The sequence below is a fragment of the Uloborus diversus genome, chromosome 10 (genome assembly GCF_026930045.1).
Source record: "Uloborus diversus isolate 005 chromosome 10, Udiv.v.3.1, whole genome shotgun sequence".
NCBI lineage: Eukaryota > Metazoa > Arthropoda > Arachnida > Araneae > Uloboridae > Uloborus > Uloborus diversus.
Window position 1 is genome coordinate 120,613,187 of NC_072740.1, and position 134,800 is coordinate 120,747,986.

General features: G+C 34.3%; 1 protein-coding gene across 2 annotated transcripts; it reads right to left on the reverse strand.

Annotated features, from left to right (window-relative positions):
* Positions 1-11,514: 11,514 nt before the first annotated feature.
* Positions 11,515-94,641, reverse strand: LOC129231336 (tyrosine-protein kinase Btk29A-like). Of its 2 annotated transcripts, none has more exons than XM_054865627.1 (13): positions 94,623-94,641; positions 41,368-41,448; positions 39,413-39,477; positions 35,367-35,432; positions 33,192-33,320; positions 31,593-31,792; positions 29,765-29,829; positions 29,573-29,679; positions 24,562-24,650; positions 22,346-22,544; positions 19,618-19,736; positions 16,750-16,907; positions 11,515-12,889 (listed from the first exon to the last, which is right to left on the reverse strand). In XM_054865627.1, the coding sequence occupies exons 2-13, from the start codon at positions 41,446-41,448 to the stop codon at positions 12,812-12,814; spliced, it is 1,356 nt and encodes a 451-aa protein (XP_054721602.1). In that variant the 5' UTR covers positions 94,623-94,641; the 3' UTR covers positions 11,515-12,811. The 2 variants fall into 2 exon arrangements, with proteins under 2 accessions (XP_054721602.1, XP_054721601.1); XM_054865626.1 differs by lacking the exon at positions 94,623-94,641 and adding an exon at positions 69,143-69,259.
* Positions 94,642-134,800: the final 40,159 nt, after the last annotated feature.

Consider the following 134,800-nt stretch of genomic DNA (forward strand, 5'->3'; position numbering starts at 1 on the left):
GATGTGACCCCTTATCATATCACATTTAGAAGGAGTTTATACATTTGAAATAGCATTATGTGCTGTTGAACAACAAGCAACAGCTTCCTTCTTTGATTTAATAATAACAAGATAAATAACGAAATTTTGCAGCAAGTCGTCAAGTTCCAACCATTAGCAGGAAAAAATGACTGATTAAGCATTTCACACATTTAAAATAAGCATTTCATTTTCTTATAGGTATACATTTTTTTTTTAAATTAAAATTAGTCACTTTATAAATGCTTTTCAAAATTATTATTTAATTGTTCAGTGCAATTTCACGTTGCTTAATTGTTTGATTCTGTTTTGAATAGGGCATTTTCATCCACTGCATAATTTTATTTTCCATAATGTGCATCTCTTTCCAGCACATTTAATATCCAAGTAAAAAGAGCAAGAATTAAAGAGCTTCTAATCCAAACTATTATGGTTAAAGGTTGAGTTTAGAGATACTAAATGTAGAATTTACAGATTTTTTTTTCTGCGAATAGGAAACGCTGAGTCAACACTTCTCTGTTTTCATAGATCTGTGCATCACTGTACAATAGTTGATGGTGAACCCTTCGAAACAAAGTTTATCTTAACTTATTCACTCAGTTTTGAAATTATTTCAACAAAGAAAAAAAAATCAAGGAAAGTTTTTCTTCTCTTGCGTAAACATGCTTAAAACGAACAAATTTTATGAAATAATCTATTCTTTATAATATACATACCTTTCTTTCCCTCACATTTAACATCCAAGCAAAGGAGAATAGGAATAAAAGAACTCCAAATCCAAAGTTTCAACATTTTTTCAAACACACTGTAGGGACATAAGGGCATCCAGCTTTCTTTCAAAAGCAAAAGAAAAGCTCAAGTTTTCAAAAGGAATTTTTCACCTGTAAAGGTAATTTGAGATAAGGCGAATGATGTCTTTATGACAAGTCAAAGATAAAATTTCTTGAGCGGCGCATTACGTATCCGTCTTGCTCTTTTCTTGCTCAAAACAAAAATAATAATAATAAAATCTTATTCTTATTAAAACATAGCTCTCTCTCTTAAAAAGAAAAACGTTCGCTGATAAAGGTATGAAAAAGTGGTTTAGCTGCATCGTTCTTTTTAATAAGTGTTGTATGTTTAACCCTTTGGTATGTAGGATTTTTTTTTTAACAAAATTTTTTAAACTTTTTGAATTATTTCTCCCTGTTACTTGTAGATTTCTAGTTTTGTTGTTAGTGAATTGAGTTCGTTCATTAAAAACATTCTGAGACAAGTTAAAACAATAAATTTATTAACATTCTTTGTATTAGTCAAAATTTGGCGTGCACCTTCAAACAACAAACTATCAAACTCTTTAAATGATTTTTTATACTTTGCCATTGCTAATACAAGCATTATTCAATATTTTCTAGCAAAGCATCCTCTGCTCGAGTAATTTATTTGGCTAAAACGCCCCCCTTCAGCTGATTTCATATGAAATTTCAGAAAAACAAATTTTTTCCATAACTTTTCCAATGCAATATATTTTTTCCGTTATTATTGTAATGATCGTACTGTAAAACTTTTACACAAAAATTTGAGCTAATATTTTTTACTTATAAAGCATTAGTTTATAACATACTAGCTGCGTTGCCCGGCTTTGCCCGGTGTACCAAGAAAATAAAAATTGTGTCAAGTGACTTATGCTCAACAATCAGGCTTAAATAAAAGAAAAAAAAACATCATGTAAAATTTCCCTTACAAACAATGATGACAGTATAAAAATACTTTAAGAAATTAAAATGGAAAAGATGGATTTAAAAAAGCGTGACCATGCACACATAAAATCAAATAAGTTTAAGAAATTAAAGTGTGAAAGATACAATGGATTCGAAAAGCGTAACCATGGGAACGCGAAAATTAAAGTTAACAATTTGAATGGAAATGGGTTTTTTGAACTTGATTTAAAAAGACTTGTAACTTTTTTTTCCTCTGGAGTTAGAAGCTAATTTTTTCGAACAAAGGTCGAGTTAGAACTAAAGTAAAAAATGTCGCTTTTTCCAATGGGTGAAACTGTGGGACAATTCCTTCACTCTTTATTGATTTTTCAATGAAGAAAATAGTGCCTAATTTTCAGCTAAGCCTAATAAAATTCGAGTAAAAAACGCAAATAACTCCCGCCGTAATAAAGTTAAAGCATTGGAACAAATTGCGTAGAACGCAAAAAATTCTACCCTTTCTAACGATATGTAATATTAATATGTGCAAGTAATTTTTCACCCCCATATTCAAAAATTTATGTGAAAATTGGGACTAAATTGGAATAAAAAAAACTACTTGTCGAACTTTTTTCGAACTGGTCTGCAAACCTTTCCGGGGCTAAAATAAAGATACTGTGAAAATTTCAGCGAAATCGGCCGGGTAGCTCTCGATCTTTGCGCGTTCAAACAGACGCTTTTTGGCGACTTCATTTTATACTATGTAGAGATAAAGCGTTTGGCACCATGAAAGCCTATCTATCGATTGATAAAATTTTAGCTTGATTTCTTTCAGCCACAAAATGGTCATCATCTAAACCATTTTCACGTACGTCCATAGTACAGGGTGTCCGAAAAGTCCTAGACACATTTTAAAAATTTATAGAAAAGCAACATATTGTTGTATGAATATGAGGTTTGCGCCATAATACTTCACAGTTTCAAGACTTTTTTTATGACATCGTAAAAAAAAGGGAAAAAAAGAAAAAAATTAATTATAAGTAATTAACATTGACGACTGTATCGTCACAGTAGGAAAAAGAAACGTCATGTGAGTTTTTAATCATGTTATTAGGGGAAAGTGGGGCAAGATGAGATAGTGGGGCAAGAGGTGATGCTGAAGCTCCTCGCTAGTTAGATGCTAATATCTAACAGAAAAGTAGTCAAACAATTGCATTGGGAGAAGGAGAGACCACGTTGGTCGAATCAACCAAGTTGGGCGCGGCATTTTCAGTGTATTAAGTTTTTTTCTCAATTTTCGTGCGTTTCGTCGTGCTCTTATTTTGTTGGATCACCTTTCCAAGCGTAGTTTGGCGAGTGCGATTTTACTAATCATTTTACTCTCATATAATCGTAATCCGCAACTCTAAAGGATAAATTTACAGTGATTAAATGTAATTTTAGTTTATAACCAAAACGAGTAGACAGGAAACATGCCAAATGGCGTCAGTGGGGCGAGACGAGGTATTATACGAGGGGCATGATGGGATACTATCTCATCTTACACCACATGTATTGCAATTTGTTTTTCATTCCTCTCAGATTTCTTAAAATAGTGAAAAGGAAGACGAATAGGGGCATTTGGTCCCGAGAAGCGATGTAACATAAAATTGATAATTGAATCAATAATGAGTGGAGAAATGGGAATTCGAAAAGCATCCCGAGCTTATAATGTAACACGGGCTACAGTAATAGAAAAGTGAAAGAAGCTAAAAACAGTCATGGGACAGAGTTATTCTTATGGTTTCGACAGCAGGAAAAATTTATTCAAATAAAGGAACCACAAGTTTAGATCAAGTTACGTTTTTGGGCCCAATGAAAGCTATTTTTTCTTTGGAAGAAGGAGACCTTCTTGTGGGCTGGAAAAGGAAACGGAAGAAAATAGAAAAATCTAAGCAGAGAGAGAGGAGAAGAAAATGGGAAAATCTAAGCAGAGAGAGGAGAAGAAAATGGAAAAATCTAAGCAAAAAGAGAAGAAAATGGAAAATTTTAAGCAGAGAGAGGAAAACACAACAGAAAATCTAAGCAGAGAGAGGAGAAGAAAATGGAAAAATCTAAGCAGAGAGAGGAGAAGAAAATGGGAAAATCTAAGTAGAGAGAGGAGACAAAAGGGGGAAAATCTAAGCAAAAAGAGGAGAAGAAAATGGAAAATTTTAAGCAAAGAGAGGAGAAGACAATAGGAAATCTAAGCAGAGAGAGGAGAAGAAAATGAAAAAATCTAACCAGAGAGAGAAGAAAATGGGAAAATCTAAGCAGAGAGGAGAAGAAAATGGAAAATTTTAAGCAGAAAGAATAGAAGAAAATAGGAAAATCTAAGCAGAGAGAGGAGAAAAAAATGGGAAAATCTAAGTAGGAAGAGGAGAAGATCGATGAGAAAAAGAAGAAACGAAACCTGAAAAGGCTTTGGATGAAATTTTTTCAAAGACCCAATCAACTAGCACAGCAACGAAAGTTGTCCAGTCAAAAGATAAAAACAAAAGAATACAGACTGAAAAATTACAAAACCAAAAACTGTACTCAAAAGGAAAGCATCCGGATTCTTCATCGTCGTCTGAGATTTCTGATGTCGAATGGACATTTAGTATTTTCCAAATCGACAGAAGGACGGATTAGGTGCTGCGAATACAAAAAATAGGCCCATTCAACGTATGCAGGAGACGAGGATAAAGACGATGAAGCTGTTCATCTTTGTGATTTACGCAAACACTAAATCTCATCTTACCCCACCTGGTGGGGTAAGATGGGATTTTGGCTCATCAAGTTAAAACATGCGTCTAAATTTTTCTGTTGGAAATAGGATATTGAGTCAAATTTTATACTTTGAAAATAGTTGAGAGATAATAATGACAGTGTTTTCGGGGGAATTTATTTATGAGTTTAGTTTGCCACCACAACTGTTTTTTGGTTAAGTATCTCATCTTGCCCCACCCTCCCCTAAACATGATGCAATTCCCTTTATTTCCAGAGTTCAATGTGTGCCTCGTATCTTGATCGAACCAAATCAAAACGATTCTCAAGTTCATCTTATGTCACAAACGGTGCACATAATGAGTTCTGTGAAAGGTATTGCTTTACGAATAGAATGATTAATTATTTCGCATTACATTTCTTTTTCTTGCTGTGGCGATACAGCCGTCAATATAAATTTAATTCTTGAACCTCTGGAGCATTTTTGCGCAAACCGCCTATTCATACTACAATTTGTAACATTTTTATGAATTTTTAAAATGTTTCAAGGACTTTTCGGACACCCTGTATATTCAGTATGAATGCTAGCCTGAAATATAGGGCGACTCTGATAAGTTTATCTTATAACCTTGAAAATGCTTTCCTCTGTTTGGGGGTAATAGGAAAGGGTAACACTGCGCGCCAAAAAAAAAAAAAAAAAAAAACTTCAAAATGCTTCTGACATAATTTTTGCTGATTTTTTATGTAATATGACCCCGTGTTCCCCCATCATGTCCCGTTTTTTTTTGGAAATGGTGACTTTATTTTTTTTCAGTTTTCGACAGTTTCATTGCCGTTATTTTTATTTGGAGGGGAAGGAACATCTTATTAACACTCTTCTGTGGAGCTTGACAGTGCAAAGTTCAAATGAATGAGCAAGTTAGCAGACTCATGGGGGTATCCCCCCCCCCTAAATTGTCTTTAAAATCATCAAAACCGATTTTTTTTTCAATGGATGTGTTTTACAATTTTTTCACTTATTTTTTGCCGAAAAAACGAGTATAGGACTCACTCTTATGAACCCCATAGTCAGAGTCACATTGCAGACATTCACTGAAAAATCTTTCCTTACTATTCAACTTAAATTTCCAGACACAATGCTAATAAAATATGAACTTATTAATGATTATCAAGTTTTATTATGGTATATATTTATATTTCTGGAGACACGCCGCACAGTGCGGCGCTCTTACAGTCGAAGGGGACGAAAGTCGTTCTTGACGGGATTTTGTAATATAATACTTGTAAATGTAAGCTGTGCTAGTTAATGCAGTTTGTATTCCAAAATATATTACAAAGTTTCTTCTTGTATTTTTGTGCAGATTATATCTTTTAAAGAAAACTTAAAAAAGGATCACTAAAAAAACCATGTACTAAGGAACTTAGAATAAAAATCAAGTTTTTTAGAGTTAACCGAATAATAATTAATGTATCAAAATTTTTACAATACATGTATTGATTAAAGAAAATTATATTTAGTCGTTGTTCGTTGACATACTCTCTTCGGATGACATAGATGGGGATAAGTTCTCCAGTTCAAATTGGAGTGAATTCAAAGAAGAATCGTCGTCCAAAAGATATTTTTTGATGTCCTGTAAATTAAGCTTCGAAGTTGAGTGGCTTGCTTTCCTGCTTGCCGAAATTTAAGGATCCGAAGATATTAAATGATGATTTAAAAGATTAATATTGGAATTCGCCCTGGTGTTCTTCCACGTGTGATTCAGTCATATTTTTCTGATGTTTTTATGGGTAGCCTCTAAAGCCTCCTCAGAGAGCATTTAGAGTAAATTTTTCTTATTTTTTTTCAGCATTTTTATTCTTAGAAAAATTGTGATTGGAAAATTTTAGGTTTTTGGAGAATCACTCAGAAGTATTCAAAGCAGTTTAAAGCAGGAAATATTTATATGTTTATGATGTGTGATTGTTTTTAAATCAAAATATTTCGGAAACTCAGAATGTTTTGAATCAAAATACAAAAAAAATGGATCTTACTCATATTCTTTGATGCCTTCTCTACTAAATGGAACATAAATATAATAAAATTTATAAAAACTGCCGATGTGTCCTCAACACGAAAGAAGAGCCTTCTAAATTAAACTTGTTTCACTGATTGAGAAATGCGATCTGCCTTTGATGGGCTAATGGGGGAAAGGATGCGATTTCTATCCTTTGTTTTTATCTTATCGGATTAAAAGCTGAAATTCCATTTTACTTAGGTCACTATGAAAGAACTAATAAAATAAATGGTTGGGAAAAAGAGTCGCATTTTCCACTTTTGTCTAAAGGCTGCCGCACTGTGCGCCGGCTCCATTGTTAATCACTTGATATTATTGTGAAAAACAATGATTATTTTTATCTCCTACTTATAATTCATTTTAATATTAATTATACCTGTGAATGTAAGTTGAATAATACGGAAAAGTTCTTTACTGAAAATCTGCGATACAACTCTGAATGTGCAAAATGCGATGCTTTCTTTCTTTTCTTTTTTTTCTTCTTACAATGTGAAATTTTTGTCGGACATGGGGATCATAGAAGTGAGTACTATTCTTTGGTTTGATGCAAAAAAAAAAAAAAAAGAAAAAAAAGAAGAAGAAGAAATTGCAAAAGAAACTCATAGAAGGAAAAAAATGCTTTTTATGATTTTAAAATTATTTCAGGAGGGATACCCCAATGAGCCTCCCTACTTGCTCCAAATGTTCATGCTTATGAACTTTGCACTTCTTTAGCCCCTCAGAAGAATGTTAATGGCTAATATAAGACTCCCTTCCAGTTCAAATAAAAGTTATGGCAATGAAACCGCTGAAAACTAAAAAGATTGGAGAGGGGCATTTCTAAAAAATGAGACGTGATTTTGGAAAATGGTGGTCATATTTAGATTCAGGGGGTCATTTTTCATAAGAATTAGTAAGAATTAAGTCGGAAACATTTTGAAGGTATCTTTTGGCCGTGCAGTATAATTGGCGCAGAGTTGAAATGAGTTACTTTAGTAGTAGTTTTGCAAAAAAGTTCCATCATAAATGTGTGCTAATAACTCGTTTCTCTTTCACTCAACTCATCAAAAAGAGGTAAATGTTGTCAAGTCATTGCTCAACCTATCTGAGACACACTATTACATTTCTTCGATTATTTTTGTCAGTGACACAAGAAATCACTTATAGCGGAAAGAAATTTAAAAAAAAAATCTCACTGATGAATATTACAATTTAAACCTCTGACAAATAAATCGAATGTAGCCTGTCAACCAGGGCTGCCAAAGCTTGAGTTTTTCAGCAAAATCTTGGGTTTTTAATATAGAATTTGGGTTTTTAGGATTTCGTTTAAATCTGGAGTATTGAGTTTTATTTATTAAAAAGATGGATTAATTAAATATTTTTAAAATAAAAAATAATATTTACCATAAGATACTGGTTTTGGCTTAACAATCAAGAATGGGGGTCTCTTGCATGCACATATTGTGGCTATCTAAAAGGAGGGCAGAAAAAAAATTCCTCTCTATATAGTCACTTTAAACATCCCGATGAGAGGTTAAGGAAGGTCACTGGGACCTCCCTGAGAATATTTATTCGGCAAATTTTATCGGGCGATTTGACAAATTTCGAGACATGTTAGCAATATTGCAATTGAGGCAGTAAAAAGCAAAGGGATGTAAATGCCAAAATTAAAATTTTGGAGATAACCAATACAAATAGGGAAATGATAGGGAATATCTCGTCTGCGTTGGGGAATAAGATGGAACGAGTAACTCTCTGGTGGGTGATGCTATATAGCAGAGGTTCCCAAACTTCAGACCTCAGTGGATCGCCTCCGAAAAAATACGAATTTCGTGGTCTCCCCCCCCCCCCCCGGCGTGAGCAAAATAAGAAAATGATTTGACACACTCAAATCTATTTTTACTTCCTTTTACAAAAAAGGAAGTATTGTATTCGCGAAAAAGTTTTCACTCAAAAATCGGTCTTAATTTCCATTTTTCTCACCAATGAATGTTGATTTTTTTTTCGACCCGACCACACGTGGATATATGCCTAGGAACCTACAGACACCCGAAACATCCATTTTGACGACCCCCGAGTTAATTACAACGAATTTTCTCGTGACGTCTGTATGTACGTATGTATGTGCGTATGTATCTCGCATAACTCAAAAACGGTATGTCCTAGAAAGTTGAAATTTGGTACGAAGACTCCTAGTGGGGTCTAGTTGTGCACCTTTCCCTTTTGGTTGCATTCGGATGTTCCTAAGGGGGTCTTTTGCCCCTTTTTTGGGGGAAATCATTGTTAATTTCGATTTAAAAAGTAGTGATATAATTTGTCGGACACTTGGCGATATATCGCCAGTCTTTTGGTCGCCAAGTTTTGTCGCCAACTTGGCGACAAATTTGGCGATTTTTTTAAATTTTAAATTTGGTTTCAATTTGGCCACTATTGGTGATATTTAGAGAGTAAACAATTGAATCACATTAAAATTGCCAATAATGGGGAAATGACATTAAATTAGAGTAGAAGGAAGTCATGTGATGCACACATCAGCTCGTTTCTAATATATTTTCACGCTTTTTTCCTTTAAATTTATTTATTCATTGTTCTGTATATTTTTCAAAACTCTTACCTGGTTTTCATCCCTTACATAATTATTTTGAGTTATCATAGAAGTAAATTCTATTTGAAATTCAATTAGGAATAAAAATGTTTTATTTGAAGTATAATGATCCAGCTGTAAAAATGTGCCTCAATGTTTCCATTTTACTTAATATAGTTTTGTAACAATATGAACTTCGTCGTGTACACAAAATTAATTAATGTGTAGTGTGTTTACTCCCAAGAATTCCAAGGGGGAGGGGGTGGGGCTGCTGCGTCCTGCCTGTACTTAAGCAAGAACTTTTATATTCCCCATAAATATGCTTTCTTTTTGAATTAAAATATCTTTACTCGTCATTCAATCTCAATTATATTTAATGTTTTAGTTGGATAGCACCGCGGACCCCCTGGCATGGATTCACGAACCCCCGGAGGAAACTTTGCAACATAGCATGAGTTAGAAAAAATGAAATGAAAGTCGAACTAGGATCAAAAATTTGATCGCGTTTTATAACTAAGTTTAAAAGATCCACTTACGTCCGTTTGCATCTCACTGCCCCAATTGTTAAATACCAGAAATTTAAGTTCAAGGCGCTCCGCTTGCCATGGACGTAATTTCTCTTTTTATGCTACGCATTTTTCCCGCTTATTTATCTTTCTTGTACTATCTGCAGAATTTTATCAAGACAAGACATGAATAAAACCTTTTTTTTTCTTCTCGACATTCGATTTTCACACCATTTTTATGAAATGTTTCTAAAGTAACAATTATCGCACTTTTTTACTTTACCTTTTTTGAAATCAAATAAAATCAACCAACTGCAATAGTATCAATTACAAACAAGTTAATCTACTGTATTAGTTCTAATATACTGTCTACTGTATATTAGAACTACTTTTTATATGCTCCGGAGTTTTCTCGTGTTGATATAAGGAATTTCATGAGCTCATTCTTGAGGGCTTGCACAAGATTCCATTGGCAGCCCTGCTGTAAACAAGTTTTATGCTAAATTTGCTGGCTACTAACTCGTGTGCAGTGCATGAAAAATTATGGTACATCTGAAACTGATTCCAAAATTGTGTCCTGCACGTAAAAAGGAAAGTTCATTTATAAAACAACTAGTAAAAGTATTGTTAAAAAAAATAGGCTTAACGAATTCACCAAGTATAGTTCCAAGGTCTTTCAATTTTCAACTCCAAGACCTAAATAATTCATGTGACGGCCCCACTCTCAAAAGCACGTCCCTTAGCCGAAACTACCTTCGATGCAGTCGTCTAAGCATCTCTTTTTCCACGTCTTTCGCAGTTTGAAACTTCCAAAAACCCTAGATTTCCTATGCGCCAAAGAGATGTCTTGTCTGCCGTTTCATTCCCTTTTATCTCACGCTATAAGCAAACGATCAACTTGCAAAATAAAACATTTTCATTACAGGTTCTGCCACAAACTCGGAAAAATAGCCTTAAATGCATGATCAAAACTTCAAGGTATTCGGCTAGGGAAAGGTAAAGTGCAGTATCAGCAGAAATAAGAGTTTGAGATATTTGAAGAAACGTATTTTGGATTCTAAACCAACAGTAGATAAATATTGGAACTAAACGTTCATTTCGTGATTTATTTTCAGTGGACACCAAGGATGCAAGCTTGTATAGACATTACAAAAAAGAAAATAAAAAATTTTCAGTTACTGCGCTTTACCATCCCACGGCAGAAATGCATTTTCTGTATCAAGTAGTGTACCCCAAATAAAATACGATGTGTGTGCCTCTGTTTGTATGGATTGAAATCAGTTTCACACCACCACCAAATTGCTATTTAAATAGCCGCCTCAGACGACTCTTTCGCGTCAAAAGGTAAATGGCATAACAAGCGAAATTCGCAAAGAGGCGCATTATCTATCCACCAAAGTGGCATAATATATATATATATATATATATATATGCACTGCAAATATAAAGTTCTGTTTCTAAAGAATCTGTAAGAAAGAGTTGTGCGAATTTGTGTAATTCTGTGCTTCAAAATCAGAACGGTCATTTTAGCTATGTGGATCACTCGCCAAATCGATTAACTCCATAAAACAATACGTCGAGAAAAGTGATGAAGATAGTGTTATCCATAGGAATTAATAAGACCTCGTGTTACATTTTCCGCCATCACATGGTCAGAAATGTACTGAACCAAAACTTTAATATAAATTCACATGCTAAGCATTGATAAAGCACTATTAAAGCAGAAATGAGGATATTTTTGTTTAAAGTGGAGTTGATCGATTTGGCAATTGAGGCATCCATATAACGATGGAGAAAAAATTTCTGTTCTAAATATGTGAACTCACAAACTTTCTTTTTAGCCCCGAGAAGTAGTGGAGATTCGAGAATGCAGTTCTTTATTTCATTGAAAAGTAGAATCCTTTCATATATCGTTTTCCTTAAGTAATGAATCATTACACATATAAATATAACATAAAATCAAAACAGCAAGTCAAAAACATTTTAATAAATAATATATTTTATAGGAAATGTACATTATTACTGACTTCATGTATGTCAGAGACCTTTCAATTTTATATACACTTCTTCTAAAATCAAATTCTTTTTCACATTTTTGATTTTGTTCATATGAGTTTAAGATACTATGATACACATTTGTATAATATTATCATCCCTTATTTTCTTCTTTGTTTGCGTATTATGGTTATCTTGTTTCTTTATGGAATTTCTGTTCTTTGTTTCTCTATTAAGTATTGGGCTGAAAAATGTCCATGGATTGAATTTCTTTTGGCCATATGTAAGAAAACAACAACATACTTATAAGATCTCCAGCTGCGTTAATCTCGAAAAGAAGGTCACGTGGATGGATATTTTAGTAGCATAATTATCCCGGTCATTCCTCCAAAATGGTGACAAACTTTAAACTTAAGAAAAAAAATTACTGGAGTGACCGGGTGAGCCGCCTGACCTCAATTCAATTCAACACATTTGGGAGACCATTGAAAGAAAACAGAGCACTTTCAAGATCTTCAACTGGAATAAGCAAAAATCTCTAATTCCACCTTATAAAAGTGCTTTTATTCATTCCATGTACGGATGATTTGCTACACCTCTCAAAAGCTACATTAAGATGATTAATTTTATTAAAAGTAAAGAAAAACTGAATAGTCTCAAAACTTTTGTTCTCAACTTTTCAAATTTAAATTTGTGTTTGTTTAATTAACAATTTTCACACACATCATTAGTTGCGCACATGTAGAATGGCTGTAGCCACAAATTACTAATCTACATAAATAAGAAATTTACCTTGCAGAAAAACTTAGAACAGGAAAATATATCGTCTCAAAAAATTTCAGAGCTACTATATATACCACATTTGACAGTGAACTGACCTTCAACAAGTTATGACTTCTAGCTCATTCATGGAAAGAGTCCAGATGATGATATTGAAAGTACGCATTAAATTTTTCTGAGGGAATTACTTATAAAGATTTTGGTTAATGCGTAAATTTCTTGAACGAAGACACATTTTGGACTCGTAATCACAGCCGGTTGATTTAATTTTGCATCATTTCATTGCAGTTGATTCCATTTAAAGCTGCCATATCATAGTTACACCACGGTAGCCAGCTTCATTTCTTGCAGTAGACATCTCAACGAGTGCTCTAATTTGCTCACGAATGATTACTAACTTTATCATTCGTATCCTCAGCTTATTCAGTGACACTACAACTGTCTTTAAGAGGACGTACTTTGATCCCACCAGTAGAAAACCAGTCCTTTTCAGCTGATGTCCCATTCTTCCAGAATTTTTTCCAACTCATACTTTAAAGCTCGAAACGATGGCCTGTTTTCTGGTAGCTAAAAAATAAAAAGAAACATTATTCCATTATTTTCACACTGACTGTTTCAAAATTAGCTCCTCTACTTTAAAATGAACCCCCCCCCCCCCCCGAAAGGGAAAACTTCAGTCATTCGTCTCTTCTGACCACAGAACCGCAGCAATAGGATAACAATGAAAAAAGTTGAAGGAGCATATTAAAACTTTTTTTGACACAAAAATTATTTGCCCCCGTTATCGAGATATAAAGTCTTAAAGTCTGCCGAACTTTTCAAAAAAGCGCCAAATAAAACGCTTGGCTAGATATTGAAGTTACCCCGCAATTTCATCGTCTGTATGAGACAGGACATCCACTTGCAAAAAATGTGAAATATGTCTTACATTACACATCGAAGCCAGCGAAATTTGGCGACTTTTCTTAAAATTTCTGCAGATTTTAAGATCTCACATTTCGATAACGGGGGTCGCAAGCGCAAATAATTTGAATTCAAAAACATGTTTTACAATGCTCTTTCTATTGCTACTGATTTCATTTTGTTTCATTATTATACTGTAGTGTGGTTTCCTGGTGAGATGGAAAATTTAGTTTCCAACATTGCAAAGAGTAACTTCTAACTTTATCCTTCGATTGCATCATGTCGCTGCCGTGAAAGATGGTCGTATCGAACCCAGTGCAATCGAGCTTTCATGCATTCTTTAAAAGACATTTTCGCTACAGCGCTCTCCAAGTTCCATTTTTAAACTATTTTGAGAATCGGTTCATAAAAAATTTCTGGCCTGTCTGTCCAACATACATTTCTTTTTTCACCTTTTTCTCTTTCACTATTTTGCTGTTGTGTCATTTCAAAGTAGGATACACTGTTAAAACCACAGGTTGCGTTTGGCACCTTTCAGGGGTGAAACGCTTGTTCACCAGCGACACCCAATACGGAGCCGGAATAGCATCTCTTACTAGGGCGAAAAATTGGCACCTTTTAAAAGACAGGCAGCGCGGGGGAAAAGAAGGAGCCTTCGGAGAGAAAAATAGCACCCTCACTGATTTCTACAGTAGATCCTCTTCCCCCTCCCCCCTATTTTGTGCGTTTTTGAATATTATTGTGTTCTATTTATTGTTTGGGTTTATGATAGACAAAGTCTTGGTACTTTTTTCACATTGAATTCATTTTGGATTAAAACTTATCATTTAAGGCATTTGATCACATTTCAGACTTTCCAACATAATATAGAAGTGTTCATGACTTCAATTTCTCTATCTGAGTTCTAACTCTCATAAAAACCCTTGGATTGCTCAGTAGTTTTAAATGATATTGACATTTACTATAGCATGATACTAAAAAATAAGAGTGTAGGCATTTAATGGATAATTTACAAGCACAGCCAAAAATATTCAGTTATATTACAATCACGGAAATATCAAATCATTTCATAAAATGCAGGCGTTCAAAATATTTTAATCAAGAGTAACATATTGATACGTATTATATAGTTCGACATTTGAATATCCTATTTGAACATAAGTAATCTAAAAAAGCACTTTTTTTTCTTTGTTAAATAGAAACTTTTTTGACATTAAAAATCAAAACAAATTTTTAGCATCCTACATAATGAAAAGCATTGGAAACAGAAATTAAAGAGAGAGAAAAAAAAAATAAACGCGTCTAGACACTGCATTCAGTTTTTGAAATAACACCAACGAAATATTTTCACGTAATGAGTCATGGCATGAAACACACAGAGAGATTTCTTTTCAAAGCTTTTTTTTTCTTTGCTTCGTCTACGCAGATATTTTATTGAGAAGCGGAAGATAAAGACATTTAGTGTATCTGCTGTAGACGTTAATTACATCATTGAATTTTCATCCCGGTTACTTATTAATTATTTCGTATTGCTAACAATAAGCATTTTTGGGGAAAATCCATGAGACCGCAGACGTGACAAGCAATGAACACCATATATTAGTACACGTGATAAAAAAAGTCATACATCACTATGTTAAAACGGTTAACTATAAACAATAAGCAGTACTCAGTTTACTTTGTTGAAACACAACTCTGAAAACACTAAAAGCCTGTTGGAAAGCCTTAAATGTTATACCATGATTAAATGCCTGTACTTACGCAAGGTTTTGAAGGTTTGTCCCAGAAATGTGGAATTTTAATCCAGCATAATTGTCTATTCAATGTGAAAATTTAATGTACCAACAACTACGTTGCAGCATCGTCGTCCGCCAATAAAGTGGCTGAATTGAACTTATGCCGGAGTGCACAGCGCATGTGCGAGCGAGGCACCTTTGCGGAGGAAAAGAGTCGCTACTGGCTACTGCGTGAGCTGATGGCCCTTCATTACTTTCTTTCATCCACTGAGGTGCTAAAAGATATCGGAACAATATTTCCTAGCCTCTGTGGCACCCTGTGGCTCCGTCTTTGCACCCTACGGCAGAAAATCGCACCCAGCTGGCACCTCTGGTTATAACAGTGTAGTCGATTCTGAAACACCCCTGTACATAAACGTATGCAGCTAATTGAAATGTGCTGCTAACATTGCTTCAACTGATTCATTGTTAGTTAAGATATTATTATAGGATAAAAATACAGCTTGTTCAAGGCCCACATTCCAAGTAGAGAAAGATTCCTTTTGTCAGTTTGCCATCAGCAGTGGAATGTGGGGCAAAGGGAATTATTAAGATAATTTTCTTTTATCAAAATGAACAAATTAGCAATTTGGTTTGAAAATTGCAGTACATAAAGAAACAGCAATGTATTTTAATAAAACTTGTAATGAAACATTATTTTTAATTTTTTCAGCATATTTTTACCTTTAAAAGAAGTAGAAAATTGTTTTTCTTGGAAAATATTATTCAGTGTAAATACTTTCTTACCATAAAAGCTTATTTAAAATAATTTTGATCAAATGAATAAGTAAGTAAAAGAACAAGTGAAGTAATGAATAGATAATGAAACAATAAAAAACTAATTCATAAATGAAAAAATGACTAATTAGTATATGGGGAAAAAATAATCTAGTGAATAAAATAGTGAATGAATAAGAAAAAATGGGAATGAATGAATAAATAAGTGAATTATTAAATGAAGGAATGTTAATGAATTAATTAATAAATGAATATGTAAGTGGTTTAATAAATGATTGAATAAGTAAAAGAAATGAACTATTTCACTTGTCCTGCATGCACTTTGACTAATTGTGCACAACTTTCAAAGTAAAAATACGCTTAATATTAAATAAATACTGCACCCAATATTAAAAGGTCTTAATTATTATTTAAAATGTTAAAAACGAGAACTTAAGCATTTTATAGTAACAAACATAGTTTTTTGACTTGCAACAAATCATTACAATAGGAGTATAATAGTCTAAAAATTGCTTGTATTATCATATGCTTTGATCTTCAGAGATAACTTTTTCTTGGCTGGAATAGAGTGTATGTGTTACTGCATAGATAAAATGTGACCAGACTGGTGGCGTAAACGTAAATATTTCACCATTTCACTTTGTCCCACATTCCGCTATTTTTAGTCACTAGTAAAAAAACTTTTTCAAAATTTACTAAAAGATATTATAATTTCGAATCATTTTGTCAAATATGTAATTAAATACGTGTATGAAAGCGAAAACACTTCATTCGTAATTATTAAAATAGCTATCCAAACGTTTTTGTATTTCAACTATATTTAAGAACATTTTTTAGAATTTTACATAGCCTTGTATCCAATTGCATACAATCTTCCCAGCCAGCCAGTGTGAATTGGTGTAATGGTGCAAAAAGGTATAATTTTGGAAAACCCCATTTTAGGTTTTTATGCTTACTTAAAAGTACATTTTGAAATCATTGACTATATTTTATACATCAAGATTGAATTACCTCTTCCCAGCAGGACTTCATGATGGTATAAACTTCCCAAGGACACGCTCGTGGTACGTCTAATCTTTGACCTCTTTGCACTTGCTCCACTACTTCTGCATTAGTGGCTCTGCCGTAAGGAACTTTACCACAAGTGAACACTTCCCACATCAAGACACCTAGAAGCAAATAGACAAGGTAAGCAGCTTTCAAAAAATAAAGATTTTTAACTTTCAATAAGATAATTTAAATTATGATCACTGTTGTTCGACTGCTAGGCATAGAAAAACTGCTATTATTCTAAACATTTAAACAGTTATCACCAACTTATAATAGAATATCTCATCATTCTTTATTTTAACATGTTATCAGTTATAAGAAATGAAAAAAAAAAGAAAAATTAATTTGAATTTTGACATCTTGAATTCAAATTATGTTTTTCGCAATCACGAGTGTGTGTATGTAGGCGTGTGTGTTCGTGTGTGGGGGTATGTGTGTTTGTGTGTAGTATGTGTATGTGTGTGTAGGTATGTGTGTTTGTGTCCGTGTGCTGGCATAAGTGTGTGGGTAGTTGTGTGTATGAATGTGTGTGTGAGGGCGGTATATGTGTGTGTAGGCATATGTGTTTGTGTCTGTGTGCAGGCATGAATGTGTATGTAGTTGTGTGTATGTGTGTGTGTATGTTTTTGTGTGTGTGTGTATGCGTAGGTGTCTGTATGTATGCGTGTATGTGTTTGTGTATGTGTTTGTGTGTGTATGTGTGCGTGTGTGTGTGTGTAGTTGTGTATGTATGCGCGTGTGTGTGGGACATGGATACAACCTGGAGACGCTTTCGCTATAGGAGCAGCATCGTGAGGAGCCGGTCGATGGTGATGGTGCGGAGGGTGGCGGTGGGAAAATAAAATGATAGCACGCCAAAAACAGTCAAATAAAAGCAATAAGCAATCGTGATTGCTCAACAAAAAAAAAAAAAAGTGTCAAATTAATGATATACTACGCTCATATTTATAGGGATAGTCATCAGAATCAGAAACGAAATCAGGTTTTAATTGTTTATAATAGGGTGAATGTTTAATTACGAGCATGCTTCAGGAATTTTTACATAATTACGTGGAAGTGGCTCAAAATTAGCCTAAAAGCTGAAAAATGTTATAATGTTTTTGTCATTTTGCTAAATATTACTAAGTAAACTGTTTTAGATACTGAGAAATTCGCCATGCCATAAGTAATATTGCGAAGGATGGTTTAACTTTATTGATAGTATTTTCAGAAAAATCCTGAAACACGTCAACTTTAGTTTGTTTAGTTTTTCAAATTTTCAACCATTATTTGAAATTTTGTAACTCCAGTTTAAAATAAAAGAATATATTGTACCCTCTAATTCCCATTTATCAAATATTTAGGGGTAAATTTCACCCTGTGTAAGGTATTTGTTGCAGATTTAAAAAAAAAAAAAAAACACGGGTTAAATATTTTTAAGTGTTTTATCGATGTGCAAAGTTTTATTTCAATCGGTGATTCACACTTGGGTAGGATTACTTCTTACTATTAAAAATTTTACCCCATGACATGCAATGACGTCTGGGAAACTTCATTCATTTTTAGTGGCATTCAACACAGATGTCTCCATAATCTCATTGCCTTCATGTTCCCTCAGGAAATAACATAACTGCTGAAACTTTTATTAGTGTCGATTATTACTGCTTGAAAAGTGACTGGAAACATTTCTGTTGTAACCTTACTAGAGAAAAAGGTAGATCAGTTGAATTCAACGACTTTACATGGTAATAAAATTACTTAGTTATGATAACTTTAACCCCTTGGCATACAATGTCTTCTGAGGGATTTCAATCATTTTAGTGCCATTTTAGACAGGCGTTATTAAAACGACATGGATTTTATGTGTCCTTATAGACTTTTTGACGTTTCTGAGACGTTATTGTATGAGGGTCTTTCAATAATTAAAGAGACAAATTTGAGCGGGGAAAAAACTGTTGGTAATGCAAGTTTGTAACACTTGGGATCTTATGTTGACCTCACTGGGAGGAGTTCTAATCAGCTGATTGATCAACATTGCTCGGATTATAACCTAAAAATTAAGTTAAACGATGTTGGGTCTTTAGAAAATTCCACATTGGTTGAACAACGCTATACGATTCTTTTTTGATTGTTGAAGGTGAAAAACCAGCTAATGTATTCTCTAGAATGACTAAAGTGCATGCTGAATGTTGTATGTACCGTGGAAATTTTTGAAGTGGGTAGAAGAGTTCAAAAGTGGTCGAGAATCAATGTCTGACGAACACCGTTGGCCTATTGAAGTTTCAACTTCCTCACTTCAAACTCGAGTTGATTACATTATTCCTGCTGACCGCCGTGTTACGTTGAAAATGATTGCAGTAAAAGTTCAAGTTAGGGTTGGTACAGTTGAATACGCAGAGGAAAGGTATGATTCTCAAGCAAAGGCAACACACGTCCTCACGTTGCTCAATTAAACCTTGAAACCATTGATAAAATGGGGTGGAGGCACTCCCTCATCCTCCATATAGCCCCAGTTCAGCACTCTCTGATTGTTATTCGCTTTGTCCACTGAAGGAGGCATGTGTGAAGAAGCTTCAGGATTACGAGGATGACAAGAGATTTGTCTGAAATTGACTCCGACACCAAGACAAAAAAATTATTTGCAGTCGGTATATAAAATAGCTCGTATCCCTTTGTGACAGGTGCATAAATGTTGATGGGGATGATTATGTTGAAAAGTAGGAAAAGCCTTATACTTCGTAGAAAAAAACTTTTTTCTCCAGGTCAGTTTGTCTCTTTAACTATCGAGTGACCTTCGTATGTCAAGGAATTAACAGAATTTCAAACACTTTTAATGGAGAGTTGTCTTACCGTAGGCCCAAACGTCTGATTTGCTGCTGAATCTCGTGTAACCTAGAACTTCTGGAGGCGCCCATTTTATGGGGAATTTTGCTCCCCCGGAGCTCGTATATTCATCGTCTATCACATATCTAGAAAAGAAAACCTGATTCAAACTTTCTGATTCACTTAACAAAAAGCATGAAATATAAAACATACATTGAAATACTAGTTGAAAGTTTTTACATAATTAGTTTTTATCGTAGTATGAAAGTAGTGCACTTTTTCGTTTTCCGTTTAAGAAGAAATTGAAGGTGTGATTCCGTTGTGTGTTCATGACCAGGAGATGTGACATTCGACGACAAAGGAAGATTTCATAAAATTTATTATCGTGACATTTGATGTGTTTTGAGCAAATGAAAAAAAAAAACCGTTGTTCCTCTTTTACTCAATGCGTTTTTTTAGATCATTGCAGTTGAGAACTAAATTCTTGGCTGTCTATAAATGATGTCACTTTTTTTTTCAGAAGTTTTTTACCTTCCTCCCCCTTTTTGTCACATGTCACGCTATTTTTCACTTTCATGGTCAAATGAAAAAAATCCGTGACATCATTTCTTGTTACCCCCTTCCTCCCCCCTTGTCGCAAACTTTCGGAATTTTATGAACTCCCCTCCCCTCAAAGCGCGAAATCATTTTTTCACAATCTTTTTACTAGAAAGTAACCCAGACAACGTCGACAAATATCGGCAAATATAAATTTTTAATCATTTAAAAAAAAAACCATCATTGAAATTTAGAATGAAAAATATGCATCTCAGTTAGAATTTATCTTTAAAAAATATCATTTGCAGCACATTCGTTTGCACAGAAAGAAAAGTGCGTTGGCTTGACCGAATCAGTTAATCCATCCATTACTTTTGTTAATGTTAACTCTACGGTAATTCTTTATGTGTATTTCAAATTTTACATCTTCCTATATTCCTTAATACGAAAATCTAAATCAAAAGTCAGAATGTATGTAACTCCTTGATTTTTCGGTGCTAAAAAAGTACGTTTTAGCACTCATAGTTCATCAGATAAAAAAGTTTTCATTTCTGCAGCACTATTGGAACCCTTATATTTGAAAAAAGTGTCTTATTTGTCTGAATGTGCACTAAAATGCGTTCCGTGTTCCCAATATGCTCCAAGAATGCATCGAATGCTTCCCGCTTAGGGTGATAATTTAATTTAAGGAACACATTTGAGTACAGATTATGGACTCATTTGCTACTTTGGTTGGGACTACATTTGGGCACACTCGTTATATCATCGCTTCCCTTTCGTACAAGCATAATCGAAACAGCTTTCTTTATCTACCAGTCAATTGAATCCCTAAACATGATACTACCAGAAATTGAGTTAAAATGAATCACTATCAATTGGAGTTTCGAATGCCTTTATGAAAGATGACCTTCCCTGGTGAAAGACCATGCGTTGCCCGACAGTTGACTGCTTCCAAACGCAATTCCAGTAAAATCAACATATAAAAAAAAAAAAAGTTCCCATAAGTGTGCAAAATGCTGGATAAATCAAACACGTATTCTGAAAGTGTCCTCAGAATTGATCTGAAAACTATTTCAGAAAGTGCTTTTAAGTTCTCTAAAAAGGGACAAATGCCTGTGTTTAAAAAGTTTTCAAAAAGTATTTAAAGATTTGCAGTGTACCAAACTAAAAATCCGTTTAATAGAAAAGTAGGCTAAAATTGTTTTATATGACTAATAGACAGGCTGGCATAGTTTTGAAGTACTGAAATGATTTGATATTGTAACGGATTCGGTGCGGTTTCCAACTTTCTTGAAAGGATGACACAGTTCTTGATTTAAAAAAAATACAGGAAATTTATTTACACTATGTACAGGAAAGAGCGTCAACAACTGCTAAATTATTTATCAGCAATTAAGCAATTATCACACAACACCGTAAACTCAACGTTTACACACGTATTTACTTCCAAATACGAAAACAACACAGCGAAATGCCTCGCTATAAACAGAGCTAATACACACTCTCAGTACAAATTCTCAATCGAAACTAACTCTTTATCCAGCGTAACCGTTTATATACACACCGAAAAGAGAAATCTCAAAGATTCCAGAAAATGCTACAACGTTCTACAACTACACTTTCATTGATAAAATCAGTGAATGGAATAAGAAAAAAAAGAATAGGGGGTTGTATACTTTAGCCATATGTTAAGGGGTTGTATATTCATTACGGGAAACTATTTACAGGTTACGTTACTATAATAATTACTATTTACAGGATTAATAACAATATCATGGGAGGCCAACGCGTCTATACGACGTCCATAGAAACGACAGCAACTTTGTTATGTCTGAGAATTAAACAATATACTTCAGATTCTGACACCATAATGGATTCGTTCAGCTAGCACTGCACAAATAAATCAATAACACTACACTATAGTATGGTTCTGATAAGAAGAGTTTTGAGCTTGGACGTGTTTCTTTTTGTTTGGGGAGAAAGAGTTCTTTAATGGGGCAAAAGGCTATTAACTAATGGCAGTCCGTCATTGGCAAAATAAACCGGCCTTCCTTACCCTTCTATTGACAAACTGAATAGTTGAATCCTGCGTCCATCGGAGTTCAAGCTATAATTTTTTTTCTATGAAAAAATATTTATTCGTAGAAAAATCGTTAGTAAACACGAAGAGTTCTTTCCGTCTGGTAGTTTGTGAAGGGATGTGAAGGGATGTAAATACCTGGCAAGTCCAAAATCCGCCACTTTGAGGACGGATCTTTCCCCCACCAAACAATTTCGCGCTGCTAGGTCGCGGTGGATGTAGTTCTGTTGTTCTAGATAGGCCATGCCACTGCATACTTGAAGACACATGTCCAAGAGCAAAGCTGCTTTTCCAGACAAACGAGTTTCGTTCTTCCTCAGGTACTTCAAAAGGGAGCCTATTAATACAATAATAGTTTAGAATCAATGTAGAGAACACTCCAAGCAAATACAGTAAACTCCGTCTATCTTCGGCACCTTGCTAAACTAGCAACTGTGAAAATTGGCCCTTTTTAGGAGATCCAAAACCCCACATAACGCGTTTAGTTATTTTCAATGTTTCAATCTTTATTGATAAGTTTAAGTGTAAAACTATAGTTTGAAGTAATTATAACCAGTAGGAAGCCATTTATGAATACTACGGTAAACCATCGAATTTGAAAAACGCTATTCGCGATTTTTCACATTCGTTAGTTTAGCATGGTTCCAACGATATACGGCATTTTACACTTTGAAAAAGAAAATTTCTCGGTGATAATTAACAGAATGTAGGTTAATGTACACATTTTAAAAAATGGGAAAAATATTTTTAGACAGTCCGATTTCGTTTTTCCATCTCCCTTCTAATGACATCAAGCCTCCTAGAGTCACCAAAACCTAACTAGTTGAAACCTGATTTTTACATCTACACTACACTGTTAAAAATTCAGGAAACTTTTATCGTAAATATTGCTGTAAAATATTTAAAATAGCAGATAGCATTGTACTTTCCGTTACTCGATGTGACCCAACTCGTATGGTGGGCAGCAAAGCCGCCTGCCAATCCAAAGGTCCTGAGATCGAACCTGCTCCTCGCATTTTACGTTTTTTAACTCTTGTTTTTTCTACCGTAAAATTCTACAGTAAATTAGGATTTCACAGTAAAAGTTACTGGCAAGATTGATGCCAGTAACTTTTATCACAAAATTTCCGGATTTTTTTTAACCGTGTACTCATTGCTTTATATCTACTTACATACTGTTTTTTAGATCTATACTACTGAAGTGCGCAAACGAGTGACAGTACCTGCCTTGTTCTAAAAAAAATCCTTACCCTCACCAATACGGTTTTGGTGTAACGTAGCTTGATCTGTTTCAGTTGATCTGTTTGCACGATTTGCTCCCGTACTGTTTGTGTAATCTGTTTACAATACCGAGCGATCCTCTTTCATCCTTTACATACATTTTTCACATAATCTGTTGTCATTTATGCTATACTTTAAATGTCTGCATTTGTTATTGATCTATAAGCTAAGATTGGTTTATAACAAACCAAAGTGAAAAATCTTATAGGAAAGAGGCCTTTGGGAACAGCCAAAAAGTAGAGGTATTGTAACCTATAGATAGGGATTGGATAATTGTTCTAGTTGTTGAGGGAGAGTAGATGAAAATTTATTGGGTGATGCTTATTTTTTTCTAGTTGCCACATATCTTCTAATCCAAAATAAAAAAAAAAAAACTATATAGCTTTCTTTTGAAATTGCGTCTGAAACATCAAAATTGTCAGTTAAAATTAAGACTAACAAAATTTAATATTTTTTAAGATGAAATTTTTCTGGATACTTAAATTCTTAATGATACTTTTATTCTAAGTTTCACTCATCCGTAACTAGTTAACTAAGAACAAAAAATCCTTAAAATTACTGAATTTCAAAAAAAAAAAGAACCATTGAATGATAGAAGGAAACAGGTTTCGCGTAACAGGTAATAGAATCACGTGACTTGGGATCTTGGTCGCATCTTTTACAACCCGATGAAATGAACTCGATCCTTCGAGGTACTGATCCCTGTTCTAAGACGGAGGATAATTTTCTCAATTACGAATCGTTTGACGTTTAAATGAATATTTAAAAAAAATAACCATGTTTGTTCTAAAAATTCAGAATTGAATTCTAAAAGATAATAAAATAATAACAACGGCCGAAACATTTAATCAAATATCGATAATGGAATCATAAGATTTTAGTAAAAGATGTGTCGAGAGTACTTCTTGCTCTCGTCCCTTCAAGATTTAAACTATTTAAAAAATCTGCAATTGGAAAGGCTGGAATAAATGCACAGATGAAAAATCAAAATTGCTGAAGGGAACTGGGAAATTTTTCGTTTTCATCCATCTTGAATTTAACAACCTTACCGATTACAACCGGATAAAACTTACCGTGCTTCATGTATTCCGTGACAATACATATTAGTCTATGCTTGGTACAAACTCCATATAGCTGTACTAGATGAGGATGTTGAAGTTTGCTAGAAAAAAAAAAACATTTTTACTTGATTTCCGTTTGAAATAAACTGTTTCCACTATTATTTATTTTTTCTCCATTTTTACGTTAACCTTATTTTGTTGCAAAGAGTACTTTTCTTAACGATTACAACGATATTATGCCTAAATGGAAAACTTTTGCAAATAAAAGAAATAGCCTCAGATGGATGGCGGATGAACTGAAGAGAAAACAGACCACTTCATTTCGTAATAGGTAGGATCAGCAAGAACGCTCAAGCAGTCAAGTTTTCACTGCTGGCACGTTCTCGTTGATCCTACTTATTACGAAATGAAGTGGTCTGTTTCTCGTAAACCGTACCCAGAAAACAATTTCTGTGAAAGTCCCGTACTGTATAGAATTATGAAGAAGTATGCTGGAACTGAATGTACTAGTAGAAGTATGCTGGTGCAAGCAGGTAAGAGTTACGATATAACTCCCTGGAGTATTGTTTTGCATAATTCTGGTATCCTCCCCCCCCCCTTTAGCTACTACCTTTCGTTCGGAACTTAGAGCAGGAATATAAATGGAGGGAGCAAGTCCAATCATTGGCTTAGCAAAAGCTGAGGCTACGACTCCAAGTCGCGTGACTCAATAAAGACGATTGGTTGACATGTTTTGCGTGAAACTAGCGAAAGAAACCTGATTTCGTCCAATGTTTTGCTTAAAAATCTATCACGTGACTTGGGCTCTTCGGTTCACGTAAGAAAGTCTTCACTCCCTCCATTTTATCTCTTCTCAATGGTTTGGAAGAATCAGTGCGCTTTGAACTTCTATGCAACAATTTTGTTTCGGTATCAGTAGCTCTTTCCAATTCACCATTATTAAATGAATCAAGTTTCCTCACAGCATTAAAAATCACTACTTTTTAACAGCTAGTAGAAACGAACTGACGTGTGCATCACATGACTTCCTTTTGCTCTAATTTAATGTCATTTCCCAATTATTGGCAATTTAAATGTGATTCAATTGTTTAATCTCTAAACATCACCAACAGTGGACAAATTGAAACCAAATTTAAAAAAAAGAAAAAGAAGAAAAGATCGCCAAATTTGTCGCCAATTTGGCGACAAAGCGACCAAGAGACTGGCGGTATATTGCCAAGTGTCCGACAAATAATAACACCACTTGAGTTTACATCGGAATTAACAATGATTTCCACCCAAAAAGGGGCAAAAGATCCCCTTAGGAACATCCGAATGCTATCAAAAGGGAAGGTGCACAACTAGACTAAACTAGGAGTATACATACCAAATTTCAACTTTCTAGGACATACCGTTTTTGAGTTATGCGAGTTTGAGTTATGTGAGATATATACACACATACATACCTACATACGGACGTCACGAGAAAATTCGTTGTTATTAACTCGGGAAGTGTCAAAATGGATATTTCGGGTGACTGTACGTTCCTAGGCGTGTGATCGGGTCGAAAAAAAAACTCAACATCCATTCGGGGGTGAGAAAAAATGGAAATTAAGGCCGATTTTTGAGTGAAAACTTTTTCGCGAATACAATACTTCCTTTTTTGTAAAAGGAAATAAAAAGGAGCATTAAGACTAAAACAATAGAATTTTCATCCCTACAAAAGTCCTTACTTTTAAAATATTCCTTAGCACAAACTTCTTTAAAGTACATCAAATGTAAATAAACGTGTAAAAATTAATCTCGGAAAGAATTTAAATTTCAATTTACGATGTGACGAGGGGAGTGAACAGGGGGAGGGGGGAGAAGGGACACTTGTTGACCCAGGCCAGAGCCTGAACAAGGCCCGAGATTTTCAAAATGATTGGTGAAATATGTATAGGGATGTAGGGCAAACAATATGGTGGGAACCGTAAAAGTTACTTGTGACGGGCTCCAAAATTTCCGTGCAAGCCCCTGGATGTGTTTAGTGATGAAACTTTTCTAATTTTGCAGTTTTATCCGTAAATTCTTAGTTTCCTTCTTCTTCTTCTTCTTCTTTTTTTTTTTTTTTTTGCACACCACCTACTTCCCTTAAATTCAAAAACAATAATATGCAATTAATTTATTCATTCATTTTGTCCATTTAGGAACATACCTGGTTTAATATTTGATGAAATAAATTAAAAACAAGTTCTCGATAAAACACTTCAGCACTTGACTGATGAAAAACAATCACAATCAATAAACTGAAAAGAATTCCATCAAAACTCGCACAATGAAAAACACTCACACTCCGACTACTCTGACTAGTAAATCATCCCCTACCCCTCTTCCCGGTGATAGTCCAAGAGTAAGGGAAGCTGCTGTACCCACAAACAAAATTTAATTTTCAATTTTTGCTGGTCCCTGGGAATGGATAATCGATCGGTAAATTTTTCTGGCAGAATCTACAACTTATCATCTAATTTGGCAATTTTTGTAAGGTAAAAATCTCAAAACTTTCAAATTCAAAAAAAAAAAATTCTTAAAAACCATCTTTTTTGTCCGTGGGTACAACACCCCGTTCACCCCGCGGACAGGTGCCTTTGTACCGATGAAAATATAAAAAAATAATATATAAATAGGTCTGAGGAACTCAATTATACTCAATACATTTTCATAAGCCATTTTATATTGAAATACTTCCAACATCCATTGAAAATAACATTAAACAAAATATCCAACATAAATTAAACTTTGAAAATTAATCGTAGGTTTTTTTTCCCATTTTTTAAATTTTCCATAATTTTTATCATCAGTGAATTCTTTAAAAAAAAAAAAATATTACTCTTAAGAGAGTTAAGGATGTTATGAATAATTAAAATGTTTTTAAACAAAAAAATCCCTAGATCCAAGGTAGTATAGCTCTCTATGTACCTATATAATAACTTCAGTTTATATGGAAATTGAAACCTTTAACAAAATTAATACATTACAAAAAAAACTCAGTTAAACCAACAATTATCTAGAAAAGTCGACTTCAAATGAGAACAGGTGGGATTGACGGTCTGTAGATCCTACAACAGGTGGGGGGTTACTTCAACACTATATCTTCAAGCCCTACTTCAAATTCATCGTCATTGATGAAAGCAAATTTCGGACGCTGATGACCAGGCACCATTTTTAGGTAATTCACATTGTAAGAACACACAGGTGTGACCCAAGGCGACTAAAAATTGCCTTCCGTGGGTACACATGGTTATGTGTCCTTGGGTACAAAGGTACGCTATTTTGGTTTTGCAAGTCAGGCACATCGACAGAACCACAGTTTTACAATATTAAAAATCAGAAACAAAACCTTCAAACTAAAGGGAATCATGATACCTACAAATTAAATGAATAATACATTCCACGACGGAACGAAAACGTGCTGATGTGTGCATCATATGACTTCCTTTTACTCCAATTTAATGTCATTTTCCCATTATTGGTAATTTTAATGTGATTCAATAGTTTACTCCCTAAATATCAATACAGTGGCCAAATTGAAACCAGATTTTTAAAAAATTATATTAATTTGAATTTTTGGCATCTTGAATTCAAATTATGGTTTTCGCAATCACGAGCGTGTGTGTATGTATGCGCGTGTTTGTTTGTGTAGGCGCATGTGTGTGTGTTTGTGTAGGCGCATGTGTGTGGGTGCGTGTGTGTGTGAGTGTATGTATGCATGTGTGTGCGTGTTGTGTATGCAGTACTGTGCGTGTAGGCGTTCGTGTGTGTGTGTGTGTGTATGTAGGCATGTGTGTTTGTGTCTGTGTGCAGGCATGAGTGTGTGTATGTGTGTGTAGGAGTGTGTGCATGTGTAAGTGTGTGAGTTTGTAGGTGTGTGTATGTTTGCGTGTGTGTCTAGGATATGGACGCAACCTGGAGACGGTTTTCGCAAGAGGAGCAGCATCGTGAGGGTGAGGCCGGTCGACGGTGGTGCTGCAGAGGGTGCTGGCGGGAAAATAAAATCAGCGTAACGCCAAAAACAGTCATATGAGAACAATGAGCAATCGTAATTGCTCAAAAAAAAAAATGCCAAATTTGTCGCCAAGTTGGCGACAAAACTTGACGACCAAAAGACTGGCGATATATCGCCAAGTGTCCGCCAAATTGTAACACCACTTGAGTTTACGTCGAAATTAACAATGATCTCCCCAAAAAAAGGGGCAAAAGACCCCCCTTAAAAACACCCGAATGCAACCAAAAAGGGAGATGCACAACTAGACCCCACTAGGAGTCAACGTACCAAATTTCAACTTTCTAGGACATACCGTTCTTTAATTATGCGACATACATCCGCCCATACATACATACGTTCATACAGACGTCACGAAAAAAACTCGTTGCAACTAACTCGGGAGTCGTCAAAATGGATATTTCGCGTGTCTATACGTTCTTAGGCACTTATCCACGTGTGGTCGAGTTGGAAAAAAAAACAACTCAACGTTCATTCGGGGTGAGCAAAATGGAAATTAAGGTCATTTTTGAGTGAAAATGTTTTCGCGAATACAATACTTCCTTTTTTGTAAAAGGAAGTAAGAAAAGAAATTGCTCATGTTTTTTTTTAATTAGATCCTACTAAAACCGAAAAAATGTGATAGAATCTTAAATGTTTGTTTGATGGCGTTGAAATTTCTTGGAGTACCGGAGAGGGCTGTGACACATACGTTGAACCCCAACTAGGATTTCGCTCGATGATACAGGGAATTTCCCGGCCAACGTCCGTAGGTACAACCGTCCGTGGGTACAGCAGCTTCCCCTAATCATTACGAAACATCTTGGGCAGCAAGAAAAGGTTTCAAGAAGAAGCTATGCAGAGCAGCACCCTCCCTTACGTAAATTGCCAATGCCAATACTTTTTCTTCTTGGTGTGAGTATTTTGCTCATGGCAGGGGGGGGGGAGGCGGAGCTCTGAGTGGTTAAAAAAAAACATAGGCTCAAAAATTGTAAAAGTACGGAGCATTTGACATAATCTTACGTCATGACTTTAGCTTCATCGATGAAATCGTCCTCAGACATAGTTCCTTCTTTCATCATTTTAACGGCAACATCGATGTGCCCCCTCCATTTGCCTTTCCTCACCACCTAAAAAAAATGGGACATAGTTTAGGTAAGAGTTGAAAAAATCAATGTAAGTGTAATTGAATAATATTAGTGAAAATGTTGTTACCCCAAACTGTCCACTTCCCAGTTCTTCTAGCAGAGATAATTCGGATGCATCAATTTCCCATTTGTCTGTAAAGTAAATGTCAGAACTAGTTTTAACATCAGACTTTTAATGAGCATTAACAACTTAGCAATGATCAAATTTAATAAATGTATCGGTACTTTTAATAGTTTTTGCAGCTATCCGTTTTCTACATTTGAGTTTTCATAATTCAGCAAGCAAAAAACAGAAAATTCATTTTATATGAAGAAGTTATCCTCTTCTATCGTTTTAGGGGCATATTTAGGGGCTACTTCAACTCCATTGTGTTCGATTCAATTGATCTCGCTCTACCTGTAGTGTAACGAGAAATTTCCTTAGTCCCATCCAGAAGGAAACACCTCGCTGTGCTACTTGTAGATATAATTGCATCGAATCGAACACAATTGAGTTAAATACGCTCTTAATTCTTTCCGCGTGCAGTAACTCTTTACTAAAGTAGTTCAGTATTTATTTTTACAAAATATCCTGTTCCACTCATTTATACCTCTGTTATTAATAATCTAATGTTCATAAGTAACACTAACAATGGATGAAAATAATTCTCACGTGTGGAACACGAGTACGGTTGTACGCATGTTTCGTAGTACTCACAAAATGATCACCTGCGGCACGGAGCAAAAAATATAGGTCCACATGTCTAGTTTTCTCTCACACTTTAAACAGTTCGAAACAATTAAGTTATTCAAAATTCACGAAAGTCTCAGTCTATGGAAAGTAGAACACAGTAGGAGCAGAGCCTTCTTTTCAACTGTATCTTTGTCGCATGGACCTTCTTCCAAATCGACTCCAACTGTTGCAAGGACAACCTTTATACGGACAAAGCCGAAAATGTGGCCAGGGCTGACCTCCATACTTTTGGCCCCATCTGACTTTCTTTTTTTTTTTTTTCTTTCCATGCTTCTTGTACTTGTCACGCGACAACAACAGCAGTAGAAACTTTAGTGTCTCTCGCAAAAATGGTGGTGCAATAAATTATTAGTTTTGTTCGACTTGCAGCAGAGCACAACATTAAAGGATTTTCTTGAAAATGAATCTTCTCTGAAACAAAATGGTTGCATGCTTTTAGGGCCAGTCATATCTAAGACGGCTATGTCTATGGAAAAATTTTGAAATTTCCTAACTTAAACTTAAGTAAATTACCATTTGATTACCGAAATATGTAATACATTCATCACATGTCCCATTATTAGTTTTGTTGTATAAAAATATTTATCTGTTTATTGCGTAATGCAGTTTCTTCAATGTATAAATATTTTTAATTGAAGCAGTTATACAGTGAGGATAAATAGAAACACTTAGTCTCCTTTGCTTTCCGGGCGATGATGTATTTACTTACACAATGCGAGTAGGCAGGGGGCCTTCGTGGACAATTTGTGTAAAGCGATAGCTCTGAGAGCAACTGTCCCTGAGCACAACTGTTAGTAAAGTAGAGTAAGAGTTTGATTCCCACCGGCACCCTGAGCATTTTATACTTTCTCTGTAATGTAAATTATACCATGAATTGTGCTATATGTGCTATGTGGGAGCATAGTAAAATGTCTGCAATAAAATTTACGTATGTAAAAAAAAGGAATTAAGTATTCCAGCTCATTTTCAGCTAAGTGAAACTGATTTTACGAAATATCAAAAATTAGAACGATCGTGCTGACGTTTCACTCTTTCCTTTGAATTGGAGAGAAAATCAGTTACGAAACAAAAAGAAAAACAGGGTGGTTTCGGTATTAACACCTTAAAGATGTATGAATGAAGAAGTAGTCAAGAAACAAAAGAGATGAGATGAGAGATTTACCGTGGCTGAGTGCAGTGGTGTTGGGAACGCAGTCTACAGGACTACTAGGATTTTGCTTTAACCTGGTGGCTAATCCAGCACTGTTGTGCTTGTGGTAATAAATAAGGTCTTCAATGGCAGCAAAGGCGTGCTTCTCAGATAAGTAGAACTCGCCTTTGTCGTTTGTTTTGATGTGGTAGTGCTTCACGTGAGGCTGTGAGCTGCAAGAAACAGAAACACTTCTTTCGAAGAAATCAAAACCTTATTAGAAAGATGTTTTTTTTTCATTACACAACGTCATTTTCAAAAAACATTTAAAATCCAAAGTATAAGATATAAAGTTTGATCGTGGATATTCAACACGTCATGCACATTTATGACAAATACCCAATCAGGCCACACGAGTATTGAAGGATAACCGTTTTTGTTTACAAACTTTCAACAAAACCCCTTAAAACGAAATTGCCCTTCAATTGCCCTTGAATAAAACGAAACAAAATCTGTCTTTTTTTTTTAGGTGTAGAAGTAATAGAAATCTTTAAATAAAACGTTTGGTTTTGTAAAAAATTATGTTTTGTAACTATAACTAATAAAATTTGAAAGCTATTTGTTGCTTAAAATTACATTTTGCAAATATATTTAAATGAAAAACGGTTATGTGGTACTTTTTAAGGTAATTATCCAGTCTACTTGGCCTCGTTTAAGTAATGAGCAAATATGATTATTACATTACTTTAAAGGCTTATGTCTCTTCTACGCCCCAGAAAAACAAGACAGTTTTTGTTTTTTTTAAAGCGAAATGTAGCGGCTTCTCACACTAGCATTTTCAAATTTTTATTACTTACCCTACAAGTTGCTTTTGGGGAGTGAAAAAAACCCATGTTTTCAGTTTTTCTTAAGTTTAAGCAATTTTTTCATAATAAAGAACTATCAGTATCGACTTATTTTTTTCTGTACTTCTAGTATGCATACTCAACTACAACACGAAACAAAATTAGCTTCATACAATAAATCCATCATCGATTGTTTTAGGCTCAAAATGACGAAAATGGCACTTTTTCAACCATGATTTGACAACGAAAAATTTCTAATTAGACCGTTTTCGTCATTTTTTCGCAATTTTTTCGTCATGAAGGACTACTAGTATCAACCTACTTTTTTCTGTGCTTCTAGTATGCAAAACTAACGACAACAGGAAAAAAATTAGCTTCCTACTGAAAGTCGCTCATCAACTTCTTTAGGCTCAAAATGACAAAAACGGCACTTTTTCAACCGTGATTTGACAACCAAAATTTTCCAATTAGGCTTAACCTAATTTTTTTCTTTTCATGCACAAATAAAAGTTCATTCTTTCACCTTTAAAACAAGACGTATTTGATCTTCTTACAAATTTAAATAAATTTACTAGAGCTTTTTGAAAAAGGATCAAAATAGCCAAATTTTACTCATCCGCTGAGCAAAAAAATAGCTGTATCTTAGCAATAAAATGTTTCCAAGAAAAAAAAATGGTACATATTACCTATCAAATTTCATCAAAATTAAAAATAGTGCGGCACGGCCCATTTGTTGATTAATATGGAATGCCCCATATACATAGATTGGTAGAGGGTTAATACTTACACTCGCGTGAAAAGAGACAAGGTGAACATTCCTTTCGATGAAGAGTTTCGGACAAGAAAAGTTCCTTCCTTATCTTCTCGTTTCAGAAGGATTTCACAGCGTTGACGACTCATGTCACCTACATACCAGCTAAAAAAAGGAAACCCAATTAATATTACTTAATATCGAAACTGTGATATAAGAAGTAGTGCATTTTAGAAAAATCACAAAAGCGACAAGGTGAATAACACAAAAATGCTCTAGGCCTGTAAGAAATAAATAATTACATTTGCTAAAAGTAAAAATGTAGTCAACGTTAAAAAAACACAAACTTGTCAAAAAACAAATGCAAAAAAAAAAGTTGCAGAAACGTGTTTCGGGCTAACAAGGGACCCCTTTTTCAAAGCAAAACGTGTAAGCTTCTTGATGCAAAGATACCCAACAAGCGCTGTTCATGTAACACCAAAACACGTGTCTGCAATTTTTTTTTGCAAATTTGTGCTTTCTTAACGCTGTTGATTGCATTTTTGTTTTCGGCTATTAGATCCTCTAAAGCTGCAAAAGTATTTTTTTAAAAATCTTGTATTAAAGAGTAAAGGTGGGGTATATAAAGGAAATAAGATTTTTGAAAAAAGTTCAATCTAATGCCATTCTTATGCAATTATATCTAGATTTTATACTAAGCCTCGTGTCACAAATTGAAATGGAAAACATCCTCGAATTGAAGAACATGGATTTATTGTTCAAAGAATGTACTGTAGTAAATCAAGATGTCAGCTTTATCACCTTGAGCGAAATAGTGTTGCTGGGTAGGGGAGATTGTGTACAATTGTGACTGTCCTCATTTTAGGGAAACTATGAGGAATAGTGAGAGGGGGCAAAGGGTTTGATGAGAGGGGTGTACGTCTTAGGACGAATTGCTATGTATTTCCAAACAGAAAGTTGATATTGTGGAAATGGCCTAAAACTCTGGAAGATCCATTTTGTCTTCAGCGTCAGCAACACCCTTTAAAATATGAACGTTAAATTCCTTAAGGTAATCTTTTCGTGTCTATTTATAGTAGTTACTTCCTCAATAAACAGGTCCGCCAATATTCTAAATTGAAATCATTTTTGCACAATGATTCATTATACCCCATCATGTACTAAAATGATTTTGTGATTACTTTTTGTTAATTTAAATGTCTGAAATTACATGAATATTTTTAGGATAAATCCGATATCAAAATGTAAAATAAAGAAAACATGAAAATATGACGACTTTGTTTCGAAAAGACTTTAAACGTGAAAATAGGCCAAAAAAGACCCATTTTTACTCTAATTTACCCTATTAAATTTGCATGAAGTTCAGAACTATTGAATTTTTTTTTTTTAAATCAAACTTTAGTTTTATTTCTTCTCCAATTTAAAAATAAATAAAAAATGAACTGCTGTGTGCATCACATGACTTCCTTTTACACTAATTTAATGTTATTTCCCCATTATTGACAATTTTAATGTGATTCAATAGTTAACTCTGCAAATATCACCAACAGTGGCCAAATTGAAACCAGATAAAAAAAAAAAATTGCCAAATTTGTCGCCTAGTTGGCGACTAAAGTTGGCGACCAAAAGACGGGCGATATATCGCCAAGTGTCCTTCAAATCATAACACCACTTGAGTTTGCATCGAAATTAACAATAATTTTCCCAAAAAAGGTGTAAAAGACCCCTTTAGAAACCCCCGAATGCAACCAAAAGGGGAGGTGCACAACCAGACCCCACTAGGAGCCTACGTACCAAACTTCAACTTTCTAGGACGCACCGTTCGTGAGTTATGCGACATACATACGCACATACATACGTACATACGGACGTCACGAGAAAACGCGTTGTAATTAACTCGGGAATCGTCAAAATGGATATTTCGGATGTCTATACGTTCTTAGGCACTCTTATCCACGTGTGGTCGGGTTGAAAAAGAAACTCTACATTCATTCGGGGGTGAGTAAAATGGAAATTAAGATCGATTTTTGAGTGAAATTTTTTTCGTGAATACAATACTTCCTTTTTTGCAAAAGGAAGTAATAAAGCATTTGCATGACGATTTTCGAACTGTATTCAAATGCAATTAATATTATTCTCAAAAAGCTTTTGTATCATTTTTCATGTAATCAGTCAATAACGGTTACATACAAGGGGCAAAAATATGCTTACCTGTGTTGGTTTAAAGACCTTGGCGATTTCTCTTCAACATAATTGCTAGGAATGTATCCGATGCCACTATAAAACAAATTTGAAGTTATTACTTCGATTTAGAAACATATTCTAGGCGCAAAAAAAGTTCAAATTTCATATATTGTAAATAAAATTTGATTGAACAAAGAAAATAATGCACGAGAGATATGAAATCTTTAGATGAAGGTATATATTTCGCTCGAGGCATTTTTGCACATATATTTGCACAAAAATCCCGAAATTTTTAACTTTGGATAAAATTCCGGGAAGGTATCATTCCGTATCATAATATGAAGAATCAACTTTCTAAAACGTTTCCTTGTATTAAAAAAAAAAAAATTATTTGTACTTGTTGCGGGTGTGATCGTACGCTCACACCCGCAATACGTAGAAATATTTATTTTTCATACTTTTTTTTTCGAAAGTTGATACTTCATATTATGATGTGTAGTATTTTCTTATATTCAAATACATCGCAATGAAAACCAAAGTTTAAAATTGTGGATATGACGTGCAAATATATGTGTAAAAATGTCACATTCGTACGAATGACTTTAACAAGGCCTGAATTGAATTGATGTTGCTGAAAACCACTCTGTTTTTTTTTTTTTTTTTTTTTTTTTTTTTTTTTTTTAGAATTTTGCGCGAGAAGAGAAAGTAATTGGTTTTGGCCTTGTGATTTAAAATTTACAAAAACAAACTCTTCTGTAGTTTACTCTTTCATACAATTTTTCCTCAAATGCTCAACGGGTTGTGATTCCACACGTAGAATGAAAATGGGCTTTCTGGGAGGAATGAAAGTTTACTTCAATTTAACATAAAGGTGGTCTATCACGAGCTGAACTGAATTGCATTCTCTTCTGAGTGCAAGTTCTAGAAGGCTTTGTTATTCCTCCCCATTTATTATTTCCCATTCATTTATGTTTAATGTGTCATCAACTGAGATTCCGTTCTTCATGCTTGGAAGTAGGATGTTGGTTGTGAAGTTTCGGTAATCGTGCCCGACTACTAATTGGCCTACTCAGGCTTGCTCCCGAGTACCTATTCCCAACTAGAAATGCTAGACTGTGAAAATTTCCAGGTTTAAAAAGACAGGTTTATTTCCCTGGGAATTTCAATTGAAATCCAGAGCACTAAAAATTCCAAAAACTTTTATGCCAATGCTTTTTGATCAATCACGATGGCTTATTGCTTTCATTTGACTGTTTTGATGTGCTATGATTTTATTTTCCCACCAGCAGCCTCTGCAGCACCACCGTCGACCGGCCGCCTCACGATGCTGCTCCTCTAGCGAGCAAAGTCCCCAGGCTGCGTCAATATCCTACACTTACACTCATACATACACGCACGTATACACAAACACATACACACACTCAAACACATACACACACATACAGACACCTACACACAACTACCCACACACTCATGCCTACACACAACTACCCACACACTCATGCCTACACACAACTACCCACACACTCATGCCTACACACAACTACCCACACACTCATGCCTACACACAACTACCCACACACTCATGCCTACACACAACTACCCACACACTCATGCCTGCACACAGACACAAACTTATATGCCTACACACACATACACATCCCCCCACACACACACTCATACCTGGACACAGACACAGACACACATGCCTACACACATACACATACCCCCCACACACACACTCATACCTGGACACAGACACACATGCCTACACACATACACACACACTCGTGATTGCGAAAAACATAATTTGAATTCAAGATGTCAAAATTCAAATAAATTTTTCTTTCTTTTTTTCTTTCATTTCTTACTTTTATTTTTCTTTTTTAATTCTATTCAAGAGTCACAGCTGACTACAACTGTATTTATGTCGAGGTCTGCATACTAAGTGCCTTGCCTCCATTATTTTATATACCGATAGATGGCAGCACCATCACCGGATCGAACAGTTAATGAGAATTTAGAACTAGTCCAAGAGCTAATTGCTACCTGGTGCTAGCACCCCCAGAGGTATCGTTTCACTTGGAGGACATTGAGACCACGAGCATATTTAACGTCGCCCAGTCCCCTTTAATGACGACGGTGGGTCTTCGACCAGCGGGGATCGAACCCGAGGCCCTCCGGCCCCGAGTCCAATGCCCTACCGATCAGGCTACCACGGCCCTCTTTTTTAATTATGCCCTGAAATTTCACTCATTTCCGTGTCTAGTTTCCATTTTACAAAATATTTTAAACACTAGAAAATCGTCCGTCAAGCTATGACGGGTGAAAATTGCTTCTACATTTGAACGAAGCAACTGCCTGTTTGGTGATATTTTGGTTGTTGAAATTTCAACCCTAACTCCAGTGGATTAAACCTCAACTCCAGTAGGCAGCGTTCACTGTTGACCACTTTTTCGTTTCTTCATTCCCCTGAAACGACACAGTCTCACCAGTGAAACAGTTATGTTACCGGATCCAGTTCAGCCTTGTCCCAATAAAGCCTTTCCCTGCATGTTAAACATTAATAAAAACATATTACCAAATTATCATGTCGTGGCGCGAGTTTATTTGTTGATGACGTCAGGAGCGTTAATCGATCATTGGCTATTACATATATGAGGATTATTTTCAATTTCTGTCTCGCAATTGTTCTGCGATTTTTAGCTTTAATAATAAAAGAAGATGGAAGTATCCTTATAATATGACTGGGATAAAGATCATCCTTATTATTTAAGTTTTAAATCTTTTTTCTCTGCATGTTACACTTATAACAAATGTAAAAACCCTACTGTACATAATTTACACAAATTATTAAAGTCAAGTGACAGTTGATGACGTTTTAGCATCTTCCTGCAGAATCAGACAATTTGTAGCAGAAACTCGCGATCTGTATCTATTCTAGGTCAAGTTCATTTTTCCCAACTTGAAATGCTTTTTATTGTCTATGATAAAACATAGCAATCGCGCTTGAAATTATGTAATAGTTGCCACCTTGAAAAATAAAAGCTTTTCTCCCAAAACATCCCGAGTTTTTTTCCCTTATTTCAATTTTCCAATGTTTCTTGTTACTCTTTTAACAACCATATCAATCTCTGTTCCCATCTCTGAGTCGAACACCATGTTTACTTATTAAGTGTTAACTGAAGGGTTAGCGTTGGCAAAACCTTCTAACAAATGTCACTAGGCTGCTTAGATAGAAAAGCACGAGCAGCGGTTTCCAACCGGGGGATAAATTACACTCAAAGGGGGTAAAATAGAGTTTTCTGAGATAAGTAATAAACTTTGAACACAACTTATAATGTGCATTAGGCAAAATTGCACCAACTGTATTAACATAGTTTTAGAACTAAGCAATCTCAACCGTCTCATTAAATACTTCTTGATTTACTAAAAAAATCTGTCGAAAAGCAGGCGTATCTTCGTCTGAAAAATTAAAATTTATTGTCTTATTTTAAGGAAAAAATGCAATGGAGAGTTTGTTTTTAGACTAAACTTTTTTGGGGATAATTGCTAACATTTTACCCACTGTGTGATAATAACTTTAAAAAAAAGGTTGGAAACCGCTGAGCTAGAGCAACAAGTCTGGGCGTCGCCTGGTGCTGCACTTGGCGTGGGCAGAATTTACTTAGAGAAATAAATGGGCTTACTTGTTACGGCCCTGGCCTTTGTTTCGTTTGATCCTTTTCCCAACTCGCTTTTATAAACTGTTCCATTCAGATCGTAAATTCTTGGTTTCGTGCATTCTTTGTCATTCCCTCTGTCTCCCCCTCTCTTTTACGCTATTTTATCTTCCGGTTCGGTTATTTTATATTACTTTCGTTACATTTCCAGAGATCAATGACTTACTCGGGTGAAAGCAAAAATCTTCAATAGCAGGCGAAAGGTTTTATGACACGTAGTACTTGTCTTTGAAATGGCAGTATAAAATTATATGGTTTTTATTGCATGGGAAGAAAAAAATAGCTGACAACTTTTTTTTAAAAATCGGAATCAAGCAATGTGCATTAATAAAAACTCAATTCTTTACATACCCGTACTTATTCTTTACCTTCCACCAGTGTTCTCTAGTATCGTCTTGTACTTCATATTCTTCACCCTGTAGGAAACATAAAATATTAAACATTTTTCAAATCCTAATTGTTGCGGAGTGAATAAAATTTCGTCATAAAAGTTAAAATATATGTCTGGAAATAAACCGCAAGCTTCTTTCATTGCTATTATTTGTTTATTTTTGCTTGTTAAGCTCCTTTTGTGTTTTAAATTTTTTCTCTTAGAATTAATTTTTTCATCTGTATTACTGATTTATATTTTTATTTCATTTATTTATTTATGTATTTATTTTTAAGGAATTGAACTTAGTTCACCAGATCTAGGGGAAGTGGAGTTATTTTTCCATAGACTGTTACAAAGCATACCGTAAGCAAGACATAGCAAAAGTTAAGAACGTAGATACAAACCACTCAAACAAGTAATGATTGAAATACACCGCCAGCTCAGTCAATTCCAGCCGAGGAATGCAGTTTCGTGCTTAATAGCACTCATCAGCCCGGCCTAGGAGTGACTGAGCTGGAGGTGGAAAACAACGTAAAGAAGCCTAGATTGCCAAACAAACTGGTAGCTTTAGCCCTGGCTATAGGGCGGTAACTTACTGAATAATTAATTATTGTTTTCCAGAGTCATACTGTTGCACAAAAAATTAAGATAAGAATTAATCTCCATAAAGGATATCTCGGGATAAGAATTAAATATTCTCGGAGAACGCAAAAAAAAAGTACCATAATTGCAGTCGTTGCTAGAATTCATCTTCACCTGCCGCTCTGCTATGGTAATTTGAAGCCTGTTCTTGAGAGCGTTTATTCCTTCTTGAAGAGTTCCTTGAAAGGGTAACCTAAATTTTTGAGGTAACCTTAACAAATCTCCTCAGCCATCATTGTCGGCATTCATTCTATCGGGAATGAATTGCATATGATGACGCCAAGAGATATTGAGTACCAACAAAGAACACCGCATAAGAGGAAATAAAAGTAACCACTGTAAACGAAATTTTAGGACCCAGCTAAGTGATGTTCGTTTCCCTTTTATGTAAAATCTTGCTTCCTTGAAATAAAAATTGTGCTAGATGCTCGAGAGTGCTTACAGAATGCCCGAGTGTTAGTGATAACTTTCTTAAATATGATCATAGGATGCATTTCATGCATCCCATTTTTTCTTTCGTTGACATGGACAACCTTTGAGACTGGTGTAGACACCTGGAGATCCATATGAACCTCTTTGGGAGCCACTAGTTTATAGATTATTAAGAGGAAATTTGGTTTGATTGCACCAAAGTGCGCTGAAGCTGACGCCTAAAAAACAGCTCCTAAAGCCGACATCTTTAAACAGAACAAATATTTGAAGCATTACGAAATTTATGAAATAATTTAGAGTAAAAGAGTTAGAAAAACTTTAGAATGAGTTTTCGACGTGAATACGATGATTGTCTTTTTTCCCCCTTGTTCATGCGTGCCATAATTGTGATCAGAAAGGTCCCCCCCCCCTCCATAAGGGCGGGCACATGTAAACAATTTAAGACCGTTTTTTAAAATACCATAAAGTTAAGAAGTACTCCATTTTAAAAACTTGAAAAACTCCATAATACAACGAAGAGGCTAATTGAACATGGACTTTTTTTTCTGAGAAACTAATAATATTTTTGAAAAAAATAAGGAAACAAAAAAAGTTCCTCACATGTGCCTCAATTTTCCCTACCTTTATTATTTTTAAAATACTTGTTTTCCCTTTTTACTCAGCATTGGATTTTTTTCTTTAACCCTTTTAGTAATATCATTGTTATTTACAGCAATTATTTTACTCTTCGAAAAATATTATTTTTTTGTGATATAAAAGCAAACAGTGGTGACGCTTTTTTTCACGAGCAGTCAAAATATAGGTGGAATCGGTACGAATTCAAAATTAACATGGAAATGAGAGATAAAGGAATTCAAACCTTTTCTAACGAGAGATCTCCTTCCTCGATGGCTTTAAACGGGTATAATGCAACGACAGTTTTGACACAATCCTTTTTCATCTATAAAAAGACAAAAGAAGTCGGTTAGTTTCCCCAGATGGCGAACGAAAAAAGTGTATCGCAAATAAAAATGCATTTGCATTTTATTTTCCGTGCAATTCTCTAGACGTTAGTATGTATTGTCCGCCTCAGCATTGTTAGCACTCGGTACACTACAAAAGTCAAACTATAGATACAAAATGGATGCATGTGGATGGGCGTGTATGTTCTTTATACAAATCCACAGCTTGCGATGAATCTATGCAGTAAAGGCACTATTGGGGAGTTCACAATGAGTTCTCCATAAGCGTACAAAAATGTCATCATTGCCCAAATTCGATCTGGATCCATTCGGTTGCAAATAAATCTTTTCAAACTCGACACTACTCCAAGTGGAAACAACAGTATGAATGCCTTAATAAAGTCTGCTTTTTAGCGGCACACCTCATAGACTAATAATAAGAGTAGACCGAGCTTTCCCGGACTTGCTGATGAAAAAATTGGTTCATGGATATATCATGTGACTAGTGGAAGGCTTGGCGAAAACTTTGGCAGCATGGTTTGTAGATGGCAACATTATCTATAGTTTGGCACTCGACATGTATTTTAAGACGTAATGTGTTTTCATTATAATTTTTTCCAGGTCCAGAGACTGAACTGTTTTCTTTTAATTATGCAATATTTTGACATTAATAATTAGTTTTTGATCAGTTTTCAGTAACTTTTATTTCATTTGGAACTGCTACGTCAGCCTTGGCGTGAACGTAATGGCGTAAACGTTTTGCGTTAACGCAAAAATGTACTAATCGGTATCTTAAATTGAAATTGTAGGTAAAAAATCTTACCGTTTGCCGATTCTTTTTGGGTGCTTGCATCTTTAATTGCTTAGAGAGTTATTGAAATTGACTAAAGAAAATGCACAATACTATCTAAACGAAAAACTCACTATGTTAACAAAATATTTACAACTTAGAATAACAAATTTACAAATCGGACTCTATAAAAGATCATTCTTCCGTGTTTCATCAATTCTATTTATTTTATTTCTCGCTGGCGTTGATCGTCTGCTACGATCAACGCCCGCTTTGCTAGGATATTCACCAGTCACATGATTTGGTTTATGAGCAGCAAAAAGGTTGCCATAGCCCAGTCTATTCTTACTATAAGTCTATGGCACACCTCACCCACAGCTAGAGTGACGTTATTGAGCGCTATATAGTACACGAAACATGGTCATCCCTAATATTGATTAAGAGCACTATTACAGCCTGACGGGTACATTTGTGTCATGCTTCAGTCACATGTGTTGGCAATCAAGAAGCAATTACTTGCTCGAATTACTTGCATTCTGAAGACAACAACTTTACGCATTAAGATAGGAATCACTTATAGCCCTTCCCCCCCCCCCCCTTTGCACGTGTATGCATTGCAGGTTTGTGCATCACAGCGTTGTTGCACAAGATACGACTTAGGTTGACCTACCCTCATCGATGTTTCATAGTTGGGCGTAAAAATGTGAGCAAAAAAATATTACACATACGATGGTATAGGAATATCTTAGCAAAAGTGGTCCAATCTTTGATTTGTTACGATTTAAAATTTCAATAATTGAGTAACTCTGCAGATTTTCTGTAGAAATCTTTTAATAAAAGAAGACATTTTTTCAGAAAGCTGGAGAATATTTGCAAATATTTTTTTTTTCAGAATTTTGTAAAGGCATCCTTTTTGAGCCCAGTAAGCTTCATTTGATGACAATTTAAATCTACTTCCAATTTTAAAAATTTGCAGAAAATTTGCATATTCTTGCAATATATAAAGTTTTTGCAGAATTACTCAATCATTGAAACTTCAAATCGCGACAACCCTATGATTGGACCACTTTCGTTTAGACAACCATTTATCAACGTCTTAGCAGTATTTTCAGCTACATTTTTATATGCAGGGTGAGTCTAGACTCTTGGGCAGAACTTTAAGGGGTGTTAGAAGGGACAATAAGAAGCAAGAATTACATAGGAAGATATGATCACAAACTCGATGCTTGCGCGCGGCATGCACACAAAGATAGAAACTAAGGAATGTAAAGCAGCTCACAAATTTATTACACAAAGAAGATTTTACACAACATTTTAGTTTTCAAGAAATGTTTAGAGTAGTTGTTAAAAGTTACAGCCTGTAGTTGCTTTAATACACGCTTCGCTACAAAGCGACACATATATTACTTTTGTATGTCATTGCGATGCATATATTACAGCTACAGGCCAGAAATTTTAACAATCGCTTAAAACCTTTCTTTAAAATTAAAATTTTGTGTATAATCGTCTTTGAGTTATAAATTTGTGACCTGTTATGAATTCATTAGTTTCTGACTTTGCGTGCATGTAGAGTGTCGGCATTACGTTTGCGACCATATGTTAAAGGATAATTCTTGCTTATTTTTTTATCATCCTCCCTGACACACCTTAAAAATTTGCCCAAGAGTCTAGACTCAGAGGAAACTTCATGAGGGTAGGTCAACCTAAGTCAGATCTTAGACCATGACTGTTCCACCTGTTAAAGAGTATTTTATAACAGTCGATAATAAACATGTAATAATTGGAAAGTTGAATCGAAGTCTTAATTCAATCGATCATGTTACAACATCTCGGAGGGCAATTCTTCGTGGATTTCGGCAGAGAAATATGTGTCTGACTATGTGTACATGATGCTTCTGTTTTGCCTCCTCCAGAATTTCAACTTTCCTTCACACTTTATCCAGGCTTAGGACTGGCAGCATTACTGCTGGCGTGTTTAAAAGTTGGAGGTAATAGGAAGCAGTGACACACATTTTACCGAAGCATCATATCTTTCTTCAGTGTTTTCATCTGTTTATTATTTAAATTCACCCCCAAAATACAACGTATTTACTCTCAGTTCATTATGTTTGTGAATGTGGTTTTGCTGAAATTGCTGTTGCCAGTATTTTTTCAAAAGTAGTCTTAGAAAATGAGTTTCAATAGTGCATAAATAGTTCCGTTGGTATGAAAATCAAATAAACCGGACTAATTTCAACAATAGTAAAATACACCAAGACAAAGCTAAAAGTTACATAGACCTCATGGACTCATGCAACAGAATGATGGGATACGATAAATTAAACTGCTATGCATTCGTTCTCATCTGGCAAGGGTAAGTTTGCGAGTTTATCACTGAGTAAAGCTTCGATAAATCGTCTCGTGAAAACTTTAACCGTATATAGTAGATATTGTTTATTTGGAGAATCATTTTATACATTTATACATTTCATGTACAAAAGAGGCTATAAAATGAACGATATTATAAGAAAAAAATAGACTGCTGAGTTTTATGCCAAGATAAAGTGTTTGCGAACATATATATCGTTTATTATACTTTTCACCTGTATCCGTGCTTCTGTAGACTTTCATGGTTTCTAAAAGAGTACAAATTATTTTCCTCAAGGATTTATTCTTTCACGTCGATGCAATAAAATTTGCAAAATCATAACAAAAAGATTCATGTGAAATGATACAATAAAAATTTGAATTTTAAAACGTTTTTAAATAGCTTCATCATTTATACAGTAGAGCTTCGATGGAACAATAGTGGATACAATGCAATGCATGCCTAGAGACATGTTTCGTAATATCGAGAGTTGATATGCTTCAATTTTAAAGTAATGTTCATTGTGTTTATGACACAATGATAATTTTTAAAAAGATTAAAACGTAGCTGTTGGAGACTGGGCGTAAGCTTGAAACCCATTCTTCACTCGCTGCAGGATGGGTACGGGTTTCATCATCTAAAAACTACGCATTCAAAGATCTTCAAACGCAATTTAATATCATGAGGTTGAAAGAAATGCTTTTACCAGTATTTGAAACTGAGTTACTGTTTGCAAAAGGACTTGATATAGCAATCGTTCGAAAAACATAGCTTTAAAGAAGTTCGAAGCGGTCAAGAGTATTGTTGCAGGAGATTTATCATTGTATCGGATATTGTCTCAGCAAAGCTTTACTGTATACTCACACGCACGCGTGCACACGAGTGCGCACTCTAGTGCGCGCATACACACACACGTACGTTACCGTTAAAGAGCTTGAATCAGTTAATCCGCTTGATTAACTAGTCAATCGGTTAAAGTGCTAAAAATTGTTACATTTTTCTAATTAACAAGACAATCCTTACATAACCAACTAAGCATTATTTAGGAAGAAAATAAGACATTTTTTTGGAACAGCAGCAAAGCTTTCTGTGCCCTTAAAGAAACATAATATTGGGTATTTATTTTTCCATTCATAAAGTATTAAGTTAATACAATCAAGCAATCAACAAATTGGATGATAGAATCAGTCGTCAATAAAAATTAAAGGGCTCTACGACTGATTACCGGAGCAGTGAAGACAACACTTATTGACTGCATGTTACTCAGCACTGATAAATAGACCTCTAAAGATGATCTTTGAAGAAAGAGCTGTTCTCCTATGGGAAAGAATACTTAGAATGCCTGGGTGTCTGTCCCTGTGGAACCAGGACTCTCTGGTCGGCGGGAGAAACTTAAAATCACAAAAAGGTTTTCTCCAGGGAGTAGCTGATATTTTTTCTAAACCAGATTTAAAATATGAGACTGAACAATTTCCTCCCTCCATAAACCCCATTTCTAAAAAAGGTTTCTCCATTCGCCTTAATTTGATTAAGAATGTGTTCAAAGAGGAGACAAATGATGTAGTGTTAAGAGCTCTTGCTCTCAAAACAATAGAATCCTGTTACCCCAAAGAGAAATGGTTGAGAATATATACTGACGGCTCTAAAGTGAATGGATGTGTTAATACTGGTGCTGGTGTTTACTGTGAACTTTTTTCCTTTTCCATTGGCAACCATAGATCAGCTTTCGATGGCGAGATTGATGCCATTTGCCAGGCCCTGTCACAGCTCCTCTTTTTCAAAAGCAGTTGTATTAACGGACTCAAAGGCTGCACTCCAAGCTATCGATACACCTAGCCACTCCCGAACTTTAACCACCGATAATGTTTGAAGCTCCTTAACCGGCTTGCCAGAAATAATAAGACAGTTGTTCTTCAGTGGAATCCAAGGTAATGAGATGGCCGATTTTTTGGCCAAAAAGGGAGCATCAGTTCTTCAGAGAACCAATCCTAAGCTTCCATTTAGTAACATCAAAAGCTTAATAAAGAAAATCTTTAAAGACACTTTTCACGAAGAACTCAAAAATCGCAACAGCAATAAATAATGGTTTGAGCTGATTCTGAATGTCCCTAATTGTCCTAGGATGAAATCTGTCGCCATGTTTCGTTTATTATCTGGCCATGATTGCCTACGAAAACATCTCTGTCGTATCAACGTGGTTCCTGACCCTTTCTGCACTTTGTGTGATCTCCACGAAGTAATGGACATGCCTCATTTGTCCAGATGTCCTGCTCTCCCTCGGACATCCATCTGGGAACGCTATTGGATTGCTCGTTTTCATTTATAGTTTTGTTGTTATCCTTTTGATATACAACTGTCTTTAAATGTGCCATTGGAAATAAAAAAAAATAATACAAAGAATCAAGTGACTTAAAATATTATTTCAAGTAAGAAAATTAACATAATAATATTTGTTTAATTTTCATTACCTAAAGAACCAAGTTAATACCATCAATGAAAAAATAAGTGGACAGCATCAATCAACAATTATTACAATACAAATAACCAATACGATTGAAGCATTATTACTAGTCAAATTAATGAATGTGCAAAACATACGGTAGGGTAGACTGCGGCACGTTTACGCAGTGCCTTTTTTTTTTCAAAACGAATTATAACTGGAGAAACAACGGTCATAACAGATCGATGCTGCTTCCTAGCAATAATCCTCACAAGTTTTTGAGCATCAGACGAGCTTCGGTCTAGCATGCGGAAAGAATAATCCGTTTTCTACCAAGTCGAGTAAATTTTGAGTTGAACGCTATAAAGCTTATTGTTAATAAATAATACTTAGTTAAGAAAGAACAAATATATAAAAATCAGCAGAACTTTATCCTTTTTTGAGAATTGTATTTGTATGAACTGAAATGATATTAAGTTTTTTTTTGCACGTTAAAAATAAATCCAAACTTGGCGACGAGGCAAGTTTACGCGTTGATGTCTGGAGCACCTTTACGCATGTTATTACTGCGTCTTGCTTCTAAAGGTGCCCTGGTGCTCTTTTCGCTCCGAACTGTCTCAAAGTTTTTTAGTATTTTCAGGTTTTTTAGTTTTGAAAATCACCATTTAATTTTTAATTGAGTTACAAATTCGTATCTTATAGTTTACAATCATGTAGTGCTGTCTTCATGCCCGTTCAGCTTAAATCATTGATTCATTTTTCTCTAGTACATTAGATACTCTTTAGATGCAAATGTTAGCATACTTGCTGACTTTTTTTTGGGGGGAAATTTCAAGAATTCAGTCTGTTATTACAAGGAGTTGGTTTTCATTGTTTTCATTGAGGATGATAGAGTTGAAGCAGTGCTAGACATGTTCAGTTCAGGGAGGCTAGTTCAGTTTTTGAATGCAATGAAACCATACGAATTCCTCGGTTTTCTCACTAGCCTTTAATTGGAAAATTCAATAAATTTGTAGGGAACGTTTCATCGAGCGTATGCAGACGTCTAAAGTATTTATGGTTAATTTTCGATGTTTAGTTTCTTTGATATTTGAGTGTGACGAAGAGCTATCACTCTTCTCTTGTGGTGTAAAGAAAATGCATAGAAGTGCGATCACGCTACTGTTTGTTGCTTTAATTTTCAAAAAGAAATAGTTAATGACCCAAAAATGCCTCAGAGAGTGTGAAAAAACATTATACTTGCAAAGGATTTCCTTGATGAAACTTAAGGGTGCGAGGTACACAGTAAAAAAAATCTATGGATTTAGAACTTGCCCTTAATTTGCGCTGCATGTAAAAAAAAAATTCATGAAATTTGTGCAGTAATTTCTCTTGTAATAAATGAGCATAAAAATATTTGTTTGACAAAATCACCTTTTTTTCAAATAATTAGAGTTATTTATAGGCATTTTATTGTTTACAAAAATGAAGTTGGATAAAAATAACTACACATTTTATTTCGCACTTTAAGCAAAAGAGCAAGAAAATTCTCCAGCACTTAAACAATTAATGTCCACAGTCTTTCTCGAGCAAACAATAGACTCGTAGTCCTTTTAAGAAGACATAAATTTAGAGATCTATTTAATTTTACTGGCAGAAAAAAAGAACATTTTGTTTGTCCGAGACAGATTTCTTCAGGACTTTTTAAAGGTAATTCTTTCATACTTCTAAATCTGTGTTACAAATAAATGTACAGTTGTGTCAGAAAAGAACATTAGAAAAATTTATTACCCTCTTAGATAACATTTTTACTTGAATAGCAGATTTTTTTTTTTTTTAAACTAAGTACTTTTCATAATGCACTCAGAAAGACAAAATAACTTTTCTGGGTCAGAAAGAACAATTTAAGTATTCCCATAGTTTCAAAAATTCCAAGAAAATAACACCACAAACGAAGAAAAGTGCGGCTCAAGTCATGAAGAGAATTTCTCATCATTATCAAGCTTTCAATCATAACTTTGAGTGTTGAAACATGCATATTTTTCTTATTGGGAAGGTTTGGTTTGAAATGATTAAAATCGCACTTTTCTTCGTTTGTGATGTCATTTTAATGGAATTTTTGAAAACTACAGGAATACTAAAATTTTCCTTTCTGACCCAGAAAAGTTATTTTGTCCTTTGGAGTGTTTTGAAAAGTCCTTACCTTTTTTTTTTAAATTCTGATATTTTGTTCTTTTAAGTGTAAATGTATTTCAGAGATAGAATCATGTTAGCACATCACGGAACTTCACCTTATTTTCTTATATAAATGTTCTGTTCTAAACGAAAAAAAAAAACATACGTGTCTAAAACTTTAGGCAGTTGGTACTAAAAATTAATCCTTGTTCCTCTCTAGAATTTATTTGTTTGCTAATTTAATTAAAACCATTTAAATATTAAAGGTTTCCCAAACTAACTTATGTTTCAAAACAGGCAAGTTACTCGTTATAAAAAACCTTATAAATGTTCCTTTACTTAGCCCCGTTATCGATTATTGACATAGATGAGAGCAATGATAGGGAATGTTTTTCATGCTTGCTCCAGAGAAGCCATCATTCAAAATTGTCATCATAATTACTGTTAATATTACTGCTGTAAGGCAACGAATGTGTGTCACAATGGGTTTTATATTTAATCATTTAATGGGAAAATTACATAAAATTTTCTGTTTTCCATCCTAACCGAAACAATAACTTTATTTTAGAATTTCATTTTTTTAGTGTTAAGTTCTACATTAAATTAAGCAAATCATTTAGTGAAATCTTGAAGTCTCCATATGGTCTAGATGCTGAGATGTAAGCAAAAGCAGGCCTCAGATTTTTCCGTGACAAATATGCCGCGTATAATAAAAGTGCTTAAAAAGTATTTTCAACACATACAGAAGGAAATTAAACGCTGAATCAAATGTAAGACTGAAAGTGCCAGATATTTTAGTCAAACTTTGAACTTCTTTATTCCACAACCATCACATTAGAAGTTTTTTTTTTCCAAAATTAAAGGCATAGTTTAAAAAAAATACTGGTTTTGTTTTTAGTTGAATTAATTTTACGTTCATTTTCAGAGGGCATTTCAGTTCGTACTTATATATATTAGTTCTGTTTTCGATCTTTTTTTGCGTATGAGGTTTTTTTTTCTTTCATTTTTTTCTTTTTGCTTGTTACTTATTGTTTATCTCACAGGGGTTCGCCAACTTCTTTTGGAGCTTGAAATCAGTTCGCAATGGAAAAAAGGTTGGGAACCACTGCCCTAGGCGATACCTGGGAAGCTTTTGAATCCGGACGCTAACGCAGCAAATCAACTATTTTGCACATTAGCTATATATAATAAGCTATTGCAAAGGATCTGATATGGCGCCTCACATGAGAGAAGCTAGGGAGTATCACAGCACTAAGGCTCGGCCTGAGAAAGGCCCAGAATGAAAAATGTGATTAAAGCTTTTTTTTTCAACTATTGGAAAAAATTGAAGGTACCCGAGGCAAAATACTTGGACCAAAGTATCCGGGAATTTGAGAAAAGGTTTAGCAGTACTGTTCGACCACCAATGAAATAGAAAGATTTATAAACGAAAACAGACGCATCTACTAGTTTGCAGGGAGGCCAGTGTGCCATAACACATCTGCGTTTATTCTTGCAAGTTCTAGCTATTTTGTTCTAGAGATGTGTCGTTCATGAACGAACGGGTCAAAAAGAACGAATCCTTAAAATGAACGGATCTGTTCGTTCACTTAAAAAATGAACGACCGTTCTTTTGAACGCTGAGTAGTTTGGAACATTGTATTGATGCACTTGTGATAAAATCTCATTTTTAAAATCTTTAAATTTCTAACTCTCATTTAAGCTTAAATTTCCTTTTCTCCGTGCAGTATAATATATCTCAGCAAAAACAACCCTGTTGTAAAAATTTCCCCGCCAAGAAAACCTTTAACTCTTCCCCACAAATATGAAAGCCTTCATCCTAAACCAAAAAACCCTCAGCCTTAAAAAGTCATGATATCTAGTTTGCCCGCCAAGTATCTGCCAAACTATCATCCTCCCTGTTTTCCTTTTTCATCACACCTACTTCCGTTAGATCCTCCTCCTACCTTCAGCTCCTCAGTAATATGGATAGATCTTTTAAATTGTTTCTCTTCTTTGGCGGGAAGCTTTTCTAGTTGAGGTGGTTGCTTGATGAGCAAAAAGCTTTTTCCTACAAAGTTTGTTTGAGCCAATTCTCCTCACAGTTCGGAATTGCCTTGAACTTCCCCGTAGGCGCTAATGTTAAGTTTTTTTGAACTGTTCAAAATTGAACAAAAAATAGTTCAAATCAAAAAATGAAATGTGGGAATGAGGTGTCCCTGCCGAGATCTTTCGAACAAAAAAAAGTTTGTTCGAATCGGACTATTCATTCAAAAGTTATTAGGGGGGGGGACAGACAGACAGACCGACAGACATTTTCCCCCATCTCAATATCCTACTTTCCAATTTTTAATTTTTAGATATTTATTTGATTGTTTTATTTTTTGACTTTTTTTTGTTTTTCGCGATATTTTTAAGATGCATTAAGCCTTCTTTCATGCTTTTTTCTTCTTTTTCTGACTTTTACTGGGAAAATAAGCTAAAAAAAGAACAGAAAAAAAAGAAATTTCGTATCGGCGAAACTGGAGGGGGGGGGGCGGAGGAACTGTATTCTAATCTTATTCATTAATGTTTCTTTGCTTAAATATAAACAAACTACATAGAATCTTAAAACAGAAAGCCCAATGAGATAAGTCCGCGCGCATTCGCAGGTGCTGTGGCAAATTTGGGATATCCGCGATTTAACATCTAGTTGCAACTGTTGGATCTGTTTTATTAGTCTTGATTAAATTTCACTTCCAAAGACAACTTTTGAATAATCGTTAGATCTTAGATCTGTTCTGCCAGCCTTACAATTGCAGTCAGAGATTAACAAACCCTATAAGCTGAGATTAAGTACATATGAATTTAGGGCAAATTAGTGATTTTCAAACTTTAATTACTTCGGCCCATGATGTCCCTGGGGTTTGAATTTTTGTGTATGTCCTCAATGCCCCCCCCCCAAGAATATGTATACAAAAAATCATTACCATAGCCTCCCGGGGGGCTACTGCAGAACCCCGAGAAGGTACGATTTGTGGGGTAAAAACAAGGGGGGAGGGGGGTCAAATGGCACAAAAGGCACATCAGTAGGGCACAAGGAACGTGTGTGCGAAATTTTACCTTGATTCCTTTTTTCGTCTGGGCTGATGCCCTGTCAAAGAAAGCGAAAGCTTTTTTGAACAGCAATTTTATAACTTAAATTCCTCCTCCCCCTGATAGTCCAGGAGATTGTATTTTGGTTTACGGCGTCAGGGGCCACTAGAGATTGAGTGTACCAAAAATCAACTCCGGGGGTCTTCATGAAGCTGAGATACAGAGGAGTGAAAAACCCAGAAAATCCCAACTTGTTCTGTCGTGTAAACTATTCTTGGTCGCTTTTATTTTCTTTCGTCTTTGGCAATAGATTTGCTTTTGCTAGCTTCTGACGTTTGGTTTCCTTGGCGGCCGGGACGCTCCCGCGTCCCGTGATTCTTTTCGAACCTTTTTACTTTCTGCTTTTTATACATCATTTTTCTTTAACCATTGCAGTTCATTTGTACTTTTCCAATGTATCCATCAGTAATGTTTTGTGTAATCCGTTTGGGCTACTAACAAAATGCCCTTTTCCTGTCCCACACAACTGCAAAAAGCCTTCTCATGCTTTCTGTCGCAAAAATTATTTCTAAAAATATCTTTTATCACAACTCTTGCTATCCTTTTGTTTTCTATAACATCCCTTTCAACTGCCATCTATATCAGCAGTTCCCAACCCATGGGCCGCTGCTCACAAGTGGGCCGCAAACAACGTGTTACTGGGCCGTGAACACTGGTCAAAAATCTGAACCAAGATAAATCTTGGTCTTAATTTCCAGTTTTTTGCAAAAATTCACTTATTAGATGTACTGTCATTCAAAAACTCTCCCTGGCTCATCGCCAATAAAGAACTTTAAGATTAAGATTTTTCTTATTTCTTAGGAACTTTCCCCTATAATTGAAGGTGAAATCTAATGAATCAACAATTCTTTTAGAGAAAATTGCCAAAGAAACTAGTAGAACTTCAAGCTTCAAGTCAAAAATGCTCCTCCTTTGCTGAACTGGCCAGTGAGTTGAGACACTTGAGGGGTTTTTCGACAACCTACTTATTTGAATAAGACTTTTCATTGCAGTTTTTGTAAAAAAGTAATATGGAAATGTATTGAATGTTTCGCGTTATTTGAGACTAAAACTATCCAGTTTCAATCCAGATATCAACTCTCTCGTAGAGAAAAATCAGCGTCAAAAATCTCATGAAGCTACCAAAGACCATCCCCTCCGAAAGTACATTTTGGCGGTGCAAGTAATATATAGTAGTTAGTGGGCCTCAATGGTGCTTTCTACAGAACTGGTGGACCGCACAACAAAAAATTATTAAGTAAAAACAAAAAACCCAACTGCGTAAAAACCAAAAAAAAACTAAAAAGAAAAATATATAAGCCCAGTAGTTTAGAATGTTAAGTACTACTGAATAACTACACCGATGAAATAGTTTTATTACCGTACACAGATAAGACAAATCATAAATTCGAAAGCAGAATAGAAGGATCAACAGTCGGGGCCCATTCCTTTCTGATTCAAGGAACCCCGTAAAATTTGAATGAGCCCCCGACTGTAGATCCTTCTATTCTGCTTTTGAATTTATGATTTGTCTTATCTGTGTACGGTTATAAAACTATTTCAACGGTGTAGTTATTCAGTAGTACTAAATAACATTCTAAACTACTGGGCTTATACTTTTTTTTTAGTTTTTTTTGTTTTTTACGCAGTTGGGTTTTTTGTTTTTATTTAATAATTTTTTATTTGACACTTTCTGGTTAATTTTCACTTATTTTGACTTAGTTATTATGATTATGATACGGTACATTTCGCAATCTTGTCATTTCATTGAGAGAGTTTGTTTGTATCGTGAGGTCTATTAAGTAACTTACGATGGTCTAAACTACTGATAATTAGTCCCTCTAGGGACCTAACTCCGCTTAAAGCTACATGTGCTTGACCTTCGGCAAAAATGCACGAACTTAAGTCAACCACAGCACAGCTATATAAACAGCCTGTATAACTCATGATGACGCGAAATCGGAAACTTCGTGAGTCAAATCTTTTTCGCAAAACTAAAAAAGCCTGTCGAGAAAGTACACGTTGCGAGACTCAGTCCCTTGAATCGAGGCAAAAACAAATGCAACATGTTAGATATGAAAATCGAATTAGTAGACTTTCTTTCTTTTGGTGCTTATTGCATGGTTTTATTTTGATGAGGACTACAATCTGAGGATCTTGCCTTTGTTACGCATAATATACTTTTTATTACAGTATAGAATACAAATAAAGAACACATGAAAGAATTTACATCAGAAAGAGGGGAAAGTACATCCGGAACGAAGGTGTCTTGACCCACCGCCTCAAGTGGGACAAGCAATCGCTTAGACCACTCTGCACAAAAACATTCAGGCAGCGAAAACTACCTGCATTTGTCGCACGCAGGTAGCGTGCGACACAGTGTGCAACACCAAACGTGCGGCGATCCCGAACTGACAAAATATGGCAACTGGTTGTTGATATGGTGAATTTTGATTACTGTCATGTGTTTAGTGACTCTCCCAAGGTTAAGACAAATCGATTGACGTAAGAATTACCAAAATTAATCAAGGCGTTTAGCTCCTAGAACGCCGCATTGGAACAGACATACATACATAGACTGATAAACACATTACCCGCCTTTGCGTCGCGCACGCGCAGTCAGGTAAAAAGGTTGCGAACCGCTGATCTATATTGATTTGGCATTGTTTTTAACTTACTTGACGATTTCCAAGTCGCTTCAGAGATTTTAAAAAGGATTATTGCTGTATATTGTTTCCCCACTTAAAGTGTTGCGGTTTTTTTTTTCTTCTGTTCTCATCTTTATATTGTTGTGGAGTAATTTTGAAGCTCCCGAGTATTTTTGTGAGAACTTTTTTAAATTATGTTATCTGGTACTCCGGCTGAGATACCGGTGTATTTGTTGTTACCTTTTTCGTTATACATGGTCTATTGCTAATACTATACGTATACATACAGTGCTGTGCCTGGAAAAGTTTATTAATTTAATTTTTTGACATGCTGAAATGGAACCTTCGTTTTTTGGAATGGAAAACATATCTTTCCATTTGGCAAATGAAAAATATCTTACAAAATTAACTATAATCGCGTTATACATATAAACCTGAATACAGTTTTTTGATTCATTTTTCATGGGCATATTTCCCTACTTGTATATAATTTTAGTTATCTTTCCTTTAAAGAATATTACTGATCAATTGAAACATATCGAATGTACGTGAGTATGTCGTGCAGAGAGATTACCTGCGACATTTTTAAATGAACGAAGTCGTTCAAATGAACGAGTTAAATGAACGGATCATTAAAAAGAACGACATTGCCCACCTCTATTTTGTTCTGTTTAGAAGTGCAGTGTTTACGAAATCAATGTGAAAGTTTCGGATGGATATTCTAAATGAAATGACTTTATAGCAAGAATTAAAAGCAGAGTCACATGGAAAGGAGCGAAACAAGTGTATCAAAACCCCCTCAATATTTTTTCTTTTCCCTTAATTGACTCATTCAGATAGAATCGTCTTATAGGAACTAATTACTGCAAGGGCAAGTGGAGCAAATGTTCAGGACCGACTGACAGAAGGAAGCCCCAAATTGGTAAAAAATTTTCATTATTTTGCTTCCCAGGTTAACGAAAAAGGTTTTTAAAACGGAAAAATACTATGTTTCGTTCTTCACAGGAAGATTACTTTTCTTGGTCAACATTTAAAAAGAAAAAAAAAGTGTTTGACTAGAAAAGGGAGAAATTTATTTTCTAGTAACTAGGTAAATGCTGTGTTGTTTTACTACATATAGTTTTTTAGTATATATATGCCCAGACACTTGCATAACATTTTTCTTCTGTTATAGTCTAATTTTTTTCGGACTGTCAAAATAATGTATAGGCAAGCGCGAATCCAGGACCATAGGCAAGTCCATCATTTCAAAATTTTTCAGGGGGGATATAGGGCATAAACTCAATATACTTCATTACGGAAAAAATGCATAATTGCACTATATTTCAAAAATCTAGACTGGGTTAGTTGACCCCTCCCCCTTATCCTCCAAATGACGACCTGGTCCAAAAACTGCAAATTGGGGACTTGAATTTCGAAAACAAGTGCACCTCTGGTGAAATATCTGCACCACGCCCCAAGCCGTCATAATCAGATCCTGTCGTCCTAACTGGCTGTTCGCCAATTTCAACGAGAAACTTGACCGGACAGTATTAATCTCGGGACGTAGAAGGGAAAATCGTTTTTCCAAAAACAAAGATCTTTCCACTCTACTTCTAGCGCAGTGGTTCTCAACCTTTTCACTACTGAGGACCTCTTGGTACTCTTCCGAATCCTAAGCGGACCCCATACAATTGAAATAATATTTTCACATTTATTATAATAGGTAAAATATAATAAATCAAAAAGTTTTCTATAATAAATTTAATTACAACTATAAAAATTGTATCGATTAATTTTCATTAGCTGTTCACTGACCACATGAAAATTTCTCGGGGACCACTGGTATTCCTTTGACCACAAGTTGAGAATCACTCTTCTAGCAGACGAAACAACACAAACATAGGTAATCCCTATAACTCGAAGTAAAAAAGGGAGCGTCACGCTTTGGCTGGATAGTGGATGGGTCAACAACTGGCGACCGAGTTGTGGCCATGCGAAGAGCGTGACGCAGTCGGAGAATCATGGACTATTGTTCAATGACCACTAGCAAAGGTAGATGGAACGGATATGCAGTGGAGCGTTCATCAGCTTATTAAACTGACTGCTCCTTGAGGAGCTAATCTCCACGACTAACGACGCGCTTTTTAAATCTTTCATTTCCCCGTTTTCTTCCATTTCCACCAAAAACAGTTAGAACAAGCAGGCCGTGCTTCGCATTTAAAAAGAGGCTCGGCTTAAAGCCAGAGCTTCGAATCGAAACTGAACCGAAAACCCTGACCGAAACGGGAGAAAACCGTTACTTTGGTCGGAACTAAATCCGGAACTGAATCGAAAAATAATACGGTTTTAATTCGGTTCGATATATCTTCAGCCATTTTGTTACTGTAAGAAACTTGTGAATATTTTCCTACTTAAGTTCAACCATATAGTTATCATTACATTGCTACATTTATGATCGAATTGTAATTTTAGTATAAATAAGAGCATACATAAAACAAAATTATCCATTCCACACTCAACCAAAAATCGAAAACCGTTACTTTTGGTGGAACAAAAACCGGAACAGAACCGATACATTTTCAGTTGAAGTGGAACAAAAAAATTACGGTTTGAAGCCCTGCTTGAATCGTTTTTTCTTCTACTGAGACGTAGTGTCAAAACCAGCTCAATACATGAATTTTCAAAAGTTTGCGGTTTTGGTTTTTTTCCTTTTTTCTTTTTTTTCATAATTTTATATTTTTTTCTATACTTCAATGCAACAGAGCTATTTCAAACAATTCTCTCTGATCAGGTCGAAAACTGGTGTCAAATTCTATTTCACTGCAAAATCAGCTTAATCCGTGCTTTTACCATATCACTATTGTAGAAACATACGGGATCGATCAACAATGTTATTATTAAAAAATGTTTAATCAACTCACGATTTTTACTGTATAGGATATTACATGGCATAAAAGTGAGAAACCACGTGAATTTAATTTTAATTTGAATGGAAAATCAAAAAATAAAAAATGGAATAAGGCCGATTTATTTCAAAACCCTCTATCTGAAACATTTTTATCTGTAAATAATTATTAATATTTCAACATACCAGCTACAAGCAGACAACTGCATTGTCCAGTGTCACGTTGCTTTACTTATCACTGTCACCTCTTGCTGAATACAATATAGGAGTCACCCCTTGTCAGGAGTTGCTCCCTTCTGTCTTAATTCCTACTGGCTAAGCGACAGGATATTATTTCCACCAAGTGTCATCATTAACAACGCCAATCCGATCAAAAGAGAAATCAACTATACCATATAAGTTGTTACTGTTATTTTGTTACTAATATTATTAATACTGATATTATTATTACTGATATTATTATTACTATTATTATTATTACTATTATTATTATTACTATTATTATTATTACTATTATTACTATTACTAATATTATTATTACTTTGCTTGATTTATAATGTAATTGCCATGGCAAAATAGCAAATGAGAGGCTGCAGAGACACGTGACCAGAATTGAAACTACATTTGAGCGATTCCAAAGAAAAGTAGACATGTTTTCCTGTACGTGACAGCTCCATGTTTCGTTTCAAAACGCGTAATATTTTTTTTTTTTTTTTGTTTACCAAAGAAGTCGCGGATAATTTCTGAGACAAAACACTTTGTTTCTTACATATTTTAAATATTACTTTTGAAACAAAATATAGTGCAGTCACGAGCAGGACAAACTGTCATATTTTCTGTGGAGTGCCCTAACCTTTGTCTATTTTTGAAACTAACCCTAGAAAATAGTGAGTAGGAAATCTAAGTAGCATATATTTTTCAAATTTTAACAACAAAGAATTCGGAAGATATTTTTCTAGAATTAAGAAGTCTAAAACGGATGTCAAAAAAGGGTGCTCCGCACTTGACAAGTAAATTTAGTTTAAAAAATAAAAATTAGAAAATATATTGAGAAAACATTTTTGGCTGCACAAATCACACAAGTACAGTCCTTTCATTATGAAGATTTTTTTTTAATTTTTAGCCCTAAATAATTTGTGCGCATATGAAACTGTAAGGAAACATTTAATCCAATTTGTCCCACACGTGACGATGGAATCACCTATTTGGGTGACTATAAGCACCGAATTATCGAAACAGCAATTCGAAGTGAAAAATGAATTGAGAGTTTTGAAACAAATTTCATATTTTTTTTAATTTTTAGCTCTAAATAATTTGCGCATGTGAAACTGTAAGGAAACATTTAATCCGATTTGTCCCACACGTGACGATGGAATCACCTATTTGGGTGACTATAAGCACCGAATTATCAAGACAGCAATTCGAAGTGAAAAATTAATCGAGAGTTTTGAAACAAATTTCATATTTTTCAAGTTAACCCAATGTGCTATGTTGAGCGGCATAAATTTTCTTCTTTAAAGCCAGCAACTTCCTGAGGGCCTTAACTTTGAAACGCCTGCTAATTCGTGCTACCATTACCTGAATATCTGGTTCTCCGCTCAGATATACCGAGTCTTTCTCATTTTTCAAGCTACCGCATCTTTTTTCTCCACTTCGGAATACTACTCACAGTTTAAAGAAGAAAACAAAGATGAAAAAGTGCATTCATTGGATTTAAACTTTTAGTATAAAAGAAAAAACCTGTCCTCTTTCTTATTACGTAAAATCCTTGATATTTCTTCGACCTATAGGTGTTAGATCGACTCGTTTTTAGAAGAAACAGGCTTTCCTCTACGCGACCCATTTTCTCTTTAGATTATTTCGCTTTGTAGACAGAGCGGTTGAGTTTTTGCTTAGCTTCTACATTATGAAAAACTTTTTTGGTTATGCAAACAAGATGTCATTTTACCTTGAGTGTGTACAAGTATTGCAGTCAAATTACTTAAGTCTGCGCGGCATACGCGTATTTAACTCGAACGTCAACTGAAAAAAAAGGAAAAAGATAGTCGTTGCCCTGGTTGTTGCCACCTATTGAGTATTACTTAACAGGTTTTCCCTAACGTAACAATTCTAAAGGAAAATACCTAAATGCATGATCTGCATAAAATATGCTTATAGCTATCTGCATAAAATGAAAATGAACTTATTTAAACACAAAACTTAAAACTGTGTACTGAAAACGAAAAGAGAAAGAGAGGCATTTCGTGCATATAAGGCAACATAATGAAATTTTGAGCATTCTTATTTATGTAGTTTCTTAATTTTATTTTATTTATTTATTTATTTATTTATTTTATTTTATTTTCGATTTTATTTATTTAAGTTTTATTAATTCATTTTTATTTATTTTTTTATTTTTTATTTTATTTTTATTTATTTATTTATTTATTTTTTGCGAGAATAACTTCAGTACACATTATATGTGTAACTGCTTTTTAAACTAGTTTTATGCTGCATACTTCCCCCCACTAATGCACTCACTTTCGCTCATTTTTTGAAGTTGAAAAATATTACACATTTTCCAGGACTGAAGATATTTTTGATTAATATTAAAGGGGTTGTTTGAAGTAAAATTTTCCAAATTTAACTCGGTTCAGCAAGTAAGTCGAAAAACTAAGACTTTAAATTAACTATAATGATTGGATTTAATATGAAACTTGTTTTGATAAGTTGCAATAAAAAAGCTTGTTTTTAACCAAAAATATTTTTAGTTTAATAGTAAACTTTAGTTAAACTAGTTCAAACTTTAAGCTGACGTGTATCTAATTTATATGCATAAGTATCGTCAGAAATATATTGTTAGCTCATTTCTTGTTTCTTGATAGCATGGTAGTACAGCACTGGGCCTTTTATAATAGGGGCAAACTTAACCAGGCATCGTTGTAATGCTGTGATTAGGATCTGCACAGCCGTTACAATACCGCTAGTTTAGGTTTGCGCCAACTTTTGTTATTTTTAAAGTCAAATATGCATTTAAAAAATTAGACTTTACGCAAAGTTTATCAACATGGCTCAAAGCTACTCTAATTTATAGCAAATAAATTGAGCAAATGGCTTCAAAATGGATTTCTTTTGTATATCCAATCATAAAGAAATCAATAAGAAACATTCTCACTAACTTAAAGAAAATGCGAAAATGTTAAAAGTTGAACTGATGAATATTTTTTTCCCTTAATAATGAAAACAGAATCATGAACGCCAAAACTATCCATTTTTTCCTGGCATTGCTTGGATTCAAATTTTAAATTGCTGTTTAAAAGAGACTTTGCATAAACTGTAGGAAATGGTGAATCGAGTTCTATTTTTTGTTAAAAAAACTCAACTACTTTTCAACTGCTGATTTCGGAAAAATGCGACAAAATTGCTCAGTAGCTTAATATTCTTAAAGGTTTCAGAAGTGGTTGGATTATCGACCTGATATACATCCACACTCGATTATTTATGGCAAATTAAAACTGAGATACTAAGTAGGTCGTAGAAATCGAATGTTGTTTGCTGAAAACCTGTGCCATATGATAGTAAGCGTTGCGGTTTTCCCCCTACTCCACTGACTTGCGATATTGTGTTTCTCAGGTTTTGATAATTGATTCTTTTGCATTTTTCAACGCTGAATCCGGAAATGACCTTCATTTCGTCAGGATTTTCACGTGGATTTTTCGGAAAATATAAATCTCCAAATCTGTAAAACAAAAGAAAATTTACGACTTTAAAACATACTTAAAATGCTACTTTCTTTTAATTTATTCATTTCTTGACTTATACGAGGCATTTTTTTTTTAAATTCTAAACAGGTGAACCTAAAAAAAGAAGGCGCGGCGATGTTGGGTTGCATAAACTTTGGTAATTGATTCTTAAGTAATTTTCAGCGCTGAATCCGGAAATGAACTTCATTTTGTCATTATATTCAAGTTAGAATTTCTCGCTAAACACAAATCTCGACATTCGTAAAAAAAGTGGAAAATTTGCGACTTTAAAATGGACTTAAAATACTGCTTTCTCACTTTTTTTTTTTTTTTTTTTTTCATTTTTTTTTTAAGTTGATGCGATGCATTTTCTAAACATTCTAAGCAAGTCAGATGCCAGGAGAATGGAGTACTGTCCTTTCAAGTTTTAATAATATCTGCCACAAAATGAGCCTACGTTTCCGTTTTCGTGCATTTTTTAAGTCATTTCTTTAACTACTATGATGTAATTCACGTTTATAGACACCCCGCCCCCTTTTCTCCTAACCTTAATGTCGAAGTAGGCTAAGTACTTTGAATTTTATGCCATGTGTTGATGATTCTTTCGGACACATTTCTTTTATTTGCATGCTTTTCCTTTTGTTCTCTGTGGGGTGACTTTCCTTTAACTTTTAGTTAAATTTCCAAAAGCTCACTTTGAACAAAGTTGAAGAGCTGAAGATTGCATTTAGCTGTTTTCGTTACAAAGAAGTGAAAAGCAAAACTTGCCCGTTGCGTCTTCTGTTATCACAGATCTGTTTTCATACAAATTTTAAGAAAAAAAATACCAAGTTTGATATTTTCAAGTTTTAACTACATTTTTTTTCAATTAGGGAAACACAATTTAATTCACTGAAACTTTAGCACGTTAATATATTAAGCACGCATTTAATGAACCCCTAAATGTGCGTGTGTTAATTTTTATTTATTTATTTATTTGATAAAACGTGTGAAATTTATGTCAGCAATGAAAACGACCATATTGAAAAGAAATTTATTACTAAGAGTTATACGTTACGTTTCATTAGTACTGCGCAAACATTTCTTAGGGTGTACTTTAGGGTGTACTTTAAATGTTAGAAAATTTTCTAAATACATATCAAGAAAACATGATGTTTTTCCCACTAAGCGAACAATCTCATAACATAACAGCATGAAAAATTTAAAGTTTCCGTTTGTTAAATATTATTTACCTGTAAAAACACTCTCAAATATCGCTCACTCTCGGTAATGCAACTCTTCAATCGTTAGAAAAATCTTGCTATTTACGACGATTCTTTCCTTGCTAGATCAGAAACTGGTGTTGAAATCTCACGAAGTTTTCCTAGATTTGACGAAAAGTTTACGCGATCGGATGAAAAGTTAAATCGGAGTATTTTCACGAAGCCATCTCGGTAAATGTGACGAACATTTCGTGAGATTCTGAGAATGTTTAGATTTTAAAAATATGATTTACTTGTGCAGCGTAACTAAACTATTTTGCTATTTTTAGCATAAAAAATACAAACGATCAACAAAAATTGAGCTACTTTTTTCGCTGATTATTCGAAGTCGTTATTCCAGTTCCATTTGGGCTCAGGGATTAGGTCAATATAACTGTCATTTGCGGTCGTCGTCCTGCAACAACGACATCCTAGCTTTAGGCTACTCGACATTAGACTCGCTTGCTTGTGGCCACTTGACATTAACCTTGCTTGAAATGTAATCGAAGTCGGGGGAAAACATAGTTGGATATGTCAAACTTTCTAACATTATTTGTTATTTATAGCCTTACTTTGAGTTTTCGGGAAAATAGGTAGGTACATAAAATCATCTAAGTAATGTTTGAAACACGTATGCAGTTTTTCCAATTGGCAGTTGATTTATTTGCTTGTAGATTTTACTTTCGGTAATAGTTGACTGGTTTTGAAAACGAAAATTTGCATACGTATCACGTTTTCCACCGCTTCACGCAATAACATAAAATTCAACAATGAAACGAAACAATAACATTGGTACTTAACTTTATCCTCTGAAATTAACGGTTCACTACTTCAGGGGAATGGCAATGATGTAACCTAAGTGTCCTTATTTTTCAATTGTTAGATCAACTTCTATTAAAATTCTGAACTGATTTTTTTTTTTTTTTCATAATTCTGAACTTAGTAAGAATAACATTTTTAAATGTCCAATTCCGAGCATAAATAATTACAATAGCGTAAGGGCGATTAGAGTAAAAGCATTTGAGTTGGAGAAAATGTTTTCAATTTAATTGTTTTTTTTTTTTTTTTTTTTTGCTTATTTATTTATTTATTTATTTTTAATTTTTATTTTTATTTATTTATTTATTATTTATTTATTTATTTATTTATTACTTTTTTTTGCGGTACTTCTCCGTTTTAGTCCCTACGTCATTCCTACGTCATTTGGTCTGCCGACTTTTTCACTTTCAACCATACTGTGAAAACAGAAAAATAATTGTTAACGCCTTCGCCGTGTATGCTCTTCTTTTTCTAATTTTACATTTAAATGAAACTTTACGTGCTCATTAACGACTCGATATGCTGTTTATTTTGCGGATTATTTTATATTTTAATGTAGCTTTTCAAGTTGTTTTATATAATCGTCGCTTTATTTTAATCGAAAGTTTAAACATACTTAAAGGCTTGTTTTGTATTTGACAGATTATTTCATTTTTGATGGCATATTTTAATTATTTGGTGGATTATTTTTCATTTTAATTACACTTTTAGTCTTTTAGTTTGCTTGTTTGGTTTACATGTTCAACAGAATGATAAAATAACATATTTTATCAGCAAATAAGATGTTTGTATGAAGCTTTGACCAAGCGGAGCGACAATGAATAAAATGAAAAATAGTCGCCGTGATTAAAAATGCTCCAAGTAATCTCCTATGACAGGAAAGTAACAAAAAAAAAAAGTTCTGATACAGAAACATAATGTGTGATTTGGTCGTTTTGTGATTTGTCATTTCTTGGCGCCGGAACAAAAACAGGCCGTTTTCTTACGAAAACGTTTTGAAAAGAACTAAATGTAATACAGTTATTAAAATTCTATGAAACATAAAAATAGGTTGCCTAATAAGCGGATTTGAGGTGCAGTATACTATCTTCGTGTAACAGAAAATGCTTGGTGTGGCCAATAGCTATCACAATAATTTTGGAAAATTACACAAATCGGCCCCTTACAATTTTAACGTCGATTCTGCAAAAATTTCGCTAAATGTCGCCAAACTGACACTGGATTTGGCATCTCATTTTTGTCCACAATTTAGGCTCCAAATATAGATATTTCGCTATGGTGATATATCGCATAGCTGACAAACAAAGCTTGGACATCAAAGGTTTGCAATATATTGCCAAGAGGTCACAAATTTGGGACATTTCTTTTCTCTGCATTGACAGCCCGTGGGTAGCTAAATGCATAGGGGACGGAGCCTGACATAGCCAAACATCTACCAATTATACACAGAGCACATGCTCATAAAACCCGTGTGTCAGAAAGTCCTGGGGTCGGTCGCTAGCAGTCACCTCTGATGCTGGGTACTAGAGACTTTCCCTTCCGTTCAGTACTAAGTGATCGTGCCACAGTTTGCAGTGCATTTAAACCCGATAAACCAATTAAATTAGTTGGTGCTAGGGTCTCTGAGATGCATTGACATCGACATCAATTTCCTTAAAAGCGTGTCAAGAGCCCGTTGACACATCGGATTGCAACAACTAGATGCCATGAAAACATAGGAATTTTAAACTTTCTACCGCATATCATTCTTAAGCGTGATTACGTGCATTCAGATGTCACTAGAAAACTGATAATTAAATCGGGGATGGTCAAAATGGAGCTTTCGGCGGTCATACGTTCGAAGATACCACAAGGGGATACACTCTAAAGACAACAATTTCAAAAATGACGAAAAAGTACTCAAATTTGAGCATATCGCAGAGTCAAAATGGCTCCGACTATGTAGTATTCAAACTTGAAACATTCAAGTTCTCATCAAATGCTCAAATCAACATGTACTCATTTTTGAAGTATTTGTGCTCATTTTTGACTATGTAATATTTTCAAAATTGAGTATTAACCAAGTATGTACTTATTTTTGAGTATGAAATAATTCAGCACACTCTTTGAAAACATAGGTATACTCATATTTGAAGCAAAAGGTTTCAAGAAAATTAGAAAGTATGAATGTACTCATTTTGAAAACTTCATTTTTCTCATTGTACGCCGAAAAGCTAGACTAGCATTCGAGTTTTTTTTTTTTTTTTTTTCCCCCAAGTATATTTTACTTTTTAATGTGGCCAATAACTGTACGATCACATGGCCAATGACTGTTTTTAACATTCGTATTTTTGTGCTGATTTTATTCATAATACATAGGCAAAAAGTATTTTAAAACAATACGAATTCATAAATACATTACTATCATAAAACATTTTGTATGCGAAAAGGTTTATTTATTTTAAATTCAAACACGCAGTCATATGATCGCTAAAGTGACTAATAACTATACCGTTTCCCCTACTTAGAAACAGTCCTGAGGAGAAATTTATAAGATGGTATTGGGAAAAATAAGATGTATTTAAAAATAATTTTTTTTATTGAGAATTTTTTTTTAAATAGTGAATGAAATTAATTGGTTTCGAAAGCCAACCTTGAAATAAAATTTGTGTGAACATTTTACGTAAAGGAAATGAGTGTTTCAAACACTTTAAAAATTATGCATAAATAATGTAGATTACAGCATGAAGCAATTGCGAAGCGAAGATACCGTATAAACAACTTTTCAATGTCAAAATTTACTTATGCTAATTAAAGTTATCGCTATTTTAATTTATTACAAATGTATCAGTTGCGTTGCAATCAATGTAATGTAAATTACATTGATTACTATTACTTGTTACTATTTATTCATTTCACGGCTCATTGGCGGTTTCCATAGATGTTTCAAAAATGCGGCCAAGCAGTTTTGTATTTCTTACATTTTCATCGATTTTTATTATCTCCTTCCTAGAGAATTCCGGCAGAAAATCCCACTGATATATATCGCCTACTGAAGCGCTATATGAAATTGAACTTACATTTCAGAGAGCACGATTCTTAGAGCAGGAATTAGTAAATAGAGGGAGCAAGTCCAATCATTGGTTTTGCAAAAGCTGAAGCAAAGACTCCAAGACATGTGACTCAACAACGACGAATGGGTGACACGTTTTGCGTGAAACTAGCGAAAGAAATGTGATTTCTTCCAATGATTTGCTGAAAAATCTATCATGTGACTTGGGGACTTTGCTTCTCGAATGAAAGTCTTCACTATCTCATTTTTATGTCTTCTCAATGGTACGCTCTAGAGGAAGAGAGCATTTTTTTCCTACAGATCTTAGTGATAAAGTAAAAGTAAATTTCTTTCCTTTTTTTGAAACTGAGTTATGTATGTAGATGGTGAAATCAGAAATTGAGCACTGTTGTTTATAGTGTTGAAGGCACTGCAACGAATATAAGCAATAGTAAAACCAAAGTCGTTAAAAGTACAATTATGCAAAAAATTGCAGACAAGTGCTTTTGGGATATTGGTCACAAGAAACACTTCTTTAAACGCAAAAAGATGTGAGCTTATGGATATAAAGAGATCAATCATAAACAACGAAGTTGTTTTAGGGATGTCTTCATACATCTATTAGCTGAAAACCTTTTCATTGAAAGAAAAGTCTCCTTGTATTGCTGAGAGAGAGAGAGAAACACGTGTCTGCAATTTTCTGAACATTTTTGCACTTTTAACGCTTTTTATTTCACTTTTACTTCTTAGCACAGAGGTATTCATTTATTTCTTACCGAATAACTGGTTGAAATCTCTCAAATAAGAGTTAGTTGAACAAAAACAGTAAATCAAGTAACTTCGTAAGCATGTTATTAAAAAATATAGCTTGATCTGCCTTACTCATCTGAAGTTAGTTACTAGAACAGAGAGTGAGTTTAATGCAAAGTTTAGATAAAAGCTGTTAATTTTTAGTGTGAGGTGTTTAATCACTTTATGAAATAGTAAGCAATGCCTTTCCTTACCAGAGATGAGTGTACCCGTATGTTGCTCGAATTATATCTAAACGGTACTCAAGTTCATCCCACCACAAACTGTAGACACATTGAACTCTATTAATGAAAGGTATTGCTTTCTGTTTAATAAAATGGTTTAAAACACCTCACGTGACGTTTGTATTCTTACTATGACTGTGACTATGCACTATACAACGATTACTTATATATAATTACGCTTTTTTCCTTTTCTTTTTCTTCTTTTTCAATTATTTACTTATTTATTTTGTTTTTTACGATGCCACAAAAAATTCTTGAACCTGTGACGTATTATGGCACAAACCGCATATTCATATGATAATTTGTCGTTTTTCTATGAATTTTAAAAATGTCTCATGGATTTTTCGGGCACCCTGTATTTGGCTCCTCTAAAATATGTCGAGTTTTTTTTTTTTTTTTTTTTTTTAATGCCTTGAAAAAAAAAAAAAAAAAACTTAGCAATATCTCTGATTGCAGTCATTTTAGCGTTCGGTAGATTTGGCAAAAATCGGCGCAAATGAGAAATCGCGAAAAGTTTGAAAACAAAACAACCATTTCGATCGATATCTGTTTGGCTAGAGTACACAATTTAATGAAGTGAGATTCGCATAATAGAGAGAAAAAGGGAAATTTGGAGAAAAATAGTTTCAAAACAAGTCTCTTCATCCCACTTCCTTGTTCATTTACATGAATCTTTTATTTCCCGCTTACTCTCTCATTAAGTGAAAGTACTACATCAGTATTATAGTACTTGAACATTTATTTAGTACCCCATTCTTTTTCATCTGAATCATCATTAATAAATAATGAATGAGGGAGGAATGACCGACACTCTTTTACAAGATGATCACTTTGAAGAAACCCGATGCGTCGCCAAGCCTAATCGCACTCCCTGACCTACATTGCGACTCGAAAACGTACACAACAAATACGATTCGCGGAGTACTTGTCAATTTGTTATGATTACGAAGAAAGTATACACATCACAGGAAAACGTTATAAAATATGATTCCCATCGTTCAGTATGAATTCGAAACCTCTGAGTGTTTAAATTTTTATCAAACATCTGAACTGTAAAGGGGGCGTTTTTTTGACTCGCCCCCGAGAAATAATGACTAGTAATTAGACAATACTATTGACGCTCGATTTTATGAACTGTTTGAGGTCACGAAAAGTGTTCATAAAATTGGCAGTTGAGGGCAGGGAGACGCAAAGGGTTGTAAGCAAAATTTAAAAGTTTTGAGCAAAACGCGTTTAAAGATCGGATCCTAGGCAAGCATTTTATTTGAAAAGTTTTTCTAAATCATGCTGCATAACAGCGCCTACAGAGCTACTAGTACAATCTCTTTGATTTTTTCTCACTCTCTCAGTTCAAAAACTCGAAAAGAATCGTTTCTTAAAAGACATTTTTTTACTGGTAAGCTGTTCGTAACATGTTATTGTTCGTTAACTAGATGTTCGTAAAATCAAGCGTCAACTGTATAAACATTTCACAAAAAAGCACGTACCTTTTTTTCCCGTCAATTTAGGGCCATGAATTCAGCGTCATGTTTTCGTTCATCATGTGTATCGCAGACACAAACAAGAACACGACCACATTCTTCAAGACTTGCCAGGTAACTTTCGGAGAATTGCGAGACACGCTTGGCGGCCGAACGGAGCGTTCGCCAAGCATTCGAGACTGAAAAAACTATACTTTGGGCCAATGATTGGAAAGGGAAGTCGTTTTTCCTAAGAACAATAGCACGGCTAGTTAGTTCTATTAATCATAACACTTACGCGATTCTTTTGACTTTCGCACTTGGAGTGGCTTTAATTTTTGAGAGTGCGGAAATTCTGAATTTGCCGAATCGAACTCCCAATTTTGCCGAATGATGATCATTTTGCCTGATGGAACTCCAAATGTCGCCGAATGATTATGATTTATCCGAATAGAGCTCCAAATTTTGCCAAATGATGATAACTTTGCCGAATCGTCGGACAAAATTTTCCGAGTAAGGAATTTTTTTGGAGGTCACAGTGACCTCTCGTGATCTTTCAATGGGGCGCCCCTGGGTGGATTTACCATGTCTCAATTGCGAGGAAAAGCGGGCCCTCTTAGAAAGGGACACCAAATGTTTAAATATTTTTGTAACTTCACTTCACTGATCATTGATAAAAAGTTTTAAAAAAGTAAAGTATAATATCATATGATGTATTTATCCCAGCAAGATACTTTTCTTAGTCAACATTTCTGAAAAATATTAAATGTTTGATTAGAGAAAGGAGAAATTTGTAATTTGTTTTTCAGTTATTCGGTCAATGCTGTGTTGCTTTAATACTTCATAGGACAAAGTCCGGCATATAAACCTCCCGGATTGTGAGCGGAGCATGTATGAATTATGTAATTGTGTTATGGATACGGTGGTGAAAGCGGGGTAACGATACAGAGCAGTATACATGCCATTTGCAGTAATAGCAATGGCATGGCGCGTTCAGTATCGTCATGTGTTGTAAAGGAATATAATCGTAATTGGTGGTTTATTGCTTTCTACACAGCAAGAATTTCGCGTTCATGTCGTGTCATGTTGATGTCACAACTATTCATGTTGTAAAGATAACTAACTGTTCAGGGTTTTTCTCCCATACCTATCAGAAAATCGCTGGGCGGCTGCATGTTAAAGTGCTAAACACTTCGGATATTTCTTAGATGCAGGCTCTCACATGTGCCATATGTTTCGGCATTTTAACGGGTTGATATCTTTTTGGGGTCACGGAAGGCCATATGACCTCCCAAAAGTTTTCTTATTCGTTAATTTTTGTCTGACGATTCGGCAAGATCATCATCATTCGGCAAAATTGGAAGTTCTATTCGTTTTTGTCTCCAGTGCAGTAGCTGTGGCTCCAAAGTTTAATACTTGAACATGGTTTTCTTTCTATCCGAAATAAGATCATGTTGGTCAAACCCGTCGGTTCACTTTCGGTTGGAACCGAAAGTGAAATTCTTGCTGAGTAGGAATCAAAAACCCACTATATCGAATATGCTCCACCAACACACGACCATGCTCACCACGCCATCGCCATGCCAGTGGTGTACTGCACTCTTAGCATCCACCACCGTATCCCCACCACAAATCACACAACACCCGCTTCAAATATGGAAGGTTAAAATACCGAACCTTACATATTTGCTTAATGTTTATAAAACATTTTCATAATTTAATTTTGTGATCTTTTCCTTTTATTGTTAAAATAGTGTATGAGGGAGCCACCGGTGAACTGTCAGCCCTGGGTCCCATGCTATCATGATCAGGTCCTGGCCCGAAAGGGATTCAAAGTGGCACATGAAAATATTTTCGTAGTTTTGTCCGTCTCTAGGGGTCTCCCTAGAACGCGTTGAGACTGGCCCCCAAACCAGCAAATATTTGTGGGAAAATACACAATTTGAGTGCTGTAAAAGTTTCTGCAGAGTTAAATGAAATTTTTTACATTTAATTTTCTCCTAAAATTGCTCGCCAAGTTCTCTGATTAACTGGATTAAATGGGACCTCTGCCCGCAGAAATTTTCTTGGCCGTGCGAAGAACAGAAAGCTACGCTTTTTGTCGCAAAATTAATGATAAATAAGCTCAAAACGTTTTGGAATTACGTCTTACTTACAGATAAAAATGAATTAAACGTTTTTGGTTAAATTGTTGTATAATTGGAAATAAAGGAAGAAACATAGGAACTTAATCTTAAGAACTTAGTTGGACCAGTTAATCAAGGCGGTGAAGGTGTTCTTGTATGAGGGTGCATATCAGCATCAGGACTTTTTGATGAAATAATGAATCATGCTGTTCATTTAAATATGCTAAATACCAATTTTAAACTCTTAGCCAAAAATTTGGTTATCGAAAAGAACTTTGTTTTCTACCAAGATAACGATAAGAAGCACAGTTTTCAACGTTTGCGTCTAGTGCCTCAAAAATTGCCCTAAAGTTTAGAAAATACCCCTTCAATATCTAGATTTGAACTTAATGTAACATATTTAGAGATATCTGGAGGCTAAATTACGAAAATACGGCTTTGAAACGAAAATAGAGCTAGAAACAGTAAGACTCGAAGTGTGGTTGAACACTTACTCAGAAATTACGCAAAGAAAAAGGAAGAAAAAAGAATGAAATCTATTCCCAGACGTTTAAAAGGTGTTGTTGATACTGCATGATATTCTACTAAATAATAACTTAATAAAAAGTTCGATTAATCTTTAATATAAAAAAAGAGATATTTTTAAAGTGTACAAAGACTTTTGTGAGATAAAATTTCCGGCACCTTTTGGTTTTTGATTTTAAAAAAATTAAGTTTGAATATTTTTTTGAAAAACATTTTATGTATTTTTGTTGACAATTGATCACAGATCTTATAATTAAATACCTATTCCGAAAGATTAATTCTAACCAACGGATAGGGTCCTATTTCATTGAAAGTCGTAGGTGTACGAACACTTTTGGGAGCCACTGTGTGTGTATATATATATATATATATATATATATATATATATATATATATATATATATATATATATATATATATATATATATATATATATATATATACAGCCTGAGTAAAAACTTTAAGGACAGTATAATTTTCTTTGAAAAAAGGAAAATGAAATTAAAGGGAGTTTAATATTATTGTATTATTAATTATTAATGTTCATTGGTAAGAAATAACGTAACATACAGGATTTGTAAAGCATGCAATAACCAGAAAAGCAGTGGTTTATCCAAAGTTAGCATTTCAGCTTGAGTAAGAACTTTGAGGCCACTAGTATTTTTTTTAAAAATGCAAGTACTTATACTGTACCGAAAGTCGCTCAGTTGACAAGATTGTGGAAACCCTTCAACTTGCAGTTTTGTGATTAATTTCTTCGAAGTCTTTATTCCACTTGTGACGATATCGTAAGGTGAACAGTTAACTGTTCAAGAAAGAAGGCAGATTGAAGCTTTTTCTTCAACAAGGATAAGTAGGCGTACTATTGCGAAAAAATAGGAAGATCGAAGACTGAAGTCAACATTTTTGTTTGATTTAAACACAATTAGGGTAAAAAGAAAACCCGGGAAAACTTAAAGCTTTGTCTTCGCGTCATGGAAGAAGAGTTTGGAAACTTACATTACCTGAAAAGTACTCAACCAGGAAACTTGTTCAGACAATAGGTTTAAATGTTTGTCAAAAATGATATATAACACAATTAGAAGGTGTGGAAGTTTTATTAATGCTGCAAAATTGCTTAAACCTCAGTTATTGAAAATGCACAATATAGAGCGTTTCAACTTCAGCAAGGAAATCATGACCTGGGATAACCAATGGGTACAAATAATTTTTTCTAACGGAAAGAAGTGGAGTTTGGATGGACCAAACAGATGAAAGTACTATTGGCATGATTTAAAAAAAAGGAAAAAAAAAATATTCTACTAGCGCCAATTAGATGGAGGCTCTGTCAGAACTTGTGAGCGCTTTGCTTACAATGATCTGTGCTCAGTTGCGTTTGTTTCAGGTAAAATGAACTCACAAGCATATCAAAATGTCCTCCCAAGTCATATTTTACCAAATGCCGAATTTATTGCTGGAGAAAATTTAAAATATCAGCAAAACAATGCATATCTATCCATCCGAGTAACAGTGCAAAAAATAGGCTCCAAGTAAACAATGTTGAAACTTTGAAATACCAACTAATTCTCCAGATCTTAACCGAATAGAGAACTTATTGGGTGACTTAGCAAGAGGAGTTTATGCAAAGGAGATACATTTTACTTCATCAATAGAGCTGAAATCTACTATCGAAGATGAATGGTAAAAAATACATCCCGAATTTTGTCAAAAACTAGTTTTATTCATGAAAACAAGAATATTTGAAGTAATTTGAAGGAATGGCTCCCACACAAGCTTGTAAATATTTGAATTTTTGTCCTCATGTGCTTTTTTTCTATGTTGGCCTTAAAGATTTTACTCAGGTTCAAATATTGATCTCTAATATTTTCTGATAATGAAACACTTACAATTAATTTTTTTTGTCATCTTTACTTGTATTTAAGGTTAATAATTATCACTCATATGACTTTTCGATTCTAAGATTAAGTTGTGACGAATTTCTCAAAAAAGTGCACTGGACTTAAAGTTTTTACTCAGACTGTATATATTCGTCTCTCTTTTAGAGAATTTGCGATTGCACCACTGACAAATCCAAATCCACCTACGAAGTTTATTTCACTTTCTACTCATACACATTAGTAATCTGCCTGTCAGAGGAGTAGCGTGACCAATCATTTGGGGGGGGGGGGGGGGGGGGGGTACCAGGGTTTTCGCAAAGAAAGGTGTCCTCCCCCCCCCCTTTCAGTTTTTCAGAGAGAGAGAGAGAGAAATCGGGTCACCAATTTTCTGATTTAAAAAATAAAAAAATAATAATAATAAAAATGAAAAAAAAAAAAAAACAGAAAGGAAATTTTTACGATATTAAGAAAATGGAATAGAAATAACAAGTGAACAAACAGAATAAAGGTTTCAAAAAAGGGTTTTTTTTTTTCGGCGAAATTTTGAAAGCAAATGCAATCTTTGAATATTATTTAGGAATATAAAATATCCTGAATTATGACTAACCTAACTGAGGATCGCTGAAACGAATGTTTCGAACATTTCTGAAGTGAAAACTTCTTTAGGCACGCTGGGTATTTTTTGAGATGAGAAAAAACAGTATTTCTTATATCGGTGAGACATTGTATTTGCCGTTGCCACTCTGAAAATGGACAGCTAATTGTTATGGTTGCGGTTTATATTTCAACGGATAAGTCTTTAAGCGCAATACGAGAATTTCTGTATGAAAAATTATTTATTTATTCTAAAAACGCTTTTTTTTTTTTTTTTTGCATTACTGCAAGATAAAATTGGGAAGAGTTTTGATGATTTGGCAATGGTTTTGAGTGGGGATTGCAGCATAAACTTTGCAGATGATAAAAATCTACCATTAATTGAATTTTTAAATGGAGAATTTAATTTAACGATGTAAAATGATTGCAATTTTAGCACCACGAGACATAACACTGCAGTTGATGCAGTCTTTAAAATATATTTAAATAGATTCGAATCAAAGCTTTTTATTTTCTATTTTAGTTACCATAAACCTATAGTATCAGTTTTGGAATTTAATAATAATAATGATGAAGATCACTGCGTAAAAAAATCATGACATTGGATATGAATGATGTATTAGAATTTGAAAGAAAAAAAAACTGGAATTTTTTTTATTTAAAGCACATTTTTTAAAATTTAAATCTGATTTTTTTTTTGAAATGAACCTCAAATTGGCATACTTCAAAATTCGAATTTCCCGGCATGTTGGTCAATCTCACGACATATCGGCTCTTTTCGGCAAGTCAGCTAAAGAAGGTTAAGGGGATACTCTAGTCTAGAGGCTCGATTTTGAGGCGATTTTGTGGGCGCAATAAAGAAAAAAAAAACTGTAACCATTTTTTGTATCAATTTTTTATCAGTTTTTTTATTGATATTTGAGAAGTATAGAAATGTATAATATTGGGGGAAAAAATTCAAAATTGAAATCAGTAAAGGCCGGCAAAGTAGGGCTCAGAAAAAAAAAGGTGTCTACTGGTTGACAAGATTTCAATCCTCCAGGTAATCTGAAACATGAAATTAAGGTTGATTCTTATTAAACAAGGATGTAGATTTGTCTGAGCGTAGCCGATTCGGAAAAAAAAAATTTTTTACTTAAAATGGCGTCTTTTTCTTGGGGGGCGGGGGGGGGAAGGTCATTTTTAACTCCTTTTCTCAATTTTAATATTTTTTTAAAAATAGTAAAAAAACAAAAAATGCAGAAACCCCTACTTGGAGACGAAATTGATAGTATGAAGAAAGTCTACCAAATTTCAAATAAATCGGTGAGTTAGAACTTGAGATATCTTGTCAATCGTATTGAAAAAAGTAGTTTCGAGAAAAACGCGTTTGAAGTTTGCAGTCGCATTTTGGGCAGTCTGAGTGGTTTAATAATGTGCTATACTTATATTTTTTTGAACAGCTATCCCTGCTTTATACATTGTTTCTTCCTATCCCTCAAAAGCTACATTTTTTGCATATCTTTCAGTCATAAGAGCAGTTCTGCCTTCTTACGAAGCTTCGAAAGCTCGTACCTCGGATCGTTTGTCACGCTGTTGATCTCGTTTACTGTCTTTTTCTTTATCTTAACAAAAGTAACTATAACTGCGAAAATAATTCGAATTTCCGTAAATTCTCTTAGAGGCCTATTCTTAAAGGTCTAAGCTTTGAAAATATGAAAATATTTTTTTTTTTTTTTTGAATTTCTAGACTAGAAATACATATACCCTTAATGCAGTGAATTGATTGCGTGGAAAGTTCAGTATGTGTATTGTTTATTATTTTTATGGCGTGGAAAACTGAATAACACAAAGTAAGAATTTCTTTTCTTATATTTTCTACATTTGCATTAGTATTTACTTTATAAGCGAACTGAAATAGACCAACCAAAATGTATATAATTGATGCTCGCATTGCTGATAAACGTAAAAATTAGACTGTAGCTGATATTTTGAATCTACAAATTATAAAATATTAATTTTTGAAACTGCAATTAATTTTAAATGAAAATTAAACACACAACACACACACACACACACACACGCGTGTGTGTGTGCTGTGTGTTTAATGCTGTGTGCGTGCGCGTACAAACATACCAAATTTCTTTTGTATTTTTAAGTTCTCACTTCTGTTGGCAGTCCCATAACTGCTTTTTTTTTAACCAAGTTGCAGTCAAATGAAAAACGAATTGGAAATGAATTGATGAATAAACAGAACTTCATAGGAGCCACTGACGTAATTACATTTCTATCTTTTTTTTTTTTTTTTTCGCGCTTTTTTAATAATGTGGAAATCGTAGTTAAGTGGAGAAAAATATATGTGCCGCCGAAAAACGTTTTAAATTGAGAAAAAGTTGAAACAGAGTAAAAAGTGAGGTTTTAAAAATGTCATGACTAGTCACACCAGTATTCTCCGTGTTTAAGCATAAAAAGTGAAACAAGAATTTTACAGTTGTATTCAGGAGGTATGTTATTTAAAACAAAAGAAAGTGAAAAGGTATCGGTGAAAAGAACCATATCAGATCTAAATTTTGAAAGTTTTTTTGGGCCGCAAACGCTTGCATTTCAAACAAATAAAAATATATAAGGCAAGAAATTGAAAATTTCATTATGAAGAAACCAAAGCAGTCAAATAAGTTTGGGAAAGAAAAACTGATGGAGAGTTTTTCAGAACATTTTTATCAATAATTTAATCAAATAAAAAAGATAGAGACACTGCCAAAAAAAAAAAAGAGGAGGGTGAGAGGTCCCGAACTATATCTCTTCAACTCACGCTAACAAATCTCTAATCAAACCTAGCTTCGAAGAGCAATTTTGAAACTTTGACTTTGAAAAAGTCTCCAAACCCCACGTCTTCTCCTATCGCCATCAAAGATGGTCTAGAATTGCGTAAGGACTTCGATTTCAAGAATCATCTAGGAGTGCGCCCCTGCCCAACCTCTCGAAAAACAGCCCTGCCCCCTCCTTAAACATCGTCTAAAATTCCATTTTAGGACTTTGAGTAAATTCCGAAAAGGTCACTGAACCTTTTCTACCTCTAATATCACCAAGGACTCTAAAATTTCGCATTCATGGCTTGGATTCTGATAATATTTATGGGAAAATTCCCCGAATATACCCTGATAATATCATTGAACATCTTATATATGATTCCTCTAGCCTGTTTTTCTGTCGCTATACGATGTCTTATTTATTCCTTTATCAAATTCCATGATTTTCTCCTCATTTTGAAGCTTATCGTGTCTGCTGATGACAAAAAACTGAATCCCAGGTCTAAATATTGCCTTTTTTTTTCTTTTCTTTCTTTTTTTTTTCTTTTGTCAAAAAAAAAATGTTCTTTTTCCAAATTTTATTGCACCTTACTTCACAGCCGAGAGCGAAGGCACATTGGCTCGGTCCGATAAAGCAGCGTGCTAATTAGGAGAAGTGCTTGAGCTCAAATCTGGATCGAAAAATATCGTTTTAATGGGGTTTTTTCTTCAGCAGAATTCTTACCCAAGTTTCCATTGATATGTAAAATTATACTCGCAACAGAATTCTAAGCAGCAGTTCTGTTGTTGTTAAAATTAGGAAACAAAACATTGATTTTAACACTCTCAATTGCAGTTTGACTTTTAAAGTATTTTGACAAAATAGAAGCGTAAATTTCAATTTATTTTGCTGCTTTACTACGCATCGGTTTAGTCTACAGCATCTCGTGGTTGCATAGAAATCTGAAAATTTTTCCTTTAAGTGCAAATGCATGTGGGTCAGCCAGTCATCTAAAATTGCGTTTCTGGAATATCAATATCGGAAAATTGGCGGAGACGGGCCACGAACTTCTCCTCACACTAATAGTACCAAAGATGGTCTAAAACCGCGTTTTAACAACTAGCTTCGAAAATTTTATGGGGGAACGTCCGCCCCTCTCCCTAGCGTCAACAACATTTAGATTAGCCTTAAATTTCGTTTAAGGGCTTGAATTTCGATTAATTACAGGGGTAAAGGTTCCGAAAACTTCCCTTAGCATCATTGAAAGTCGAATAAAATTGTTTCTGGATTTCCAATTTCGAAAAATCTTCAGTCCCCATGACGATATCAAACATGGCCCACAATTGCATATTTTAATTGTAACATTTTCGAAAATTTTCTGGGAGTGGGCCAGGCACGTAGCTAGAACTTTGTTAAGGGGGGGGTCCAAGGTTGCACGAACTTCAAAAGAGGAGGCATGCTAAAGCAGAATTAGTTGCTGATAATTACACAAGATAAGATAAATCCAATTAAAACTGATTATTAAAATATGATAATTAACTAAAATTAATTAAATAATTGAAATTAATAGAGTCATTAGATAAAATTAGTTAACAAAAATTTTATGTTAAGTGGTAAATTAATTATTGTCAGTTTGTAAATTAACATTAAACTGAAAGTTATCACATACAAAGTTTCCAAATATGGGTGAACCTCTGTCCTCCTGAAAATAAGTGATATATTTTCTATTAATAAAAAGGACACAATAAAAGAAAAACGGAAAACTGCACTAAAAATTACTTGGAAAATGCATGCGATAATTTAATAAAATATTAAAGCTTTGTAATATATTTCATTTGTACTTATGCCATTTTACTTGAAAACTAGAAAGCCACCCGTCAAATTGCTTCAACTCTTCTTCATTTGAACGAAGCAATTGGATGTTCGTTTTTTTTTTTTTTTTTTTTTTTTTTTTTTTGATAGTTGAAATTTTAACTCTAACCCCAGTGGATTAACCCTAAACTCAAGTAGATAGCGTTCATTGTTTTCGTTTCTTTATTCCTCTGAGATGACACAGTCTTACCAGTAAAACTGTTAAGTTACCGGATCGAGTTCAGCCTTGTCACAATAAAGCCTTTCCCTGCATGTTAAACATTACCAAAACATATTATCAAATTACATATAATGCCGTGGCGCGAATTCATTATTGAAACACGCGGGTTTTTCGATCATCGGCATTATTTATATGAGGATAAATAAATCTATATCTATGGAGTCGAATGTATAACTACATGAATGTTACATAACGTAACCCTGTCCGATTTGAACAACATTTCACTCAAAACCCCACAACTCTCTCAACGAAAATATTAACAAGGTTTCATTTAAAAAGCTTGAATTAGTTTTTATTTATTTGCATTTATAATATTCTTTTGATAATACGAAATAGAATGATATTTCCAATCTTATCCGTTTTCAAATTATCATTCCTAATCATCAATTAAAAGCTTGAACAAACTATTAACTCTTTGAGGGACGGAGGCTTCCTTTGATGCAACCATTTTTTATATATATATATTTTTTTCTTCCTTCAGCCAACTGACACAGTGATTTCAGTTAGCCGAAAAGAAAGAGAAGAAATAAATGGTGTTCTCAAGTGAATTCACTATTCCTCAAAGGGTGAAAGCTGTTCGAAAAAATTTTAAATACCGAAAAAGGCGTATTGCCGTTTTTTATCATTATTTTTTTCTTTCTAATGGTGCTGTGTTAGAGGCTTTAGCCTTTGCGGAACAAGTGCGAACCATCGATATGGCATATGCCACCATTAAGGCGCGGATGTGAATGTCACAGGAAAATTTGATGCCCAGTTTCCACCAGATGGAGACACCTGAGCTCTCTTCGATGCGAAACTGCAGAAGGCATTTAATTTTATCAAGAGTATTCACAGTCAAAAGACCTAAGGGATCTTTTGCATGCCGATTAATGGAATGTATACCTAATGAATTAAATTAAGCATCTGTGTAATTTTATTTTAACAACAATACATATCATATTTTATGACGCAGGTAATGATTTGTTTTTCTTTAATACGATGTTAGCAAAACACTCTATTGCAAGAAATAGTACATATCTTTAGCTTGAAGAAAATAAGAGTTTTAAAAAAAGGCAATATAGAAACGAAAAACTCAAAAAAATTTATCTCGTATTCACCTTTTTTGTTTCTTTGCTTGTAACGCAGTAAATAGCGGTAATTTTCACCGAGTAATTTATAGTTAAATGCAGATGTCTGTTTTTTGTTACGTTTAACGCTACCTTCACAATTTACTAAAGATGGATGCATAGATGCTAATTAAATAACTCCTTAGTACAAAGCCAGTGAATAACAATCAGAAGATGTATTCCAATGATGCAAATACAAATATGTTTAATGGAACAACATCGAATAAGAGATTTTTTGGTCAATTAAAAACTGACTAACTGTTTTCTTTTGGGATCATAGAATCACAATTCAGTAAGATTTAAAAGTAATAATTTCTAATAACTTACTTATTACATGCGTTAATATGGCCTACCTTGTAATTTCATAAACTGATCACAGTAAAATATTCGAGTAATTTTCAATTTCATTTTTCTATAAAATTTTAATACCGCGAAAGCTTGTTACATCAACTTCAAGTTTTATTTATTCATTTATTTTATTCATTTTACCTTCAAACACGAATTATTTTTGGGCATTTAATATGTTCCATAATAATGCTTAAATATTGGGGTGGGGGGTGGGGGGGGGAGGGAATATCAGTAAAAAATCTACGTAATTTGTTACTCAGAAAGGAGAGAGATGTTAAAAATAATCTAAAAGTTCAAATAAAACTTTTATCAAAATATAAAATGAATCTGAAATGAACCATGCCAAAAATATAAAGAGTTAAAATGAAAAAAAAAAAAAATCAATAATTATTTTTTCTCATCCTCAAACACACGAAATGTGTAGAATTTCTTTTTTCGCCGCTGACTTAGAATCTAAAATTAGTTTTTAAATGGAAAAACACATTAACACGTAAAATTGCTCGTATTATCAAGAAAACTTTGTAAGGGAGCACTGCGACTTACCTAGTTTGGGTAAACTTAATTTTCTTTTGCATACAATTTTGTCCAAGATATGTTTCCTATAAGTATGACGTAGATAAAAACTGCGTGTTGAAACAGAAAAGAGTCGGAATTCAATTACTAATTCACCAGGAACACACCTCACTCTAGCTGTCTTTCGTACAACATGCGTCTACGAAATCCACGAAAAGGAAGAAAGGAGAAAGAAATAAAGAAAACCACGCCAATGAGACTGTGGGATACGACGAAAGTGGCAATAAATGCTTGTTTTTACTTTGCCAATGGCAATTTGATGGACCAAAGGCGAGGGGCTGAATTTCAAGGTCACACGACCCAGCTGGTTTGAAAGAAGAAAGGGACATTTCCCCGTTTCGGACAAAGCAAAAAGCAGACGAAAATTGGGAACCTGTAGTTGTTGCACGAGATTCTCGTGTTCTGAATTGACTCAAGCGCTGAGAAAATTGCCGATTAATGGGAATATTTAAGGGGAAAATGCTGCGTTTTATAAAAACATTATCTTTCTTAAAAATTTTATTGTTGCGAGATGCAACAACTGAGAAAAAAGGACAGGGGTCTTTCGGGAAGGGGGGGGGGTCCGGACCCCATGGACCCCCCCCCTTGGCTACGTCCTTGAGTGGGCCCCCGGATCTTTTCTCCCCTAAGCATCTTTAAAGATCGTCTAAAACTGTTTTTGAACTCCTTTTTTGAAAATTTTTCAAGGGAAAACCCCCAAATCCCCCACTACTTAACGTAATTAGAGAAAAATATAAAAATTGTGTTTTTCAAGTTTCGAACTAGAAAAATGGCCGAGGGAAACGCCCTCCAGACCGCTTTTCCACCCTCACATTAGCAAAGATCGTCTAAATGCGTTTTTAAGGCTATGCAAATTAGAAAAATAGATACTTTTCTTGATTTTTTTGCTAATTTCCTTATAGTTCTGGGGAAAATGTTAAGTGTCCAGCAAGTTGGGGGGCACGTGCCCCCTCGTGCCCCCCTCCTCTGACGCTACGCCTCTGCTGTCTGTCACAATGGCTTTAGTGTTTTACATTTTTAAATCCACAAGTACTGGACTACCTACTTTTCAAACAGCACACATAATTCTCAAATTGCACTTAGGGACATGCAGGATTCCAGTACAAATATGAAAGCTTAACAATATCGATTGTTCATAGATATACATATTTTGTAAAACTTGATTTCTCGGCGAAAAACTTTTTCAGTGATTTTTATTTTACTACTGCACCATAAATAGCATGTTTTAGTAAGTTTTACAAAATTTTAAGCGTGTTTAATTCACTTTTATTGTTTGTAATGGGCGCTTCAAGATGTATATAAACAAAATAATACATACATTCTTAGCATTTATTCTATACTACAACTTGCTTTCATTAATTTTTGTTGTGTAGCGTTTTCACAGAAAGAAAGATTTTTTTTTTTTTTCAATTTTATTTTGCATTTCCCTCTTTATTTTGGGTATCCAAAATTTCATTCCAAAATTTTGAACAACATATCCTTATTGTATGGTAGAGTTTCCTCTGTAAATATAAAAATATCTGAAACCTATCCTCAAAAAGGTTAAGAATGAAGGTTTTACTTTCGAACTAGAGTCCAACACTGAATGGGGTCTCTGACACCAGATTTAAAAATCAAAGGAGACAAGTTTGAAACATTACTCCTTGGATAATAAAGCGAAACATAAAATGAAGCGCAGCACCAAAATCGAAACAGCGATTTTTCTCGCGTTTGGATTGCTTAATGGAGGAGTGGAAAACGACAGTAATTGTGAGAGAGGGACAGGGTACAAAACTGGTTCACTGACTAGCGGGGGGGGGGGGATATCAAGTTACTCATTTTCACTACACACCCTCCTTCTCTTGAGTCCAATGGCACTGCATGGTAAAAAAAATGCTTCTGACACCATTCTTGATTATTCTTATGTAAAATGAACCTTAAATGCAAATATGACCACCGTTTTCCATCAGCATCACCGCTTTTTGGAGATAGCTCCCCTATTTTTTTTTCCCAGCTATCGACAGTTTCATTGACTTTTTTATTTATTTATTTATTTACTTATTTATTATTATTTTTAATGTTTTGTGGGAAGGGAGCATTACTGTAGCTGTTGATATTTCTCTTAAGAATTAAAGAGGTAAAAAGTCCAAAAACATGAACATTTGAACCAAAGAGGGAGATTTAGGGGGTATTCCATCGAAAACATTCAAAATCATTTTTAAAAAAAATTCTCCACGAGTTTTTTTGTTTTTCCCCACTTTTTTCACTTATTTTCCGCTCGTTATAACCAAAAAATCAGTCTCACTTATAAGCTCAATACCCGAAAATATGCTCACTAACACGGCGCAGCGCCCTTTTGCACTTTTTTGGATGCAAGCACTGTCCTTTTACATTTCTAGGGAGATCTCTGATGTATCATTCCACAAAAATCATAAAATAATAGTTTCTGAATAATTTATGAGTTGATGTTTATAAAAATAATTTTGCATGTGAAGATATAGATATGGGTGAATATTAGGAAAAGTGCCAAATTGAAGCATGGAAATTTTCAAGTTTTAAAGTTTCTCGGAAAACAAAATTGATTTGGTATTTTAATACCACATTAGAAATCGATTTTTTTTTTTCAAACGATTAGAGGCGTTGTGAAAAAACGTTTTTCTCTATTTTTGAAGGGCTGCAGTTCTGGATTGTTACTGATTTGATGCAAGTGTTACCGATCTGACAAATGTTACAGATTTCATGTTCAATGTTCATTGAACATGTTTAAATTATATAGCAAAAAAATTAAATGTATAGTAAATAAATCTAATAGTTATATAAAATAATTATTAATATTAATCAAAACTCCTGAACAGATTTCCTGAGTTCTGACTTCACTCAAGTGCTCGTATACTCTTTCAAAATACTTCTGTGTTTCGAAGGGGCTGTCCATAAATGATATCACACTCTTTTGAAACATATTTGACACCTTTCCCCTTTCGACACAAAGTGTCACATTATTTTACAGGGGCGGCGATTCGGGGGGAGGCAACTGATTCTCCCTTTTTTTTATGGTTCATTTATATGTTTTATTTTCCAACTTAAGAACCAAAACTAGAAATTATTTTTAAAAAAAAGCAGAAATGTCAAAATGTTCGGAACATAATTATTTGTTTTACTATGTATTCCTGTTTGCGAAACATTATCAAGCACAAGCAGTAAATTTCAGTTTATGTGTTCATTGTTTAGATATTAGTAAATTAATTGTTTTACTTAAACAAGCCAAAATTGTTTGATGAAATTATTACCAAGTGTTTGTGACATTTTAAAATACATTGGGGTAAATAATGTAAGTCTATTTCATGTCTTAAGTGTTTCTTCGGGGAAAGTTATTGTGTACATAACTCATCAAAATCTTAAGAAAATTGTGAGTTAAGTTGTTGGATTTACATAAATTATCACTCATTTGCTCTAAAAACAGCCCTAGTAAAATTGTGTACTTTTTTTTCTTTTTCCCCCGCTAAAAGTCCTATGGCTTTTAGTGGTCATTTTTTTTTGTCCCCCCTACCCCCCACTTTTCAGTCCCAATCACCGCCTCTACTATATTATATGGGTATATTGTTTTTTAAAAAATATTTCAGCCAGAATGTGTGATATCATACTTCTGGTTCCCCATCCCTCTCCATTCTCCCAAAGAGAGAGTCACAATTTGTTGAACTCCCCTCCCCCTCTCAAAGTATGACATCATTTGTAGACAGCCTCTAATTATTTTTGTAGTTTTTGTTAGAAATTGTAATTTTTCAACTGACCTATATTCAATATTTTTAAATAATTTTATTTTAAATGAATATAGCAAAAAATCCTTCTGTGCAAACTTTTTAATTCTTATTTTAGACTGATATGAAGGCAAAGATGCATAAGACTTTTTTTTTTAATTTCTGGTGATATCCTGTTTTCTTTGCTAATTAGTTTGCGTTCTTTTATTGTCATCGGTAATGAGAACTTTGATTTATCTTTGAATTTATATAGATTAATTTCGTTTCCTAATCTTTCAATTTTCCTACCTTGTTTGAGCAATTTAGCAATGATAGATTCTTGAAGGAATTACTAGTGGACTTCGCTATTCCTCTCTCAGATTTAATCACAGGAGTCCCTCTGCTCCCAAGATTTTTTAATCAGTTTATTTCCTGCTCTTGTTTTTAATTTACCTATACTTCGGTAAAAATTATTAGCTGAAAACAGAAAAAAATGAAATGTTTGTGTAAAAGTATAAAAAATTAATTACACATCATCCCCTGCGTCCTTATCTACACTGCACCTCTGTCATACGTCAAACGTTAAAAATATATTGTTTGGACGCAAGATCGAAAATGTTGAAGATTGAAAAATTGAAATTGATTTGAATTTTTAAAAGTGTAAATATTACTTTGCTTGTAAATATCACTTTACTTCCAATTTTGAAGAAAAAAGAAATAGTAAAAATACGTACAATAAAAATTTTAATCATAATAAAAAAATTTCTCCTATGATGAAAAAACTAGTCGCCAAGCTTTTTTGAGCGGCATGGAATTTGTCAGACCCAGTATATATATATATATATATATATATATATATATATATATATATATATATATATATATATATATATATATATATATATATATATATATATATCGGTCATTCTCCAGAAAACGTAACTTTTGAAACAAAATATTTTTCAATTTCGAAACTTTTTTTTTTTTTCATTCTTACATGAAAGTGGTACCTACTAGAAGTAACCATAAACAATGGCCCAGCTAAGTCCCAATTATTTTACTCATAATTTTTTTTTAAAAAATGGCTTGTTGACGAAAAAAATAAAATAAAAAAACTTTTAATATTTAAAAATCGAGGCCAATTTAATATCAAAGTAGTAATTTTGTTGATTGTGCAAACAATCAGCTGTTTTAACGATTAGGGGAATATAATATTAAGCTCTCTTAATTTAAGTACAGCTTAATTAGTAGTTTTAAATGTATGTTAAAAAATAGTATTTAGTAAATTTGAGGATATACTGGCAATTTATCATTTTGGTAGAGTGCCTATTATTGATGTATTTCCCATGAATTAGTTATTTTCACCTCAGAAATAATGACATTGATAAGGTCCGTCACGGAGGTGAGATTCACGGAGATGAGGATCTTTCCCTTAATATAGGCGTAATAGATATATTTTTGATGAAAAACTTTTTTTTCTTCGTTGCTACAATCTGCACATGTTAAGTATGTGAAAATAGGTTCACTTCTTTTTTTTACATTAATTTACACCCCTGAAATTCAAGTTCACTGAGGTGAGAAGCCAGAATAACCGCACTAAGTTTTTAAAGCAAACTCTGTCTTCTTGTTTTTCGACAAAAATCTCACAACTTCCACTATGGCTGAAAATAAACAAGGGGGCTTCCTTGTATCATGGAAAATAAAATTTGATGCCATTACTGCCACGTGTTAATGAGGAATGGCATTTTGTATTTAGGTAACGGAAGTGAGAGTTTTTTGTGCGACATGACTACTCATCCTTAAAAAAAACGAACTAAAACACAATATTAAGAAATTAAATGTACTTATACAATTAGTATTTGAGACAATTGTGAAAGGAAGGATAAATAAATAAACATATACTTTTAATTAAACAAGTTATTAAGCAACATAAACAGTCACACAAGGTGTGTAAAATGCCACGGAGATGAGAATTCACATGTTGTGAACCAAAAATATACTAAAATAAAAATTTATATTAAAAAATAGTTGGCAGTTTTCAATAGATATATTTTTGATGAAATTAAAAAGCATTGTTAAATGAATTGTTCCTTAAAGTTTTTTCTGTAAAAGACGTGTGACTGTGACAGAAAAGTTAAACTTTTTTAAGAATGACCCATATATAGTACAGTAAAACCTCGTTAAGTCGTCACTCAAGGGAACAAAAATTTTTGACCACTTATGCGGAGTGACTACTTATGTGGAGTGGGAAATTAAGGAAGAAAAAAAAAGGCCTTACAAATATTTATGAATAGCAGTAGAATTCTGTGAGAAAAACAATAGCTTATGTAAGAAATGTCTATGAATTAGTGGAAATTTTAAAAAGGGGAATACTAATGAGATAGTTACTTTGTTTTGTTTCCTCTTACTTATACATTACTTAATAACAACAACTTATTTTAATGTAGTCACGGTACATTTAATACAATCCTTCAATGTCGACTGATGAAGTTGTTGCTTACGGAAAAGAACTATCTCTTCTAACGTACATCGAGCTTTAAATTTTGTGTTTTTGTTCCTTTTGAACGGATGTTAAACACTGACTAACTTTCTCCAGCTATTAGATTTTGTCTGTCTTGCTGGAAGGAGTTAGATTCATATTCTCGGTACTTGGCAGAGTCACGGCAAGAATTATGCTTTGAATGACCAGAACCGAGGATCGAGATTTTAAGGAAAAGAAATATCAAACAGCCTTTCAACTAAGTCCGACACTATTTTCTAAGATCCGATAAGGAAAAGGAATTTTAGAAAACAACTTTTGAGTGACTAGTTAAGCGGGTAAAATTAAATTTGGTGACCAGTAAAGGAGGGTCATTTTACATTACTGTGAATGAGACCTTGTCGGGACCAAAGAAAAACGACCACTTAAACGGAGTGACCACTTAACCGGTCGACTACTTAATGAGGTTTCACTGTATATATATATATATTAGGGTGTCCCAAAAAAATGAAAGTCGTTTTTTTAAAACGCATACCCTCTTATTTTTTTCCTTTTATATCAAAACCGTTGGAAAAAAAGTTTCATGCAATTTGAAGCACGGTAACCCGTGCCGACTTGCGCCTAAAGGTCTAAACGTGTAAATAGCACGTGTATTCATATAAGCAAGCGAATGCTGACGACGCGATATTTTGCAAAGCTCAAAACAGCTGTAAATAGTGCACAGAAAACAAATGAAAACAGAAAAACATATGTTGGGGGGAGGGGGGGCTTATCCGTAGTAATTTGCAAACCGTCAAACATGTCAGTACGAATACATTCCGGTCAGCGAGCGCAGTATAGTCCTTCCATAGGGAACGAAACATGGCAGTGGAATTGCAAAGTTTGAAAAAAGGGATATTTTTAATAGGAGTCGTAAAACAACAAACTACGGGCTTGAAACTTCCCTCTAACGGATAAGTTCTGTCGGTTTTGTTTTATAACATTCGAGAAGTAAATTTAACCATCAGTGAAAGTGCAAATATCGCTATTCGGGAATGCATCATCTTTTGGGAAAAGGCACGCGTTCCCACCAAAAAATAAATTGCTAAATTGTGTGAATAAACTTAAAAACCTGTATCAAATCTAGAGAGACTTACAAAAAAATGCAGAGAAACTGCAAGAAGTATTCAGGCAGCGCCAACAAGAATTTTCAAGTAATTTAAACAATTGATTCAATATTGCACATGCTGATGCACTTCGGTTAATCAAAATAGAGGAAGATGGGACTGTTGCCTGCTTTGAGTGCTCAAAAATCAAAAGAAGATCGCTTATCTATAGTTATTTTATATGGATGTGACGGAACAACTCATTGCTGAGTCTAAACTGGATAATTCCATAGGAAAAGAACAAACAAAGGCTGTTTGAAAGGCAGTTTTAGATTGGAATCTCGAAGACAAAGTTGTGATATTACAGCTTCCAGAAGAGGTCCTTTAAGTGGTTCTTGCGCTATTCTTGAGCAAAAATTTGATAGAGAAATGCTTTCCTTTGCTTGCCGCCATCACATATATGAACTGATCTATCTCACTTAAATACAGTGCTATGGAGGAGCTGCGGAGTTGTTCCGAACTGTACCTTAACTTGGAAAATTTACTTGACTTTTACCGTGCTGAACTTACTAATATTACGCTCAGAGATGACTATCAAGAGTTGACAGAACTGCCTATCATATTTTTAGGTGGATATATCAGAAAATGAATTTAAAATAAAACCACCGGGAGTCATGCACAAAGCTCGATGGATGGCTCGAGCGATTTACTCCCTAAAACTATTCTATTTAGTTCACAACTAAAATTAGATACGAAGGAAAATGAAGCATTGTTTGATGTCTGCTTTTTTGTAGTGACAATATACGTGAAACCATGGCTTCAATGCATTTTGACAGTCAAAGCACCCAAAAAAGATTTGTGCTTTTTGATAAAAGTGTACGAAAATGTGGACCCAACTATCTCAAAAGCTGCTCTACAAAAATTCATCCAGCTTTTATGGTATGGTCAATAATATTTCATTCCTTTATGTGAAAAAGACTGTCTCAAAGCTTAGTGCAGTAAACGATGCAGCTGAAAGAGCGGTAAAAATGATGCAGAACTTTCATGGTTTGCTAACAGCTGATGAGGAACAAAAACAATCTATTACGTTGTGTTCAAGAGCAGAGGACGTTCTATTCTGACTGCAAAAAGCAAACATTGAATTAAAAATATGTACAGTAATGTTTCTTTTAGTCTAATATTGTTGTAAATATCTGCTTTAAATAAATTGATGTCGCGTGTAGTAATGAATTATGCAGTTAGCAATTTTTCCACTGTAGTCGCCTTACAGGATTTTAGGTCCAACTTTGACCTCAAGTCGGCACGGGTTCCCGTTATTTAATTGCAATGGAACTTTTTTCTCATGTTTCTGAGGTGAAATGGAAAAAATTTGGAGGGTATGCGTATTCGATTTCACAAATTTTTTTTTCGCCATTATATCTTGGAACACCCTAATATATATATATATATATATATATATATATATATATATTGCGTGTAGCGGGTGCAAGATTGCCACTCTTCTGCACGAAGTTTCAAAATCTCTCAAAACTCTTCAAAAATTACATGTACAAACCTTTAATACTTTATAATACACAAATGAATGGGAAAACAATTTAAAAACATGATAAGAAGGTGGAATTTTTTTAAAAATGACTAAAAAATTTCCAAACTTTTGGACATGATTTGCGCTATTTTTGTGAAACCAGCCCATACAAGAACGAAACATCGGTGGCAACATCGGGGCATGCAAATCGGTTCCTAAGGAATTTTCAGGGTTTGTTGTGTCTAGACATAGTCGAAGACGTTCCTGGAAGAGCGAGTGGGTGGAAAGGAAAAAGCGGAAAGTGTTCGGGGTAACAGAGCTTCTGGTAGAAGATTATAACGCAGTGTCCGTCGGTCATTAACCTAAATAGGATTGGGTGGAGCGCGCATAGTGCACTGTAGTATGCGCGGTAAATGCTCTTCAGTTTGCAGAGCAGTCGCCTTTGACGCCCCTTCAAACGCTTTCCCGGTAGCCAAGATTTCACAAACTGCCATTTTTGCTAACAGTCCCAAGAAAAAAAAAAAAAAAAGAAGAAGAAGAGGAGGAGAAGAAGAAGGTGTATCCAGAGGGGGGACAAAGGAGAGCAGCTGTAGGCCTTCCAAAATATTTTTTTTTTCCATTTTACAACTAAAAAAATAAAAAAATTGATTCATTGGCGATTTCTTCATTTTCTGAACATGACGATGAGCTCGACTGTAACTTAGTGGGTAACTGTGGAAGTGTATGTTTCTTCTTTGGGAGCTCATTGAAAAGGGAAATGTTTTGGTGTTTAGTTTTGTTTTCGTTGTAATACCGCTATGAAAGCATTGCATTGCACCCCCGCGCGTACCGCGTTTGCAGTTTACCAGTTTTAGATGCCGGAGATGACTCTGACAAATGGGGCTGCAGGGACAGTTCAACCTCGACCCCACAGGAAAAGACGCGCTGTCAGAATTGCCGTCTTAGTGTGTGTTTTCTCTTTTTTTGCCAGTGTTTTTATGCCAGGTGTGATTACAAAGTTTTGTTACAGTATTTACTTGCTTTTTGAGCCAGAGGGATCTTATACGTTAATAATGCAACATGTTACTTGGAGGAGGTGCATAAGTCAAAGTACAAACAGAGGCAAGTTTCCTATATCCATGCAGATGAAGAATTACGCTAAAACATTTCGCTTTTCCACAAACTCTCCACAAAAAGTGTTCTTTCTCTTTCCGACCCCCTGAAAAAATTTAAATTTAGAAAAGCGTCTCTCCCAGGCCCGTCATTTAAGAACTTTCCGGAGGGCAAGGCAAAGTAAGAACTTTTCAGGCAATGCATTCAATAGGGGAAACGAAACAAAATTTATAGACATAAATTCATTATTTTATGGTTTCCAAAATCTGGACACTGTAATTGACCCGAACCCTCTGATTTTTCCAAATGACGACCTAAAATTACTTTCTGCTTGCACCACTGAATTAATACTTAATTTTAAACTTGATGTAAAGCTTTCAGCTGTTCTGTACGATTAGTTGGGTAACATAACTTTGTGGTTATTAGAAAAATTAGTAAATAGTACTACTTATTTATTTATTTTGACATTACGTTTGAGGAATCGCTAGTGGTGGATTTTCAGGTTTGGAGAACTGTCGCTATGCATTTTTGGGGTGCCCCTTAAAGATGAACAGAATTATTTAAAACCCCTTTTATGAACCTTTTCGAACTCCCATTGGAAACCAATAGGTCGTGGGATCCTTCGCAATTGCCACATGGTAAATCCGCTGCTGAGTATTGTTTAGCCGCTGCGTAATTGTTTTTTTTTTTCTTTTCTTTTCTTTTTTTTTTTTTTTTTTAAGAAATCAAATATGCTTTATGAAGTTGAGGTGGAGGCGGGACGTGGTGGTCGGGGTGACTCCGTAGTGAGAACGTCACTCTATAAAGTAAATCAGCCATTCCTAGAGGGCAGGAAAATTGAAAAGTGCCCTGGGCTTGGAAAATTGCAAGTCGTGCCCTGTCCTAGCCTTAGCAGTATTTCTATGTGTTTGAATATAAAAACGAAAGAAAGCAAAATCTTAATTAAGAGATTCAGAAGAACAAAAAAATAAAATAATGTGAAAAAAAGCCCCCTAAAGTATCACTAAAAAGCACCACATCAGCTCAAAATGTTAAAAGTTTTTTTCACTGGGGCAGCAAAAGCTTGTATATTAAACAAATAAAAATATCAGGCAGGAAATTGAACATTTTCATAGCGGAAAATTCTACTCTTTCATTGCATAATCGAGGATAACAATTTCGTTTTTAACGTTTCATTTTCGAAAAATGAGCAGAAGAGGCGCTCGTGTATATAAACATAAGATTACTAATTGTCGAGATGTATTTGGTTGTTTTTAAAGAATTTTGTAGTTAGTCCCTTTTTAATTAATTATATTTTATTTTTAAAAGCTTGGGGTGAAATTGCAATTCCCTGCCGGATTCATAGACATAATCATGACTTTAATATTTTTTGTGATGCATTTGTGTAAGGTTTTTTTTTTTTTTTTTTTTTTTAGTTTAATTGTTTTGTAGTTTGTCCTTTCAATGAACTTAATTTAATTTATTTGGTATAAAATATTATTATTACTTTTTTAACATTAAAAAATATCAATTTAATATTCCTTTAATTAACAAAAAGTTTTCGACAGACTTTTATGCCCCCCTGCTGATGCCCAAAGTCATAATGTTCGTAGTCACTAACGCTCGTACCAAACGGTTACCGCCGGTCGACGCCTTCTTCAACTATAATAAGATGACTTCAATCTGCGGTTCAGGTGTCTGATCGAAAGTTAAATACTTTGGTGCACAAGGGACAGGATTGTGACTTCCTATAAGGGAGTCACGTTGTCACACATTAGGCAAATGTTTCACGTGACTTCATTGCGACGTCACTGCAATAATTAATTTGTGACTTGAGACCGTCACTTTTTGACATTATCAAGATGTCGCGGCAGCGCACCATGTAAAGTTGCTGTGGAAATATGAAACTGCTATTGGGATATACACAAGGGCTCTTAAAAAGTATCTGACCCCCTTTTTTTTGTGAAACCTAGATGGATATGAATTAAGCGTGCTTGCATGAGCTGATCTTGAGCCTTAGTGCACATTCGTGAATTCTTTCCTATCTGTCAATAGTCTCAGTCGCTGCAAATAGAGTTAGAGTGAGTGGGACTCTCTTCGGACTTTTTGATTTCAAGAAAAATAATGAAACGACTGGAGTAACAATACTGTATCAAATTTTGCCAGAAACTGGATGAGAGCCAAGTTTAAACAATTCGGAAGATGCAGACGGCTTTAGTGACGATATTTTAGCAAATTTCTCGCGCTTGATTTCAACTTTTTGGCAAAAACGAGGCTTCTGTGGTTCAATAGGCTCCTTACTCTCCTGATGTGGCCCCTTGCGACTTCTGGCTGTCCCCAAATTGAAGAAGCGATTGAAAGGCACGATATTTCAGGCAAGAAAGGACATTATGGTTCCAACGACAGTTCGAGCTAAACTGCATTCTCCTTACAACAATTTAGCAGCATCACTGGGAGAAGTTGGGGAGTTTGAAGGAGTTTAAATTGAGGGTAACTATGTTTAAAACGCTCCCGGTTCGTCAGCTCTTTTCTTCAGCCAAAGTTCGAATAATTTTCTAACAGCCTTTGTATATTTCAGTGATGGCAAATCGACTTTTGAATTAAGTACATCATCAACTGAACTTAATCATCATCGTAAGCTGCTGCCCCCTGTTAATGACTTTACAGTGACGCTTCGCGACATTCACGTGACAGGGACCCTTATGTCATAATCATGTGACTTTCACATATTGGTCGCACTTTAGTGACTGTGCTACTGAGATGTTTCACCAACCTATTATAAAAGCTCCGAGTGGATTTATCGTTATTACTCGTGAAAATAACAACTCAACGCATTTGCTCGTGTCTGACACGGGCTAAAGTTGCAGGCAAATTTGCAAATGCCCATGTCTCACACGAGCATCTTTTATTTCGTGTCCGTTTATCTCTACTGCCCGTCTGAGATTCGTTCCAGTACAAACAGGTAGAGTAGATTATAATTAAACATATTTCCCATAAATGGCACTACTTATGCAGCATTTTTGTTCTGTAAACTACGTCATGCTTTGATGATAAACCATAAGCTTGATAAGAATTATTTATTATAAAGCAGTTACTTGGTGTGGAAAAGGTGATCTATTCATTTTCATAGAATTTGTAGTCACTCTTATGGTTATAAATACGACAATTCGATTTAATTTTATTTTAATATTATGAAATTCAAAATAACCATGTAATCAAATCGTTTACACTTTGTTTATGTACCATTTTCTTGAAAATAACCTGTCACCCTCCTTTTCACACAACTGAAATTGCAAACTCTATCTTACATTGTACTTACATTTACATATTTGATCTTCTGTCAAAATAAAAAACATTTCGTGCCTTAAGGGGTAAAAAAACATTTTGTATAGATATGTGATTAAAGGATTCAAATGCAGGCCCGTCATTTCAAAATGTTCAAGGGGGCGGGGGGGGGTCAAAGGTTATGTATTCAATGCATTTTATGGAAGAAAATAGCAAAAATGACAAAATTCGTTATTACATTATGTTTCATAAATCGGGGGGGGGGGGGTCTATTGACCCTCCCCTCTCCCGATCGCCAAAATGACGGACCTGTTCAAATGCACTGTGAATATTATTTACCTTGGACGAATGAGTTGTTGGAAATTTCCCACAAGTCCAAATGCGGGCAAACACCGGCCGAAGACGTCTCAAGACCATTGTAGGAGGAACACATTTCGTTTTCTCAGAAGAGAGACACTCCGAGAAGCGCTCCATCCAAGATACGTCTTCTTTCTCCTGCCGAAAAATGAAAAGAAACTTGTTCGCCAACTTCGGGCATGCCCCGAGTTCAAGGATAGTGCCCCACCGTGAGTCGATGCACATTTTCCACTTCGACCTACGCGACGACCCAGCAGTCTCTATTTCTTTGATGAGGTAATAACTGCTCGAACTCATGTTTTCCGCAATTCCTTGCACTACCCCTTTGACAGGAGCGCTCGTCTCATCGGAGGTGCAAACCAGATAGAGGAGGGGGAGCCATGGGGCGCAACCAGCAGAGCCGAACTTAGCTCCGTACCACCTCTAGGCAGTTTAGAAATCTTGCTTCCCTCCCCCTCCCCCCCCCCACCAAAAAAAACTCTTTGATTGTAAAAAACGCAACTAAAGCTATTAAAAATAGGGTTCCCGAAATTATGAAGAAATGATGACGTTTTACATTAATTAATTTTTTGTGGCTCCATTACTGTTCTAGTGTAGGTTACTAAGCGATTCACATAACCAGTTTAAATTATATTTATGCATATTCGTTTAAATGTATATCCATTAAAAGATGATAATTATTATTTTTTCACAATACTACAGATTTATAAAACCTGTTCTAATTAATTCTTTGATGTCTTAAAACATTACCTTATCATGACAACGCAGATGAATTATGGTAAAATGATATAAAATATGAAATGGGGAAATAACAACAGCGGATTTTAGGGGTGAGGGCAGGGGGCAAGTCCTCTCAAAAGGAAAAATCAATTTAGCTATTTCATTTATGATTTTTAATTGAATTTCCTCTTGCACAAAGACTTTTTTTCATCATTTAACAAGAACACAAAACACACAAAGCATATTTGAATAAAAGCATTCGGCAGCACACATTTAACTCACTAGTTTTGAATTTAAGAGAACGTAATATCGCGATTTGTCCATTAATTCTTGTTGGTGGAATCAATAACTAATTTATTTTTAAAAATGTGCACATGTACCTAGAAGAGCAATTTCAATCCAGAAAGCTATTTGTGAAATAATAGATTTTTTTAAATTCAGCTTATAAAAATTTCAAAATGAAACAAATCATAAAAATATTGCCGTCAATGGAACGGTTCCATGACTAGATCACGAAGATACACTACTGTTTGTGAAAATTGCAACACCATGAAGAAAGCATCACAGTTGAGTGTAATGGTACAAATAAATGATTACATTTTTAAACCAAACATACAATAAAAAGAGATAGAAATTAGTATTTTGTGTGGCCACCACGGGCCGCAATAAGAGCTGCTACACGACTCGGCATGGAGTGAAACAAAGTTTGAATATCTACCTGCGGAATAGTATTCCATATTGTTTGAATGCGCAAAGTTCGTCTGTCGAAGCAACAGGACGAAGATCACGAGCGAGACGCCGCCCAACAAAATCCCACACATGTTCAATCGGTGACATATCCGGGGAATATGCAGGCAAAGGAAGAAGCTGTTCTTGCTGCGAATCAAGGTAGGTTTTGACAGTCCTGGCGACATGTGGACGGGCATTATCCTGCTGGAATATAGCCCCAGGCAATCCTTGCAGGAAACGACTAGCTTGGAGCTGTAAAACTTCGTTTATGTATCGCTTACTGTTCAAATTGAGCACAATTCGTAGCAATTGTGATGGTCCATGATATGCTATGGCACCCCAGACCATAACTCCGGGTGTTCGTCCACTGTGGCGTTCGATAATGCACTCCAGAATGTGGCGTTCACCGGCATAGCGCCTGACACGAATTCAGCCATCATGGTGCCACATATTTAAGCGGGATTCGTCAGAAAAGACGACCTGCTGCCAATCTGCACGCCAGCTCCTATGCACATTGGCCCATTGTAGCCGCAGGCGGCGATGGTTTTGCGTAAGAGGAATCCTGTATAAAGGAATCCTCGCGCGCAGCCCACGCTGCAGCAGACGTTTCCGAATTGATGAAGCACACAATGAAACACCGGTAGCTGTTAACCACTGTGCTGCCAACTGTCTAGAAGAAGCTGTGCGGTCCGTCAGCGCCATACGCACCAGGTATCTGTCATCGCGAGCTGACGTCACATTTCGGGATCCACTCCCGGATTTCCGAGCTGTCCGACCCTCGTCCGTCCACTGCTTCCAAACACGCATGATTGTGCTGCTGTTACGCTGCACATGAGCGGCTACTGCACGATAAGACAATCCAGCTTCACGAAGGCCAACGATTCTGCCCGTTCAAACTCCGAAATTTGCTCAAATTTCGCTTTCTTTCGTCGAAGAGGCATAGTAAACATTCAGTTCACGTTTACTCTAGCATATAACCACCGATAATCATACACGCTTCGCTACAGCCGTCTATTTATATTCGGTTTGATCCGCCGTTCATAGGGCGCTGCTTAGCACACGCATGCGCTACCGATCTGCGATTCTAATGCTTTGCGCATATTATGCCCTGCTTTACATTTCCTGCAATTTTCAGCTCACTCGCGTAAGTCCTTCGTGGTGTTGCAGTTTTCACAAACAGGAGTGTATTTCCCGTAGTAGAGTTTGTGCAGACGCGTAATCAGTTTTAGTACTTTCCTTTGTCTGAAAACTGTCTACTGCAGAGTCGTCATATAGCTAAATATACTTTATCATATTGTTCATCGGTCAGATAAGATTTCTACCATTATCTTACTAATTATTGAGACTTTCATTTAGTAATATCATGCTTTGAATATCATTGATCAATTAAACGTGAACATTGACTTAAAAGAGTGCCTTTTCAAGTACAATTCCCCATAATTCATGTTTCATCATGATTCGTCACAGCAGTAACATCTATTAAAATATTCAAAATGATGGAGTTGCTATCACTGGACCGCTAGATGTTTTCACGAATGGACCACCTGGCAAAACGGTTCAATTATGGAAAATCGCAAATATCGTTGTAACTTCAGCTCAACTACCTTTAAAAATTCCTCAATTGTTTTAAAATAAATATGATAATAATGAAAAACAGTTTCTCAGTAATTCATGAAGTCTTTTACTTTATTATAATTTCAACTCAAATTTTTTTGTAAAATTGAATAAAAATTTAAAGAATAATAATAAAGTTTCAAATACTTTCTCTGTTCCAGAAAAATGTAAAAATTAGTAAAATATGGTCAGTGGACAAGTGACAGTATGTAACGTGCTACAGTAACTTACAGAAGTGGTGGCCTGGGCTTTAACGAAGTTGGCCGACAGTATAGAGTCCTGAAATATACTTTAAACAGTCGCATGGAAGATGAAAATCGGTTTGTAGTTACCTTAGTCACTTATTAGAATTTATGTCCCACAGATTTAATTAAGATAAAAAGTCTGTTAGTACTCTGGTAGTTTGAGACTTAAGCTTCTGGTTTCAGTAACAAAATGGTCAATAAGTTCCTTGACATTTTAGTGAGCAAGTACAATCTTGCTTCGAACGAAAATTTTCATAATGGGTTTAGCAAAACTCCCAACAGTTCAAAAGGGGTTGAAAATATATTTGCTAAGAACGGTGTTGCACAGATTGGGAAAAGATCAAGTGGAGAAAAAGGCGTGATGACAACAGTTGCGTGTTGTGTGAGTGCTGGGGTTTTTTTTATATTCCTCTTATCCGAAAATAAAACATTTTAGAAAAATAATCTCTTTTTCTATAACTTATTGTTATTTGCAGTGTTTATTAATCGCCTGTTATAAATATTTGTAAGTTACGCGTTGATTTTTTTAATTTGAAAATGTGGTCCATCCATGGAAACTCAATGGTCCATCCATAGCAACCGGCTGCCATGAATGGACCACATGCTAAAATATTTATTTTCAAGTTTTATTCTTTATTGTGTATATTTATCATGAAAGTAAATGTTATTATTAAAAGAGAAATATACTGAGAAATATGTTCCTATAATTAAAGTAAAATTTGAGTTGGATTTCCTTTCTAAAAAAATCGAAAACTGTAGTGGTCCATTGACGGCAACCTTCCCCCGTGGTAGTTTCTTGACAAAAACATAATATTAATCGAAACGCCATGCATATAGTATCAAAATGTGATCTCAACTGTATCATGGTTTTAAGAACAAATCAACTTGGAAATTCGCAATGAAATAGTTTCAAAATTCTTCAATAAAACATACGTTATAAAGCTATATGAAGCTATGATTGTCTTAATTAAGTAATATTTTATAGATAAAATATAAATTAATTAATAAACTCAAATGAGGAAAGAGTTTATTTAACAACCTTGCTCTTGGGTTATAATCATAATAAGAATGTTCCTAATTTAAACCGCTCATTTAATAGCATTTCGGTGAAATTATACAGAGTTTAGCTTTTAATTGGCTTGAAATGTTAAACATATTTTACGCAAACTTTCAAAAGATATTAGTGCATAACATTTATGTACTTGAAAGTAGATTCATTGGACTTAAGGAATCGTAAAAAAAAAAAAAAAAAAAAAAAAAAAAAAAAAAAAAAAAAACATTTTAAAAAAAATCTTGAAAATTATTTTATGAAAACATTGTACGAGGGGGGGGGGCGGTATGCACTTCTTTATTTTCGTGCAGCCTCCAAAAATTATCTCTGTATCTGCTTCTGAGAACTAAGCAGTAACCGAGATTTGCCTCGAATGCTAAGCATGGTTCACTTAAGAAAGCACCACCTTTACTTTCGAAAAAAAGTAATTAACTTCTTTGAGTTGCTCCATTATTCGTCATCTTTCGCTCAAAAGACAATTTGATTTAAAAAAAATAATAATAATAATAATTTGAATTTTGTCATCTTGAATTCAAATTATGTTTTTCGCAATCACGAGTGTGTGTGTATATGTAAGCGTGTGTTTTTGTGTGGGGGTATGTGTGTGTGTAGGCACGTGTGTTTGTGTCTGTGTGCAGGCATGAGTGTGTGGGTAGTTGTGTGTATGTGTGTGTGGGGTGTATATGTGTGTATGCATATGTGTTTGTGTCTGTGTGCAGGCATGAGTGCGTGGGTAGTTGTGTTTATGTATGTGTTTGTGTATGTATGTGTTTGTGCATGTGTGTATGTGTTTCTGTGTGTGTAGGTGTATATATGTATATGTGTGTAGGTGCGTGCATGCATGCGTGTAAGTGTAGGATATTGATGAAACCTGGAGACGGTTTTCGCTAGAGGTGCAGCATCGTGAGGAGCCCGTCGACGGTGATGGTGTGGAGGGTGGCGGTGGGAAAAATCAAAGGAACGTCAAAAACAGTCAAATGAAATCAATAAGCAATCGTGATTGCTCAAAGAAAAAAAAAACAACGATTACATCTCGAATATCCCAATAAATTATCTTATCTTACTCCTTTCAACATTATTAATGTTATTTTTTTTAATCAAAACCGTGTTTTGAAATCTAATCACTATGTTTTTTAGTTATTTAAAACCTATGTAACTGAGTCTTCACTGAAAATTGAACATGAATGTTTTGGGCATAACCGCTGTGTTATATAGCTATCATCTTTATTTATAATCAATCAGTGCTAAACACGGGAGTTCTCGCGTGGGGTCCTGAGTCACCACAGTCACTTAAAGCCCCATATATTTGAGTGTAGTGTGCAATTTAACTGATTTGAACACGAACTTTAGTAGCTGAGTTTGTAAATGTTTTCTTCCGTGAACATCTGATATTTTTCGTTTGTTGAAAATCCGCATTCATTTCTAGCAAGGAAATATGCAACTGGAAGCCAAATCCCAAATCCAACTTGGAGTCAAATTAAAAAAGCCTAAATCACTTATGTTTAATGTGAACAATTTACTTGCAAGGTTAACTCCAATTATGCCTGAGATAAACACATGTAAAATTTAATACGGATGTGTGTTAAATGTCTTTTGACTGGTTTTTCTTTAATTCGTTCCTTTTTTGAAATATATTAAATATTTTTTGAAAATCTGTAGCATTACTCAATTTAAAATCTTTTAATTTTTTTTATGTGTAAAATATCTCTTACAAATGGACAATGAACTTTTGTTCAAAATTTACCTTTATAAAACATACTAAGCAAAATTAACTGATGGGGTCGCACAGGAGCCCCGCGTGACATTTTGGGTGCTCTGTGGCGCGAGTTCAACCGTGTTAGTTTGTAATGGAGCTAGCTCACGAAAGCTAATCTCATGTACTTCTATTTATTCTGCATTTTTAAAAAAAATAGACGATATGCAGCGGAACTCATACACCGGAACCGAATAATGAATCAATTCATAAAATGAAAAAGTGTCAGTTTCTTCCCATTGAAAAATTTTTACGCCTATGACGTAACTTGAAACATAATTGGAGCTTCTTTATATCACTAAGTAATATTCTCTGCCGGCGTAGTAATCAACCGGCAACTATGAAACATAACCATATCAGCCGTTACTTGATTTCTTGTGCTCATACATTTCTGCATCTTCCTCGTATTCTAACTTTTCAGAATTTCAGAAACCTCTTTTATCGAATTTCTCTTTTTTGCAGTGTTATGACTTTAAAACATTTCATTTTATTTGAGGTTGAATATACGTTCTAAAGAATCGCTCCTTCAGAGCGCAGTCTCTCTTTTTCTTTCTTTCTTCTTCTTCTTTTTTTTTTTTTTTGTAAATAGGGAAAAGAGGGAAGGCAGGGTGCTTACACTTTTTGTGACAGTTTTCTCAGATAAAGTTAAACAAATACCAGTGAGACGGAGAGCAACATAGTGTCGAAGAGTCTTTCGCACGCTAGGCTTTTTCACTGGCTGAATTACCATTGGAAGTGCGAATCCTGACGACTAAGTAGTTTTGTGACATTGAAATAAACAGTTTCAAAATTAATTGCTACCTGTTTTTATCAATCAGCAGCAGATACATTTTTCGAAGCAGGTAAGTTAATATTTCAATTTTGTAATTGTTTTTTCATACTGTTTTACTCTAAAATTCTTTTAAAAACCTAAGAATGAATATTTTGAGTGAATTGCATACTACTAATGATACTTTATCGTGTTTGACTAAAAGTTTAAGAACAGTTCTCTTAAGTTGTATGTCAGAATTCCACCTAAGAAAATAATTTAACATTTTTGCTTAATTGAATCAGCCGCTTTCTTGAATCGAAACTGTTTGAAACAAACGTGATTCATATAAAAGGCGGTCACTATAAGGGAAAGGTATGCACACTCAGGCTCTTCTGCTTTTATGTAGAAATTTGGTAAGACCTCATTTTGAGAGTATGCTATTCAGTTTTTGTCTCTTTATCTTAGGAAAGATTCTAGAACTCCTTGTCTTTGAAAAGGTTCAAAGAATTTCCACTAGACTAGCAAGAGAACTTACAAATTTAGATTACGGTGACAGATTTAAAAGGCTTAATATTCATAGCCTGGAGCAAAAGAGTCAGTGGGAACATATTCAGTTGTTTAAATTTATCAAAATGAAAGATGTTAATAGGTTTAATTTTTGCAAGGGAAGCAAGACAAGGGGTCAAGGATGTATCCAGGGAGGGGGCATGGGGTCCGTACCCCCCCCCCCCTCTTGGCGAAAGACCACTGTTAGCTATTTGTCAGCTGCTGCAAATCAAGTCAACAAAAACTTTTCAAAAGCGAAAAATTTTATGAAACCCGCTATTTTCCCCTTAAATATTCCCATTAATCGGCAATTTTCCCGCGTCTAAGTCAATTCAGAACACGAGAAATTCGTGCAATTGCAGTTCCCTCTTGCCGCCTGTCTTTTGCTGTGTCGCGTATTCTATCCGAAAATGACGAATTTCCGTTTCTTCTTTCAATTCAGCTGGGTTGTGACCTTGAAATTCGGCCCTTTTCCCTTGGTCCACCAGATTGCCATCGGCAAAGTAATGGAAAACAAACATTCATTGTCACTTTCGCCGTACCCCAGTCTCATTGGCGTGGTTTTTCTTCTTTCTTTTTTTTTTTTTTTTTTTTTTGACTCTTTTCCCGTTTGGACTTGATTTCCTAGACACGTGCTGCACGAAGGACAGCCAGAGTGGGGTGCATCCCTAGTGAATCAGTAATTGAAATTCCTATTATTTTCTGTTTTAACACACAGTATTTTTCTACCACACACTTATAAGAAACATATCTAGAACAAATTTGTAATCAAAAGAAAATTAAGTTTACACAAACTAGGTAAGTCGTAGTTCCCTTCAAAGGTTTTCTTAAGAATACGAGCAATTTTATGTGTTATCCCAAAAATAATTTGTGTTTGAAGTTAAAATAAGTGAATAAATAAAATTTGAAGTTGATGCAACGAAATTACTTTTCGCTGTATCACAATTTTATAAAGCGAAGAATGAAATTGAAAATTACTCGAATATTTTACTGTGATCAATTTATGAAATTGCAAGTTCGGCCATATTAACACATGTAATTTAAAAGTAATTATTTGAAATTCGTACTTTTAAATCGTACTCAATTGTGACTCGATGGTTCCAAGAGAAGGGCCGTTAGTCATTTTTAATTGAAGAAAAAAATCTTTCTTCGATGTTGTTCCGTTTTTCAAGTAAAGCATATTTGTATTTGCTTCATTGGAATACATTTTCTGATTGTTATTTACCGCCTTTGTACTGAGGAATTATTTAGTAAGCATCTATGCATCCATCATTAGTAAATTGCGAAGGTAGCATTAAACGTAACAAAAACGGACAAGTGCATTTAACTATAAATTACCAGGTGAAAATTTCTGCTATTTGCTGCGTTACAAGCAAATAATTAAAAAAAGGTGAATGCGAAGTAATTTTTCTTGTGTTTTTCACTTCTATATTAGTTTTTTTTTTTTTTTTTTTTTTTTTAAACTCTTAATTTCTTCAAGTTAAAATTACTTGCTATTTCTTACAATAGAATATATTTTACTAACATCACATAAAAGAACGAAAAAAAGTCAATACCTACATTATAAAATATGATATGCTTTCGAGAATACAGGATGATTACAAAACTGCTTCTAGAATGGAAGCTATATCAATTTGAAATGAAAGAATCAGAAGTGTTATTATTGTTATATTAATTTTGGAAGATTGATTTAAATCATTACTGCATTTTTAACCACAATTATTCTAAGAGATTTTACAAAAGATTGTCTTAAGACTTTGGAATATAATGCCTAAGGCATTATACTTTGGAACATCAGATGATTGAGAAGCAAAAAATTTGCAAACTGAGGCTATAAGAAACCTATAAGTTTTGTTTCCAAAATATGTTATGCATGCATATTGTTGAAAATGTATCTAATTTGATGCTGTTGTATTATCACAAACGGGACGAAGACTACCTTAATGTTCAAAATTTGACGTTTGACTCCAAATTATGAAATTTTCGAATCTGACACTTGCTTACTGCTAATAAAGACAGTAAACTAACTAGGTTGTAATCAAATATTGTCACAATAATTCGTAACAGAGCATATTGCCATTTTCCCTGTAGTTGTTTACAATTATTTTTTAATTTGAAAAAGACTGATTTGTACAGAAGTTGTTTTGTATCAACAGAATAAACAGAACTCGTGTTTGGTGGTGATATAGGTGGGTGCAATGGCTCCTCTTGATCTTTTAAATGAAGCATCAAATTGAAAACATCAGAGCAAAATTGCCAGTAATGTTCAAATCGTTCAGGACCTTATAAAAAAATATTTATAATAAGCAATCACTACATTTTTTCCACAGTGTAAAATAAAAATACATAGATGATTAATTTCATTCATTATTACATTCCATTACTCGCCAGGTAAAAGATCTCTCAGATATTCGTTTGGCTTGACAAAATTAAACCCCGAGTGCAGTCTTGCATCGCAGAGAGCTCAAGTGTCTTCATCTGGTGGAAACTCGGCGTCAAACTTTCCTATGCCAGTCACATCCGCGCCTTAATGGTAGAATATGAAAGACTAAATGACATATCGGTGGTTCGCACTAGGTCCGAAAAGGCTAAAGCCTCTAACGAAGCCCCATTAGAAAGAAAAAATAACATTACGGATCATTAGATAGCTTATTTTACCAATTCGTTGCAAAAAAATAATAACGATAAAAAATAAAAATAAAAAAAAAATAAACGGCAATACGCCTTTTTTTTAATGATTGCAGAAAAGGAAGTCTCCGTCCCTCAAAGAGTTAATAGCTTGTTCAAGCTTTTAAATGATGGTTAGAAATGATAATTAGAAAACGGATAAAATTAGAAATTTCATTCAATTTCGTATTATCAAGAGAATGTTATAAACGTAAATAAATAAAGAACTTGCTCAAGTTTTTTAAATGAAACCTTGCTAATACTTTCGTCGAGAGGGTGGTTGAATTTTGCCAGAAATCTTGTTCAAATCGAACAGGGTGGCGAAATCACGTTATATAGCATTCATACAGTTATACATTCGACTCGATAGATATAGATTTCTTTATTTTTTCAAATAAAATGACTTATATATACATTTTGTTTGACATGTACATATTTTGTTGAAATATATTACAAAGCTTTAATATTTTATTAAATTATCAACTGCATTTTCCAAGTAATCCCTAGAACAATTTTCGTTTTCCAATTTTCTTTTATTGTGAACTTTTTCTTAATAGGAATTATATCACTCATTTTCAAAGCATCAGAACAGAGGAAGCTTATGTGATGGAATTTTTCTATCCATGTTTGGAAACTTAGTATGGGATAACTTTTAGTTTAATGTTAATTTTATAAACTGACAATAATTTCTTTGCCACTTAATATAAAATTTTTGTTAACTAATTCTAACTAATTGCTCTATCAATTTCAATTATTTATTTAATTTTAGTTAATTATCATATTTTCATAATTAATTTTAATTGAATTTATTTTTTAACGTAAATATGAGCTACTAATTCTGCTTTAGCATGCCTCCTCTTTTGAAGTTCGTGCAACCTTGGACCCCCCCCCCCCTCTAGCAAAGTTCTTGCTACGTGCCTGAAGTGGTCATTGTATTAAGCTATTCAAATCTCAGGCTAACCTGGAATTGAGGAAAGACTACTACTTTTGTAGGGTTGTGGGCACTTGGAACAGCATTGCGGAAGAGGTTGTTATGAGCAATGGTGTTGACAGCTTTAAAAGGGCTATTAATCTTCATCGGGGGAGTAATAAACCATCTAGTAGCAGCGTAGGTCGGCCCAGAGCCTGTTCTGGCTGTCACATTTTTTTTTTTTTTTTTAATTTCCAGGGAGAGCTCCAGAACCCCTTTCCCGTAAAATCTTCAAAATTTGTCTAAAATTGCCCTTTGGAACAATTTCGAAAAGTAAAAGGAGGGAGAAAGAATTGATTGCAATTAATTCTTCCGATCGAGGACAGTTCCTGAGCTCCATTTCCTACTCTAACGTCAATAAATATAGCCAATAATCACGTTTTTAAGGCTGCAGTTCCTGCAAATTTTTGCTGAGTCCCATGCACCTTTCTTCCTTCTAATATCACCGAAGACTATTTAAAATTGCGTTTCTAAAGCTACAAGTTTCAAAATCTGCTTTAAAAAGTCTTCTACAAGTTGCCCGTCCCCATCATCCGAAGGTTTTTTTTTTTTTAAATTTGCTCCCCCCCCTCTTCAAAAAGAAAAACTACTTTCTAGTTGCGTCACTGGTCTAAAATCGGTTCATCTGCGCAATACTATTCTCTTAAAATATGAACATTAAGCTGCTTGGCGGTGCTCGCAGTATAATAGACGGTAATTTTCATACAAAAGCTGATTATTTTATGGTAAAGCATCTGCGTAAAATAGCAAGCTTTCGTATGCAGTAAGCAAAGCAGCTCATTATAGCGTGCAGTGCCTCCTGTTCGGTAAATGCTTGCAAATCTGTCCTAGCTCCAGCTGTGAGATGGAACCTTGCAGCTTTATATACAACTCTTGATTTGGAGGAACTTACACTATATCACGAACGTATTGGGACACTTTCAATAATTCACATTTTTAAGGATTTCTCAAGATATAAAAGATCAATTGCTTCGTAACTTTTGTCACATAACAAGTATGCTCTTGCTGTGAGTTTCCAATAGAAATTATATCACTCTTGCTTTTCGGGGGTGAGCAAGAAATTCAGGAAAACAAAAATGTTTTTTCGTCATCATTCATCGTAACTAACTCAGAATGAGCTGTAAATTGCAGGTTAGCTTACTATGTAGAATCATTTTTCATACTTTTGAGAAGGTATCACTGATATTCACGGAAATATTCTTTCAAAAGTACAAATTTAAACATAAGATTGGGCAGGAGATTTTTGCCCAATTTAAGGCGTATGCGCAAACGAAAGATCTTATGTAGAAGCTATAAAATATTTTTTAGGTTCAAACTGCGCTACAAACTGACAAGTTATGGCTGTTGCATTATTAAAATACAAAGAAAAAAAACTTATTTTGAAAAATTCAGTTTTTTGCACATTTTTTTCAAACTTTCCGCCTCATACGCGAACTGAATATGTCAACTTAGATTTTTTTTTAAATTATTTTCCCCCTATTTAGGATACCAAACTACCACTTTTGAGAGGTAACGCGATTCCGAATTAAAGAAATCGATTTTTTTGAACCACCGTATTCAACATCTCTCATCTCTGACAGTCGCGAAGAAAGTGAGAAGAAGTGAAGACGTTACTGGATGTGCTGCTATTGCGGAAGTAAATAAATAGTTACGTTGGAATTCTTAACAACAAGATGACTGATGCTCAAGCTAATATATACAGAAAATAGTACATAAACTACTACAATTCCAATTTGTTCATATAAAGACCAAGCCTGGATTTATAAATTTTGCCCAATCCCCCTGCAAAAATTCGGCAGGGCCCCTAATTGCCTACTGGATTTCTATGTCACTAAGAGTCGCGGGCCCTTTTAGTGGCGTAGTCCCCCCCCCTCACTGCAGGGTCTGCAGGTACGTAGATCCAGGTCTGATAAAGACATAAAGTAATAAAGTCTTCAACTGAAATTGAACGAAATACTACATGGCAAAATTCCGAGTACCACGATAAATATACATATATAAATTTCAGTACAGTTTACTATCAATTGAAAAACAAATACCTTGGCTATACAAAATAGGAAAATTGAAGTAACAATGAATCGGATTATATCTAACTATCACTTTTGACTAAAAAGTTATTTAAAATAATGAACATAGCAGATAGTTCTTAGATTGTAATCTTTGAAAACATTAACCCTTTAGTTATTAACTATGCAAACGCTACAGAGTCGTTCTGTTTCGACGAATTACTTCAAATCCTTCTTTGGCTCTTTTAGATTCAAATAAACCGTTTATCCTTCAACTTTGCTTATCGTTTTATTATGTTACTAGAAAATCGCCCGTCAAAGTATGACGGGTGAAATTTGCTTCTACATTTTAACGAAGTAATTGCCTGTTTAGTGATATTTTGATAGTTGAAATTTTAATCCTAACTCCAGTGGATTAACCCTTAAGTCCAGTAGATAGCGTTAATTGTTGACCACTTATTTGTTTCTTCATTCTCCCAAGTCCTAAAATGAGTCTTACCAGTAAAACAGTTGAGTTACCGACTCCAGTTCAGCCTTGTCGAAATAACGCATTTCCCTGCATGTCAAACATTACCAAAAAATATTATCAAATTATAACATGGCGCGAGTTTCTTGATGACGTCAGCGTTACTCGATCAGTGAATTCGCTATTATATACAGGGTGTAACAGTACAGCGTTTACAGATTTTCAGGGCAGATAGAGTACACCTAGATGATGCGAAATCACATAGCAATGCATGGTCGGAAACGCTTTCTTGGCGCAGTAGTGACTACACAAATCACCAAAAAGACGACACGAACAAGAGAAGAAATCATGTTTTTTATCCCTAGTACAGCAAAAACCTAAGAAAGAAGAACATGAACGAGTCAACGATCGTCATCAAAGTTGGTAATCGAAATTACGACCCCGGGCCGTGATGCATGCCTCACATCTCCGGCGCATTGAAGATGAACGTAAAAGCGAGTGCGGCAACAAAAACCACGTGTGCGCATGCACCGCAATCTGACGATTCGGTTTACGTAACGACGTCAATCGTGTACACCAGACAAAAACTTACCATCATTTTTGTTGTATTAGAAATGACAAACATTTGTTTTCCTCTTATTTGTGTCCTGTCTTTCTTGTACTTTGTGCCGTCACTATCGCGTCAGGAAAGTGTTTCCGACCATACATTGCTATGTGATTTCCCATCGTCTAGGTGTACTCTATCTGCCCTGAAAGTATGTAAACGCTGTACTGTTATACTCTGAAATGAGGATGTGGCACGAATTATGGGCTACGTTCGTATACAGCAACTGGTCCACAGATAGGTTAACCGGTGACTAACCGACGCGTTCTAATCAAGCTACTGGTTGATGAACAGAGCCGGATTCGGAAGTGTGGAGGCCCCGTAGCAACGAAGGAGTGGAGGCCCCTAATCAGGGTTCGAAAAGATCATCATATTTTCGAAAATATCTGATACTTTGATATATATCCGAATATTTTGATATATATGTATATATCCGATTCTTTCGATCAGCACTTTAATAGTAAATACATCCTGAAGTTACTGCTATTTATTTATTTTTTTATATTATTATTATTATAAATTATAGGGGAGAAAAAACGTAAAATTTGCTAACCCGTGAAAGTTTGGATATTTCGTAAAAATGTTATTGTGGTGGCCCCTTTGTTGTGGAGGCCCCGGTGCAGTAGCTCCGCCTGCCCTCCCCTAAATCCGACCCTGTTGATGAAAACATCCAATGGACTCTATTCACGGTTTGGCGACGGTCCCTTCAGCTATCGGTCTGCGCGGGTATTTTGACCAACTACGCAGTGTTAGTAGGGCTAAAAAAACTTTTTTATTTTCGAATTACTGAACTTCGTACGCATCACGAACACAGGGCCGTCGCTAGGTCAAAAAACTGGAGGGGATGTACGCATTGGCGGCCCCTTGATAATTTCAAACGCATGTTCCAATACGCAGAAAAAAAGAGAGAAAATTAAGCTTCTGATTTAGCAGGGATAGTCATATTAATAGACCTTAGTACTTGTAATATAAATTTAATCGTAAGGAATTCAGATCAGAAATAAGGGATGCCAGAGGGCTTCCTTCTGGCATTTTTTTCGGAATTGAAGATATAAAAACGTAGATTTAGACTATATATTATGTTGGGGATAAAGGGGAGAGGAGGTCCGACAGCCTCCCCCGATAATTCCCTCCCTCCCCCCCCCACCCAATATAAATTCCCAAAACACAATCATACGTTACATTTGATTATGTTCAGGAGTGGGGGTCCGGCGGCTCTCCCCCGGGAAATTTTCAAAATTGTTATTTGAAAAACCCAGTTTTAAACAAACTATAGTGATTTTGAGGGAAGAAGAGACTTTTCTCCGCACACACCCCACCACTTAGCTGTAAGCCTTAGGTTCCACCGTCCGGGGGGTCCGCGTAGCGGGCCCCCCGCACGGCTGGGTGTGACGGTCGATAGTCGTCAGGGCTACGGACGATCTTGGAGCTTATTGCGCCGGGGAAGGTCCCCGTACTGGGCTTCAGCCCAGCTAGGAGTTTACCCCTTAATGTGTGAACCTTGCTCGCCATGAGATACGGGATATCTCCCCGTACCTCTTTGGTGTGCCATGGATCCCTAGGGAAGAAGAGACTCGGGGTCATCCCGATAAATTTTCAAACTTCAAACTCTAAGAACGCAATTGGGAATTATTTCTGATTGTGACAGATAAAGGGGGGTTCCGACGGGTCCCTTCTGAAAAACTTTGAAAATTGTAGTTCGAAAATGCAGTTTTAGGCGATTTATGGTGTTATTAAGGAGAAGAAAGATGCGGGCGCCGTCCCCCGAAATTTTTTTGAAATTGAAGCCTTAAAAACGCGATTGTAGGCTTTTTTGTTAAAATTGAGTGCACCGCCAGTGTCTTAAAATTAAAGCTCCGAAAACGTGAAAAAGCCAACCTTCACTGAAGGGGGAGGGGTTGCAGGGGCTCGCGTACAAAAATTTTCGTAATTAAAGCGCTAAAAATGAGACTTAAGACTTTTTCGATGATGTTGGCGAGAGAGAGAGGGAAGCATTATCTCGAAAAATTTCCGATCTGCGGAAAACGCGGTTTTAGAAGAATTTTGGTAATGTTAATAGATGGAGAGATAAGGAGTCCTCCCCTGGCAAATTTTCAAAATTGAAATTCAATTAACGCAATCGTAGGCGAATTTCGATACTGTTAAAGGGTTAGTAAGTTTAGGAGATCTCCCCCGCAAAATTTTCTGAAGCCTTAACAATGAATTTTTTGAGAATCTTCTGCAATATTAGGAAGAGGACAGGTTCGGGAGACCACAGGGATTTTTTTAAAATTAAAGGCCAAAAAACGAAATTTATTCGACCGTGAATGATGAAAAATGATTAATTGAGAGGGCGTTTCTTGGGGATTAAGTTGGGAGCACTCTCAAGGGTTGTCGAAATTGCAGTCCTAAATACTCATGTGTAGGCCATTTTTAATGACATTAGGGAAAGAGGGGGTTTGAGAACGTTTTCCCACAATGGTTTCAAAACCTAGTTTTAAAAACGCAATTCCAGACCAGCTTTGGGGACGTAAAAAGAAGGAATTGGAGTTCTTCACTCTACCCTCAGTTTGACTACGTCCCTATCATCATTTTAAACTTTAATTATTGATAAACATATTGTATTAATACTTTCTTCTAATTTTCCTTTGCCAAACAGGATAATTTGCTTGGATTTTCCGTTGTAAAATTCTCAATTTACAGCCCAATATTTTTGTTTTCTTGAAATACCAGCGTCTGCGGCCTCAGAAAGAGAACTTTTAACATTTTGAACGAAAGTGGTAATTTCCTGTGATATTTTAGGTCCTATTTATTCCACTTCATTTTATTTTAAATGTTCCCCCTGTATCTCTTGATTAAGCTTTGATGTACTTACGATTTTTGGGTTCAAGCATTTAGAACTTCTGGTGTGATTGATTATTCATGACATTACTTTAAATCTCTCTTAGCATTAAACTGTGTTATCTTTTTTCTCTCTCTTTCTCTGTTTCAAATATATCGGCGACCCATGCATTTTTCTCCACTTAGCAACGGTTTTCAGGAAAATATTTTTCACCAAAAAAATGACATATGGGAATGTTTCGGTTGTCTGCATGAAGCCATCCTATTTATTTATTTATTTTTTAAACTGAAGAACCCTGAAGCACGGTTTTGTATAACCAGGGCCGCCGAGAGACAAGGCGTGCACCTTTTGTCGCCGGTCCTCCATCCCATTATGCTAATTTTACTCTATGCACAATACTTTAATTTGAGCCGGGCACATAGTTTCTGACTAGGCAGACATACTCACTCTGCAGCCTAGTAAATAGTGCACTGAATACTTTTTTTTGCGTTAAAAAATGTTGAAGCGTACGTACATTTCCGCGGCCCTTACTTAGATAATCTTAATGAAAGAGAATCATGGATGTTCCTAAATTGTATTTTAAGATTACATTTTCTATTTAAATTTATCGGAAAAAAATACTTTTTGTCACTATTATTTCAATTGTTAATTTATATTTACTATTTTATTTTTTTAAAACAATAAAGAGTTTCCCTTTTTCTTCGTTTGTTGCTTCGTTAAAAGGAAATTAACGGTACCACCCCCCCCCCCACACCCTCCCTTGTCGTCGGCCCTGCATGAACTTGCTCAGGGCTCATAACAGACGTATAATTGCATGAAAAATGTTGAGAAAAAGAAAAAGTAAAAAGAGAATTTGAGTTTTCACCATGTTTCTGATGAAGAACCAAAGAGGCTTAAAACACCCGAAAATACGATTATAAGAAGAGTATTTCATATATTAAATGAATCGCTCATCATTCTTTTACAACGTTTCTTAGTTAAAAACTTCCAAGAGCTCTATTTTTTAAACAGAAAGAAGAGTTTGTTAGCCGCATGAAAGCAAGTGTTATTATAAACGCTGTCGTTCGGGATTTTCGTCTGCTACAAGTTCCCGCAATGCACATTAGTGAGGTTTTATACTTGCAGTGACGTCAGTTGACTCACGGTTTGGTCATCAATCAACAAACCATGAACGACCGGTAGCTCCATGCGAACGAAACCATCTTCTGTCTAACTACGCGTACTGAAGAGTAGGGACTCAGAATTCATTCTCTCTTCTAATCAATGCGCCTTGGCGTCTACTGAAATCAAATGAAATTAAATGTAGTTCTACCGGTGGTTTATGGTACGAACGCTGGATGCAGTGAGTGAGTATCAGTATTATTTAATTTCAATGAGTACTGTGTCGATTTCGTATTTAATGTAAAATGTTTTTGCCTCCAGGATTGTATTGCAATTGAATTTTTTAAAAGATACATTTGTGTGTGCATGTTTAGGAACATGGTTTCATTTCAGGGCAACTGTTGAAAGTCCTTTGTTAATTTCGTCCTCCATGTTGTTTAGCTGTCGAATGTGAGAAATGAAATTTAGGAAATGTAAAAACCGATGTTTCAATTTTTTCTCCCTAGGATTAGTGGGATGGGTGCTGCTAGGACAAAATACTTTTTTGCGCAAAATAAAAATACTTCCTTGAAAATATTTTGTAGCACAGAATAGGAACAGGAATTCGACATCTTCATGAAAATAAAAAATTGATCAGTCAAACCGGTCAAAATTTCGGACTATTTTCGTTTATACCCCATCAAAGTAAATCTTGATTTTTATGTTTATTTTGCTTTTAAAAATCATTTAAAGTATTTTAAATAAATGAGAAAATACTTAAAGTAGAAGAAAAAATCATTGTCATGAATATTAGTTTAGTCTAGCAATTAGGCTTGGTGTGATAGAACATGTAATTTTTAATGTTTGAAAAGTAAATTCTTACACTGCAGAGACACAGGACAACTAAACAAGATACAACTAATTAAGTTTCTTTTTGAAAAAATCATGTTTCCAATTTCTACTATGGTTAGAAGTAGAACTTGTACTTTTTTATTTATTTAAGTTTATTTCATTCACAAATGATGTTATGCTCAAAGTAATATAGCGTAACACATATAACAAAAAGATGGAGTGGAATTGCAAAACTTCCAGGTATTTTGAGACGGTTTGAAAAAAAAATTGATTTTTTTTTTCAAATTGAAATGTAAACTAGTGTTCAAAAAAAGAAAGAAAAGTTAAACGGCTGAAACTTGAAACTGTGGCCTTTACTCCTTCTTTCAAGATTCTGTATCAAGTTTCAAGAAATAAAATCGATCAAATTTGGTGAAGTTACCACCCCTGTAAAGGGCCAGCTTGCTCCCACTAGCACTGGAGAAAAGCAGCAAATATACAGGCTCTTGATACTTAAATCATTTAATGGGATTTTCTCGTTGTTGCAAAAAAAAATAAATAAATAAAATAAATAAATTTAAAAAATAAAAATAAAATAAATAAATTAAAAAATAAAAGAAAAACCTGTTTCTTTGTAGATAATTCATAAAATTTCTGCTCATTGATAAAAAGATAGCAGTTAAAAACTGTCATGTCATTCCTTTTATATTTGCTACCTTTTTTTATCATCATAAAAGAAAATAAAAAATTTAAAATTTAACAGTTTTTTTAACATAAGGTGAGATGGGGTACGTTGGACTGATGGGCACGTTGGACTGGTCTCAATTATTTTAATGCTATTAATATTGTTTATTTTATTTTATGACCAACAAATAGCACCTATGGTCCTACAAATCATATAATGAAATGACATGGTACACTTACATTGCACAAATTTTGTTCCAGAAATTGTTATTTCAGTAGTCTTGAGTAATTTTCAGAAAAGTGTAACTTTATTTTTTTAATGGTTTTCATCAAGATTGCAGAAAAACAATTTGAACTCTTTTCTAAAAGTAATGGTACACATGTGATATATCCCCCCATTTGGCGACATCCGATTTTTTACACAAAATTGAAATATTTTTCTCGCCAATCAGGCGATAACTTTTTAAGCATGGTATCCCTGGCTAACCTGTGTTGCTAAACTAACCTGTGTTTGGCAACCCGAAGACAATCTTAGATCTGTTCAAACTTGTTTATGGTCCATGTTGGATAGATCTTTGTTTTTTCGTGCAATATACCTTATTGGAAAGCTTATTTTGTGTTGGTTTAGATTCAGTAGTTGTGTTTTGATGAATAAATATTAGAAAATGCCAGTTTCTTTAAACTTGACCTTTAATTAAGAGTAAAACCCAACTTTGGGTGTGTCTCGGTAAGGCACATTGTTTCATATGTTGTGTTTTAGACTGAGTGTGAGGATTTATACAACAAAAACGTAAGTTTTTATTTTAGAACAACAGCGTAACAAGAGAAGAGTTTAGAACAAAAATGTAGAGTTTTAGAGCAAAAATTTTAGAACAAAAATGTAAGTTTTTTATTTAGAAAACAAAAACTCTCACTTCCGAAATTCTTTGTTTTTACAAAATCTTGAGGGTTTCTTGTAGTTTTTAACTTTATATTTACTGCATATAAATTTATTTTACAAAAAAAGTACAGTTATTTTATTCTAAGAGTTAATTCTTATCGATGCCAAGAACTATTCAAGCATATTCTGTAAACATGCCTCCTTTGGGTACCGAATTTCTGAAAGTAAGTTGAATCTACGATTTTTTAAAAATATGAAGGAGAAGGTGTTATTATATGTAAAATATAGTAGGTATTTTGAAAGCATTTTTGGATAGCAAATAAATGTATGGTATTTTTGTATTGTTTATGTTTGGGATGTTCTGCCGAGACATTTTTACTTTTCATACATCAAAATTTGAATAAATAAGTGTTTTTTTGGCTGGAATAGTTATATTTTGGGTATGTTTTCTGCTTTAAACATCGCATATTGAATCGCTTTCCTCTTTTTTTGGTACAGTATGAGAATTGTTTTTGTTCGAGGAAATGCATGTTGGAAAATAGCTTTTATTTTTATTGGTGCGTATGGTGCGTATTTCTTTGATGAGCTGTGATAATAATTTGTTAATTTGAGCATTTTAAATACCTACTGGTAATTTTTCTTTGTGTACAAAAACTTTCTAGTTTCTGGTATTTTTGAAGCAAATGATTCGCGATGTTTTTTGCTGTGGTTTTATGTTGTTTTTATATATTTTGTCTTCTGAAGTGCTTTGATTATGTTTTTTTTTTCTGAATTTTTCCTGTTGGCGCTAAAAAAGCATTGCTAAGAACGATGCATGACATGTGTCGTCACACATCCTTTTCTTGGCGATGCTTTCTTGGCACCAACAGGAAAAAGTCTCCAAGGATGGGTTATATGACATTATTTCCAAAGTAAGTTCTTTTTGTTCACAATAATTGGCTTTTTTTTTTCAATTTTTGTCAAAAAGAAAAAAATATGACATCACGTGTTCAGACCAAGAACGTGAGGTAGGTTGGTCCATTCTTTGAGGGGAACTCAAAGAGATGCTTGGGTTTATCAATAGATCTATTTCAAATAAATCTAAAGAAGTTCTTCTGCCCTTATATAGAAGTTTGGTAAGACCCCATTTGGAGTATGCTGTTCAGTTTTGGTCTCCTTATCTTAAGAAAGACATTAATGTATTGGAAAGGGTTCAAAGGCGGGCTACAAGGCTAATAAGTGAACTTTCCCACTTAGATTATGATTCCAGGCTTAGAAGGCTAAAAATGTACAGTCTTGAGCAAAGAAGAGACCGAGGGGACATGATTCAGCTGTTTAAATTTATTAAAACGAAAGATGTTACGGGGCTAAAGTTTAGCACTGAAAACAGGACAAGGGGTCATTGTTTTAAGCTATTTAAATCTCAGGCTAACATGGATATAAGGAAAAATGATTATTTTAGCAGGGTAGTGGAACCTTGGAACAGCTTACCGGAAGAGGTGGTAATGAGCAAAGGAGTAGACAGTTTTAAGAGGGCCATTGATCTTCACTGGGGATTGTAAATTGACTAGGACCAGTCTAGCTGGGCCCAGAGCCTGTTGCTGGTCGTCACTTTTGTATTTGTATTTGAACTGAACCAACCTACCCCACATAATTTGAAAACTTTTTTCTCTTAAATATTAATAATTATAATAGTATTCTAAGTACATGAAATACAACGCCAGCTCAGTCAATTCTAACCGAGGATTGCAGTTTCGTGCTTATTAGTACTCATCAGCCCGGCATAGGAGTGACTGCTTTGTTTGGCACTCTTGGCTTCCTTAAGAGGTTTTCCACCTCCAGCTCAGTCACTTCTATGCCGGGCTGATGGGTGCTAATAAGCACAAAACGGCAGTCCTCGGCTGGAATTGACTGAGCTGGAGGTGTATTTATGCCTTAGCCCTGTCTATAGGGCGGTAACTTACTGAAAATATTCTAAGTGTTTGCATATTATACTTTTATTTCATGTTACACATGTTTCGAAGTAATAATAATAAGACTTAGGGCAGAAAAAAAAAGCAAAGATATACCATATAATTTTTTAACAAAATTTATGCTAAATTAATTTTATCAAAAGATTTATTTAATGTCTGCACTTTTTTGCTATTTATATTTTCAAATGTACTTTTAAATTTTTGCAGACAATTGTTTTCAAAGAGTAAAATATGCAATACATCTATAATCAAGTTCCTGTTTTAAACAATTTTTTTTTGCTAAACAAGCATTTTACATAAAAACAAAATAAAACAAATAATTTATTAAAAGAATAAAAATGTACTTTAATTTAAGATTATCTAATTTCATTTTTTATTTTTGATTTTAGAACACAAATAACTTACAGCTGTCAATTTTATTGTACTTTTTTTTAAAAAATAGATGGTATTAGTATAGCAGGATTCTCCTTTTTGGGGCGGCAGCTCGTAACTCTGCAAAGTTTTAAACATGATTATCTGTTATTTTGGATGAAATGTTTTCAAATTTACGACAATAAATCGACATTTAAACAGTAATTCCTTAATAAATCGTTCATCAATGTTCTAACATTTAGATATTTCTCTTCTTTGCACAAAAATCACCAAGCAAACCTGGATTGGGGACAGCTCACAGCGTACAATAGGCAAAGGGTTACCAGCGGGGAATTCCCGTTTTCGTCAAGTTTTCGAGACTTTATCACCTGCACTGGCAAAATGGATTGTTTTTTTTTTTTTTTTTTTTGCATTCTATGAAACCATAACAAAATTTTAAAGTCATTCAAGTCCTTCATTAATCCTCTCTATTTGAAATTGCAGAATTTAAAAAATAAGTAAAATTTTCATTAACAAAGTTCGAAAACTGAAACTTACATTATGTTGATGTTAAAAATCTGTTACCTACTGAACAACTTTGTTCAAAATCTCTTACCTATAGAGCCATTTAATGATTTTCATAAACACCTGCTGTCTTTTTATGTTTGTTCTAGGTGTTCATACGATGCAATAAAAACAAAATTGATGTCATATTTTGTTTTTATTGCTATACAGTGAACAAACGTTTTTACACTCTTGTGCAAAATAGTGAAAATGTGACAAATGTTAGTCTGACTTTGAGATGTAGATATTTATTGGAGCACTTTAAATTGGACAGCCATTGTTCTCATCTTACCATGATGGGTTATTTTCTAGTTATTTAAATAACTATTAATGAAAATAAACTAGGTGTTCCCTAGAACTTGAGGGTTCTAAATAAAATTGTAGAAAAATATTATTCACCGTTTGGGAGATAAAGCAGTTTAAAATTTTTTTTTCATAATCATAAGTGAGAAGTGGCACTCAGGTTGCCATCTTTTTCAGGCTGAATCCCAAGCTAAGGATGTTTTTCTAATAAACATAATTATGCCTGTAACTTTCTTTTTTCTGAATTTTGACATAAGTGAAATTTAAAAACTTTCAAGACTGAAAGTAACCCCAATGCATGGATTGACATGAACTGTACCGTAAGGATTTCTTTTTGAAATACTTCGGATGGATTGTGCACCTATGATAGCTTTTTGATATGTCACATTAGCAACATATCTTGGCAAACAAAAATTTCTCAAATTCTTGTGAATACTACAAAGAAAATATTATTACTGCAAAGCTTATGGTTCTCAATGAGTTAAGCAATATAGCAATTATTTCAAAACTAACTATTTAATACTGAAATATATGAAATAATTTTGAAGTTTATCTGCATTATAAGTTTTCTTGGAATTGATGTTATTGAACTGTAAATTGTGTGCTGTAATCTTAAACCTTGTTCTTAAAAATTATGCATTATTACTTTAAAAGACTCTATTAATATGTTAACTTTTATTTGTTTTACATTAAATGTGTTTAATTCTTACAGCTCATGGAGGGAGATAATGGAATTTTAAAACAAATGGATTCCCATCCAGGCAATGCTTATGTAGAAACATCATCCATAAATCCATCTACAATTTCCATGTATTCTCAGGTACAATTTGGATTTTTTATTTCCAAAATAGAAAAATGAAATTTACAGATTAAACTATTATCTTTAAGGATCAAATCTAGAGATGCATTGGATATCCGTTATCTAGCCTGTCAGGCTGATTATGTTTTGGCTTTCATAAGCTATTGGAAAATAGTGCGTTTTAGCAATCCAGAAAACTTGAAAACACAAATATCCAGGATAGGAATAATCCCAAGCATTCTGCTGGGATGAGATTTTTCCGGCTTTTGCCGGAATTCCGCCTTTTTCTGTTGGCTTTTAAAACCGAGCCGGCTGAGCCGAAAGTTGCATGCCTCGTTTGAGATTTCAATCTTTTTGCATCCTGCAAGTATTTCAATTATTTTTAATGTTGGGTGGTTTTTAACTATGTGCTACCTTATATCTGCTTTTTTTATTCATCATTTCAATAATATTTTTGTCTCTTTAATTTATTTTAGAAAAAATGCAAAACTCAATCAAAAAATGTGGCTTAGCACTCCACAGTCTCGAATTTTTTTGTAACTTGGCATGGTTACTCCTTTTGTGTATTTAAGAAAGTGTAAAAAATATTTTTGGTGAATCTCAAATGGTTTGGCTTTACAAACTGTTAAATGTTATGAGTTTTCATGATTAAATGAGGCAGCTGCAAGTTGTTCTTTTGATTCCAAAATTGTATTAGGAAGTTTTCAAAAACAAATTTTGGGTTCCAATGCAAAGAAAAAGCTAACCAATCTTTTATATACATATATATTTATTTATTTACAATTCTTACTATGAAAAGTATGTTCTACCACATAAAGAAATTTTAGATTTTTCTCTGTGTTGTAAATTCTTACTTTACAAACAGACCTAATTTTAAAATTTATGTTCTCACTTGTTTAACACTATAAACTCAATTTTTTTAATGAAAAAAATGTATTTTTCTCTAAAATAAGAAAAGTTGACACTATTGTGTGATGCAGCCAAGATTGAACTCTGACTCCCCCAACCCTTTGTTCAAGGACTCAGGGGTTAGAAATTGTTGCCTCTTTTTCAAAACTTAGATTTATTTAGGAATAAACACCCTTGCAAGAAATGGTACAATGCAGCAAATTGTACAAAATTATCACTCATACTTAATTAAATACCTATTACCTTTAAAACTTGTAAATTAGCCATTTTTTGTTGAATTTTTGAATATCATGGCTTCCAGGTTCTATTTTGTATATCATCCCTTTCACAAAATTTTTTTGGATATCATCCCTTTTAAGAAATTTTTTTGTATTTCCTCCTTTTTACTGTTTGACCACTCTCATCCCTGACTGGATAACTGGTTCTCTACTGTATCACTATTTATCCCTGTTGCCTGTTTCCATCCAAAAAACAAATTCATAGGGATGTACTGAAGATTCAGTAACTATTCAGTATCAGGCCTACTTTGATATTTTACTATCCAGTATCTTATCCATTTTTTTCAAACAAAATGTGCAGAATAGCACTTGGCATTTGTCAGGTCAGGTTCTATAGAATATTATGAATGTGGGTATTTAATTTTCGTATTTGAAAAAAGAAATCTATTTAAAAATGAAATAACTGCAGTGCATGCTGTACCATTTTAGGGTTTGTAAGCACTGTACCATCAGGCATCACCAAGATGAGTAATATCAATTGTTTTGCTTTGTTTTTGTGAATGACGTTGAATTTTAGGGGCATTTAATTAATGAACTTCCGATTTTGGTTCCTTATTTTTAATATTTTCAGAAAGATCTTTAATTTTGCACTTGCATGCCGTAACGTGTTTAGAGTTCATCCTATTACTAATACACCTGTAATATAACTTTATTTTGCTGCATTTTAACGAATGATGTCAATTTTTTAAATTAATTATCCTTTGTATTAATATTTAGATGGAATAAGATCATTTTTCTGATATTCAGATGCTTACTTTTTTTTTGTGTGTGTGCTTTAGATATAGGTATTGAATTTTGTTGCATAATTTCTGTTGATACTTTTTTAATATATTAAAATATTGTTGCTTTGAATAAATTAAAAGCTATTTATTAATTTAGACTTTTAAATTTTATTTTATGGGTTTGTAAAATATGCACGTTGTGTCAGGTTTGAATTCGGATTTTCAGTAGAATAAATTAAATTACCATTTCATTGTTTATTTTTATTTTTTATATCATGCACTCTAATTATTTAATTTCTTCCTTTGTTTACTTGTTTGCTTTTGTCATTTGGTAATTATTCCTGTAATGCTCAATATGAAGTTTCAAAGCGGTTAAAATTTCTCTGAAGTGTAATCATTTAAAGGGCCACACTTCAGTTTTCTTAGTGGTTTTGCTACTTTTGGGAATTCTCCTTGGAGATCCATCCCCCCCCCCCCGGTAAGTTTTGAGAAGTGCGGGAGTGATTCTGTGATTTTTAGTGGAAAAACGGGTGCCCCTCCCCCTAAGGACAAGGCACACCTCCCTAAATATCGTGAAGACCCCCCCCCTAAAAATGAGAAAAATCCCATTCAACCCCCCCCCCTTTCCTAGGTGGGCACCCCTGGGAAAAATATGAATTTAGCATGTTTAAGAAGTTAATTATGAATAGAGTTGTACCCCCTAGTATTTTTTAGCACAAATGAAATTTTTCTGCTTTTTTGTTCAGACCTGCTTTTATTAAAAAGGTTTTAATTACCTTCTTGATGTGTTAGTATCTTTCATTTTCCTGAAAAATTGCCGTAGCTTTTGGTGAAAAATTGTTTAAAAAAAAAAAGTTGAAAAATTTCAGCAATCGCCAGGGTTTGTGGTTTTTATAAAATCAGGGTTGTAGTGCAGTATAAATAGGCCAAAAAACACCTTGGGGTCAAACAAATTGCAACAGAAATTATTCTTGTGGTAAATGGTAGGTAACACACTCCTTATGAACCTACTAAAAAATATACATCCGTACTGTTGGGACAAATGCGTTTTTTGGCCGCTATCTTGAAAATTCATGAAAAAAAAAAATTGAAATTAAAAAAAATCATGTGTGGTATCAAATGACAGGAAATTTCAGGCTGAGAAGGAGTATGATATAGGATACTTAAAGTGAAGTGAAGATACTAAAAATATACATCTATATTGTAGTGAAAAATGTTTTTTTTTTTTAAATCGTGTGTGGTATCAAATGAAAGGAAATTCATGTTGATTAGGAAAAGGAAATGGGATATTTCAAGTACAGTAGGCAGAATAAAAATTTACATATGTACTAAAGCGAGAAATGCATTTTTTTTTTTTTTGGTCGCCATCTTGAAAAATCATGGAAATTTTTCAGAAATATAAAACATCATGTGTGGTATCAAATGAAAGGAAATTTCATGCTCAAAGAGAAAATGATTTTTATTTAGACCAAGGGAAGGCAATAATAAAATAGGAGCCAAAACACTGAAGTCTCTTGTTGTGTTAAAAATATTATTTATTGATCTAAGCAGTTTAAGAACTGTGGATTACTTTGCGTCTGAGTACATTTTTCAAAAAAGTTGAATAAATACATTTAAAAGAAATTAAGCAGGAAGAAAAAACAAAACCATGATTTTAAATGAGTTTCATAAAATAAAATATTTACATCCCCAAAATGAAATCTCATCTTCATCCAAATTCAAAATGTTTCCTGCGTTTATGCAGTTATTTCCATTACAGTTTTTACAAATTACCGAGTATGGAAGTCCACATTGATGACATATACATTTTGTAGTGTTACATGATGGTTCTTCTAGTGTATTTTGGCAAATATATTTAATTATATTTAAGAGTTGATTTTGTTCTGGGCTCAAGTCTGGATATTGGTTGAAATTCTCCATCTGCCAACTGCCATCTCCAAAGCGTGGGATCGGGAGTTTGTAACTCAAGCTTTTTCCAAATAAAGCCCTGTAAATGTACTCAATATAGATGATATTTCGATGCATTTTGCATTGGGGGCAAATGAGCTATGTCAAACTCTTTTTTAGCTGAAGCTAATTTCCTAAGGTAATTGCTTATAGCGAAGCGAGTTTAAGTGGCCTGGGTCGATGTTACCTCCATATAGTGACACAATAATCTTACAACGGATTTCAACCAAATATTCTTAAGTGACATCTTTCGGTGATCTCAAATAGCATGCTCAACAATCTTAAGAGTCGAATCTTAAGATCAAAAGATGCTCATGATAATAAATATTGTTTAGTTGTATTATTAGTTGGTTAATATGGAAGCCGATGTTGAATTCAGTTTTAATAAATACATATAATAGTTGGAATATTATTACAATATATTCCTTATGGCATTTTAAGAAAACGTAACAAGGCTTTCCCACCAATAGATTTCTGAATGGCTTGAATGTCACAAACTTTATAAGATTATGTGGCAAACTGTATAAAAATATTTATCTGGTGAGTCCTAACAGTGACAGGAACAGGGCACCCACGGGGAGTGACATAGTAAAATATTCTTAAAAGAATGATATAATTAAAATGTTTGTGCATTATCCCCAACTATCGTCGCTTGTTTTACCTGGGCAATTTTTAAAGCTTTTTTCACTATCACTGTGTCTGTGTCAAATTTTGCTTAAATCATAGAATGACCTCTCCTTTGAAAACAATTCGCCAGCATATTGACAAAGCATTGTTTGTTTATAGAATTGGAAAGAAAATTGTTTTTTGGAATAATTATAGCTGAATTGTCTTCAAATACTACTTCAACTAGGGACTGTTTTATGCACAACATGTGCTCCCCCTGTCTTTTATATTTAGTTTCTTATATCCATTGAACACTATGGTCTCTTTTCTACATCTTTTACTTTTATATGCTTCGTATTTCCAAATATTTTAGACATGGATCATGGTATCTGATGAACCAATGCACCACCACTAAGAAAGTAGCAAGTACTCTGGTGATATTGTACAGTAGACCCTCGTTTTACGTGGGGTTACATTCCACGGAAATGCCGCGTAAATCGAAACCACGTAAATTGAGACCTAATAGTAGTGTAAAAATAGGGGTTAGGTTCCGTAGATGAAAAATACTTCATTATAGTGATGACTAATTGTATAATAAGTTTGATGTGTACTGTTATCTTTTTTTATGCACAACATGCATAAAGAAAACATAAACTAGTGAATAAAATATGACAACGTATATAAAGTACAAATTCAAAATGAAAAAAGGTTAAAAAACCAGCAAACAGCTGTTTCGGCACTCTAAAATACAAGTGCCATCATCAGTGCAATTAAAAGCGAAGACAGGTTCAACCCGACAAAAACACAGTCGAGGCGAACATTCCATTCCATGTTCCCATTTTGCATTGGGGGCAAATGAGCTATGTCAAACTCTTTTTTAGCTGAAGCTAATTTCCTAAGGTATATAGGAAGCGAGCCCTTTTTCGACTACTTTTTATGTAAAACATAAACTAATTTTGTGTTCTGTTTATAAAGAAGAGTTGGCTATAATAGCTTTTTGGCAGTCAGTACAAATTTTTCTCTGTAATTCTTTGCAGAGCATTAACGCATCCATGACCACTTGCGTCATTTCCATGATAGAATCTTCCTTCACTAACAAATCAGAAAGATCTATTATATGATATCTTTATGTTAGATAATCCATTGTAATATCTATTATAAAGATATAGGAATGACTTATCAGAAGAGCCATTCCTATTGTCTAGGAATGGTTCAAAATTTTCAATGTGAACATTTTTGGTTGTGTGTCACCATTGTCGGTATCCTCGTTGGGTTTGGCCGCCTTTGTCACTCCTAAAAGCTCTCTCTGTGTGAGTTTAATAACTTTACTTCTGGAAAGAGCTTTGGAACCAATTACATAAAATGTCTCTGGTGGCCCAAGCTCGATTATTAGCATGCCAAAATGCAGTTTATTACATGCAATCTGTAATCTTTAGGAGTTTGGATTTTGAAAGAGGGGACAGTTTTATCTGTTTGCATTGCCGCATCCGCGTAAAACCGAAACTCATCTGCATAGAATAAAATAAAGTTGTCAAATCTTAAACCCGTGTAAAACGAGGGTCTACTGTAATAACATTCAAGGTATCTAATGACTATGGCAATGAAGATTTATCTGTTTTTCTCATTTGCTGAGTACTATGGTCAAATAGTGCTTTTGGCATAGTAGATAACTCGTGATTTAAAAATCCACTAGCATCTTGAGCTTTATTGTCTAAGGAGATACACGCAAGCATCCTCTGTGTTAAAAGACGTGAACTAACGTAGTGAGTCTCACCAGCAATGACAGTCCTTTTTTTAGTACTCTCGTTACTCATAGTTACTACTTGGTCTAATTTCAGTAGTTTCATCGTTAATAAAGCCCTTGCCAGTGAGTTTATCTTGGATATTTCTTCCAATGACATCAGAAAATTTTCTGCAGAACTTTGTTTTTGCTATCCACCATTCCGTTAAAAATATTCCATAAACCACTCAAAAGAATAGCAAATGAATTTTGATCTATAAAGAATTGCATTAGCACTTGCAGTGCAAACACAAATTCATTTAAGTAAGTTGTTGCAAGCATGTTGTAATTGTTTTAACATTTTCTACCTATTTCCTCTTAAAAAAACACTTCGCTTCAAAAATCTGATTAATACCCTTTTTAGTGTGAAATTTACTTTTATTTGACACCTCCCATGATTTTTTCTTTTTTTTTTCAGTTTTGGAAATGTTTCATGATTTTTCAAGATGGTGGCCAAAAAAAAAAAAAAAAAAAAAAAAAAAAAAAAAATCACTTTTTGGTGGTAGCATGGGTATGTTCACTTCACTTTAAATCTCTCATTCTATGTTCCTTTTCAGCTTAAAATTTCCTTTCATTTATTAATAGCACACATGATTTTCTTTTATTTTTAAATTTCTTCCATGACTTTTCAAGATGACGGCTAAAAAACACCATTTTTTGCGATAGTATGGGTGAATATTTTTAGTATGTCCACTTCTCTTTTAACATCTCATATTTTATTCTTTTTTAGTTGGAAAATTTCTATCATTTCATCCCACAAATCATATTTTTTTAATTTAAATTTTTTTTATGATTTTTCAAATTGGTGGCCAAAAAACATATTTGTCCCAACAGTACGGATGTAAATTTTTAGTTTGTTCATTAGGTGCATGTTACCTACCATTTCCCACAAGAATCATTTCTGTTGCAATTTGTTCGACCCCTAACAATATTTCTAATAGACTATTGGGATTTAGACTGTTCAAAACTGCTTTAGGATAGGGCAGGTGGTTTTTAACCGTCCAAAATTGTCTACAACTGTCCAAAACTATGCTAAAGCTAAAGAGATGTAATCTAATCAATTAGTATGCAATATTCGTAATGCATAAATGTAAATGCTAATCAGTTCTAATTAATGAGTATTTGAGAATACTTTTCTTCAAAATGTTCATTTAAAAAATATTTTACTTGAAAAAAGTTGCCAATATACAGTAAACTCCCGATTATCCGCGAGCGGATTATCCGCGGGGTGGATTATCCGCGAGTGAATCAACAATCAAGAACGTGTATTTTAGCAGTAAAAAGGAAATATCAATGGCTGTTTTTTTTTTTTTTCTTTTTGTCGAAGAATGTAAATTTTACTTAGAGTGTTTTTGTTTTATTTGGTTAATTTTTTTGTGCTTTCTTCACCATACATACGCTTGATATTAAGTTTTGCTGTGCAAAAATACTAAACATTTTTACTGTACTGTATATATTTTTACTGTTTAAAGAAAGTATTATGTAAATACAGCTAAATTTTTGTGAAATGACAGTTTTTTTCTTATTTGTCCCTATTTTTAACCTTTTTCCGGTTTATCCGCGATTTTTATTATTCGCGCCACTTGTGCCACTCAATTCCGCGGATAATCGAAAGCATACTGTATATATAACTCCATTTATTTCATAAAAACTTTCTTATGTGACAGTTGGTAGAGTTGTGAAAGGAAATTTACAACACTACCAAGACAACTAATTTTAGTTCCATTTATAACTCAAAGGAATGTTCTTAAATGTGTAATATTTAGATGCAAAAAAAAAGAGGAAAAGCTTAATTTTTTGAATGGTTTCTGCATTTATAAGTTTTACATGATGAAAATTCTTTTTTAAATCATAGATCAAGGAACAGTAAACTGATGTTTAAATACAAGCACAATTCTTAAACTTGTGCAATTCATTTTTTAAATTTATATTTTTAATGTAATGCATTCTGTAACAACAATAAACAAAAACTATAGTAGCGTGACAATTTGTAGAATCAAATTATTGGCATTTTCTTAAGTAGTTTGATGGTAATTTAGTTTTATATCATGAAATGGCACCAGTCAAGAGAAGAAAATCTTCCCAAAAATGTAAAATACTCTCAAATATATATTTTTTTCCTTCAGTTCAAAAATTGTCATTTACTGTAGTTATGTCGATTATTGCACTATATTTTGAAGACTTTCATTTGCATACATGCACAAATGTCGAAAAAAATTGTTTACTATTATGAGAGAAAAAAAACTTGTGTACAAATTGAACTTTTTTATGAAGAATTCAAGTTCTAGGTAACCAGATTAGAATCAGCTATATAAATAGGTTAACAAAAAATAAGCATGTGTGTATATTTATATGCATATATGTGTGTATGTTCCCTATACAAATCCACAGTTTACGTCGAATTTCGCAGGGGTGCCCCTCTTAGGGAAAATTTGCACCCCCTACCACAAAGAGCCCCCCGAATCAGAAGTCCCCCAAAAATGAGGAAAATACCCCTTAAAACAACCCCCTAAAAATTTCAATGATGCAGTCTGTGCCATGAACCCCCCCCCCCCCCCCCCCCCCCCCCCCCCCCCGAAGTAGGCAGGCAGCCCTGGATCTCAGCCAACTTTGGTAGGGAGGTACTTGGGCACCCGAGAAGAAATGTAGGGGTTTTTTTGAAAGCCAAAAAAGTACCGAATTTTAATTTAAGGGCCCAAAAATGGCATTAAATGGCTCTTTCTACCCAAAATAATTATCTGACCCGTTCGATTTTAGCACCATTTGAAAACCTACGAAAAATACCCCTGGAGTTCATTTCCTTCAATGGAATTTCAAAAAAAAACCAAGGCTATAAAATCATCAAAAGAAAAGTTTTAAGCATTTTTAAGCCTAACATTATTTTCATATCAAAAAATTATCCTTTGCAGGATCTCATTTTAAATTAGCATTAGCGTGAATAAAACTATTCAGAAGGTTGCCACTTTTTTCTTGACATGACTAAATAAAATTTTGTTTTTGTTTTGAGGTAATTCCCCCTTTTGATTATTATGTAGAGGTTTATTTTCTTTCTTTATTTCATTCGGGAATTTTTGATTTGTCGTTTTCTTTCTTTCATAATGATTATTTTGACAGGAAATTTTTTTCTTTTTCTCTAATTGAAGCCTAATTTTTGAACATGCGTCACTTGACACAACTTTAATTTTCGAGGTTGACAGTGCAAAGCCGGGCATGGCAGCTGGTATAAAATATAACTTAGACATTTTATTTCGGTTTTTGATATTTTCTCATAAAATTTAGTTCTTCTAGAAATATAGTTCTGGATACAAAGGTTTTGGACAAGACAGTAAAAACCACAGTTAATACTGCAGTTTTTACCCTAGTGTTCAAAGCCTTGTCAATCCTGTTTAAAATGTTTTTTTTTTCTTTTAAATATTTTTTTTTTTTTAACATTGAAATCAAACAAGAGTGAACTCACAATAAATGCAGGCAGAAAATGCTGTAACAGTTCCTGCAGTGTATGCTGCAGCTCCCTGGATTGCTGCTGAGTTGGACAAAGGATGGCTTGAAGTGTCTACTGTAACAATGTAATGCATAAATTAAAGCTAGCCTTGGGGTGCTGTGAGAAAATTCTGTCACAAATAGCGAAAGTTTGTGAATCCCTGGCTTAACTAATTGAAACTTAGGTTGTTTTTGCAAAATAATTTTTAGAACAACACCGCAAAATTAATTTAATATAAATATTCATTTTATAATTTAGATCACACTGATCCAGGAACCATGGCAATAGATTGCTCCAACTGTATTGAAATAAAATTGTTTATATTTACATAGTATAGAAGATTGTAAAATATGTTGACATGTTTTCCTAATAGCGTTCTCTTCTATTTTTATTGCAGATTATAAAGTGAAATTAAGATGAAGAAGTAAGAAGATAGTTATTGCTGATACAACTTAGTAAATTATATGTTGCTTCTATGACATCTATGATATCGATAATTTTTATTTTTGCTGTGATCATTTTGATCCCTATGATGAAGAGTCAAATATCTAAGTGACAAAGGGAACGCCAAGTGAAATAGGCTGTAGATGAACATATGGCTGAAATAATGAATGAAACTGGACAAAATTGCAATGTGAGTATAAGTGACAGAGATGATGACAAAGACAAAGATATTAGTTTATTAAATGATAGTTTTGAGTAAAATTACGATCTTTCTTCTAGTGATAATGAAATGAAAAGTGAAGTTGAGATAACCAATTCAGAAAATGATTCAAATTTAGCTGATGAGCTCAAAATGTGTTTTATTAATCATAATGTTACACATTCATTCATAAATGACATGCTCCAGATTCTAGGAAAACACCATCAGTTGCCTAAAGATGCCAGAACTTTACTGGACACACCAAGCAGTATCTCAACTAAAAATTTGAATAACGGGGAACATGTAAATTTTTTCGGCCTTCATTATGGTTTGGAAAAGCAACTGACCCTTTTATATTCAGATATGATTAAGTTTTCATTTAATATTGATGAATTGCCTTTGTTTAAAAGTTCATCACAGCAAATCTGACCAATTTTATATCTAACTTCTAATTTGAAAAATTCAAAGCCATTTGTTGTTGGAATTTTCTCTTGGCGCAGTAAAACTGCAAAAGTTTCAGAATATTTTTCTGATTTTATTCAAGATGTAAGGGAACTGCTGCAAAGTCCAGTAGTTATGGGGAAATATTTTAATATTGTTATTGATGTTCTCATTTGTGATTCTCCTGCTAGGTCATATATATAATGTACTAAAGATCATAATGGGCACTAAAATTGTGAAAGATGTATACAGAAAGGGAAACAGGAATTTGGGCGACAGATGTTTTTGGAGATGGACTCACCAAAACACAAAGATGAAGATTTTTCTAATAGCATTCAAATAGCTTCTCCAGATATGCACATTATAAATCCTTCCCCACTCCTTGAAATTAATGTAGGTTTAGTGTTCATGTTTCCCTTAGATTACATGCATTTGGTTTGTCTAGGGATTGTTAGAAAATTAATTACACTTTGGTATAAAGGACCTTGTGATGATAGTCTTTCTGGATCTGCTAAAGCAACTGTAAACCAAAATTTAATTCAATGTGCAAAGAATTGTCCTAGTGAATTTCAAAGAAAACCCGGCTTATTAGTTGAAATAGATTGCTGGAAGGCAACTGAATTCAGATGTTTTTTGCTGTATATAGGACCTATTGTTTTAAAAGACGGTTTAAACCCAGACAGGTATAATCATTTTTTATGTTTACATTTAGCCATTAAGATAGTACTCAATGAAAGTTTAATTACTAAATACTTAGCTTATGCTGAAGATTTGTTACATTATTTTGTTAAGCATTCGAGAACTCTTTTTGGGGAAGAATTCATTGTATATAATGTGCACTCACTCATCCATTTAGCTGATGATGCTCGTAAGTATGAAATTAGTGAATAAAATTAGTGTCTTCCCATTTGAAAATTACTTAAAAGAAATTAAAATATTGTTTGTACTCCCAATAAGCCAATGCGGCAGATATGCAAAAGACTCGTCGAGCAACATGATCTTTATAAACCTGAGGGAAACCAAAAACCAGGATTAATTTCATTAGCTTCATCTTTACATTTTGATGGACCAACTCTAAATTGTCTTGGGGCACAGTACAAAGAAATTAGAAGTCATAACTTTAAACTCAAGATAAATTCTGCTGATAATTGTATCATGCTAGAAAATGATAAAATCATTTTGGTTCACAATTTTTTTAGTCAGGAGCGAAAGCTTTTCATTATTGGGTATGAGTTTTTACACAAAAAAGTTTTTTTAGCAAACCTTGGGACTCATCGACTTTTAAAATATTTAATGGTTTAAATTTATCACCTTTAAATTGTTGGTCTGTGAATGAATTTTTATGCAAAGGCATTCTTTTACCTTATAAAGAATCCAATGTTTTTTTGCCACTTCTTCACTGTTATTCAAATTTTTATTAAAGGTTATAAAGTCAAATCTCAAATCTGCGCAGCTTGGGACCCAATAACTTGGATTTTTGGTCACTGATTTTTTTTAATACTTTTTAAACACTTGTAAAATGATTATCATTATTTTAAAAAAATAATCTATGAATAAAGATATACCTGTTAGCAAACTATTTTAGATTTTCTAGTAATTTCATTCATCCCTTTCGCTTAACTCCAATACTCAGGCAGTTGCTTGCGAAATGAATTTTGCTAATGTCTCTTGTTTAAATTTTTTAGCATACCTATAGAAGTATATAATTCCAGAGATATGATAAATATGGACAAAAAGTTAAAAACTTTAATTAACATTTGTTTATACCTAAGTATGATAAGTGCTGCTCTATGCTGCTCTACATTTAATTGTGAATGTCACTGGTTACATTTTGTGTGATTTTGATTTGAAAAAGTTGACTGTAATATTTTTTTATTTTGGAATTAATGACTAGTTCTGGTCATGGTGGTTATTTAAATTTTTTTTTTTTTCATTTTAACCCAAATACTGCTGTTCTAATTGTTTTGTGCAAAATAAATTTTCATTTACCTTTGTTTTGTAAAATTTAAGAATTATGTATTTTCATACTTTCTATACATTTTTCACTCTCATCATTACTGTGACTAATAAAACCCAGCGCCTGGGGGTCTAGCCAGGTACCCCTATCTCCAGAGGATTATAAATATGGAGGTTCGGATAAGAAACTTGTCTGCAAAATTTTACATTGGTTTGTTTTTAAGTGTTAAGTGTTCTCTTCCTTAGATTTCTTTATTGTAGAATTTCTCGCCAAATGATCAGTTTCAATTGTCCCACAGTCATGGGTAAAAAGAGATATGTGTGCCTGGCCCCCTTTTGTAGGCCTTAAGAAAGTAGAGGACTATGTGAAAGCATCTAGAGCTCCGGACTCCTCATGGGAAAGATTACAAGTCGGGTGATGAAAGGTGTTGATAAGTTATTTTTCATTCCTGTGATATTTAAATAACTACCTATTTGTTTCAAGCTTATTTGAATGAAGTGAAAATTATGTCACTGAGACTCAGTTTTATAGTACTTTCTTTCAGAATCATATGAACAAGCCCTCAAGTGGGAGGAGATGGCATGCTATACGATTGATACGTGTTTAGAAATCAAAGATGATGCCGTCCCTCAGAAAAAGAGGAAGAGGACAGGAGTAATAAGTTCTTCCTCAGAGGATGAGAGCCTGCTGAATGATTTCCCAGCTTTAAAAAAAGTGGTGCCAGCAAAGCAGCTTGTGGCACCTGCAGCAACAACACCGCCCACCCACATTTTGCTGCACTGACAAGACCCAGTTCTAGTTCATCATTTGAGGCAGTGAGAAGCAAAGGGATGCAAGTGGACTATTTTAAGTTTCGAGTAAAATGCGTTGAAAGATCAGATCCTAGATAGGCTTTCATTGAACTTTTTTTCTAAATCATGCTATACAGCAGCACCTACCAGAGCTGCTAGTGCAATCTCTTGCCCTAAGACAGAAGATAGGTTCACCTACCATTTGTACTGGTTATTTCCAAATTTTTAATTTTGCTACTTGCATCCCTTTGCTTCTCACTACTTCATTTGTGACTTCACCGAGTTTTGCTCCAGGGAAGAAGAAACACGGAATGAGCGAAAGTAAGTTGGTTTTTATAGTTAAAAATCAAAATTTCTCAGTACAGTGGCTGCTGCTTATATGAATCACATTTAAATAGTTTTAATTCAAGTCAGTAAAGCTGGATTTTGTTTGGTTATTGACGATTTGATTCAATAAAGTGATTCAATTAACCGGTGTCCACTGTATTTCTTTTTCTCTTTAGTCAATGAACAAAGCAGTTGCCTAAAAAAATGACACATTTTCATTAGGGCTCGACTGATGGCATTTTTTGGCCGATGGGCCAATGCCGATTGTTCAAAGATGGCCGATGGCCGATTGTTTTCCTCCAAATGGCCGATTGCCGATGGCCGATGCCGTTGGCCGATGGCAAAAAAAAAAATCAGACAGAAATAAATTGATAAGATTGTCAGGGATTTAAAGGATCATTGATTCATTTCACTTTACTTCCTTTCTACGAATAAGTAATTGTACTCACACACAAAAAAAAGCAGATTTCGACCTAAATTTCTATTTTACGATTACTCAATTTATACTTCACAAGTTTTTTTTCGCCACATATGTACATGCATATGTCCCTAAGAACACATAGATGACCGAAATACCCATTTTGAACGCCTCCTCAGCTAATTATTGCAAATTCTCTTGTGATGTCTTCATGCGCGTAAATTTGTGTCACTCAAAAACGTTATGAAATAGTAAGTTGAAACTCATACGTACGTAGTATGATCTAAAAGTTCGAGGACAAGTTTTATAAAACCTTACCCTGAATAATTCACATTACCAAAGCACATCTACCTACAAAATAGTCTGCTTGAACGACTATGCACTTCTGCCAACGTTCGTGTAGCTTTTAGAAGCACTCTTGGAAGACATTTTTCGCGACCTCCTGTAAGGCCTCTTGCGCTGCTGGTTTAACTTCATCGTGGGAAAGAAGGCGACTTTCATGTTGAGGATGCACGGTTTGATTGGTCAATACTCTGATATGTCAAACAAATAAAGTAACGTTTCGTCGTGGTTAGCTCCATGTGACTTTTACCTGTTCCCAGCAAAAAAACATTTGCATGGACGCCGCTTTCTTCCGCCAGGTGAAGATAAAGCTGCATCATAGAAGGTAGCAAAAAATGGCTTCAAGGCGTGTTCCCAAAAGTTATATGAACACTGGCAGAAGTACATAGTCCCTACCAGTGTTCAAGGTGACCTTTTGAAGGTGGATGTGCTTCGGTAATGTAAACTATTCTGGGTAAGGTTTAAAACAGCTAGTCCCCAAACTTTTGGATCGTACTACATACAATCTGTATAGAGTGTAGTTATGCTTCTCCTTTTTTGACTGCTGTACGATGAAAGAGAAAGAACAACAGCCAAAAAATAAAAGAGAAAAAAAGAAAGAAAGAAAGAAAAACAAAGAGACTGTTTAATAACCAATTGATTTGTTTTTTTTTTAAATTGAACATACAACTAAGATTTCAGTAATATTGTAATGGTGTATGGATTTAGGTACATTAAACATAGTTAAAAAACATTAAATTATGTTGTTTAATCCTTAAAAAAAATAAGCATAAAACTATGAAACCGCCAACAAACTACGCAATTAAAGTGGAAAGATTCCACGTAGACATTTTTCAGTCATCAAATTAAACAAAAAAGGTAACAGATAAATTACAATATTCAATCAAAATTGGAACATTTTTATACTTATTTAAAATTTATGAATAGAAAAGTTTGAATTTTTCATAAAAGCTATAACAGTGACATAAATTTTGCTGAAAAAAGAAATAGCTATGAAAAGAGCGAGGCTCTTAAAACGCAGCTACAATAAACAAACTCAATATTTACATCAAGTTAATAACTGAATACATATAGGTACTACTTGATCTAATGTTTACACACATAGTATTGAACAATTTGATTGTTTAATCT

Excerpts from the sequence above, each read along its gene's own strand:
- LOC129231336 (XM_054865627.1), bottom strand. The coding sequence starts at position 41,448 with ATGAAAAAGGATTGTGTCAAAACTGTCGTTGCATTATACCCGTTTAAA. Across the intron at positions 35,433-39,412 it reads AAGGTAAAGAATAAGTACGG|TGGCATCGGATACATTCCTA; the intron begins GTATGTAAAGAA and ends TTTGTTTTATAG. Across the intron at positions 16,908-19,617 it reads ATCAGACGTTTGGGCCTACG|GTGTCTTGATGTGGGAAGTG; the intron begins GTAAGACAACTC and ends ATTTGCTTCTAG.